This window comes from Lepidochelys olivacea, assembly GCF_965140295.1.
Source record: "Lepidochelys olivacea isolate rLepOli2 genome assembly, chromosome: 13".
In the NCBI taxonomy this organism is placed as follows: Eukaryota; Metazoa; Chordata; order Testudines; family Cheloniidae; genus Lepidochelys; species Lepidochelys olivacea.
In genome coordinates this window covers 14,284,693-14,428,871 of record NC_140423.1, presented here as the reverse complement: position 1 = coordinate 14,428,871, position 144,179 = coordinate 14,284,693, and the positions used below count along the sequence as shown (strand labels likewise).

Genomic DNA, 144,179 nt, shown 5'->3' with positions numbered 1-144,179 from the left:
AGGTTGACCTAAGTTTTAGGTGTAGATCAGACCTAAGTCTAGATGTGTGAACGGTAGAATTTCATTATTCAAAGGAACAGTCACTTTATTTTTTATTATAGCTTATTGTAACACATTTGGAGCCCTGATCCCCCAAAACAATGTATGCACATGCTTAACTTCATGCTCTATGAATACTCCCACTGAAAAGAACTCCAACCAACCAAACAACCAAACAACAATTATCTAATTTGCTGCATATAAGTTAAGATTGTGGTAAATCTTTGCAGAAACAGAGCCTTGCATTAACAAACAATCTGCTATTTAAAGTGGATTTTTTGTTTAATTTCTGGAGATCCTCCCAAGAAGCTTTATTTTACATTGACAGTACAAATGTCTAGTAACATTGTCAGTAAGAATGTTATTATCTTTCATGTGTCTGAGGGTCCTGAACTGCTTTACAAACAATAACACGCTAGTGAAATTTTCACTAATGCGGATAATTCCAGTGAGTTATGTTGCTATTAAGTATATTAAATATCCTCAGAGTTATTGTGGAAGAGTATCGCAGCAAGACAATCCAAAGCAAAGAGACCCAGTTCAGAGGGGCTTAGAAAAACCTATCAAGATTATTTTAAGTGTTTAAAAAAAACAAAACCCTAAACAACCAACGAGGAATACCATCTATAACTAAATACCTATAGGCCCACGTTCCTCCAGGTGACCCTTCCTCCTGCAACTTTGACTTCAAGCTAAAAGTCAGGAAATTTTGAAAAGGGCTTCCTCACCTAGAAGCCATTGGGCAGGGGGAAAGGGAAGTCCCTCCCATCTCTCTGGCTGGATGGGTTATCAATCACCCAATCTCATTCCCTCCCTCCTGGCTACACAAGGGCTTCACCCCATCACAGTTATCAACATATCCATTTATAAGTAAACTGAGGCACGTAAGCAGCTCCTTGCTGGGGCTGAGAATAGAACACCAGGAGTCCTGACTCCCAGTCAGCCACTATGACAATCATATAACACACCTTCCCAGTTTTGGTACTCCAAATTCATAGGATTGTTACGAAAGTTAACTGTATGCAGAGCCATCCCTAGCCATTTGGGTGCCCTACACAGGCCCCTGCGTGGGGCCATGTGGGGCCCCAGGCCTCCCCCCAAGTGTCTGGGGGGCACTTTTGGGGGCCCCACAGGCCCAGAGTGGCGTGCGGGATTAGTGGGGGGGGGCAGGTGCAGCCCGCTCCGCTTCCCTCGCCCCGGCCCTAGCCGTGTCACTCGGGGAAGGGGGCTTGGAGGAAGGGATCCCACCACACTCACCGGCAGCGGCGGGAAGTGGAGCAGCCCGAGCCCAGCCAGCTCTACTCCGCCAGCTCCCAGTTGCAGCGCTCCGCCTCCCGCCGCCGGTGAGTGGGGGGAGGTTGGGAAAGGATGCCCCCCGCACTCGCCGGCGGCGGGAAGTGGAGTGACGTGGCCCCAGCCAGCTCTACTCTGCTAGCTCCCAGCCACAGGGCTCCGCTTCCCACCGCCGGTGAGTCGGGGTGGGAGGAGAACCTTTCCCTAACCCCGCTGCCCCCCGAGCGACACGGCCGGGGCAAGGGAAGCGGAGCGGGCTGAGGCTGCATCACTCTGCTTCCCGCCGCCAGCGAGTGCGGGGCGGCAACCTTTTCCCCAACCTCCCCGCACTCACCAGCGACAGGAAGCGGAGCGCTGCGGCTGGGAGCTGGCAGAGTGGAGCAGGCTGGGGCCGGGTTGCTCCGCTTCCCGCCGTTGCTGTTGAGTGTGGGGTCTCTGGGGGAAGAGGTGGAATTGGGGTGGAGCGGGGGGGGAGGGTAAGAGATGGGGCGGAGGGAGTTGTCCAGAGCCCCACACCCCCTAGGGATGGCCCTGCCCTTTGTAGTGGGTGCAGCCTGTGGGGGGGCCATCCAGGGGATAGGGCTGGTCACGGGGCTGGTGTTGCCTCGTATGCAGCACGCAGCTGCCTAGGGCACCATGAAATTTGGGGCAATTTGGTGCCCCAAATTTCATGGTGCCCTACACAGCTGTGTATGTTGCATATGCCTAAGGACGGCTCTGACTGTATGGGAGTACTGCCATGTTGTATGGCATCAACTATTGTAATCACATACAAGCCTCATCTAGACTAGTAAAAAAGTGTATATTTCAATTGTTAGCCAGTTAAGCTAACTGAAATGAATACAGTTTAATCCCTTTAGGGTAAGCCTCACCTATACTCAATTTCTGAACCATTTTGTTAGAGGTGGGGTGTTACCAAAATCGTTATCCCAGTACAAACCCTAGTGTGGACATAGTTGTACTGATACAAGGTGTTTATAATTGTATGGTTTATACCCCTTTCCATATGGGAATCTGTTATACTGCTATAAGTACTTTGTAGACAAGACCTCAATAAACCTAAACCAAAATGGAACCTGGTTGCTGGCACTTAAAATTAAAAAGGTCATAGAGCAGCTTTTAAACTAAAGGGCTGGGAGAAAGCCGATAGGTGTGGAGAAGCACATGGTTCAGACACAGACATCCCTTAGAGAAGGATCTATTAATGGAGAGTCTCTATGTCCTAGCAAGGAGGAGAGGATGAAATACAGGCAGGATCTGATGAGAAACAATCAAATGAAAAAAAAGTCCCATTCAATTACATCATGTAATGGCAGACAGCTAAAAAGTGACAAGTTTTTAAAGTGCTTATATACCAATGCTAGAAGTCTAAATAATAAGATGGGTGAACTAGAGTGCCTCGTATTAAATGAGGATATTGATATAATAGGCCTCACAGAAACTTGGTGGAATGAGGATAATCAATGGGACACAGTAATACCAGGGTACAAAATATATCAAAAGGACAAAACAGGTTGTGCTGGTGGGGGAGTGGCACTATATGTGAAAGAAAGCATAGAATGAAATGAAGTAAAAATCTTAAATGAAACAACTGTACCATAGAGTCTCCATGGATAGTAATCCCATGCTCTAATAATAAGAATATAGCAGTAGGGATATATTACCGACTACCTGACTAGGATGGTGATCGTGACTGTGAAATGCTCAGGGAGATTAGAGAGGCTATTAAAATAAAAAACTTAATAATAATGCGGGATTTCAACTATCCCCATATTGACTGGGTACACATCACCTCAGCACGGGATGCAGAGATAAAGTTTCTTGCCACCTTAAATGACTGCTTCTTGGAGCAGCTATTCCTGGAACCCACAAGAGGAGAGACAATTCTTGATTTAGTCCTAAGTGGAGCACAGGATCAGGTCCAAGAATATAGCTGTACCCCTTGATAATAGTGACCATAATATAATTAAATTTAACATCCCCGTGGCAGGGTAAACACCACAGCAGCCCAACACGGCAGCATTTAATTTCAGAAAGGGAACTACACAAAAATGAGGTGGTTAGTTAAGCAGAAATTAAAAGGCACAGCGCCAAAAGTGAAATCCCTGCAAGCTGCATGGAAACTTTTTAAAGACACCATAATAGCAGCTCAACTTTAAATGTATACCCAAAATTAAAAAGCATAGTAAAAGAACCAATAAATTGCCACTGTGGCTAAACAACAAAGTAAAAGAAGCAGTGAGAGTCAAAAAGGCATCCTTTAAAAAGTGGAAGTTAAATTCTAGTGAGGAAAATAGAAAGGAGCATAAAGTCTGGCAAGTAAAGTGTAAAAATATAATCAGGAAGGCCAAAAAAGAAATTGAAGAACAGCTAGCCAAAGACTCAAAAAAAAAAATGTTTTGTTAAGTAATCAGACACAGGAAGCCTGCTAAATAACCAGCGGGGCCACTGGACGATCGAGATGCTAAAGGAACACTCAAGGACGACAAGGCCATTGCAGAAAAACTAAATGAATTCCTTGCATCGGTCTTCACGGCTGAGGATGTGAGGGAGATTCCCAAATCTGAGCCATTCTTTTTAGGTGACAGATCTGAGGAACTGTCCCAGATTGAGGTGTCATTGGAGGAGGTTTTGGAACAAATTGATAAACTAAACACTAATAAGTCACCAGGACCAGACGAAGAAAAGGCGTACTTGTGGCACCTTAGAGACTAACAAATTTATTTGAGCATAAGCTTTCGTGAGCTGTTCTGAAGGAACTCAAATGTGAAATTGCAGGACTACTAACTGTCATCTGTAACCTATCATTTAAATCAGCTTCTGTACTGAATGACTGGAGGATAGCTAATGTGATGCCAATTTTGAAAAAGGGCTCCAGAGGTGATCCCAGCAATTACAGGCCGGCAAGATATCAGGCAAACTGGTTGAAACTATAGTAAAGAACAAAACTGTCAGACACATAGATTAACATAATTTGTTGGGGAAGAGTCAACATGGTTTTTGTAAAGGGAAATCTTTCCTCACCAATCTACTAGAATTCTTTGAGGGGGTCAACAAGCATGTGGACAAGGGGGATCCACTGGATATAGTAATCTGAGATTTTCAGAAAGCCTTTGACAAGGTCCCTCATTAAAGGCTCTTAAGCAAAGTAAGCTGTTATGGGATAAGAGGGAAGGTCCTCTCGTGGATTGGTAACTGGTTAAAAGAGAGGAAACAAAGGGTAGGAATGGATGCTCGGTTTTCAGAATGGAGAGAGGTAAATAGTGGTGTCCCCCAGAGGTACTCCTATTCAACATATTAATAAATGATTTGGAGAAACAGGTAAAACAGTGAGGTGGCAAAATTTGCAGATGATACAAAACTACTCAAGATTGTTAAGTCCCAGACAGACTGCAAAGAGCTACAAAAAGATCTCTCAGAACTGGGTGACTGGGCAACAAAATGGCAGATGAAATTCCATGTTGATAAATGCAAAGTTATGCACATTGGAAAACATAATCCCAACTATACATATAAAATGATGGGGTCTAAATTAGCTGTTACCACTCAAGAAAGAGATCTTGGAGTCACTGTGGATAGTTCTCTGAAAACATCCATTCAATATGCAGAGGCAGTCAAAAAAGCAAACAGAATGTTGGGAATCATAGGAAAGGGATAGATAATAAGACCGAAAATACCATATTGCCTTTATAGAAATCCATGGACACCCACATCTTGAATACTGCATGCAGATGTGGTCGCCCCATCTCAAAAAAGATATATTGGAATTGGAAAAGGTTCAGAAAAGGGCAACAAAAATGATTAGGGGTATGGAACAGCTTCCATATGAGGAGAGGTTAATAAGACTGGGACTTTTCAGCTTGGAAAAGAGACGACTAAGGGGGGGATATGACAAAGGTCTATAAAATCATGATTGGCGTGGAGAAAGTAAATAAGGAAATGTTGTTTACTCCTTCTCAGAACACAAGAACTAGAGGCCACCAAATGAAATTAATAGGCAGCAGATTTAAAACAAACAAAAGGAAGTATTTTTTCACACAACACATAGTCAACCTGTGGAACTCCTTGCCAGAGGATGTTGTGAAGGCCAAGACAATAACAGGGTTAAAAAAAAGAGTTGGATAAATTCCTGGAAGATAAGTCTATCAATGGCTATTAGCCAGGATGGGCAGGGATAGTGTCCCTAGGCTCTGTTTACCAGAAGCGGGGAATGGGCGAGAGGGGATGGATCACTTGATGATTACATGTTCTGTTCATTACTTTTGGAGCACCTGGCATTTGCCACTGTCAGAAGACAGGATACTGGGCTAGATGGACCTTCGGTCTGGCCAAGTATGGCCATTTTTATGTAATAAAGTTGAAGGTGTTAAATTATGTTTATATTGGTGTTAAGAGGGGTATTACATCAAGTTAACTTTACAGAACTGAAATTAACTCAGCTGAAATATATACATCTCGTAGGGACTTGCCTACATAGGGAAATTGACTGATGTAGCTCTGTTCTAGGTATGCAGGTCAAATTTCAAGCGTGGACAAGGCCCCAGTCTAGATAGGGCCACAGAAGAGTAGCAGGTTCTACTCAGACAGCATAGAAAGAACTATAGATGGAAATTAAATAAGAGTCATTACAAGCAGGTTTTTTAAATAGCAAAGAAAGAGTCTCCTTATTCTTAGGTTTCAGAGTAACAGCCGTGTTAGTCTGTATTCGCAAAAAGAAAAGGAGTACTTGTGGCACCTTAGAGACTAACCAATTTATTTGAGCATGAGCTTTCGTGAGCTACAGCTCACTTCATCGCATCCGATGAAGTGAGCTGTAGCTCACGAAAGCTCATGCTCAAATAAATTGGTTAGTCTCTAAGGTGCCACAAGTACTCCTTTTCTTTCTCCTTATTCTTAGATTAACAATATATATCATCCCCAAGCCCCAATGACAAATGTAAAGGGAAAATATTTCTTTATAAACAATCAATAAGAAGATGCGAGGTTTCAAGGGTGCAGTAGGTATGTAAATAAAAGGCTAGTTTAATTACTATAAGAAATAGTAATAGTAATAGTAGCTTTCATCAGGGTGTTCATTTTTTTATCCATTGTTCTTAGAATATTACTAGCAATAATCATACTTCAAAAAAATTATGCAGGAGGGATGGACCCTTTTTCCAACAAAGCAAACATGCCCTGACAAATATGAAGCTTTGCAAATTCATCTCTATTTCTGGAAAAGCCAGACATTCATAGAGAGTACAGTTGCTTCTCCCAACATTCAGCTTTTCTAAATAGTCATGGCATAGGGACCAACATGAGTGTTTGCATGTGTGTGTTAGCATGAGCAACTGAATAACTGGGCTGAATAAATAGTTGTCAAAACCACTCATATCTTGCAGACACACCTATAAAAGATTTACATGCATTCACTCTGTTCTTTTGGTTATTCAATACTGCATTTAGCAAAAGGTTAGTGTGGGTGTGTCAAGTACTTTATAATCTTGCAGGGTGACCTAGTAACTTCCTTAAAAGGTATGGTTCCCCCCACCATGTTCCCTTTTTTCAATTACAATGGGTAAAAAATACTTTATGTAGGTGATTAAAGTTTAAGTGGTCTCATGCATTTTAGAACTGTTTACCTGTGATTTAAAACCAGTATCTGTTGATCAAAGAGATAAGCTGTCTCCATTCTGTCTGGTGATTAGTAGTTTAATAGGCCCTTCTCCACCTTCAGTTAATTTCTTTTAGTTTTACCTGAGTAAGAATGAATGGATGAATACAAGTTTGAAGTTTGCTATTATAAGTTGACATATTATTTTGCCTAGCTCTACATTATTATGTCTGATGTAATGGTTCTGCAATTTAAGTTTTAACAGCTGCTGCAGAGAACTGCAATTGGATAATCACAACCACACAATTACTTTGAAGTTGCCATGTCACAATAAAACCTGCAGTTTCTTGCTAATGCTGCACTTGGGGTTATTAACAGCCATTTGGGGGAGAAGATTTTTGACATGTCTTCAAAAACTTGTTAGCTGTTTCTGCTAACTTTATCTTGAGAACTGCAGATAAATTAATACTGCATTCTTCTTAATGGAAGTTTCACATGTAAAAGAAACTGAAATAAAGTTTGGCCTGATTTCCTTTAGCATTTGTTTATAACATCGGAGCTGAAAGAATCTTATGGCTTGGCAGTCCATTTCCTGAATTAAGAAAAAAAAATTAGTGCAAATTGCATTGAGATTGTGACACTTTGATAACGTGAATAATTCACCTGGTTGAATATTAAGGATAGACGAGAGACTCTGTCCATTTACCAGCTCCATCACAGAGAACAAGTCATCAGCTTTAAATATTTTATACCCACTGAAGAATAGTAAATGTTACACTCCACCCTTGCAATGATTAACTTGTTAGACAGAAAACTCTTGAATCCCATCCTCTCTTTGGGATGATGGGACGTCATCAATGATTATAAATATTTACTTGAAAATAATGTCAGAGTTAGACTTCATTGAAATGCTAAGTCTTTGTTGGCTTCCCCTAGTTCAGGACAGCTGAAACAACAAAACCAGTTAGACAACTTTTTTTGGGTCAGGTATGTACTGAATTACTGGCAATAAGCTTCAGGCTTCTTGAAAAAGGTGTTACAGCCAGTTGGTTTCTTTTTCCAAATCCTTACAGTGTGGCTTCATTTGACTATCTTCGTTGCTTTTTCTATGGGATGTTTGTTGCTGGTTCAGATGGTTACAATATCCATTTTGGAGCCAGACACGTAGACTTTAGTAAAAAAAAAAATAAAATAAAAATTTGTTGTAGCTTCCTTTTTTCAAAACACCAATGGGCTACAATACAGCTTTTTCATGCTGAAAGTTATTATACATAGGCCAGGTATACGTATGTGTGGGGGGGACTGGGTTTTGTTTACTAGAAAAGGTAAGGAATACTTGGAAAATGAAGATAAAAGGAATTGCTTTCATGCTTTTTCACATATGTCATTATATACGTTTGTCTGGAATACAGTGCCTGATAACAAATTTCATGAGAGCTTTTTCTGAGTAGGAATTTCAAGATTAACCAATTCAGTCTCAGAGAGTTTATCTAAATTAGGGAAATTTGATCTATCTATCTAGGTACTTTTATGCACCCCCCTCCCCACCCCGCCATAGCATCTGAGGGTATATCTACAATACATTGGGAACAGGCGCAGTTGTAGCTCAGTAATATAGACGTTTCCAATGTTGAGGGAAAGGGTTTTTCTGTCAATACAAGTAATCAACCTACTCGAGCAGCAATACCTAGGCTAAAGGAAGAATTCTTCCACTGAACTACTTGCATCTACAACCCTGAGCGATGCAGCTAGGTTGACCTATGTTTTAGGTGAAGACCAGGCTTGAGTGCCATAAACACATCTGTGTACGTGCTGTTATCCCCCATTTTATATCTGGGAAACTGAGGCCCAGATCCTCAAAGGTATTTAGGCACATAAGTCCCACTGATAGACTAAGGACCAGATTTTTAAAGGTATGCATAAAGACAAATAGACACCCAGTAAGATTTTTCCAAACTACCTAGGTGCCTACCTCCTATTGAATCAATAGAAGTTAGGCATCTAGATACTTTTGAAAATCCTATCTGCATCTTTATGCACTTACATACCTTTAAAAATCTGGCACTAAGTGATATGGCCAAGGTCACACTGGAAGTCTATGGTGGAGCAGGCAATTGAACCCAGGTTTTTGAAGTCCCCGACTAAGGCCCTACCACTGGACCTTCCTTCCTCTCAATCCCAGTATGTTGATGTTGTATCACATGGTATGTTCCACTAACGGAAGCGGAAATTCTCTTGTAATCTCTTGACTCCAGCAGCTGAGTCTTTAAGTAATACACCAAATAAATACTATGAAATGCATCAAATATGGAAAGATTCATGATACAATCATGAGAGTTGTCAACTCTGCAAACTATTTACAATCCTGGTGCAGAAGGGGAAAAGTAGCATAACATTGTCTACATCTGGTCATTTTCCAGGTGTAGACAAAGCCACAGAGTTCTGAGGATAATTTCTATATCATTTACACTGAGTGAGAAACAGACAAAACTGGGACAATGTTCAGTCGCCGTCTTCTTCTTCTTCTTTTTTTTTTTTAAAGTAGGCATTGTAAATTGCATACCATAAAGACAAAAATGGCTTTTGAAGGGCATATCAATTTCTGTTCTATAGACAATACCTCTTAAGAGTAAATAGGAGTTGGTGTCAGAATTTTCCCACACAGACCTCTTTTCACAAAGAAACAGAGGAGAAAAAAGGCAATTTATCACTGTGTGTGTGTGTGTGTGTCAGAGAGTATGCAAAGATTCTCTGCTGTTTCATAAGGAAAATGTGGTGATGCATACCAGGATGTGGGTGACTCAAAGGTTAGTGCTAATATTATGCAAAATAAATGTGTGAGAGATGGGGAAACAGATCTACAGTAGAATGGTATACACTGTTTATACCCCATTAAACACACACAAAACACACACAGGCAAAATATCTAGAATCCCATTAAAAACCACATACACACAGAGCCAGACAAATGTGTATTTTTTTTTCAACTATGACTTAACTTCTAATAAGAATTTTTCAAAGGCTATAAATAGGTGACATTCATGGTTCTCTAATTGTGCTTCATGAATTTGGTTGGTAAGATAGTTTAATAAAAGCACAAACGGACATTTATAGTGCTTCGTAAGAGCCAGATTCGGCCACTCTTACTCAATTGCGTTGTGCCATTGATTTCAATGGGACTACTTATCCTGCAAGGTACAACTCAGCCTGAATAAAGGTGGCAGAATCTTGCTCGATAATATTGAATCATAATCTGGATCGTTTAGGGACATTTATTGCTACCACTCTGCACAGAAAGTAGCATCTTCCTCCATATTGATACCAATTGATTGCAACGGAGCAACTATTCAAAATGATTCAGGGTATCAAAATCTAGCTGTTAGTTTGTTTCTTTCAAAATTTACTTTGATAGTGGTAGCACTTAAAGGCCCTAACCAGGCCTAGAATTCCATTGAGCAGAGCCCTACACAAACATCTAAGCAGACACAAGTCCATGTTTTTACAAAGGTACTTAGATGCCTATAGATGCAGATTGATGCCTAGTGGAATTTTTAAATGATGCCTAAGCAGGTTAAAAAGAAATGGAGTACTTGTGGCACCTTAGAGACTAACAAATTCATTAGCAAAGGGTTTTCTTCCCCCCCGCACCCCCCACTCTCCTGCTGGTAATAGCTCATCTTAAGTGATCACTCTCCTTACAGTGTGCATGATAAAAACCCATTTTTTCATGTTCTGTGTGTATATAAATCTCCTCACTGTATTTTCCACTAAATGCATCTGATGAAGTGAGCTCTAGCTCACGAAAGCTTATGCTCAAATAAATTGGTGAGTCTCTAAGGTGCCACAAGTCCTCCTTTTCTTTTTGCAAATACAGACTAACACGGCTGCTACTCTGAAACCTGAAAAATCCTGCTAGGCATCTGTCTGTATCTTTAGGCACCCAAGTACTGTTGGAATTATAAATGGCTCTATGGTCCCTGCCTTGAAGATCTTACAATTTTATTGAAGTAGTTTCTGACAGTGGTAGAACTGTTAGTGGCAGAACTCACAGCTACTTCATATTGTGCTGTGAACAAAGCAAAAACAAAACTCAAACTTTCATAGGTCAGATTTTCCCCATCTACAAAAGCTACTAATTCTGATGTGATTCCTGTGTCATTACCTTGCATATTAGGCCTCTCTGACTCAGAAAACAAAGGCAGAGTGGGTGAAAAGAGCCCATGATGTAATATACCAGCCTTCAGAGTGAGAAATTCCATCTTGATAAGTAATGGCAAATCCAAATATGTGCAAGTTCAACTTTTGCAATTCTGGGCTAGATTGTGCAATCTTCAACTTGCACTACTGTGCATTTACCTGATCACTTTGACATTGAGCTCAATAGAGCTACCCCAACATCAACAATTCTTGCATAACCTAGTCCTGTCATATGTTTTAATTGTACAGGATACTCAAGATAGTGAATCTGCCACCCTTCCTCCCACTAAATGGCATTCATCTCTGTGCAGAGATAGCAAAAACGTACACCATGTTGTCTCACTTCTGGCCCTGTGTGCCCTGTGCTGGCCCATGGGTGCATTTCACCCACGATTGCTTTACTCCACAAGTACTCCTATTGCTGGACTACTCAAGTAAGTAAAGTACAACTCTAGGTGAGTAAAGATAACAGAACAATGACTAATCGTATTGAGTGGATAAAGGGTTTGCAATCTGGAACCAAAGTACTGCATTTGAAATGAAACGATTAGAGAAAGTGCCTTTTATTAGGAGACAAAGAATTATGAAGCCGTTGTTAATGATGCATATGTTGGCTTCTTTAATGCTCTCATATTTATTAGCAGTGAATTTTTGTTTGTGGGGGGCTTGCCCATCTACTTTTTTGTTAGATTATTGCTAGGAGTCGCTCGTGCAGTACTGGCAGCACAAGATGATTACTTAATAGCAGGCAATGTTGCTTCCACTTTCATTAGATCAGCTGTATGCCCCTCTTAGAAACACAGAATAGTTACACACAACAATAGTGCTGCTTTTTATTAAATGTGCAATATTGGTGTTGCAAGCTCAAATGTGAAGCTCAGATGTGTTGGCTCAAATGACCACTGAAAGTCAATGATACTTAGGTGCTTTTGTAAATCCTCCTAGCCACCTAAACAGTTTTGAAAATCTGGCCTTTGATCCCATTGACTTTCAATGAGACTAAGGCCTTGTTAAGGCTACAAAATTAAGTTGACCTAAGTTAGGTCAATGTACAGCCAGGGCAGTAAATACTTCAGTGGCTCATGTCCACGCTACACCCCAATGTCAGTGGTGTGCATCCTCACCAGGCGCGCTTCCACTGACTTAACTGTGTAGGCATTGTGGGGCACTGAAAGGTGGAGCCCTGCTGCCCCGGGGCTGACAACCCAAGCTGTGAACCCTGTGTGGGGCTGACAGCTTGGACTGTTGGCCCCAGGGTGTGGGGCTCCAGCTGTGAGCCCCATGCAGGGCTGACAGCCAACAGGTGATATAAGTAACGCAGTGTCTACACAGACATTCTATTCCCCTAACTATATCGATCAAAGCTCCATGTCTCTCGTGGAAGTGGAGTTGTTAGGTCGGTGTAGTAGGTGACTTCCATTGGCAGGAGCAATGTTGTAGTGTAGACGCTTATAGAGCTAGATCGACATAAGCTGCCTTTCGTCGACCTAAATCTGTAGTGTAGACCAAGCCAGTAGATTTCTAAGTGCCTAAGACACTTTCAAAAATGGGGCTTAGAAACTAAGCCAGTTAGGAGCTTTTGGAAATGTTACCTGCAGAATGCTAAGTATTATTATGTACTAGCTTCCAAGGTATTCAGCAAGTATGCAGACCTGTGATATTGTCTCCTGAGCCTCAGTCTGAGGCAGTTCATCATCCTATTAACAGAGGCTATCTTTCCTTATGGCAGGAGGAGAATGCGATGCATTCTGCTGTAGTGTAATATGATGAATAAGCAATAGAGTTATGGGAATCTGTTTGAAAACTGAAAAGTATATTTATTACCGATGCTCACTATTTACATTTGACAGATAGCATTGCCTCCAACCTTCTGAGCCAGAAGTGGAACAGATGTTTGGGAAAGCTAGCTAATTTCCTGCCATTTGTGAACTGATTAGAAACTGAAACACTGGCATGCTGACACTTCTTTATTTTTGATCTTATTCATCTTTTGAAAGGAAAAGAAAGGACCACTAGGAGCTACGTTCACAGAGCAATGGGCTGCACATTCTTGTTTCCTGTTTTAACACACAACCTTTCTGTCAAGGAAACAGAAAAGAGCAAGACTGTTTTCCACAGCCTCCTGCAACTTGGCGTTGCAAACTGTCTGTCAGTAACTGGCACAGTGAATATGTGAGCAAGAGAGAGACATCTGGCGTTCTCTCACGCACCTAACTACTATAACAATTGCTCTGTATGTAAATAAGGCAGCTCGGGTTGGTTTCAAATGCTGCTAGCCAGCAGGCAGTTGTGGGTCATTGTCACAAACTCAAGGCTCTGGCCCATAATGAGGAACAAGGAATAGGGAACCTTTCCAGTTTTGGTTTTCAAAAACGTTACTGAGCTTCATTCATGACTGAAGCCAAACAATCTCTGTGTTGTAATAGTTCTCCAGATTAAGAATTTAGGGCCAAATCCAAACCTGGTGTAAACGGGCTCAACTCCATGCAAAACTGCACCAATTCTCTAGCTCTAACTCCAGGGCAACTCCTTTATTATAAACCATTTATGTACTAGTATGAATCCCAGTGGGAGATCTCTGGGCATGTGTTATGAGTTTATATATTTGAGCCCTGAAAAGGCTTAGGATTTTCATTGTCTTGGATCAGATAGAGGAGGTTACATAACAGCAATAGAAAGCACTGTCTTTTCTCAATACCCCGAACCAAGCTTTTTTTGTCTATCAGTCTGGGAAGCACTGGACATATATTTGGAAGACCCCAACAGGCCATTGGGCTGGTCATTATTCTGTATCCTTTGCCCACATTGCATATCATAGTGAGATTCAGAGCTGGGAAAGTATCAGTTTTTGACTTCTTAATGTATATTCTGGCACTATAAGTTGCCAAATGGAAGATACATATCTGATGAGCAGTAGGATATTCTGTTTAGTGAGGGCGGACAGTGATAACTAAAGAAATGTGAAGCCTTTCAGAGGTTATGATTAGGGCTATGGAAAAACTTTCACACTAAAACCCAAAGGAGTTAGGTAGAGGGGTGAGAAGAGAAACAAAAGCTCATACAGTACATTTCTTGCCAAACTTTGAATAGGTTTTACAAACCTGTCACTCCAGGTGAGTCGTCTTTACTGTAGCTAGAAAGTTTTTGTTTTGTTTTTGACTGAGTTTCATGATTTCATAACTGAAGGTTGGACAAATCCTCATAAACCCGCATGCATACACAGAGCCTGACTTGTTTTGCCTTTACCATACTAAGTCGGAGGAACACACACAAACTTATGAAACCTTGTGTGAAACTAACTCAAACGTTATCTCTCTCACAGTGTACAAACAGTGTGGATGTTACCAACAGAATATTCTTTTCTGTACTTCATTCTGACTGTTATCCACAGCTGGGGTAAACTTGTGTAGCTCAGTTGAAGTCAACAAGACTTCACATGCTTAAAGTGAAAACAAGTGCTTTGTTGGATTCAAACCAGCATGCTTGCCTCTTGGCAGGATTGAGCCCTGTGTCTTATAAAGATAAGCACAAGTATCTTTGTTCATTCATGGCCTGAATGAATGCAGCAGCATTTCTCCTTCATTCCCACCTCCCAATCACCTCTAATAGTAGTCAGCATTTGGTAGATGCCCATATTAATTAAAATTCCTAGCCCACCCACTTTCTGCCCTCAAATAAAATCCCACTCCCAACTACCAAAGCCCTGTTCCAATGAAATAAATGGACTCTGCAGCAGGCCTCTGGAAGGCTACTTGGGTTTGGGTTTTTTTGGACCAGGCTCAAGGAGCTTTCCAAAAGAAAGGGACCCTCCCAAAGAATGCTTCAGCAGCAGTTCACTCTCCCTTATCCTTATGGGGGTTTCTTGACAATTTCAAGAGAACTTGGAGAGCAGCAACAAAAGTAACTAGATTTCTGGAGGGATTTATTTGTAAGAAAAGGGTAAAAGAACAAACATGTATAACATGGTAAAGTGGTGACTAAGGGAGGAAATGATAATTGTCTACAAATATTTGAAGGTTGTAAGGAGTAGGATGAATAGTATAGGCTGAGACTGAAATTGACCAAAGGAAAAATGAGGCTGAATAGCAATAAGATCTTCTAGACTGGAATATTTTGTTAACAGGGGTGAGAGACGGGGGGGGGGGGGGGGGGCTTGAGTCATTTTAAAACCAGACTAGATGAGGAACTGGAGAATATACTATAAGGAGCAAGACCCAGCTACATCAAAGGCTGAATTTCAAGCTATGAACCACTGACAGCTGTGCTGCTCTGGGGAATGTAGATTGCTAAACCCAGGATGAAGTATGTGAGAGCTGGGGACAAAGTGTTCTCGATTTCAGGGATCCAGCTACAAAACAATTTTCCAGAGCAGATCAGACACATTCAGAACTTTCCCGTCTTTAGGAAATGCTGTAAAATTTTCTTCCTCATCGAGAAAGCCTTTCTGCTATAACAGTGGTTCTCAGCTGTGGACCATTGCTTGTTCAGGGAAAGCCCCTGGCAGGCTGGGCTGGTTTGTTTACCTGCCGCGTCCGCAGGTTCGGCCGATCGCTGCTCCCACTAGCCACGGTTTGCCGCTCCAGGCCAATGGGGGCTGCAGGAAGTGACGCGGGCTGAGGGATGTGCTGGCCGTCTTTCCCGCAGCCCCCATTGGCCTGGAGCGGTGAACCACAGCCAGTGGGAGCCGCGATTGACCGAACCTGCAGATCTGGCAGGTAAACAAACTGACCCGGCGCTCCAGGGGCTTTCCCTGAACAAGTGGTGGACCGCAGTTGAGAACCACTGTATTATAAGAATGACACTCACAATGTTCACAACCCCATCAACCAGAGAAATCCCGCCAATTGAAAACCCTACCCCAAGCAGAGTTTCGATCCCAAAAAAAGAAAGTATCAGAGACTCGCTCAGTGAAGCCCACTTGGGACTTCACTATTGCTACTGATTTTACATGGAAGGTACTCAAATACTATGGTGAAGGGTGACGGTTTAAAACCCTAGAATAGAGGAGGTTAAGCTAAAGCAGAAAAAAAGGCACTCATTTTAAAATAAGAGTGTCCATCTGGGGAGCTATTCCGCAATAGCTGTCTGGTCAATGTACCCTTGTAGACAAGCCCAGATACAATATATGGAACAATCCTACAATAGTAGGGAAATAAGCAATAGCTGATGATCTAATTTATGTTTTCTCTAATTTCTGATTTTTATAAACTCACATTTTAATTGTTAGTTCTAGGGACTTGTCTGTTAGAAAATTTAGTGTAAATTTAATTTACCTGAATTAAGCTAAACTGATTTAAGTGAAGCTTTAACAGGTTTAAGTTGATCGAAATTAGGAGGTTGCACTAGCTTTACCAGATTGATTTAAAAATCAATTTAGTTACCCTAGTGCAACTTTTCTAATGATCTTATTAGTTAAAATTAAGAATGGTTTAGTCATCAGAACGCTTTAAACATGGTCAATACATTTTACATTACCTACCCTGTTTGTTTTAGTGCTTTGGGATGTTTTAAAAACTATACTTTACAGAGTTTTTCTCTGTTTAAATGATGAACTGAATAGAAATAATTACTCAGACCTGAATTCATAAAAACTAAAACTGATTTTGCAACAATGGAAGTCCCCCTTTTTTGCCTAATTTAGCAACATCTGGAACATACCAATTGGTGATTTCACAGGGGTAGAAAGGATATCCTCCCAAAATGAACAACAACTTGGAAATATGTAATATGAATATAAAGTGATCATTCTCATTGTCTTATTAAGTCAAAATCAGATTTTAAGTTTCTCCATGGAAGTCAATGAAGTTACATGAGGGATTAATTTGACCCTTTTAAAAAATATGTACACACATGTATAAAAGCAATTTTTGTACACAATTAAGTTAATTTATGTTGCTTTAGGAATACCTATTTAATCCATTGTGCTTTTCAATAGGTGTTCTTTTGTGGTATTTATTTGAATTGAGCTTCATTAGAAATTTAAAATTAGAAAATATTTCTATTTAAGCAGTTTAGAGGATAGGAATTCTATTTTGCAAAGAATTTTGAGATTAAAAATTTGGCTTTGTTCCAAATCTGAAAATTTTGAAATATCTCCAAAATGTCTCTTATTAGGAGACATATAGCTTGGCGTAGGATAAATGTTTGCTTTTTTTCATCTGATCTTGCGGTATGTCTTTTTCTTTACTGTACATTATTGACACAACTAATATTGAACCATGAAGATGGGACTATAGAAAATTAATCATGCTATAGAAATTAATCCAACAGGATTAAAAACTTTTGTTTTCTTGTTTCACCTCTATGCCACTACAGCTTGAGATGTTTGTTGATTCCTACCAATATTCTCATTTCAGCTGAAAGGTCTGATTTTCATAGCTTAAGCATGCAACTGTATGTGGCACCTACATACATAATTGCACCTCTAATTTATGTATGCACACAGATATGTCTTAATAGACATTTGGCGTGTAGTTACCCCAGCTGTGCAGGCAATCCTAGGAGCAGAGTCACAGAGAGAAATGAAGAAAGATTAACAACTCACCAGACCTCCAAAAGTGCCCCAATGTTTCCAGAATTTAAAGTTTTGGTTAGGTTCTAAAATGGGCAAAAATTCATACATTAGTGCTGGCCAACACAGTAAAATAGTGTTTTTAACTATACTTGTACAGAGAACACACTGATATTTAACTAGTTTGATATTGACCCCTTTATTTGCTTGTTTGCAACTGAGCCTGTTTTTATACACAACTAGGTTCAGTGAACGCAAAAGTTACATGAATCCTAGTGTAAATAAATATTTTGGTAGAGCATTCACTACCAAAAGTATTCTTGTGGCCATTCTGAAAATCCATTTTCATTATTTGCCTAATAGCTAATTTGCAGATGGACCCCTCCCCCCAATATCTCATTTGAGTATTCCAATCAGGAAACAGAAATAATATTATATGACCAATCACATGACAAGAAAAATGAATGACAATGAATTCTCTTTTTGGCTAGTTCATGAACAAACCACAGGCTAAAATTTGCTTGCATAAACCATTTGCTGAATTAGTTTTGAATAACGAAACAAGAAACAAAAACAGACTTTAAGAACAGAAGAAAAGGCTAAATTGGATAAATCATTTACTGTGAATCAGTGAAATCTGAAAGTGGTTTAGAATTATTTTATTCTATCAAGTTTTTATTTATCCAACAGATCCACCTATCCCAAATTTTTCCATTTATACAAATGACAGCCTCAGGCACACCCCAGATGTGATGAAGGGAGCAACAATGAATAATTATTTGAATGAGAAAGGGGGTGGGGGAAATCTCAGAACTTTTCAAACCTCTTAGTTCAGATTCAGGTTAGTTCTGATTTTATGCAAACTAGTTTGCCTAAATTTGATTTTCACTTACATTATCTCTGCTGCCCACCTTCCTCCAAAAGATTATAAAACCTTACATGCTAGATTCCGAGTCTTTATTTCCTAGAAGTGAGAACATCAACTTCCCTTTTGTGTAACCATATGTGCTGTTACATACAAATGGTTCATGGCTTTTGGCTGTTTTATCTGTAGCGATGGGCCTAATCCCACAGAAACTGGATCCAGATCCAAACTTCCCTAGCTTTAGCGGCTTCCAGAACAGATTTAATTTGGTTCCATTTCTATTTATCAAGCTTTGCAAAAAGGACTGTTGGACTTGGTGCTTCTTGTTAAAAGGGCTTGACGCTGCGAAGTACTAACAACTCTCAAATTGGATTTACTTCATTTAGAGTTGAGAGTATTTCCTGCAAGGAATCGTTCAGCACTATGCAGGCTGTATCCTTAGTTGTACTCTAGAATAACATGTTTTCCTCTAGCAGAATTGTGTTGACAAATCTAAAATGAGTGCAGAGTTCTCAGAGTCAGGACAGTCTTTTTCTAAGAACACAGGTATCGCTTAAAAAAAAATCTGTACCAACAGGTTCAGAAGCATGGTACATGTGGGAAGTGGTATTTTGCACTCTTCTCAGAATGTTGCATCCATTGTGTGCAATAATAAAACCAGCATTCAGGCCCTGAGAATACACACACTTATTCGGTCTTTAGGCTTTGATACTCTGTTAACAGCTGAGAAATCTTTATTAAAAGCAGAGTAGCACAGTGCATTTTGTTAGGCAGAGGCAGATCTGCAGTGGTGTGTGTGTGTTCCCAGTCTGAGTGAGTTGGACTAGGCAAGCAGACAAGTTTGTCCATATATATTGTGTATCTGAATACAATATAATTATTTACACTCTGCTTCAAGTTTTCATTCATTAAAGCAGGGCTATAGTCAGAGGAGCGATTATTTAAAATGTGCTTAACATTTCTACTCCCTTCTGTACCTCTGACTGATTTTAGGGGCAAAAAGTGGCATCAGGTTTGCCTTCTGATTTTACTGGCAGCAGTAGATACATGGGATCTTTGGGGTGACATAAAATAGACTAGAGCTGGTCAGCCAAATTCATCCCTAGGATAGTGCATTCTGTTATGGCAGGGATGAATTTGGCCCTGTCTGAATAAAAAGTGGCCTTACCCTGGCTGTGACTAAAGTATAGACATACTCTGTGAGTCATTGAAACCTCCCGTCACTTTGTCAGCAGGCATGCGTGCAAACACAATCCAGAGGGTCAGTGTCTGCTTGGAAAGTGGATGCTTGAGTTAGTCCCTGACTGTCCTCTACACTCTCTAATTGATCAAGGCGAGGGCTCTCCTTTTTTGGATTGTCTGATGTGGGGGCGGGGGGGAAGGTGTTTAATTCCTGCTTGCAGAGGCTATGTCCACCGTACAGCTTATGTCAACATAATTTATGTCCCTCAGGCGGATGAATAAATCGCCCATCTTAGTGACACTCCTGCTGATGTAGCTACTGCCGCTCACAGGGGCTCGAGTAGTTAAGCCGATGGGAGACTCTCTCCCATCAGCTTAGAGCAGCTACGTTAGAGAGCTGTGCCCTTAGACTTGGTTCAACGCTCCCCATTCTTTGCCACCTCCTCCTTGCGGCGACCATGACCTATGTACATGAACTGCACTGGCAGAAGTGCTCTCGAGTGGAAATGTGACAGGATTGCCCGAGCTGTTTACACTTTATTATCGATTATGAGATGTGATTCCGTTAGGCAGGTAGCTCTGGATACAGCTTTGGAGACCAACCAAACTTCCCAAAGCTTAAAAATGAAATTATAACCACAAAGGCCCAGCATCAGGTTTGCCTTCTTTTTCTATTTCACATAATTACCTGTTCACACCCTGATTACTCCACCCACCCCTACCAGCCGTGTGAGTAAAGATCAAGGGAGTGCTCTCATTGCTCTGGACAACAGGCCTGTATTGATACATCTATCAGTATCACCCTAGAAACCCCAGCATACTGTCTCCTACCAGGTCAGTGCCAGCATCCTGAAATACTCACCAAACCAACAAAACTTTGAACTTGAACAGTGGATCCCACCTGTGGCATTCAGAAATCATTCTGAGTCCAAAACACTCAGAAAAGATCCTTTATTTATTTAGTGGTAACTGCCTCTGCATAATGGAACATGGGCTTCTGCAACATCTGTCTCTGAAGCTAAAGTATGGTTCCCAATCCCACACTGCTCACCCAAGCTTTGGAACTGGATCCAGGACTCTGTTTCTCTCTGTAGTGGCCTAACCAGAAGACTGAATCTGCATACCTGGAATTTTGGAGGGTGACCTAAATAGGGGTCCAAACTCTCACAGATAGCTCTAAGACCCATCTTTATTTAAAAGTATAATCACTCAAGTGCTTGGGCTTTTGCTTTTCATGAGTAAGGGTTGACTGAGAAATGTTTGGGTTTATTAAACATAGATAAGCCCCCCCTCCCTTCTCAATTAAGTATTTGCGTTACCACAGTGCCTAGGAGTCTGTCACAGATTTGTACCCCATGTGCCTAGGTGCTGTCCAAACACAGAATAAAAAGACAGTCCCCATCCCGAACAGCTTACAGTTGAAGTATGAAGATAAATATTTCTTTGACAAAGGGATTGCACTGATAAAAACATTTTCTACACTGGTTGTCCCAGCTGTGTTTTTTAAACCCAAATGTATTTGCAGAATAATACAGAAAACATTGGCATATGGGGCGCATTTGGCACTTCTTGCTCGAGCAGGGGCTGAGTATGCTCTGCGAAAGTATGCATGTTAGAGGGGTTAAAACACCTCCTTTTCTGTCAAGATTATTGCTTTCCCTGTTGCTACAACCCAGGGAGCTACATGGATGGTAAATTATGGGTCGTTAGCTTTCCTGGTGTAGACAAGGCCTTCTTTTTACTAGTAATTTTACTAGTAATTGAAGTACTGGCTAAGGTCGATTGTTGTGACATGCAGGCAAACGTACAATTGTATTCCTAATTTACACATGCAATTGCTACAATTGCACCTGGAAATGGGTTAGCCATGCAATGCAAATAGCTAGTTATATCTCACTAGCCATCTACACACTTACCTGATTTACACATGCAATCACAAATAACTGCAAACACAAACTGGTCATGCAGTTGTGTGTACCGTGGACATGTAGTTCTGAAAAATCACACGGTGTAGGTCTTTGCTTAACTGCTTACAATCTTCACAGTCACCGACCCTCTTCCTTTTGCACCCATCATGTATTAATAGCGTCAATTAGTTATAGCTAATAGAATTGCTTTCTCCTTTAGAAGCCATTGGTGGGTAGAAAAGTTTTTTCAGTAACAGATATTTCTCAGGTCTTATACAGAAGAATATGAGTTGTTTTCCAGGAAGGATATGATAAGTGTGTGTCGCAATTTTTCAAAGCAATGTGGTGAAGCACACAGGTAAGTAAGTGAGCTCACTGCAGCTGAGTTTCCTGCTCACTGCAAACAGCAGTCGATCTCTCACCCCATCTCTTGTTTTGAGTGCAACCTTTTCATATTTATTATTATTACAATTTTGTTTATTTAAACGTTACACATACACAAATGGGTCAGCAAGACAAGGGGGAGGGAATGTTAAACACAAACCTGTTCCCATGCAGCATAATATAATATCACTAGTTCTTTAGACCCACTTTTTTGGGGGGGTGGGAGTCTATGTGAGTGCGTAATGCAACAGGAGGAATCTGGGGGTTGAAAAAGCTTAACTGGCTTTTTTGAAGGGGGGGGGAGGGGAGACATTTTCCTTGTTTCATATAGTTCCAGTCATTTCTGTTGTGCTCACTTTAGCTGAAGTCCCTTTTATGCATACACAAACTTTGAAATTAATATTGTAGTAATTTTTGAACGATTTCACAACTACAGATTGTGGAAGTGACGTTTAGAGAATGGGAGGGACAACTGCAGTACTCTTTTGTCCCCTCTGTCGTGTCTTTCCCCTGCCCCTCGTTGTCAATGTCACCATTTACCTGTCCATTCCTCTCCACATTTGTAGGCCCTGATTCAGAAAAGCATTCCGATTCAGGAGAGCACTTGCTTAACTTTAAGTCAATGGGATTTAAGCACATGTTCAGAATTAAGCATGTGCTTAAGGGCTCACCTGAATATGCACGTACTCAAGTGCTTTGCTGAATAGGGATCATTCTGAGGAGAATATATACATATTTATCTGATATAAATACTATCCCCCTTCACCCGAGGGAAGTGGGAACAGGTATCAACAAGTACATGGTGCAGTGATTACCAGAGACGAGAGAGGTTGAACTGTACCTTCTACCAAAGGAAAGCAAATGACAAAGAGAAGGATAAATAGGAGTGGAGCTATGCTACTGCTCCACATCATCCACAGTTCTTAGGGTGTGCCACCATTTTGTTGTGGCTGTGAACGTGTTCTTGTACAGAACCTGTGTGAAATAATACAGGGGATAGTCCTGCTCGTCATGGAAATGTGTGAGGGTCTGAATGGATTTGTGCAGCAGCCCCTCATCCGCCTCTTTCTGTGAGCAGAAGATTTGTATAGAGAAACTAGAAAGCATAGAGTTTACCAAAATGGTGTCTTCCATTGTCTTCTCATGCAGTGATATCACAGACACAGCTGATGCTGAGGGACCTGAAGCCACCTTCTCTCTCTCCTGCTGATCTAGATTTAAATCTTTTATTTATTCACCCACTTTCTGAGCTTGTTTCTACAAGAAAGAACCACCAGGAAAAAGACTGCAGTGCAACTGTCTGAATAGTTTTATTCAGCTCCTAAGAAACTAAATCCAACTGCCCTCTACTGGCCACTGGGGGAAGACATTTGGAATGATAGCGTGGGTGGGGGAAAGGCAGTAAGAACAAGAGGGAAGTGAAATTAAGCAACAGTAGAAGGAAACTGTGTTAATAAAATGGGCATGGCCCAAAGACTGCTCAGATAGCAGGACTAACAACAAAGCCTGCCAACAATGAATAATGTAATGTACGTACATGCTGAGTACTGTATTGCTGGTATGAACCCAATAACAAGCCAGGATGTTGAAACTTCTGTCTAGGGAAAAATAGAATTGAAACCTGTTTTAATAGGTTTCAGAGTAGCAGCCGTGTTAGTCTGTATTCGCAAAAAAAAAACAAAAAAAAAACCCAAACCCTGTTTTAAGTCATTATTTTTCCTGAATCAGAAGAATTTAACACAGGAGCTTTGTGATTTTGTTTTAATTACTTCATTTTGGAAGAGAGAAAGAATTGGGATTGGGATTATTCAGTATTTAATGTCAGTATTTACAGCTAAGAAAAGCAGTTGTGCACAACAGTACCACAGGAAGATAGGCCTGGAAACAATGATATGTGTGCTTTAGAGCAGTGCTTCTCAACCTATCTGATGTGGGGGACAGGCAATTTTTTTCTCCACTGTGCACGCAGATCGGCAGCCGATGGTGCCGGTCCACGGACCACCACTTTGAGTAGCCCTGCTTTAGAGAACTTAATCCATGAGACCCTAGGAACTGTGGGATTGTGTGGATGAGAGTATGCTTACACACATGCACTGACAAAAGCAGTTCATGGAAAATCTTGTTTCAAAAAGACAGGCCTCTCTGGATAGTACAGTTTGCCCTAGCCCTGTTAGAACAGCAAATACCTTTGTGAGGTTTTATTGCTTAAAGTGGTGTCACTGTGCTGATTGTAAATTCCTAACATGGTTTACTAAACTTGGGAGATCATATATAATACTCCGTGATATAAAGGTATAAGAACACACAGAATTTATAGAGTGTAATACCCTGCAGGGTCTTCACAACCTCAGTAAAAGTTAGAAACAAACTGAACTAATACTGCAGAACAACTCCAATAATCTACCGGGGCAAAAAGTAGAAAAAGCGAGACATATCAATGGTGAAAACAATAATTTTTTAAAAACCTTGTTAAAGTTCTATAATAGATGATGTTTTTTCTTCTGCTTCAGTTTCGAGACCATGACTAAGACTTAAGGCATTTATAGGGAGACAAAGATATTGGGAAGTTAGCAGTGAAGTGGGAGAACTGGGCTGCGACTTCAAATCATCATCTAATAATAACTAAGAATGGAGTTCAACTGCAGTATGAGGAAGTTACTCAGGAAAGCTGTAGTCTTGCCTTTGGGGAGGGGGGAGGATACTATGATCTGGTACAACCTTTATGAAGCTGGATGGTATTGCAATTATTCACTTGAAAATAAGCAGACAGACTGTACATCTCTGCAGTCCTCATTTCATCTTTCTGCTTTACCGCTTGTAGTGACTCAGGCACAGAACTGCATTTCTGATACCGGGTTTGGATAATTACTATGTTGTGATTTTGTAGGAGCTGTACGTGAGGCCTGATTCCAATTTCACTTATACCTATTTTATGCAGCTGTAATGCCATTAATGTCAATTTAACTGAGATCCGAATCAATCCATACTTTCTAAATAACTTTAACATGTGTTTGAAAGAATAGCATCAAAACCTTGTGCAGAGTCAAAGATTCTTGAATTGTATTTTGGCTTGTACTTATTATATTTATTTAGTCATTTATATTGCAGGAGCACTCTAAGGCCTGGATCAAGAAACATGGCCCCACTGTGCCAGGCACCTATACAAAGATGTAGTTAAGAGACCATTCTTGCCCTAAGGAGCTTAAAATTTTGATCTGATTTTTGACTGAAGTGTCTTCACTTATACCCGAAAGAGACTGGCTCTATCTGAATAAAATGTATGTTTCTATCTAGCATCTCCCACTGTCCATTCATAAAAAGGATTGTGGTCTTAATATAAACACACACAATAACATTATTTTCAGTATCAGTGATGGTTTTATCAGCTCCATCTTTAATAATTTACTGCTGGGAGTAGTCAGCCCATATGGCTATGCAGTGGTTTGTTTGCAGTCCATCTCTCTCCATCAGCACCTCCCTTTAACCACACTACCAGCCTTGCCTGAGTTATGAAAGCTCACTTACTGCTGAAATCATTTATACAGAACACAACAGTCCTAGACTTCAAATCATGTTCATTATTTGGCTCATGCATAAGCCTCTCACACGGCGGATATTAAACCATAAACATCTCAAGATTAGTTTTAATATTGAAAAGCTGAATTTCTATAAAATGCAATAGGGGAAAAATTAAGATTGGAAAAAAGCTATTTTGACTCATCTGTGGCTAGCTGGATGCATGTAACCAGAACACCCACTTCATCTGAATAATAACTTGGATGAACCTGAAATATTGTTCCTGGGAGTCCGTTGTTATCGGAACTGTCCTTTGGAAATAGGGCTGGATTACGATATACGCCGAGAGAGTCTGCTTATACATACACAGATGAAACATGTATAGAAATCATTTCATATGTTCCTGGCAGGTCATTCCAAACAGCACCAAAGACTTGATTTGACATGGAACAGTGTTTCACTAAACTAAATGGAGTTGAGAGATCATAGGATTAGGGTGCAAATTATGGACAAGGTCCTCATATCTGCTCTGGCCCCTTTGTGACAGCTAAAGGCCAGTGGAGTAACACAAGAAGTCCTTAAAAACCTAGCACTGGAGAGAGGAAGGATTTCCTGGTGCAGGTACTGTGGAAGACCCCATCACAAGCCGGGGTGTAACGTTTATCAGGGCCATGGCTGCAGCCCATAGGGCAGGCCTGGAAAGCTGTTGTAATTTAGATAGAATCCCAGGACTGCCTAAATTATGCCAGGGACCTCCTGAGCAGCCCAGGGTTAGGAGGGCACAAGGATATCTTAAAGCTGCGTTAGCTGCCCCCTCTAGCTTGGCTGGGGTTTTTGCACTAAGAAGTGCATTATGAAATCTCACCCCATGAATATAAACATGCTACGATCTGACTGGACCACAAATTCCCCTCTTCCAGTGGGTTCCAGAGTGTTTTTTTATAAACCAACCAGCCAACCAACCGACTCCCAAACCCCAGTGTTTTGGCTTCAGTGAAAAGAAACTGAACTACTTCTATCACTTGCTTCAGTTATTTGCACTGAATGGAATAGCATCATATTATCTAAATGGGGAAATCATTTTTGGAAGCAGATATTACCCTACTTTGCCAAATCTGATCTTTCATTGTAGCTCAGTAGAGAATTTTCTTGCTGGCTAAACAGTAATACCTGAAGAACTAATTTAGAAGATCTGTAGTGGCCTGGTGTGTATGTTAATAATGAATTAATGCCATTGGTTACAAGAATTAATTTAAGGCTGTACAGTGAGACTTTCAGAATTGTTTAAGAATTGTTTACGTGCCCAATTCCCACTGACTTTTAATGAGAGTTGGATGCTTAACTTCCTAAGGCACTCGTGAAAAATCCCACTCATTAATATTATGTGCTTATTTCTTCCCCCAAACAAGTGAGCATGATGAGTGTAATGGGAGGAGCAAAACAACTACAATTTTTGGGGTGGAAGGAAGCATTAGGATCAATACACCAGCTCTGATAATATACGGCTAGATTTATTTACACCTGTATACATCTGGAATAACTCCATCAGAGCTATACTAGATTAAAACTTCACTGTAATTACTGGAGTGTAATTAAGATACATATTGGGTCCATAGTGTATTTTTCCAAAACCTATAGGGCCCAATCCTGCATTCTGCTAATCTGGCAAAATGAGTGCTGAGCTGGGATTGGGTCCACAGTGAGTAAAATAGTTGCAAGTGACTATTGCTTTTGGATATCCCAGTTCTTGGATGCTCACTTTAAGGAACTTTAAAGGTGCCTGATTTTCAAAGGGTGGATGCTCAAGATTTTCTGAAAACTGGCTCCCTTTTAAGGTTCCTCAAATTAGGCACACCAAAATTGAGGCACCCAAAATGAGAGTCAGCTCGGAAAATCTTGGTAGATGTGTGCACATAAAGAGACATTGATGAACAAAAAAGCTTAAGGAATATTGTATGCAAAACCTTTAGAACTATTTCTATCCTAGAATAAAGACATTTACAGGTAGTTCTGTCAGTGGTCAGTTGTAATTGTAGTGATGTTCATTTCCAAGCAGTTAAAAGCACTACCCTATGTAATTGACTAGGAATGGTAAATGCCATTGCTTGTCCTGCCTACAATGGTTAAGATTTTTTTTTTCTAAAGATAGAAAAACAAAGCAGAAATTTGATGGAAATGGAGTAAAATATACACTTCTTCCATTGGTAGCTGAAACAGATCCATAGTCTCTCTAAGATAAAACACCACCCATTGCAGGAGACATGAGGATGAACACTTAATTCAGGCTAAAGTAAAATAAACTCTCTTACCATATGGCACCTTGACAAAAGCATATGCTTTAAATGCTTCAGTGTCCATTTTATATCACATCACTTTGAGTCAGCCATAATGATTGTCACGTCAGTGTCGATAAAAGAATGAAGACTTTTGAATCCATTGAGACTTTCCTTAACCCCTTCTACACCACTCCAAATGACATGCTTCAAACAGATAGGCCCAGCATCTCTTTCTCTGGCCCCTTTTGTCACTCCCTTTAAAGCCATTCGCATTAGAAATGTATGTATCTGATGAAGTGAGCTGTAGCTCACGAAAGCTTATGCTCAAATAAATTTGTAAGTCTCTAAGGTGCCACAAGTACTCCTTTTCTTTATACATTTAAAAGGAAGTGTGCAGCATCTAATGTGTTCATTAAAGGCGAACTGCAGTGCTAATATAAACAATGAGACAAGGCTGGAAATCTGTGCTAAAAGGCACCACTTTAAAAAAAAAAAAAGATTGAAGAAAACATTCACCATCGAAAGCTCAACTTCCTCTTTTTTAAAAAAAAAAAAAAAGTTACTCCTTTGGAAATTCTCTGCCACTTGCTGACAAAGACACTCCAGAATTAATCGCTCTAACTTCAAAGATGTCAATATGTCCAGTGCAACCCTGTGTGTTAATGCCGTCAGTGTGATGCCACAGAGTGGTTCTGGAATGTCTTTTGAGCATCAAACACAGGAATTTACAGGGAGGAGCGATATGTGTTTTATGCTCTCGTGTATTTCTGAGTCAAATTACATTTTGGCATTGTTGTTTACCTTTAAATAAATATTGACCGAGATAAAAGTTATTCCAACATAAGAGCCTAAAATTAGGCTCCTAAATCCATATTGGGGCACCTAAATAAAAGTGGCCTGCTTTTCAGAGGCAATGAGAACCTGCCACTTCTTTTGGCTCTAAAGGGACCTGCAGGTGCTCAGCTCTTCCGAAAAATCAGGCCCCCCTTTTTTTAGTGCCTAAATACAGATTTAGGAGAGGCTGAGGCCCGGTGTATAATTGAAAGTTTTACTGGTAACAGTTTCAGTGAGGGATGTGGTTTTTAGTTTAAAAGCTTCTGTGTGCATGTCATTATTACAGCATGAAAGTGCCTTACACTGCTATAGTTATTTCCTATTCCCCTACAAGAATAGTTTACTAATATGAAGCACCTCAATACTGATGTAACTGCATCCACATTAGCTGACGATACAGTTAAAGTGCTATATCTTTCTAGTTTAGATAAGGCCTAATTTTAGGCACCCAACTTTGAGCTATGGATATTGAGCTCAATTTCAAATCAGTCTGTAGAGAAACAGGCATAGTTCTATCTTCATAATGGTGAACCATCTCAGTGAAAGCTGCCATTGTACTGATATTTCACAGCGGGAGATTCTGATGATTTTAAAGCAGGACTTGGAGATTTCAGGTACAATTAAATATAAAAGAAAGAAGGGACTTTCAAAATAGTCCCTGGGTTCTGTTATTTCTGTAAAGTGCTAACATATGAGCACTTGGTTATCTGGTTTTGTTGCATCCTATCCCTCAGCCTTAGATTATATGCTAGGATGTCTGCAAAGAACCTTGCATACCTTTGATATTCAATGTCTTATGTTCCTTCTATGCCTACACAATGCCAATTTAAATTGAAAACTCTTTTAAGTCAGGGACCTTGTATTTTCTGTGTCTATTCAATCTCTAGCATATTTAGGTCAATAAATAAATACATAAAAAGAGTGAGTACATTTCTTCGAAGGCCTAAATTACTCAATTAAGTCACTTTAAATCTTGCTCAGATAGATTTATCTTTGGTGTCTACCCTAGGGATTTGCACTGGTTTGCCTAGATCAGTGTTTCCCAAACTTGGGACACCGCTTATGCAGGGAAAGCCGATGGCGGACCTGGCCGCCATGTTTGTTTGTTTACCTGCTACGTCCGCAGGTTCGGCCCATCGCGGCTCCCACTGGCTGCGGTTTGCTGTGCCCGGCCAATGGGGGCTGTGGGAAGTGGCCCGGGCCGAGGGACATACTGGCCACCGCTTCCCGCAGCCCCCCATTGGCCAGACACAGCAAACTATGGCCAGTGGGAGCCGTGATCGGCCAAATCTGCGGACTCGGAAGGTAAACAAACCGACCTGGCCCGCCAGGGGCTTTCCCTCAACAAGCGGCGACCCAAGTTTGGGAAACACTGGCCTAGATCAATTTAAAACCTAGGTTAGTTAAACCGATGCAACTACCTAGTGTAGACAAGGTCTTTGTTCTGTTGTTTGTACGTGTGTAGTTAAATGTAGCTTAAGTATAGCTAGGTTAGCTGGTGTATCCTGTTAGCTGGTGTATCCTGAGGAAATCATTTTGTTTGACAAGTTGTATTTAATCTAAACTATCTATTCATTTACTTAGATATTTGCATCTCAGCATAGCATCTGAGCGCCTCATATATTCATAGTTGATTTGGTATCACTTGCTGGGTGGTGGAAGCAGGTGCCTCTCTGCTTATAATCCAATATTCAGAAGCAATATGGTAGAATATACAGAACTCTATGTGCTCACAGGGAAGTGATAGTCTCCTGCAGAAAGCCTGAGTGAAAGGGCTTTGGGAAGGGGAGCAATGTAGGGATAGAGATAGGTTGCAGGACACCTGCACCAATGGGCTGCAGCTGCTAATATGGCTGCTGCACCATAGTAATGATTATAGTCTGCTGCATGCCACGCACTACCTCCCACCCCCATAAACATATCCAGGTGTATGCTGAGGCCAGCAGTCATGCAAACCATTGAGCTGCTGGCAAAATCCCCACCACTCCTCCAGATTGCTCTCAGTACCACTCCTCATGCTCTTGGAGAGAACTCCTGCAATGTCCCACCTACATGGCCACCCCACCACATGGGGTGCAGTAGAACCAGGGCAGGTCTGGTTTGAACTGGGCCTTTCAGAGCCTAGGTGAAATGGGAGGATTTCACCTTCAGTGTGCAGACATGTGTGTTTCTAGCTATCTTCCACACAGAGTTATGTAACTACAGCAGGTGGAGGCAAGTGATGTGTTAACCACACATTTTTCTCAACAACGCAAACAGAAAAATTTGTTTCTGAGACAGGTTTCATTTTACATGCAAATTTTCCTATTAGCAATTCCTCTTTTCTTCCTTATTAGCCCAAACAAAGTTAACTAGCCAAAACTGCAGAGAGAGAGAGAGAGGGGTTCCTATGAATTCCATGTCCGAACACAGCAGGACAGATGCTGATCCCTTTACTGTGGTGTAAATCTGAAGTAACACAGGTGAAGTCTATGGGGTTTCTCTAGACTTACAGTGGTGTAATAAAGCAGAATTGGGTCCAGTGTGTCAACATTCAGAGAAGACACAGCAGATTTTACTCACTGCTATCTTAAATTCTTACTCACTGTGTAAACTTCTGTAAGGTCAAATGGACACAGCATTATTGATGTGTCCATTGATCTAATCAACTATTTGTAGGAGTCAGGATCATAGGATTTGGCCCCAGAGATATTGCCTGATAGTTAAAAGACTGTCTAGTCCAAACAAGGTTGCAGCATAAGCCTATGGGAAACTATGATTTCTAGTCAGCACAGGTATCCTTATTTTAATTCTTTCTGTTCAGTATGCATTTCCAAAAGGAAGCCTCTGTATACTATTGGTGTGTCCTAGGGACTGTCTGTTGGGGTTTCTTCAGCCAATGGTGTATCCCCACTTGGTTCAGCAGGGTGTTAGGACAAGCCTGCCTCAGTTTCCCCTTTGTTTGCTCAATCTCCATTTAGAACCACGTCTAGTAGTACCTCACTATGACTCCAGCCAGATGTTTAATAGTGTCCCCCCTCCCCCCCCCCCCCGCCTCAGGGCAGTAAAGAGTCTTGTGGGTCAGGAGAACAGTAGTGGAGGGTCAATAGTGTCTGGAATTTTGGGGTTCAGATCCCTTTGTTCATCAGGCTTTACTGCCCTGAGAGGGGAGAGACTAGGGCTGGTACAGGAACCTAGGGTTCCAGGCCAGAGATCCTGTGTGAAGCAGTTGGAATCAGTTTCCTCCATCCATTATTGCTTCCTACTATGTGTCTCTTGTAGGCTGTTTCCCATACTCACATTCAGTGATCCTCTTCTTCTGGAGGTCCAACTATCTGGTGGGTCTTGCACTTATTGGAGGATTTGCTCACCTTGGAGCTTCTCGGCAGCCCTCAGCTTGGCCGTTTTTCTGAACACACAGTCCAGGTTGACAATTTGGGGGGAGCCCAGGGCTGCCCTCTACCCCGGGTTCCAGCCCAGGGCCCCGTGGAATGCAACTGTCTAGAATGCCTCCTGGAACAGCTGTGCGACAGTTACAACTCCCTGGGCTACTTCCCCATGGCCTCCTCCCAACACCTTCTTTATCCTCACCAGACCTTCCTCCCGGTGTCTGATAATGCTTGTACACCTCAGTCCTCCAGCAGGTGTCACACTGGGCAGCTTCCCACTTGTCCAGTGATGAAGACCCCTGCTCTCAGTGGGTTCCTCAGCCTCTTCGGTAGCCATCTGTCCCTTCTGCCCTGCAGTCTATCTCCCCAGCTTTTGCAGGGCTACCAATCAGCCCCAGCTGAGGAGCTGTTAATCTTTTCATGTCTGTGACAGCATGGGCTCTGTGCACCCCATAACACAGATCCAAAGAAGGGCCAATTCATGCAGTAACTTTGCATTGTAAGCAGAACCCATCATGTTAAGTAGCCAGCAGAGCTTTCCTTCTGGCAATCTCAAGGCATAATTGCTCTTTTTTATATCTGTCAGTTGTTTAGATTGGAAATACTATATCATGGATATAGAAAGCATCATTCCATTACACACAGGGATCATCCACAGTTAATATCACTTTAATTATGATTTTCTGTTTGTTCTACATCCCAAGTTTGGTTCCTGAAGACTGAGACCTATAACTAGAAGGGGCCAGATCATCAGCTGGTATAAACTGATGTGCTTCTGTTGAAGTCAGTGATGTTAACTTACACCAACTGAGGATCTGGCCCTATAGCTGGTTGGAAAAAATTGACAAAAATAAACTTTCTGTGAGGAAAAAATTAAATTAAATTTTGTGAGAATTTTGTAAATTCATCCGCCCACCCTCATTTGTATTCAAGAATTTATTAGGGTTAAAATTCATTTAAAAATTCTCTAGGTGCTTTAACTGGGGTGGATCTACAATGTTCAAATCTAGATCTGAACTTGTCAAAGGTTTGGGGGTTGTTTATGTCAGAGTTCTGCTTCCTGCCCTGCTCTACTAAAGACACATACAGTAAACAGACTGCAATAATCAGAAAGTGCTTTTCTCTCCTTTCAGGAAATTCTGCATGTTAAAAAAAAAAAAAATCCATAGATAAGAGTGAGTAATCTCAAATACCTCCAGTGCTGCATTACTTGTGCACAGTGAGGTGAGAGAAGGAAGAAGTTTGGACTCTGTTCTTTACTGGTTTAAACATAAATGGTTAATGTTTCCTTTCAAGTAGCTTGGATTCTTTTTAATGGTTTACTAGGCAACAAATTTAATAGGAAATGATTATGTAAAACTGAGGAGTCTTGATAAAGGACTTATTCTCCAAGGCTTCTCATTGGTGTGGCTTTTTTAAATTTTTTTTTAAACAAATAATGCATGCTTTATGCTGAGGGATTTACACACATCATCAGCCTTAGTCAGGGCTGGTGCAGAATTTCCTGTTTTTGTGCTGTCAGAACTGCTAAACTGCTCAAACTGCCAGTAAAGACCTAGGGTGTTTGTCCAGAAGAGGTGGAGTCTGCAGCCATTCCAGGCTCTTCACTGATATTCTCAAGGGCACATACGGAAGTCAGAGCAGTTCCACATGTAACCCCCCAAATGGGGCCAAATCCTTCTGCAGATGCTAGTAGCACTTTCTGCTTATCACTTCACAAAGGAAGGACTGTTTTTGTTGTATTAAACAATGAATTTTGGTGCGTAAGTCAGCTGAAAGGAATCTTGTGAACTCCTATAGGCACAACAGACAGCAGCTTAGCCATAAAAACTGGTGCTCTTACCCACATTGCAATTTGAAATTCATCTGCACACGCTGGCTGGTGCTTTGTTACCCACTTGCAGAACTAGACTGGGATCTCAGATCTGAATCTGGCTCCTAATCTCTCAAAGCAAAGAAGCAATGGCACACAATGGGTAAGATTCTGATCTGATAGGATTCGGATCTGACTCACATAAGGATGCTTTTGATTAAGTGCAATGTAAGGCTATGTCTACACTAGCACTTTTGTTGGTAAAACTTTGGTCAGGCTATGTCTACACTATAGCCGGGATCAACGCTCTGAGATCGATCCACCGGCGGTCGATTTAGCAGGTCTAGTGAAGACCCGCCAAATCGACTGCAGATTGTTCTCCAGTTGACCCCTGTACCCTACCCTGATGAGAAGGGTAAGGTAAGTCAATGGGAGAGTTTCTCCCATCGACCCTCCGTGGTGTAGACCCCGTGGTAACTAGACCTAAGGTAGGTCAACTAGGGTGACCTGATTTCCTGATTTTATAGGGACAGTCCCACTTTTTGGGTCTTTTTCTTGTATAGGCTTCTATTACCCCCACCCCATCCCAATTTTTCACACTTGCTGTCTGGTCACCCTAATGTCGACTCCAGCTACGTTAGTCACGTAGCTGGAGTTGCGTAGCTTAGGTCGACTTACCACGGTAGTGTAGACATAAGGGCTGACCGACATAAGTTTCATTGACAGAAGCGCCATGTGGACAGCGTTATAGCTACCACTGCTCATTGTGGGTGGTTTAATTATGCTGACGGGAGAGCTCTCTCCTGCCGGCAGAGTGGCTACATGGTAGTTCTTACAGCTGTAAGGTCTGTAGTGTAGACATAGCCTAAATGAGACCAGAACCAGGCCCTCTGTGGGCTTGTCTACACTGGCACTTTACAGCGCTGCAACTTTCTCGCTCAGGGGTGTGATAAAACACCCCCCGAGCTCTGCAAGTTTCAGCGCTGTAAAGTGCCAGGGTAGACCGTGCACCAGCCCTGGGAGCCGTGCTCCCAGCATTGGTAGCTATTCCCCTCGCAGAGGTGGGTTTTTTTATAGCCCTGGGAGAGCTCTGTCCCAGTGCTACACAGCCCTGTTAAAGTGCTGCTGTGGCAATGCTTTAATGTTGCTAGTGAAGACACGGCCTAATATGAAAATGTTAAATCTACAGTGAGGTGTAAATCTTCAGCAGAGCCACCACCTGGATGGGCTCACTTTGCAGCTGCAAACACCAGGAGCAATTCTACTTCTGGATACAGTTCAGTTAGGGGGAAAAAAAGCTTTAATTAACAACCGATAAGATAAGAATGTTTTAGGAATAATATTGATGCCACAATGCTTCCATAATTAATCTACTTTATTCAATCTACGGAATAGTTTTGATTTCTTTTTGATTTCACTTCGGTAGCATCCTGGACAATATGCATTTTTAAAAAAATGTAAGCATCTACAGAACTTTATCTTGATCTCTAGTCACAGATAAGTCTTCCTCTTCTTGACCCACATGTAAGGAAAGCCAGAGGAAAAAAATGTAATACCAGTAGCATTAATAAATCAATCAGAGAAGGATCTTGCGGGAACAGCACTGAACTAGGACCCATTTAAACCAAGTTCAGTTCCCAGCTGCAGATTCCCTGAGTGACCCTAAGCAAGTCACTTAGGGCCAGATTTTCAAAAGGCCTTAGTCTGAATTTTGTTGTGCCTCAGTTTCCCATCCAGAAAAGGGGGATAATCCTTTCCCCCACCCTTTGCCTGTTTAGATTGTATGGCCCAGATCTACAGAAGTATTGATTTTAACGGAAGTTAAGAGCCATTTGTGGATCTGGGCCTAAGCCCTTTGTCAAGGAGCTCTTCTGTGTCCGTACAGTGCTTAGCACAATTGTTGATTTGTATTCCTGTAGCACCTAGGAGCTCCAGTCATGGAACAGGACCCCATTGTGCTAGGTGCTGTACAAACAGAGAGAAAAAAGATGCTTTCTGCTCCAAAGATTTATAGTCGAAGTATAAGGCAAAAGACAACCGTCAGATGCAGCCAGAGAGACGGGGGAAAGAATGGGGCTCTGTTTTTGTACAGGTCTCTAGGCAATACTTAGTACAGAAATAAAACACTAAAATCAAATTCCATATTTTGGCTGTTTTTAAAATTCAGCTTCTATTTCTGCATAAAATCCGCATCAGACTGTTTGACACTGGAAATTACATTGTGTTCCTCAATTTGTGTGTGTATATCTGCTACTGAGTCTGCTCAGGACAGTTCCAGTCTTGAAAATGTCAACTATTGGCCTCTTCTAGTTTAACAAAGTTGGGCACCCGGCCAGTTTCCAAAGAGAGAATTTGTTTGCAGGTTGAAAAACCTGCAGCATGAAACTTCACAAGAATCTAATTGTTTTTTTGCATTTCCAGTGCATAGCCTGGCTGAAAGAAAACTAATCCTGTAACGAGCAGAACACATGGCCATGGAGCGCAAAACAACTTAACTGTTGAATGAGCTCTTTTATGGAGGGCAGTCCATAAATCACTGTCAGTTGGAGGGAGGCATTTCTTATGCGAATGGCAGCTATTTATTTAAACTCATTTCCTAGGACGTTTACTTATTCCTGAGACAGCATTTTTGGTTTTAAAATTTGATTTCTTTAAAAATTCTAATTTAAGATCACTGGATATTTTGCAATATTTCTGATGTAATGTGGTTTGCTATTTAAAAGCTTAGGGATAAAGATAGAGCCACTCTGTAAAGTTCTTCATGTGATTTCTTGACAACTGGGGCTCAGTGCAGTATTTTGGTCTGGGAACCAAGAAACATTAGCAACCTTTCCCTTTGTCTTTGGCTGTGGCTTTAACAAAGCCCTTCCTCCCGAATAAGCTCTCAATCTTTACTTTATGTGAACACCTACAATCTAAAAAATATCTAAATTTAGTAACATGGCACTGGGATCGAGGAATCTCAACTGAATTCGTCCCCTACAACCTTTTTTTCCTCTTAGGGCTGCATGTCATGCTGCTTTATGAGAAGGCTGACTCTGCTTCTTCAAAGCTTGTAATCTTCCTGTTATCAGAGAGGAATCAAATGAAAGGGGTAGTTCCTGTGTAACTGGGCCCTGCCAACGCTAACCACTATTTCATCAGTATTAGCCGCTCGGTGGCATGAAGTCATCCGCAATCACTCTTGACTTTTTTGACCTGAAAAATTGTTTCAATGTGACTTGTTTCAAAATTTCCTTGAATTTGACTTTAAAAAGGGTGAGATGGAAATAAAATGTTTAGATTTTGTTAAAACAAAAAAGTTCAATTTTTTTTTACATTTTTGGTTTGTTCCCCTCCGTTCCCCCCCCCAAAAGACCTGAAACGATTCCCCCCCCCTAAAAAAGCGAGTGAACCAAAAAAATCCATTATTCATACTGCTCTGTGTGGCAGTCACTTCCCTGATTCCATTGTAGAGATAAATTTCTCTTCTAAGGAAGTTCTGGCCTTCACACAGACTTTTTAGCATTATAACAAGTCAGCTTAGGGGAGTGACCTTTTTGTTTTGTTTTTTTGTAACTGACAGAGTTATTCTGGTACAACCTCTACTGTGGATGCAGCTATACTGGTATCAAGATGCCTTACACCAGTATAACTATCGGTATAACTATATAACCAGTATAGCTGGTTTTGTGCCACATTAAACTTTCCTAAGTGGAACAGTGAGAAAATGGGACCTTAACTTCAATCTGATAAAGCTGGATATAATAGGACTGATTCTCCTGTCATTTACACCAGTGTAATGAGAATTAACTCGTTGCAGTCAATGGAATAACATAGGTGTAAAACCAGTGAGCTCTGGATCAGGCCTAAGATGCATATAATGGTTTTGTACAATTACTCTTGATTTATATCACTATATATGACATCAGATTTAAGGCCCATTATGGTTGGGAGAAGAACAGAAAGTGCTGTAATTATTAAAAGACCAATGTAGTTTTCTGACACTGGCACTAGTTTTGGTCATCAGTTGCAAGACTATGGGTTTGAGAGGCCCACTGCAGCATTATTTCCTAGCTACAAAGGGTCCTAATGAGAAGGACAGATCTTTTCACCTCTTCCTTCATAATACTCATCAGGAATGTAGTTCTGCAGATGCTATAGAATCCATCTGCTACAGTGATGATATTTGGAAAGGACTGAAGTTTGAAATCTGATTTTCAGTTTTAATCTATTCTTGCATTGAGGAAGTATGACAGATACTTATTCCACAGCCAAGCATGGTATGGATGTGTAATTTATCCTTGCTTACATATCAATGATCAAAGAACAAGGACAACCTGAGTCCCTGTATAAGGATCTTCAGTTAAGGATTAAAGATGTGAATGATTTATTTTTTTAAAAGGAAATGCATTTGGTTGTATATTGATTTATGTATGATTTAATAATCTATAATTCAGATGCTTCTATCATTAAAATGTCAGTCCCACCGTTCCCTGTTTGAGTTAGTATAAGTGTTTAATAAACCAAAGAAATCTGAAATCATTTGTAAAATTTATTAACCCTGATTATTACAAGAGTTTTTAAAGCAGGTAGAATCCTGACCAGTCTTAGGGTTGCTTTTTATTAGGATTAATTACAGATATGAATGGAGATGAGTAACTGACAAAACAACTAAGTTTTTTTTTTCCTTTTCCTAAATCTGAAAAACATTAACAACATAAGATTGTAGATATATCCTCTGAATTAGTAGTATAGTGGAGATGCTAGCGCCCTCTTGTGCTGTATGAATAGTTTAAGTATTTGTATTTGTTATTCTACCTCACCAAGTCAAGGAAGAAACTGTGCTTTAAATCACTTTGAGCCTTTGCATTTTAGCCTTTTAATTTACATTAATAATGTACAGACCAATCTGAAGCATAATCTTAAAACCACTGATTCTATTATACCACAGACCTTGCTAATTACAACATAATGACAAACCACATAAGGTTCGGTTGGTTGGTTGGTATTGACCTTTAAATATAAATTTTATCAAAATATGATTTTTTTTATGACTGCTTTAAAGCTCTGTAGCTGAGAATTCTTTGTCCACTGCTTTGCCACAAAAACTGCAATCCTTTCATCATATTCATTTACTCTGCTATTCATCTTTTTCACTGTCACTTTCTGACCTCACCTATACTTCCTCTCACCCCTATAGACTTAAAAATCATTCCCATGACCTCCCTTTAATTATATTACACATTGTTTCTTAATGACCTTTACAGTTACTTACTAACATCTAATGAACAAATTCTGTAAATGATACACCTCAAATGTACACAAACGTTTGCTTTAGTCTTCAGTGTGGCCCTCTTTTGATGACAGCCATAAAAAGGAAAATAATGAGACATCTTTACTGCAAGGGAGCTCATAAAGAGTGGCTGATTCTTCAGCAGCCAAGCATCTTCATTACTTGGATTTTCCAGCAGGTAGAATAGACACTGGATCTGTTTGAACTTCAGCATCAGATGTCCGTTTCGGCCCCTGAGGAAGAATATACAGAAACATGTAAAAATAGTTGAACCATGTTGAAGAACAATTACATCTGCAATTATGTTTTGGTCCTTTGCAAACAGACATTTCCATTGATGTTACCTCTCTTCTCTCCTCAATTCTTCTCCTTTAATCAGTTTTTAACACTACCGAGAGCTGGAGCCACATCTGCACACTCCCCACAATGGGATTAAAATGGTGCAAGCCACAACTATACCTGAACATGGCTGTTGCTCATTCTCTCTGGTTATTGTTTTGAGAGAACTGCACTAACCAACCATGCTATATTATTGTGGTTCTAGAATAGTTCTCAATAAAATATCATTGTCCAAACTGGTTACTGCACACATACTAGAGCCCTTCAAATGGGTTTAGGAGTTCTGCTCCCAGTATAAAGGAACATTAAATGCCTTTACGTATTTAGGTATTTGAAAATGTCATAATGATATTGCATTTGTAATGCCCTGTCTATACTACAAACCCAACTCTTTTGGCAACAGTTCATGACACTCCTCTGTCCTGATTATAACAAACATGGTTGAGTTGCATCAGCTCTATTCACAACACAGACATGGCTCTGTCTTACGTTGGGTGAAATTTTCCAAGTAGTTAAAGCCATACTGTAAACCCAGTTTTAGGAGATATGGGGTGCCCTGCCCCATTTGTAGTGGTCTTGAAATCAGCACAATAAATAGAAATATGCAAAAATCAGTTGAATAATTCTGAAGGACAGGCTTCTTAAACAGTCTAAATCTAAACCCATGTCTAAACTATACACTAATCCGTTTTAAAATTTAGTTTAGCTGAACCAGATCTAAAACCATTAAAAGATTGCCTGCAGTAGACCAGTACCATGTGTTAGCTATGTTTACGCAGCCATACCTACCATTCTGTCTAACTGTTTATTTAAAAAAAGAACAGGAGTACTTGTGGCACCTTAGAGACTAACAAATTTATTACAGCATGAGCTTTCGTGAGCTACAGCTCAGTTCATCGGATCCGATGAAGTGAGCTGTAGCTCACAAAAGCTTATGCTTTAAAAAATTTGTTAGTCTCTAAGGTGCCACAAGTACTCCTGTTCTTTTTGTGGATACAGACTAACATGGCTGCTACTCTGAAACCTGTGTTTATTTAGTGCATTACTGGGAAATCTGGACAGCTATCATTCATGACTTCAGCAGTGGCTCTATTGCCTGGAGAGGACATGCACACAGGGTGACACCAATAATGCATGGAGCATTGCACTCTGGGACATACAGTTTCACAGAGAAGTGGGAGAAAGGAGGATTAGCTAAACTAGTCTCACAAGCATGGTTAGGGAATCCTCCCCATTGTTCGTGAAGCAACAGCAGATACTTTGACATTAATCCACGTGGCCATGTTAATGACCTGCTGCCTGCTGGCCATTTTATTTTTCTTGTTCTAAAAAATTGCAGCATAACACCTCTCCACCCTTAAAAACCACCACCACCACAGTTGGCCAAAGAGGGCACTGTTTTATCCTGTACAATCTGTGTTGACCCAGATGCAGACTGGTGCGACTCCAGTGATTGTGAGTTGCACCCGCTTACCCCAAAGTTGAATTTGAACCACTGTCTAGAACTAGATTGTTTCTAACTGGTTATGCCCTGCAGACAGCACAAGCTGGCTTTCTAAATGCATCGACATTGGTAGTTGACCATAATTATAAATCAACAACACAAAACAAGCTAGTCATTCCAAATTTAGCCAGTAAAGAGAGTCTGAACATCAATTAAAAGATTTCCCAATGTTAGATAAACTTGAAGTCTGTCAACTGTAACTGTGTCTGTGCAATGCATGAGTACGTTAACTTGAGAAATAAGATACTATTATTTGCTCTATTTCCTGTAAATACTGCAGGCTGGAAGTGAACTCATTTTGACTGACTTAGCACATTTGCCAAATAACATCATTTATTTATGTTCACCTATAGTGCATCCTGATCACTGAGCCCATTTTCAAAGTGGCTCGTTAAATAAAACTGGAAGCTGGAAAGGATGCTGGCCTGTGATTCTTATCACCTAGAATTTTCAAGGCTCTTGAAAGAGTTGATACCTCTGTTTTAACAAGCAAGCTCCAGATCTGCCCTCAGATACATGGGCGGGCATGGTTCCCATTGGTCCAAACTCTGCTCTCAGTTATTCCTGTACAACCCCTTTGAGGGCTAACCTGGAGCACATTTAATTTGGATTGTATCTGTTCTAAGAGCGGGATCAGGAAAGTAGCGATAGAACGGCAGTTCTGATTCAGAGCGCGCTCAACAAAAGCATTGCCTCTCTGCACACTGTACTGAAGATCCCAATTCAGATAGTTCCCAAGAGTGTTTTCATGTGTGGAATACCCACAGTTTTCGTTTATTTCATTTTGCGTTGTCCTACTTCTGAAAATCAAGCCATTACTCCCTAGCTTTAGTAAATGTACATTTTCCTGATTCCCACTCTACCCTAAATTCCTTTGCATTTTATTATGTTGTGAATTCCTCTTCTGCTTATGTAACGGACACAGAATTGTGTAGCTTCTTTCAATGAAATTCAGATAGTCAATGACCCTTGTTCTCTGACAGACCTATGCTATTGGTGCTGTAATTTTGCCTAATAGCATAATCTGCTCCACTAGTAGTTAGGAACAGATGCCTGATCTCGACTTTCTAATCTAGTGCGTTCCTCTACATTCCGCTTCCTTTATACTATGTCCTTTTGCAAAAGAATCAATGGTTTCAGGGCAGAGTGTTTTTTAAAACAGCTGGCCAGAATTCAGGGGACAATCCAGTGGACTTTGCCCATGAAAATGCACAATGGAGTATGGAGACAAGTAAGGTCTAGAGAACCTCCACTTCTGCTAAAATATCTTCTATCCCCATTTTATCAGTCCAGAGCTCAGCACTCTATCAGAGAAGCTCTTACCAGATTTCTGGACTTATACTTTAAATGGAGGATACTATGATTGGTTTATGTATAGTCTAATACTCTAAGAGTTTAACTATTACAACTTGTGGTGTGGACTTTGCCACTTATTTTGGTTTGAACTATTATTGTTTTTTTGGAAAGTGTTGGTTTTTGGAAGGATTGGGGATTGACTTCCTTAGACATGGGTAAAAAGTTGAGTCATAAATGTATGAAGGAGTGGTAGTATGCTGTCAAATATTTCAATCTGGGGAACACTTCTGTTTTAAATGCTGAATATTCTTCCTCATTGGAGAGGTGAAAACATCCATCTGCTCTGTGCAGCAAGATCTGGTAGTGGGTTGTCTTTCCCAGTTGAAGAGCTAGCCAACTGGCCAGATAAGCTATAAATCTAAAACCTTTACACTGTATACATAAATAAAAAAAGAGTTATTCTGTTCACGAAAGAGGAAAGATACCTGAGTATTTTAGGGCTCTGTTAATGCAAGAAAAAATGATGCACTGCATGGCCAAATTAATATCAGGCATGAGAAATGCAAAATAGCAAAGAAAAATATCTCAGAGAATCTCTTTCTATTCTCTCTTCACTTTACTTGCTTGTAGCAGTATCCACCTCTCTGTCTCTGCACGCAATCTCACCTCTCTTGGTGCAAGAGCCTTCTCTGCTCTGGCTCTGAGACATCCTTCTGCCTCACTGACTCTCGTACAAAAACATATTCTCTTGTTTGCCTCCTAATCTCTTTGCAATTATTCTAATGCTGTTTCTATTTAAGGCCAGGTCTACGTACACAAGCTTACAGCGGCACAGCAGTACTGATACAGCTATGCCGCTGTTAGAGTGGTCATATAGCCACGTTATGACGATTGGAGAGAGCTCTCCTGTCGACATAATAAAACCATCTCAACGAGCTCCCACCGACATAATACTCTGCATATGAGTGCTTATGCCAGCAAAGTTTACGTCGCTCAGGGAGGTGGGTTTTTTTACATGCATGAGCGACAAAAGTTTTGCTGGCATATGCACTAGTGTAGACATGGCCTAACTGTATGAAAAGTTTCTGGATGCAGCTTGTTTGAATGACAGAATACAAAATAAAGAACTATTGTCTATAAATACAGAAGCCCTTTCTCACTCATTGACTTCAGTGAGAATTTTGACTGAGAAAGGACATTGGTATTTGGCCCACAGTATTTGATTTCTGCAGAATTCAAACCAAGAAAGCAATTCTCCATTATTTCTAGAAACAATAGAGGTAGTAAATATTTGCCTGGTCAATTTGTAACCCATGTGAGGACTACCTCTACCCAGTTCCCATAAGAGGTTAACAAATCTACTACAGCTGCTAGCTAAATCCTTTGGCTCAAGCAATAGAAGCTCATGGTTTTATACCAGGAGGTCCCAGGTTGAAACCCTCCTGTTGGCCAATCATAGAATATCAGGGTTGGAAGGGACCTCAGGAGGTCATCTAACCCCCTGCTCAAAGCAGGACCAATCCCCAATTTTTGCCCCAGATCCCTAAATGGCCCCCTCAAGGATTGAACTCACAACCCTGGGTTTAGCAGGCCAATGCTCAAACCACTGAGCTATCCCTCCCCCCAAGTGGGATTGTGGGATTGGTTACAAATATACATAATATGAGCCGAGTTTTCCAGACATGTGAGCACACTGTATGCTTGTGAGTCATGTGGTACATACACACACATTTATATACTTGTGCATATTGGGGACTTGCACACACATTGAGTGGGAAAGTAAACACGCACTCAGGAGCACATGTCTAATAACTGTGACCAGTTTGTACAAAATACAAAGAGCGGGTATAAACAAGGTTCTGCTTCTTCCAGAGGATGCTGAGGAACAGGATCTACCTGTGACTTCAGTGGGTACTGCAGACAGTGCTTAATTTGTAATGAAAGGTGCTGGGGCTCAAGCAATTTTTTACTTTCATAACTGATGTGGCAAGCACAGTGGTACTGGGGCTATGAACTGCCAAGCCTAGAGGTGTTGGGGCTCAACCCTTACAAGCCCCAGCACAAATTAAGCACTGGCTGCAGATGAATGGAAGTCAATGGAAATTATTAGTACTTAGCATCTGGGGTGAAATCCTGATTTCAATGGCAAAGTACCCCCAGATTTTAGGGAGGCCAGGATTTCACTCAAGGCCCCTAAATGATACAATTTTTTTTCCTGTTTAACATATATGTAAGTGGCTTCATTATTATTATTAAGAGATCATGCAGAAAGAGTTAAGTTTCCTTCCTTCTCCTTCCCCGGACAATATACACATTTTTTGTAGTGCAAATAGCACAGTGTAGGATAGATCACAATTCTGTGAAATGAATGTTAATCAAACACTCCTTATGATGTGGAAAAACATCTGCCACAAAATGAGTCATATTGTTCTGAACAACAGCTTAACTTTCTAACGCAATGTTCTAAAACGGCTAGTTTTCAAATCAGTGTCAATTTAAATTCTGTTCTACTTGCTTTTTCCTCTTCTGGGCAGTGGTAGTTGGCTAAGTTTTATTTTATTTTCTAGCCACCCTCTGAGCAGAGCCAGGGGAAAAAAAGTTGTAAATAACCTATCACAACCAGATTCATTACAACTAAGGTGACCTCCTCGTTTTGTATTCTTCCCAGCACTGGAAGATGTCCACTGGTGATGTCCATTTAGGATGTAAAAAGATGTGGCTAGCCTTGGATGAGGGTCTGAAGTCAGGAGTGATCGCATATTCACAATGAAGTAGGCAATGACCACCTCTGCAGTCATAGGACAAAGGAGGATTAGTGGATTACTGATTGTTGTAATGAGACATAAAATCAGTGTCTCCATTCATGATTTTTAATGTCTAGCAAAGTTATGAATTTTAGCTCCCATGCTCATCTTTTGAAGGTGTGGTGCAGCTTTTCTTTGAGGATGAGGACTGAGAGGTCGGATATGGAGAGTGGTGGTTTTGTAAAAAGCGTTCACCTGCAGGTGATAGGGTACTTGTGTCTTATTATTTTTTTCTGTGTCAGTTCATTTGAGAGCTTAGTGATTGTCTGTCTGGTTTTACCCACATTGTCGTGCTTTGGGGGACTTAATAAAAGATATTACCTCAGCCATCTTGTCTCTCTCATATCCTGGGACCAACACAACTACAACAAACTTGCTTGCCAAGGGCTCACTAGAACCAAGCATGTGTTCCCAAGACATTTTCCATCTGCTCTAATGTTGATTGGCAGCTTTGTTCCCACTTTTCCCTGCCTCTGGCTGAAAATGTGCTGCCGTAAGGCCCTGATCCTGCAAGCTGCTCCATGTAAGTGGACTCCAGGGCTGCTCCATTGAAGTTAATAGCGTGTACCAGTGCAGGGGTCTGCTCACAAGAGGCAGCTTGCAGGGTTGTCATTTAAATCAGCCGAATCACGATTTAAAAGCAAAAATTAATTTAACCTACTAAGCCCTTAAAAAATCCTCCAAATGACTGTCTCTTCTCTATTTTCTTGAGGGGGGAGTCCTTCGCAGTGTCTCCTCCATTCTGGATTGAGTCGGTGGCTGTGGTTTGCTGTTGTCTGGAGTCTTGCTGATCTTGGGTTTCCTGTTTGCTCAGCTCTGTTGTAGACGTTTTGTCTTTTGAACTCTCCTTGCTCTTTTGGCCCACAAGTTCACTTTCCGTTGGGGCGATTGGCCTCTCTGTGGAGCCTGATGTCTAAAGCAGTTTCAGACAATGGTTATTTTTAGTGGCAAATATAAACATTTTGGCAGGAGGTTCATAAATATAGTAAAAATCAAAGGCCACCTCCAATGTACAGAGCTGGGGCCTGATTCAGCAGCCTTTACTTAGGACAGTAGCCCCAATGAGACTGAGATCACTTATGTGAGTAAAGACTGAGGATCAGGCCCTTTCTGCATAGCCTTTATTTTTATATATTTCTACGGTGAAGCTTCTTTAGCTGGCAGCGGCACGTGATTAAAAAAAGAAAAGACTGTATATTTATAGATATATAGAATTACATGCATGCTCTCACAGCTGCAAAGATATAACCGTCTCTGCATCCCAAGCTGCAAAGTCCCCATACAAGCTTGAAAGTGCAAGGGAAGGAGCGATAAAGACAGGTAGCAGGGCACATAAAGCAGAGGTAAAAATATCCCATCTATAAAATTACAGTACTCCACCAGGTGATTAACAAGCCATGATTTGGCCATGGAAGTCCAGTGCTGCATGGAATTGCCAAAGGAGACACTGTGAATTCCTCAAAACACAAACAACATTACAGAGCAGACAAATACAGTGAAGGTAAGAACTCAAACTGAGAAAACAACTGGATAGGGTCAAAGGTCACAAATCAAGATTCAGATCTGAAGAACAAATAAAATAACATGATGATTCTGTCAGTTTCTGTGGCTGTACATTTGTGCTAAAACATTTGCTTGCAAATGGGAATTTCTTTTTGCATTATATAAGACTTGTCAAAACTATCCTGACTCACTTATTGAGTTAAAAAGAATCATGGTAGTGGAGCCTACAAATTAGACATATTTAGGCCATCTGCAAATTTGGCCCTTGCAGCCTGGAGATGCCCCCACGGTTTAACAAATTGCAGTGTTGCCAACTCTTCTGATTTTATTGTGAGTCTCATAGTAGTGGTTGTTTTTCTTGGAGCTCCATCTCCTGGAATCATGTGATTACAGGAGAATATCAGCTTTCATTAAAAACAAAGTAAGTCTTTAGCTATCATGGTTACAGAGAAACTTCAAAGTATAAACTCTAAAGGCTCAAGAACCAGAAGACAAATAAAAACAACCCAAAATCTACTATTAAAAAAAAAAAACCTCATGATTTTTAAGCTCATCACTTAATTTTGGGGGCCTGATTTATGATTTTTTGAATTCCTGGGGTTGGCAATACTACAACTGGTCTATTTCACATAAGTCCCTCTTTCCTTTTCATCATAGAATCCATAGGGGTCAAAGGGACCACAAGAGTCATCTAGTCTAACTCCTGGCCAAGATTGCAGGATTTGTTGTGCCTAAACTATCCAAGACAGATGGCTATCAAGCTTTCTTTTGAAAACCTCCAGTGAAGGAGCTTCCACAACTCTCCTAGGCAGTCCGTTTCATTGTTCTACCATTCTTATGGTTAGGAAGTTTTTTTCTGAGATTTAATCTAAGGCTATGTCTACACTATCACTTTTGTCAATAAAACTTCTGTCGGTCAGGGATGTGGAAAAAAAGAGCCCCTCCCTTCTCCCAACCAAAATAAGTTTCACTGACAAAAGTGCCTGTATGGACAGTGCTATGTTGGTGGGAGACGCTCTCCCACTGACGTAGCTACAGTTGCTCATTGGGGGTGCTTTAATTAAGCCGACAGGAGAGCTCTCTCCCACCAGCATAGAGCAACTACATGGGAGACCTTACAGCAACACAGCTGCAGTGGTACAACTGTGCCGCTGCACGGCCTGTAGTGTAGACATCGCCTAAATCTGCCATGGTGTAGTTTGAACCCATTGCCTCTTGTCCTGCCCTCTATGGCAAGAGAGGACTTTTCTCCATTTTTTTAAGGCAGGCTTCCAAGTATTTAAAGACGGCTATCATGTTCTCCCTTAATCTCCTCTTTTCCAAACTAAACATACCCAGTTCCGTCAGCCTTTGTTCATATGGCTTGTGTTCCATCTAGGGTGACCAGACAGCAAGTGTGAAAAATTGGGGTGGGGGGTAATAGGAGCCTATATAAGAAAAAGCCCCAAATATCAGGACTGTCCCTATAAACATCTGGTCACTCTAGTTCCATCCCTTTGATCATCTTTGTCACTCGCCTCTGGATCTATTCCAGTTTTTCTACATCCTTGCTATAAATGTACTGCTCACACAAAAATCTTGCAGGTCAGAGAACCTTTGTTTCTATATCCATGCCAGTTCCACTTCTGTTGAAGATTGAACAACTTAATTCCTTGACTAAGGCTATGTCTACACTACAGCCTATGTCAGCATAACTTATGTCACTCAGGGGTGTGAAAAAACCACCCCCCAAGCAACATAAGTTATAAAGACATAAGCGGTCTTGTGCACAGTGCTACGTCACACCACAGCTTCTGCTGCTGGCGGAGGTGGTTTTATGATGCTGACGGGAGAGCTCTTCACCAGATGCGCTGCGGCTACACGGCTGCAGTGCTGTACTTAGAGACACGGCTTCAGTTATAATATTGTCGTTATTTTCAACTCTGAGCCCCTGTTCCTTTTCTTTTGGGTAGGTAGTAGGTCTATGTATTGCTTCCTTGTACATTTATTTCTCCACCTTTCCATAAAATCAAATCTATATCATTTCTCTGGAATTCCCTCATTCTGGTGTGGCACATAAGACGACCCATCAAATTTGGCTCTATAATCGGGTTTATAATGCAGTTTGAGCAACGGCACTATATACCATAGTGAGGCCAGCTTTGAGTCAGAGTTTCAAAGGAAAAGGAACATTCTTAAGGCAAACTCAGATTTATCGACACAGACACTATGCTTTATCTTGTAAATAATTGCATATGGGGTAAAAGAGCTGTTTTTTCTGTGTTCCGTGGGCACCCAAAACTTACAAAGGGGGTTTCTGAGGGTGCAAGGAATACAACGAAAAGTGCTACATAAAACCAAATTTAATTCTGTCTATTCTTATTCTAACTAATTTCAATGTCAAACAAGAAGCACTCATTTGCTCACCTCCTGCTTTGTCTGACAAGATACTTGTCCCTCTTATTTGCCATAGATTGCTTTTTGAAATGTGACTATTTAGTGGATTCACAGACCTGCATGAACAACTAGAAACAATCAAAATACAAAGGTTCTTGCACTACAACAGGCCATGTCCACCCTACAGGTGTATGGTGGTATAATTGCTTCCATCATTGTAGGAATTCCACCTCCCCGAGTGATGGTAGATAGGTTAACAGAAGCATTTTTCCATTGACCCAGCTGCATCTACATCAGGATTCTGCATCTACATCAGGTCAGCATTGCTAGAGCAGTCAATGGTGTGGATTTTTTCACGCACCTGAGGACCACGGCTATGTTGACCTAAGTTTTAAGTGCAGACTAGGCCTAAGTTCCAAGATGTGAGGACAGAGTCTAGCCCTGATTAACACCCTATGAAATCAATGAGATCATACAGGTTGTAAAGTTAGGGCAGAGTCTGCCCTATCATGTTTATTCAATTGTGTGAGTTCCTGATAGTTATTGTAGTTTTTCAGGCCAAATCCAAACTGGCTTCAATGGGACTATTTTGATGAGTGTAGCAAGCAGATTTTGGCCTTTGATGTTACTCAGAAAAAACACTTTAAACAATATCAGTAATATTTTTTTCAAACAAAGCAGAAAAAAAATCAGATAATCTCTTTGAGGTGTTTCATATTAATCTTGAAAGGCAGGAAATTGACACATTTAATATTGATGAGAGTGACACCAGGAAATACAAACTGAAACCTATGAATAATGAACCATGTTAATGTTTCTCATTTTAAAGGTTGATCAGCATCTGACAAACTGCATTACCTCTTTTGGAGTTAATTTACTCCCACGGAAAAAAGTAATAAAAAAGATTAACAGGATAGTATTTTTCCTGTCATGTTCAACTTAGGCTTGATCCAAAGATTTTGAAGTCAGTGGAAAGATTCCTGCTGACTTCATAGAGCTCTGGATCAGTCCCCTAGTGCAGTTATTTCACATACAACATGTAAGTAATGAAGAGAGAAATGGAATCAGAGCATTCCAAGAAAAACTACAAAAGATAAATTAAGGCAGTTGTTTGATACAATAGCATAACCAGTTAAAAACAGGCAAAAAAATTAAAATAAAGTGAAGAATGGATTGATTCTCCTTAGTGCAAGTGAGAAGAGAATTAGGCCCAATACATACATGTTTTTTCTAGAAATATGGTAGGTAATTGGTAGCAACTGACAATTAAAAAAAAAAAAGAAAAAGAAAAAAAAAAAGAGAAAAAAGTACACAATATGAGCCCAGGACGGTAACCTTTAGTCATCTGAGAAGCCTCACTGTAAGTAAAGACTTGTTAGCTTATAAGAGTAAAGGTTTCAGAATCAGACCTTGTATCTTCTGTGATCTCTACAAGAGAATAATCAGCTAAGATTAGCTTAAACTATCAGCAGATGTTACACAACAGAAAAACACTTTCCTGATGATAAAAATGAGAATGAAGAAAGAAGGTCTGATAGGTCAATTTCCATCACCGCTTTAATTTTGCTACAGTTACAGAAAATCATAGCATTCCATACATGGCCAGATTCTTAGCTAGTGTCAGTTGATTTAGCTCGAGTGACATAAAGGGAGGTCTGCTGATTTACCCCAGCTGAGGATCTGGCTTACAGTAAAGTTCACAGCTTTTGAATTTCTACTAGAAAAGTCAGTGATTTTATAAAGAAATCTTGGCACAATAAGGAATATAAAGGGACATGATCAGGTAGTTTTGGCTCATGCTTTAGGTTTTGTTTAAAGAAAAACAAAACAAAGAAATATTTTCCTGATTTTCGTTAAATTTCAGTGAAGGTTTTTACTTTAAATTTAACTCTTCTTCCATAGTGTCTGTCGGCAAATAATTATCTCTCCAATAGTGCATGTGAAGCACAAGAAAATAACCGACTCAAAAGATATCTGGTTAATTTCACCGTCGAAGGTGATTGAAGTGCAAAAGTAAACAAATAGCATAAAGGCTGTAAAGGAAAATAGATTATAAAAATTGGTTCATTTTACTAATTATTTTATTATGAAAATGAAAAACATTTAGAATTTTTTTTTTAACCTTCATCCATCCTTATTAAGCAACAATGAATGGAAAAAAGATTCCATGGACATGATACCATCTTTTTACAATCAGCGATTTTTGTACTAAAAAGCCAATCAGATACATAAGTGGGAAATAAGCTACAGTGAAACCCATCACCAAGAGATGAATAAATCCAAACACTTACTTGGTGACTGGGGTCTAGCCCATTTATCTCTTCTGAACTGGTAGCCCCTCCATCACTTTTTACTGACTAAAATAACAAAGGAATATAGGTCTTCCAAGCTTTAAGCATAGATTCAATATTAAGTCAAAAGTCTAAAGGCTTAATTTAAGCACATCATTCCTAACAGTGTAAACGCAAAACAAAACTATCACATCTCAAACTATCTGCAAACACTATTGAAATGGGTCCCCTTCCATGGCTGTATCTCCAAGGTAAATTTTTGCATATGTATTTCAATGCAGCACTGTAGTCTTTTGGAAGGGAATTTTCCTGTTGAAGGCTGTACAATATGAACAGTGTCTCAGTACATAGATGATTGTGATGTATGATAAGTGGCATGAATGGTGCTATCATCCCTGCCATCAAAGTTAACTAGGGACGTGATTCTAGCTTACAGCTTTGACAACTCGCCTTTATAGGATTATCCTCTTGAGAAGTTGTACTTGTACTTTATTTCTACATATATGCTTAAAGCTGCGGTTGACAATTAAAAACTGTTGAGATTTGCACATTTTCACCATTACTCTCCATTTCCCACCCCAATGTATTCTATTTTATGCCTTAAATCTCCAAGGAGTGTGTGCATATAGGCAACAGCTTGGCCTCAGCTCTTCTTGGCCAGAATAATCAAAGTAGACTCTGAGGCTATAGCACAGGCAACGTGTTCAAAGTAAACCTTGACTCTGAATTACATTTTAAAAGAATGATCTGATATACCCATATTTTTATATGATATATAATTAGTTTTATGGGTGGATATGACAAAAGGACTCATTAAAATTTGGGTTAGCTTTTAGATTGGAATTAATAATTAAAAAAATTACTAGAACAGTGTAAAAGTAGTCAAAGTGTCTGACTGGGTTCTGTTTCCAATAATATAACATGTTATTCTGTTGCGCATTGCTTAGCCATGGAGTATTAAAGCATAAAGTGAACCCCAGTATTTCAAAGTTCCCGAGCTTGAATGTCATTTTTCATTGCATAAATGCAGTGAAAACAATGAAAGGATGTGACTTTTGCTCTAAAGATAGACCAAGCGGATTTGTGGTTTTCTGCAGCTTGTAGATTTATCACTTACAACAACAATATTATCAGCTCAATCCTGAGTGCAATCTCGTAGCAAAGATCTCTTTTTGGTGTATGATTCTTTTCTTTTCTCTCTAGCTGTTGAAAATCAATACTAAATAGGAGTTTGTTCAAAAGCTAAAGATTTCAAAGGGGTTTATTATGGGTAACCAAATGTGGGGAAAACATTATTCTCTTAGGAACATGTCTTGGCTTGGTTGATCAATTACCTAGTTATATTAATGATGGTTGCTATCTGTGAGAAAGGTTGAAGAAATTTGGGAGAGGAAGCACAGTGTGATCTTTGTTACATTACAGGTTAGTACTCTAGTCCATGGTGTATGATGACTGTATAGCGATAAGATCGAGTTTGCGTTTCTTTTTCAGTGACTCTTCTTCATATATGTTTAAGATTAATTTTAACAAGTAAGTTTACCAAAATAGGAGCCACTCTACTGCCTTTTATAGGAAGGAAAGAAGAATAACTTTAACAAACCTTCAGTAATCTCTCATCATTCAAACTACGAATTATCATCAGTGGAGCATAATTAACTATGGGCTAAAACAGTGGTAGGCAACCGGTGGCCCGTGGGCGACACGCAGCCCGTCAGGGTAATGTGCTGGCAGGCCGCGACACCTTTGATTTACACTGGCCATCCACAGGTACAGCTGCCACAGCTTCCAGTGGCTGCAGTTTGCCAATCCTGGCCAATGGGAGCTGTGGGAAGCTGCGTGGGCTGCAGGGACATGCTGGCTGCCACTTCCCACAGCTCCCATTGGCCGGAAATGGCGAACTGCAGCCACTGTTGCAGATGGTCAATGTAAACAAACTGTCTCAGTGGCCCGCCAGCAGATTACCCTGATGGGCTGCGGGCTGGCCGCAGGTTGCCCATCACTGGGCTAAATCCTACAATCCTTACCCAGGGAAAATTCCCATTTGTTTCAATGGAAGTTTTACCTGAAGACTTCACCCTAAAGAACTGCTCTGTTCTTGTGTCTCACTTTAACCAATTTAGGGCTGCTATTGATGGGCCCCTGAAGTGTTTCCATGACAAGAAGGGTGGGTCAACATGACAAGATAGCACACAGGGTGGGAACAGGGAATAACCTTGCTAAATACAGGCTACATTTTTGTGAGTAATGGCTGTCAGTTAGAATTGGGACAGTGTAAAATACCTATATCTATATTTAAGAGGAAGTTGTTACTAAGGACTTGTCTATACTGGGAAATTGACGAGCATAGTTATTCCGGAATAACTCCCCACATGAGCACTCCATTCTGAAACAAAATGTGACTTTATTCCCGAATAATTACTCTGCTTCTGAAGCAGATTAATGATTCTGGAATAAAATCACTTTTTTATTTCCAAATAGTGTCCACATGGGGGAGTTATTCCAGAATATCTAAATTATACCAGACTAGCTATAGCAGAATAGTTTTTCTGGAATAGGTAAGAACATAAGAACAGCCATACTGAGTCAGACCAAAGGTCCACCTAGCCCAGGATCCTGTCTTCCAACACTGGTCAATGCCAGGTGCCTCAGAGAGAGTGAACAGAACAGGTAATCATCAAGTGATCCATCCCTGTCACCCATTCCCAGCTTCTAGCAAACAGAGGCTAGGGACACCATCCCTGCCCATCCTGGCTAATAGCCATTGAGGTATGCCAGTCAGTTTCCCCCACATAAACAAGAACTCAATCCCAGCTTTTCCACTGACCTCAGGTTTATAGCTCCACTCACTGTGGTCAGAGAAAGGAGAGAAATTTTATACTGTTCGAAAGTTTCCTCATAATATCTGCAGATATTCATGGCATATGATACATACTTGTTTTGATCAATTAAGCCTGAGTGGCAGGAGAGGACTTTGCATCTATGCTTGATCACAGATGTGGCCTATAGTTCAAGCAAAATAATACTGACATGCCTTTATGTTTAATATTGTTATAAGGGGTTGGAGTGAGTCAGTACTTGGTGGTGCATCCAGCCAGCCCTTCCCTCATGATTCCAGTAGGTGTTGTAATATTTATTCTACATAACAAGGTTTTAGGATTATCTCTCTGTGAGTCACTCTGAAGCTTAAAATGTATGAGTCAGTGTGGAATGATGGAAGCAGCTACAAGCATGGCTGAGAAGCTCTTTTTGTTCAGAATATCACCAGATTGAATCATAACCAGGTATCATGGTCTGTTACTATCCAATGTTTAGGTCTCAGACATTTATATTTCATGAATTACACCTGTGTGGTATACAGGTATGGTGTAGAGCTACGCCATGCTAAGAGTCCAAGGCCATTATGATATCAGAGGTAACTCAACCAAACACCATCCTTTCTCTATAGCTAATTTGCATGCAACAATTTCATTGATTGTATGAGGGACACTCTACAGCTGAGGTCCCGATTGCCACTCACACAAACCAACATAAATCTGCCAGCACAACCCCTCTGGGTCACACACCATCACAACCAACACAATAACCCCAAACACATATAGTCCCTCATGGCAGCACACACCTCTCATCCACCACCCACACAAATCCACACACCTCCCAGCACAATACAACACAATCAGCACACACAACCGCAAACATCACTCTGAAGGCTAGAATGTCTGTTGAGTCAGTGTGAAGCAACAAACATGGCTGAGAGCGCTTTTTGTTCAGAATATCATTAGGTGCAATCATCACTGCAGTCTTCTACTGTCCAGTTTTTAAGTTGCCAGTGTTTTCAGATTTTTTATTACATATGACATTATGAATTACTCCAAGCAACAGTATTTCATTAAAAAAACAAACACATATTACTAGCCCTTACAATTCTAAATGTCAAGAAAGTTAGCCATACTGATGCTCATAATTTTAGTAGAAAAGCCCAACTACTATGGACTTGTAAGTGAGGGTTATGCTCTTGGCAAAGTTTGAGCAGAGTAGCACCACTCAGGCCTTGGTTAGCCTTGATCAACCTCTGCCATCACTATATTGGACAAACCTCTTCCCTCCTTGCTCAACGGAGGAGCTGTAAGAATATTTCCACTGCCGAATATCCTGTGAACCATAGATGACAAAACATGCATTTCTCAATAGGCACACAGGCAATAATAACTTGTTCCATTTCCTCTGTGGAAATCTAATCTATGAGTTATGAAAAAATAGGGACCTCCTTCCTTCACTGGTAATCAAAGATAAACTATATAAATCTTCATCAAACAACCTGAGGCTCTAACTTGTCTTTTGTGTTCCGCTAAGGAGAGAGCTCTTCTGCTCAACCAAAATGGTAGAAGCAACACTAAAACTGCTGTAGGCTCATAACATCTCCAAACCAGAGTTTTGCCTCCAATGAAAAAAGGACAAATTCTACCATTCTGGCATATAACTGGTTCACTTTGAATAATCTTTGGATGGCCATTGGTTTTTGTCCTCAAGCTGCCGAATTGCTCCAGGCTCAGGACCCCCATTTATGAAAAGTCCACCGGGGAGGTTATTGTTATGGGAAGTGACTGCTACCTTCACTCTGATGGGGAGGCCCACACTGCCCAAAAGTGGATTGCAGAAACTGGAAAGGGGTCTTGCCCATGAAGGCATGGCACGTCCTGATTCCTTGCAGTAGCTTCTCCCAAGAGGTTTCATATAATCCTGGAAGTCTATGGTGACAATACTGACTGCCCCCTCCATTGCTAAGAATCCTTCTCTGAGTGCAGGGGATTAGCTGGCACTTGGCTGAAACCAGGATCTTTGATTTTTCTTTTAAAAGTAATAATTCTCCACAACTGCTCCCTTTTAATGGAGGAAGAGGAACTGGTAAACTGCTTCTCCATCTGGAACATACTTTACCGACAGAGGAAAGCGTTAGAATCTCTGTAAAGATTCCAATTATGGAATAACCCATCATAGACTAGTGTTTGGTTGGCTTGTATCCATCTAGGCTCATATAGAGCCCCTGTCACCATAATATCTGAACGCCTTACAAACAATCCTTTCAGCACCCACCAGTTGTGGATAATATCTCCCTATTTCACAGATAGGGAATCATGGCACAGAGAGATTGTGACTTCTCTAAAGTCACAAAGGAAATCTGTGGCAGAGCCAGAAATGAACCTAGATATCCTGAATCCTAGTCTAGAGCCTTAAATAAAAGACCATCCTTCTCTAAAGCTTCAAGATTGATATCTCTTTTTGGTTTTTGTGTGTAATATAATTGTGGATGTTCTCATTATCCATATAAAATATGCTCTGGTTTTGAATCATGCTGAATGCTTGGCCCTGATGATATCTTGTAGCAGAGAGTTCTACTGGTAAATTATTCATTCATTTATATAATTTATATATATCGAGAGAGAGAGAGATTTCCTTTTGAATAATTCTTAATATTGCTGCTTTTCATTTTTATTGAATTCTCCCTTGTTCACCTACCTCAGGAAATAGAGGTGAAGGATCCCATTACTTTTCTGACTCATCAGGTTAACCTGAAGGTGTCAAATGAAACACAGCATAGACAAAATCTCTTATATTTGTAGCAATTGGGAAAGTGAGAGCCTTTTGGATCCCCTTCCACAAGCAAAGCGGAAAAAGTAGAAACCCAGATAATCAATTTAAAATTAAGACAGTTCCTACTTCAACAATGTCAATAGCTGTAATGATATGTCCATTACCTAAAGGAATATAACAACAACTAAGCTAGAGATAAATCATTACCCAACCAAGAAGCTTGTGGCCATGCAAACACGAGGCCCTGCAACATTCCATTCCAGATACAAACTCCCCTTGTAATAATCATTTAAGTATCAGAGGCCTTGAATAAATATTTGTTAAGATACTATCTTTTAAGGATTTATTGCCTGTTCCACTCTTGACAAGGGAACACCTAAGGAAGTGTCAGATGAGTTGGTGGCCTGTATCAAGTGTGTGGTACATCTTGTACAGCCGAGGGTATTTCTTTTAGTCATTTTTCACAACTCCAATAGCCTCCTTGCCACAGTGTCCCATGTTATGACTCTTTAGGTGTAGTATCAGAAACACATTTTGGCACTGGTTGGGTTTTCTCCTGTTTTGTAGGCGAGAGTTTTATGAAACAGATCTAAACCCGTAAGTCATTGCTTAGCTTTAGGTCGTTGGTGTTAAAGATTAAACTTGTCACCCACATGTAGGCTGCGGTGAAAAGTTGAAAGGTACAATCCAAGCACAGTGGGCCTGATTGTTCAGTCCGACACCCCATGGTGTCCCTCCTAGAGAGACATACAGATGACATCAAATAGCCTTTGAGTGGAAATTACACCTACTAGGTCCCCACAGTACCCAGCTGTTCTGTGCAAAGAGATTCCCCACCACACACATCTCTGCACAGTACCACGCGCCCAACTGGAGCACAGGCACTTCTCCCTCCAGGTGACCCCCAGGAGTGGACGATCGTGTCAGGGAACAGGATGAGGTGGGGAGATATGAAGCTATAATTACCCAGCTCTAGACAACAGCTGGGGAATCCTAAACACTTCCTGCACATTTCAGCATGTGGTTATTTGTCGAAAAATGTTAGGAAAGGTTGTTGTTCATCATTTGTTACCCTTCTGCTTTTAAAAACTTTCATCCGGTTAGGGAGCAGAAATAACACCATGCAACTTAGGTGACCAATCACACATCAAATAATATACCTACTCAATGTCTAGTATTCTAGGCAACCAGATGGATAGTATCCAATAAAGTGAAAATCATTCAGTGAAATTATTTGGCACATACTTCAAGAACAACAAAGGAAATCAGGGTCTGTTTGGGAATGATTGGATAAACCAAAATGGGCTAAATCAACAATAAACAGTTCAAAATGCCGTAGGTTCAGTTATGCAATTAGTACAAATCTGTTTTCAGCATGGAGGGGATATTTGTCATAGTCTTAGTTCCTTGTTTTTATTCCTTAACAATGAGGATAATATATCAGCGTCTTCCTCTTTTAAAGAAGCAGAAAACAGAGAAGCTGAGCCAAGACCAACTCCTTGCTCTGATTAGAGCAGTGTTACATTTAGTGCTTTTTAACAGAGTCTTGTTTGTTTTGTCATGGCGACGTAAGATAGGCATGGAAAAGATCTTTATATTTAACCAGTGCTACTTTTTAAATTTTTCAGGGTGGGGGTGGGGGTGTCATGGTCATCTCAGAATTGAAGCCTGATGTACATAGCTGCTGATTCATATGGCCTGCTTTTGTAACAAGTTAGGCATGCATTTGTTTACAAGCTTACATGATCAATTGGGTGACAAATTTTTATGTAAAAAGAAAAGGAGTACTTGTGGCACCTTAGAGACTAACCAATTTATTTGAGCATAAGCTTTTGTGAGCTACAGCTCACTTCATCGGATGCATACTGTAGAAACTGCAGAAGACCTGCCTTATTGCATCCGATGAAGTGAGCTGTAGCTCACGAAAGCTTATGCTCAAATAAATTGGTTAGTCTCTAAGGTGCCACAAGTACTCCTTTTCTTTTTGCAAATACAGACTAACACGGCTGTTACTCTGAAATTTTTATGTGCAATTACCAAATGTCCATATGCAAACAAAGATTTGGGGCTGGAACTGGGATTTAAAAAAAAAAAAAAAAGCCCCAGTGAGTTAAGTGCCCAGTTCCCTTTGAAATTAAATGGTTGTTGGGTGCCTGACTCCTTTAGATACTTTAGAATATCGGAAACTAGATCCTAATTGTATTACTAATCTGCATGGTGAGCTGGATGCCTTCCATTCAGTCTACATGGGGAAGCAATTAAATCCCTCTTTGTTCAGTGAATGATAGTGGAAACAGGGAGTTTGATTGGATTGCAGTATTGAATGTGTCTGTGTGTCAGAAAAGAAGCAGAAAGCTAGCACAAAAGCCAGGAGACAGCCAGAAAAGTACTTTTAGGATGGCCTTCCTTCGGAAGAAGCAGAGAGAGAAAGCGCAAGAGCACTTTGGGGCAGAGTGCTCACTGGAAAGAGGCTTGGAAGTGCAAGCCTGCTGTGTTCAGGGAAACAGGACTTCGTGTACATTCTTTGTACATAAACAAGACTGCACTCAAGAAATACCTGACTCCATCATCAATTTCTCCTCCTAATGGAAACAACCCGCAAAGCCCCAAGCATCGATTAACCACTCAGACCTGAGGGACAACAGTATGACAACTTGTTCTCTTTACAGTCCTTCATCTCCACGCCTCTCCATTTGTTTGTCTCAGCCACGTGTTTCATCATGTCACAGCCAAAATGGTGAGTTCTTTGGGGCTAGGACTGTTTTTTTTTTAATTGCATGTCTGCACAGGTCCTAGCACGATTGAGCTCTGATCCTGTAGTGGTACTTGTAGCTGCTACAATAAACAATTCTCCCCAATCTTCAGATCTACCATTCTGGAAGCTGGGGATCTCAGAAGTATAAGGATGCACAAACCATCCTCTTTCTTCTAGGAATACCCACTGCACAGAGGTCTAGGACCAGGAGATTGTGCAGAGTTGCTCTGTCAGCACTATGCCCCCTGGATATCCCTTATAAATCTTCAGGGAATTGGTTAAATCAGCTTTCTACCTGCTTTCAGCAACTGGAGCAGACCCGAGAATCCACATGTGTGCTGAAAAAATATGAGAATTTACTTGTGGCAATGGTATTTTCAAATTAGAGTGCAGTGGTCCAGCCAAATGCATACCTAACTTGTTAAAAGAATGTAGGGTGATCCAGATAATGGCTCTGTCATAAATATAAAGGGAAGGGTAAACACCTTTAAATGCCTCCTGGCCAGAGGAAAAACCCTTTCACCTGTAAAGGATTAAGAAGCTAAGATAACCTCGTTGGCACCTGACCAAAATGACCAATGAGGAGACAAGATACTTTCAAAGCTGGGGGGGACGACGGGAGGTTTTGGGGGGGAACGGATGACAAAGGGTCCTCTCTGTCTGTGTGGTTTTTTTGCCAGGACCAGAGCAGGAATGCAGGTCAGAACTCCTGTAAAGAGTCAGTAAGCAATCTAGTTAGATATGCATTAAATTCTGTTTTGTTTAAATGGCTGATAAAATAAGTTGTGCTGAATGGAATGTATATTCCTGTTTTTGTGTCTTTTTGTAACTTAAGGTTTTGCCTAGAGGGATTCTCTATGTTTTGAATCTGATTACCCGGTAAGGTATTTACCATCCTGATTTTACAGAGGTGATTCTTTTACTTTTTCTTTAATTAAAATTCTTCTTTTAAGAACCTGATTGCTTTTTCATTGTTCTTAAGATCCAAGGGTTTGGATCTGTGTTCACCTATGCAAATTGGTGAGGATGTTTATCAAGCCTTCCCCAGGAAAGAGGGTGTGGTGCTGGGGGGGATATTTTTTGGGGGAGACGTTTCCAAGTGGGCACTTCCCCTGATTTTTGTGTAACACTTTGGTGGTGGCAGCTTTTAACCTAAGCTGGTAAGAATAAGCTTAGGGGGGTCTTTCATGCAGGTCCCCACATCTGTACCCTAGAGTTCAGAGTGGGGAAGGAACCTTGACAGGCTCCGATTTCAAAAACTCTGCATCCACCTAATTTCTGCATACAGTTTCCACAATTGTGCATACACATATTTGAAAACATGCCATGACATGCTGGGCCATTATATGGTGTCAGATAAAAGCTAAATTCTATACAGCTATGACTCCATATCAGGTAACTACCTAACCAGTAAAGCAGCATCTGAACCACCTAGCCAAAACAGATAAAATGCTTTTAAAAGTCCCAGACCTGATAGTGTTTTAATCAGAGCAGCAGGTTAGTTCTATACCAGGACTGTTTTCTTTTCTGCTTCTTTAGGATCATTTGAAGAAGTGACCTCAACTGCAGTGAATGAGTGTACAATTGCCGGTTAGATTACTACACTGTCATTTGCATGTGCGTTTACCATAATAGTGGTTCGTGTCCATGGAAATAACAAGATACATGCCACTTATTACCTTGATCAGTTCCTTGTATGTTGTTTCCATTTCCACCCCACTTTGTCAGCAGTTGAGGGTTATATTTTCATTTTGTCTTTTTAGATTGTAAGATTGGTGAAGTAAGGGGCTGTATCTAGGTAGCTAGCCCCACTTGGGCTGACAATGGGGTTTGAACCTGAGACCTTCAGCATGCTAAGCATAACCCTCTGTCTCTGACCTAAAGAACCAGCTGCCTGATTCAAAGCCCACCAAAATTAATTAAAAGACTCCCATTGATTTCAATGGGCTTTGGATCAGGCTCTATCTCTGCTACTTAGGAGCCGTTAGCTCTAGCAGACCCATAAACGCTTGTGGAGCAGCCACTAGAGGGAGCTATGTAACAAAATAAACAGTGGGTGACACTTTTACAGCACCTAGCACATTTTGGGCTCTACAGAAATATAAATAACAATATTTTATGTGTAGTAATAGTAATTACACATGCAAAGTAGCCACACAAATGTTTTCATACTATTACAAGAGCATTTACGTGCCTCTGGTCAGTTATAAAGATTGTCTCCATTATTTACATATGTAGCTTTCATTGCTGTATGCAAGCAGAATTGTAAACTCATTATGAGAATTGCTTAAAAAGTTACCACCCACAAGTTTTGAACAAGGCTCCCTCAGATCCTCTTGTTCAAAGATTCTGCTTACCAGTTTAAAAAACTTCCTCAGGTTTGTTTTGGGGTTTTTATTTTCTTCTCTTCTAGGTTTTACTTCTGCAGTTTCTGGGCTTTTAGTCTCATCTTTGTCAGGAGCCACTGCTTCTAAGGATGCCTCCACTTTCTCATTGATTACAACCTCTGTGTCTTCTGGTGCAGTCTAGGGTTATTTTTGACAAATATTAAGAAGGCAGAAAATCATTCATCTGTCATACTTTTTAAATCAGTACTTTTTTGTAGTGCTGTTATAATGTAACAATGATGTCTTGAGTTAGAAATGCAGGAATTCTATACAGAAAGAATGAACATCAGGTACAATTATTCTATGAATTGCATTACATCCTTTAGGGCCCCCAGTCAGGAAAGCACTGAAGCATGTGCTTAAGTTCATCCCTATTTAAGAAAATGCTTAAATCAGTGTGATTTAAGCGCAAGCTTTGTTAGACACATGTTTGAGAACTTTCCTGAAAAAAAGTGCTTTCTTGAATTGGGGCTTTAGTTCCCAAGTACAATATTCACCTTTACTCAAAATTTAAAACAAAAATGTAATCAACATAGAATGTGAACACTTACAGTGGTATAAATCGGGAGTAATTTCATTAAAGTCAGTTATACTTCTCTAAAATGGGCATGAGTGAGAGGAGGATCAGGCCCAGGGGTTTGTAAACAGAAATGGGAATAAGATTAAATAACTTGTGAAAACAATAGTGGGTCTAATTCTTCACTGGCTTTCACCGGGATTAGTCACTCTCACCAGTGCAAAGGAAATCTGGGGTGGATGAAAGACATCAGACTCAGAATTCTCAACTCAGTCATATCAGTAGTGCTCTCCCATCCCCCTCCCCCCACTTTGCACAGGTGTAAAGAACTACATGAGCTGCAAGGTAATGGAGAATCAGATCCATTATCTTACCAAGATCCTGATCCTATAGGGTCTAGAACACCTCCTGCGTGTGCTCAACTTCCACTGGAATTCATGAAAGTTAATACGTGCTCAGCAATTTGCAAGAGGTGCTCTGCATTTAGCAGGACTGGGGTCCAAATGAGCTCTAAAGTATTAATGAAAAATTGTGTCTATGAATGCCTCATTCCACAGTCTACTTAGGGCCACACCTCTGAGAGCTTATCGTGTTCAAGCAAACTTCACAATACAGAGAACACAACCAGGAGGAACATAGGTGCCTCATTGATGTATGGATGCTTCAGATCCCACCTGGGTATGGGCTAAACGTGCATTTCCTTGGCTGACTGCTCTCTCTTTTATAACTGCGCAGGTACTTAGGTGCTGGAACTAGGTGTGCTCCTGCACTCCCTGGCTTGAAGTGGTTTCCATCATATACGGGGTTTACAGTTTGATCAGTGGCTCTCAGCACCCCCACTATACAAATTGTTATAACGCTCCTGCCCAGGTAGACACCTCCCCCCCAAAAGGACTTTCTCCTGTGCACTAAAGAAATGTTAATTAATTCGGAACTCACAGTCACCATATAGAGAAGCATCTTCCTTTCTGTCTTAGAGACCAAGCTATTCTCATGGAAATAACCTGAATAATTTGATCTGAACCCAGCCTTTGCAGCATTTTATAGCCAATTGCAGAATGATGCATAACATCATAAACACATCTTACTTTGCATTCAGCCCCTTAAACACTGAACTAAAACGAAAGTAGTTACACTAGACGTTGACATTTAGACATGACCTGTTGTTTACATTGCCAACAAAGTGAATATAATTTAAAATATTGTACAAAGCAACTGCTGCAAATGTGTCACATCGATTTATAGACATTCATGCAATATTTATGTACATTGTATAGAGTTACTTTTAATGTACGAGCCTATATGGTGACCTCCTCTTGGTTTACACACTGGGGATTGAATTGGGGACCTAAAAAGCATGAGCTGCTACAGTTTGAACTAAAGAACCACGGCTCTATTGCTATAGGCTGGAACAACTGCTATCCTCCGTGTCCTGGGCACAGAGGGGAACGGTAACATGCACACGCGGGTGCCCATGGTATAAAGCACATCATCTGGATTTTTGAAAACGGGGTTGGCGAAGTGCATGAATAATCTGCAGTAAATAATCCTGATTGTCTGGATATAATGCAACTTTTGTGGGTGAAATGCATGGAGACTGGTGCGGGAGGGTTACAGGGGAAGATATCTATTTCACCCCCCCACCCCATCTCAAAGGCTCTACAGCACAACCCCCACTTCCCCATGACTGTTCCTTCAGCTGGTGAATGACAAGTGGCTGTAGGCTCTCTGCACCATGCATGTGAAGGGCCCACAGGAGCTCTATAATTGTTCATCCCTACTGCCAACGCTGCCCTTTCTTACTATTTTGTTTTGATCATTTGGACCCATTAAGGGTTCAACTGCAGCTTTCTACAAGCCCCGAGGGCATAGTCACACTGCCTCAGGACCAGGCATAGTCAGTCTGGTTACAGGTTCTCCCCAAGCTCCAGGAGAAAGGTAATTTGAGCCAGCCCTGTACCTACAGATAACTTCCCCTGCCGCTCCAGCTCCACTGCTCCAGAGAGCACACTTGAGGGGCAGAACCAAGGCTCTTCTAATCCTGCTCTTGCCCACCCATTCCCTGCCAACCTGCATGGAAGTGGGAGTAGCGACCCAGTGCAAGTTGTCTCTCCCCACCCCATGCTGCCATTGGTAATGTGTGTATTGACCTCCTTACTCCCCTGCTCAGGTACATAGCCATGGTCACAACTGTGCCCTACGTATCTACAGGCAAAATTTTGCCATCCTGATTCACACTGCATAGCACCTTCCCACACAAGTAATCCCATTAATTGCAATAATACCCCTAACAGCACCCTCCAATGTAAGTATGACAGGATTGGACCGTATATTAGTTCAGAGAAATTAGCCTCAGATTTCCTAGCATGCATTGAAACAGATTGTAATATATTGCTAAACACGGGTTTGTCTGATCTATTTTTTTTTCCTGGGCATTTTTTTCCTTTTTCAATGGGATGAACGGTATTTTGATAGGAATCAAGATTAGATGTTCACAATCGTAACTTTTTCCAGCATTACATTTAATTGCAATGTTCCTCTTCTAGAAATTCCTGTGTGCATCTAAAATGTGTTTAAAAATTACTCTATGAACAGAATTTAAATGTATGAAAGTTAAACAGTTAATTGATAGTAATAATTTTAATCTGTATTTCTATTTCATCTGCATTATGAATACACACAATCAATTCACCATTTCTTTGCTAGAAGGAAACGGATCATTGCATGAGCTGGAAGAGTGGCTGTAAGGTAATGACTTAGCTTCAAGGAGCTCATCTTTCAAAGATTAGCATTTGGAATCCTATTACAGCTACTGCTGTTACAGCTGCAGCCCGAATGAGTTTTCTCTCAAGCGCTTTCTGTGCAGGGGGTTTAGTTTCTCTAGCGATAACAATTGCATCCTGGGAAGAAATGCCAAATACTGGAGGGAAGGAAGGAAGGAAGAAGTGCTGCTGTCTGTTAGAAAATATTAAGAGATAATCAGCCATTCAGAGGGATTAATTTGTTGAATATTCCATGCTTTACAACATTATACTTACAGTAGTGAGGTACTTTTATTCATTGGTCACTGGACTGTACAATTTAAGAGTAGGTAATTTAGAGTCAGAAAAATTTAGGAAAGTTAAATAAAACTTCCAATTTAAAAATAATATCAAACCTATTTTATAAACGCAATTACAGAGCCAGATTTTTTTAAAATAGGCATGTACAAAATGCACATCTAATTTGCAGTGATGACAACTGTATATGAAATCTCTCATTTTACCTGAGCAATGTTGCTAATACACATTTTAATTAGGCATCCCACAGTGTTCCTGAAGAAATTATAAGGTACCTTGTCTGGAGTTCTTAGCCTGCTATTAGGAATGATATTTTTATAATAATTTGGTTATAATTATTACGAGGAAGGAATCCTGTACAATTGCATATGTGTGTGCACATACCCTAGAACCCCCTTTTATAATTTTCAAAGTTTTTAAAGTATTTCCATTAACTTGACCTGGAGATGGAACTTTGTATACAGTTATCACATCAGGATTTCTTTATACTTACAAATATACATCAAATCTAATTGTTTTTAAATACTAGATATGTGCTGGCTTTGGAACTCAGGTCAGATCTGTGAATTATTTTTCAAATGTAGATGTTATTATATAATTACCCCTTACTACCGCATTCACACTTTGCATTACATACATGTTGATCCACTATTCTCAGTCAGAACTTTGTGTGCACTTTATAGGTTGTACATTTGTGTGCCTAATTTGCACAACCCAGTACTGCAATTGTCAGAGCTTCTGTGTTAATTGATCATCACAGGTGAAATTCTTACCCTCCTGAAATCAATGAGAGTGTTCTCATTGCCTTTAACCGGGTCAGGATTTCACCCCATGCTTCTAACCAGTGACTGATAGATGAAATCCCTATAGCCATTTTGAGTGCTGTTACTAGATGTGTGTGTACATATTGGATGCACAATTGCATGTGCTTTTGTCATATTATACCTATTTTCTAAAACCCCTCAGCCTGAGTCACAGGGTTTGTGTATGCTACCGAGATCCATATCGGAATAGCTATGCCAGCATAGCTCTGTATTGTAGATGCAGAAGAGGTTTTTCTGTTGGTGTAGGAACATCACCTCCCTGAATGATGATAGCTACATTGACAGAAGCTCTCTTCCATCAACATAACTGTGTCTATGCTGTGGGTTATGGCTGCACAGCCTCATCGGTCAGGGGTATTTTTTTTTTCACATCCTGACTGACATAGCTATGCTGATATAACTTTCAAGTGTAGACCAAACTACACTCTCTCTCTCTATTTCCTATAGCATTGTATACTGTAGATATGCCGCTATAGCTTCTGAATTACAGGCCTGGCCTGTTGTTTCAGCATGATGAATGAGACAGGAAAATGACTACCCTCATCCTGTCAAGATCTATTTTGTGTATTATACTTACAAAAATGCATTTGAGAGTTACTTATTTTCCTTCAGCCCTGTAAGGTTCAGACCTTTCATATTATGCTTTACATGCTATAATGATGATTTAACTTTCAGATCTTATTTTAAAATACTTCACTCCAGAAAATGAAACTCCTTCTGACTGTGCTTTGTAAATAAAAGCTGAAAGAGAACACTGGAGCTGCTGTACAAACTGCAAAATCCACTCCACTGCTGCCATGACATCATAAAGGAAATGTCACTCCTATAACTACAAAGATAGTTTCCAAACTGCTGCTGTGATTCTGTTAACGTACAGTTTTATTTCACGTCTTGGTTGACATACCGATGCTTGGCTGTATTTAGTTTTTCCGTGCAGGATGTTTCAATGGAATGCAAAAGCTTTTAAACTTACACACAAAGCAATAAAGGGTCAAATTCTTACTTTCATTGCAAAGTATGAACAATTGGGCTCTGTAGTAGGGACTCCATGCATAGGTTGGGGGAGGGCACTGGACATAGAAAACCGAAATCTTTTATAGAAGACTTCTCTTCTCGAAACCCTGTTAACTCATAAGGGGTTAATACCCAATAACATATTCAATATTTAAACAGTTATATTCTTCATACCGTTAAACTTCAAGAGGAAGTATGGGCCACTGGTTACTTGCCTGGGATTCTGGAGATTCATAGATACTAAGGTCATAAGGGACCATTATGATCATCTAATCTGACCTCCTGCACAACGCGGGCCACAGAATTTCACCCACCCACTCCTGCGAAAAACCTCTCACCTATGTCTGAGCTATTGAAGTCCTCAAATCGTGGTTTAAAGACTTCAAGGAGCAGAGAATCCTTCAGCAAGTGACCCATGCCCCATGCTACAGAGGAAGGCAAAAAACCTCCAGGGCCTCTTCCAATCTGCCCTGGAGGAAGATTCCTTCCCGACCCCAAATATGGTGATCAGCTAAACTGTGAGCATATGGGCAAGATTCACCAGCCAGATACTACAGAAAATTCTTTCCTGGGTAACTCAGATCCTTCCCTACTCTGCCACAGACCTCCTGTATGACCTTGGGCAAGTCACTTAGGCGCAGGAGGGATTCATTGCTCAGACAGTAATTTACACAAACCTCTCACCATTTTACCTAAATTTTCTATTGAAAAAGGAACAGGGAACAATAGGAAGTTGGACTGCAATGGGAGTTAGGCACCTACATATCTTTTGAGGATTTGAGTCTTAGGGCTTGTTGAAATGATGCATTAGTCCAGGGGTTCTTTCTGAGGTCCCCCCCAACCTGCTATAAAAACTCCATGACCCACCTGTGCCACAATGTTTTTCTGCATGTAAAAGGCAGGGCCAGCATTAGGGGGTAGCAAGCATGCATTTGCCTGGGGCCCGATGCCACAAGGGGCCCTGTGAAGCTAAGTCGCTCAGGCTTTGGCTTCAGCCCTGGGTGGCGGGGCTTGGAACCCCAGGCTTCAACCCCATGTGGTCAGACTTTGGCTTGCTGTGGCCCAGGACAGAAAGTCTAATACCGTCCCTGCTTGGCAGATCCCCATGAAACCTGCTTGGGGGCTCCCCAGTGGGCCCCAGACCCCTGGTTGAGAACCACTGCATTAGTCCACACCAGCCAGGCTGTAAATTCTAGTGCACACTAGAGTGTGGTGCACTAACTGTCTGTGTGAACCCTGCTGGCTCACACTTAAAGCTCCCCAGTGCATGTTGCTGTACTGGGACTACATCAAAGCTCACCAGGGAACTTTAAGTGTGAGCCAGCAGGGTTCACGCAGACAGTTAGTGCACCACACACTGGTGTACAATGGAATTTACACCTCCAGTAGTGCAGACTAACACACCATGTAGACAAGCCTCATGTCTCTGTTTCCCATCTGTAATATGGGAATATTAGTACTTCCCTACTTCCCTGGGGTATTGAGAGTCATTCAGACACAATAATAATGGGGGCCATGTAGGTACCTAAGATTAAGACAGAAAGGACATTGGTCTATGATCCCTGACTTTGGATATCCCAAATGGTTTCTTTTTATAGTTTCTCGGCAGGTTGTAGAAAAAGGCTCTGAAATGTTGACTTGGATTGTAAGTAGGATTTAGAGTCCGTTCACAGGGTGGTATTTCATCCCACATTAACTTTTATAATACAGTGCCGAGAAAGGTCAAAGTAGATTCCTTTTAGTAATGGATGAACCTGTTGGGATTATTGTTCAGTTTGGAGCTGCAAAGCAGCAATCCCACAAAACACAGTAAGAACATCCCCAGAAATCAGGAGTTATAAATGATTTGATTTTTCTTTTGTGAGAACTGCCAATGCTATTAATATAGTATATATTATACACTTATTAATATAGTATATAATAGTTATTAAATGAGAGTATTGGGAAGTCATGCTACATTGTATTCTACTTACTTTACTTATGCTAAAGTATACATCCCACAATACCTTTTAACAGTATAATTCAGCATTTGGCATAGGCAGACAGAAAACCTGTCAATGTCAAGATACATAAATGTTCTGCCCTGGTACAGGCTTGGGGTGTGCCTCAACGCCCATTGGCACCAGGGATGTACTGTCCAAAACAAAAGACAATGAAAGGACAGAATTGGTTATGGATGGTCAATAAACTTTGAATGATTTTACATTAAATTACATTCTCCTCTAGGGATTGGGCCTGTCTTCCTCTGTACTCAACAAAGCAATAATAAAAATTAAAAATGACACTATGTTCTGTGATTAGTTTTAAAAGGCGGACTCTACAATTTGTATAATAATAAATTATAGGGAGAACAATTTTATCAACTTTATTTGTCTTGAATACACGGTGATATTCCTATAGCCATAAATTACATTGACTGAGCTTTCTGGATTTATAAGTCGAAATTCTGCTGTCAGTTACACTGGGGTAAATTGGAATTTGAGTGTGATTTTGATCTCTACTGCTTAAGAGGCACATGGCAGAACTCAATAGCCCAGTGGGAGAAGTAGAATGGCTTTAAACCACTTTTGTGCCCTTCTGATTTTGGGTGGCCCCTGTGTAACTTAGAAAGGTTCTGTTTAAGTTATTGCAGCCTGTCCCTGCCGGCTTGTGGGAAGTGGCACTGTCCAGAACCTCTATAGTGCTATATGCTATGGCCCAGCTTTTGATACACCTCCCAACCCTAGCCCCACCCGAGCATGCCTGCTACATTAGGACTTTCAAGGGGCTCCTCAGAAATCAGCTGTGCCTGTTTTTCCTAGTTACTACACAAGGGATCTTTCCTTTTAAAGCCCCTTTATGTTGCTTTGGCCCCTTGAGGCAGGATAAAAAGACCAGAGTTCAGTGATATCCTGACCCTCGACTCCCATGCAACTTTGCCAGTAGTACATTCTGTAGTGGAGGTTGACAAAGCGCTTCAGGGACTCGATAAGGCCTGGGCAATACATTATAACCACCTTCTCCACCCAAATATTCATTTTCCTTCTTTATGGCACACACCCTTCAGGTACTGTTTGCTCTGCAAATTCCATGCTAATGACTCAGTGCTGAAGGTTGCTGTTTAGTACATGCTTATCATACCTGCTGGACAGCTTGCTGGCTATACTGTCAATAGATGAAGCCTCCCATCTCAGTAACAGAGGCAGGTCTTTTGCTGATACATCTATGACCTCAAAACTGTAACTACTTCAAATTGTGATTTTCCCCTCCAGAATGTATCCATTATTTGAGATAATTTACTGACTAATTTCCCTGAATTCTTCTTAGCCTGCAGCTTGTTTGTAATCATTCTATATTCAAAATGGCCATGTGGTATATTTCTATGCCTAGATACGTTCCAGTCCTGGAATCAGGTTTCCAGTGCAAATACTTGTAATTACAAATGCAAAATTTGCTTTTCCATTAATATTCACCATTTGCTTAAAAAATAGAAAGGCTACGTTGGCAAACATTCCAGCCATTTGTGAGAATATTCCTGGAAAGTGATCACAAAATAGGGCCAAACGCAGCAGAAGTGAATTAATTTGGAGAGTTAAACAAGCATTCACAGATATTATTTTGCACTGTTTACTGAGCTCTAATTAAAGTATTAGCACTGCAGTCTGTTGACAGTCATTTCATTAGTTATATTTTGAAGTGAAAGCTCCTTTAAGAGACAAGCATTTTAGATTCCAGGGAGTCCTGCTGGAAAGGGAGAAGTAACTGGATCTGTTTGTTGATTGTTTCTGTTTGTTAGTTCAAAAGAAGCACTACACATTGGTGTGAATTACACACACTTATTTTGAACTGCTACTAGCTTCTGCTCTCTAACAACTAAGGAAAGAGAGCAATACGTTAAGTATGCAAAAGGAATTGATAAAGTAAAAATAAAAACCGACAAGCAAGATCTCCAAAACAACTTGAGTTTCAGGCTAACCTATGAGGGGGGAAATCATTTTGTGCCTTTATGCACTCCTTTGGCCTCAGCTGATTAGGTCACCAAGATTCCTGGTTAAAGGAAATATAATATATTCCTCTATCAAGAAAACCTAAGGAAGTGACACAAATCTTTTGCTGGTAAGGGATAATCATTCAAACCAAACAGGTAATTTTATTTTTTTAAAAACATCTAAATATAAAATATAAATATAAATATTCTGTTCTCAGCGACACCCATTTATATCTCTAGTAACTCCATTGAATTCAGTTCTCCCTGGTCAAATCAATGGAGTTATTATGGAGTTTGCACCAATGTAAGGTTCAGATTTGACCTACAGTACCCATTTCTCAAACAGAGAGAAGAGTGAGATTTTCAAAAGACAAAGGGCCTAATTTCCCACTGGTTTATACCTACGTAAACAAGATACACTTCAATGACTGTAAAACAGTGTATGTGGGAGAAGAACTGGGTCCAAAGATTATTTTAAATTAACAGAATATAGCATCAGAAGCTCAGGTGGTGTAATTTAGCATCATTTCACTGGAATCAATGAAGAATTAATTCACACCAGCTGAGAACCTAGTTCATATTTTTAATTAGCCTAATTTTGACCATGCCTGCCACATATGAGATAAGATAAAATAATTCTTCCATGACAATCAACCTTCCTTTGACAACAACTAGTTCATTAATGGAGACAAAAGATACATTTTCATGTATTTTTAAATCAGCTACATTACAATGAGAGAGAGCGAGGGAACATGAATGAACATGAACACCCGACAGGGAGTTGTAGACTGGTGCAATGCATTATTTCAATCATTAAAGCCAAGCCAGGGATTTTATTATGAAGCAATTACAATATGTCTTGTTTCCTACCGAGAAAACAAAACATTTGAAAATAACACCTGTTTAGTGAAAAATGCAAATATTTTTCAACTTGTCTGAGAAAAATCAAGCAACTTCTAAAGCTAGACAAACACTGCTTTGGATTAAATAAAAAGCAAGACAGGGCTTTCAGACAAAATTCAAAACAATTTTTTTCCTGAGCTTTGTAAAACTTGGGCAATTTCTCCAATTTCTCTTATTTTTCATGAATATGAACAAGAGGCTGCTCGGCAGCTCTCCAACACGAGTTTCTACAAGCCATTACCCTCTGATCCCACTGAGAGTTACCAAAAGCAACTACAGCATTTGCTCAAGAAACTTCCTGAAAAAGCACAAGATCAAATCCGCACAGACACACCCCTGGAACCCCGACCTGGGATATTCTATCTACTACCCAAGATCCATAAACCTGGAAATCCTGGGTGCCCCATCATCTCAGGCATTGGCACCCTGACAGCAGGATTGTCTGGCTATGTAGACTCCCTCCTCAGGCCCTACGCTACCAGCACTCCCAGCTACCTTCGAGACACCACTGACTTCCTGAGGAAACTTCAATCCATCGGTGATCTTCCTGATAACACCATCCTGGCCACTATGGATGTAGAAGCCCTCTACACCAACATTCCACACAAAGATGGACTACAAGCCGTCAAGAGCACTATCCCCGATAATGTCACGGCTAACCTGGTGGCTGAACTTTGTGACTTTGTCCTTACCCATAACTACTTCACATTTGGGGACAATGTATACCTTCAGATCAGCGGCACTGCTATGGGTACCCGCATGGCCCCACAGTATGCCAACATTTTTATGGCTGATTTAGAACAACGCTTCCTCAGCTCTCGTCCCCTAAAGCCCCTACTCTACTTGCGCTATATTGATGACATCTTCATCATCTGGACCCATGGAAAAGAAGCCCTTGAGGAATTCCACCATGATTTCAACAATTTCCATCCCACCACCAACCTCAGCCTGGTCCAGTCCACACAAGAGATCCACTTCCTGGACACTACAGTGCTAATAAACAATGGTCACATAAACACCACCCTATACCGGAAACCTACTGACCGCTATTCCTACCTGCATGCCTCCAGCTTTCACCCTGACCACACCACACGATCCATCATCTACAGCCAAGCTCTGCGATACAACCGCATTTGCTCCAACCCCTCAGACAGAGACAAACACCTACAAGATCTCTGTCAAGCTTTCTTACAACTACAATACCCACCTGCAGAAGTAAAGAAACAGATTGATAGAGCCAGAAGAGTTCCCAGAAGTTACCTACTACAGGACAGGCCTAACAAAGAAAATAACAGAACGCCACTAGCCGTCACCTTCAGCCCCCAACTAAAACCCCTCCAACGCATTATTAAGGATCTACAACCTATCCTAAAGGATGACCCAACACTCTCACAAATCTTGGGAGACAGGCCAGTCCTTGCCTACAGACAGCCCCGCGACCTGAAGCAAATACTCACCAACAACCACATACCACACAACAGAACCACTAACCCAGGAACTTATCCTTGCAACAAAGCCCGTTGCCAATTGTGCCCACATATCTATTCAGGGGACACCATCACAGGGCCTAATAACATCAGCCACACTATCAGAGGCTCGTTCACCTGCACATCCACCAATGTGATATATGCCATCATGTGCCAACAATGCCCCTCTGCCATGTACATTGGTCAAACTGGACAGTCTCTACGTAAAAGAATAAATGGACACAAATCAGATGTCAAGAATTATAACATTCATAAACCAGTCGGAGAACACTTCAATCTCTCTGGTCACGCGATCACAGACATGAAGGTCGCTATCTTAAAACAAAAAAACTTCAAATCCAGACTCCAGCGAGAAACTGCTGAATTGGAATTCATTTGCAAATTGGATACTATTAATTTAGGCTTAAATAGAGACTTGGAGTGACTAAGTCATTATGCAAGGTAGCCTGTTTCCTCTTGTTTTTTCCTACCCCCCTCCCCCCCCAGATGTTCTATTTTAACTTGAAGAGTGGTCAGTTTGGATGAGCTATTACCAGCAGGAGAGTGAGTTTGTGTGTGTATGGGGGTGGGGGGGATGTGAGAAAACCTGGATTTGTGCAGGAAATAGCCCAACTTGATTGTCATGCACATTGTGTAAAGAGTTGTCACTTTGGATGGGCTATCACCAGCAGGAGAGTGAATTTGTGTGAGGGGGTGGAGGGTGAGAAAACCTGGATTTGTGCTGGAAATGGCCCACCTGATGATCACTTTAGATAAGCTATTACCAGCAGGACAGTGGGGTGGGAATAGGTATTGTTTCATATTCTCTGTGTATATATAAAGCCTGCTGCAGTTTCCACGATATGCATCTGATGAAGTGAGCTGTAGCTCACGAAAGCTTATGCTCTAATAAATTGGTTAGTCTCTAAGGTGCCACAAGTACTCCTTTTCTTATTTTTCATTGTCCCTTTATTTGGTTTCAGTTAGCTCATGATATTTCTATCCCAGCTGGAAGCAGGCAAGACCAGAAATCTCACAACAAATCTTGTTCTCATAAGACTTCCAGCCAAAGTTTGCAGAATCAGGAAGTCTGGATAGTTCAAAATTAGGCAAAGATGGGCCCATGCAGCAAAATTTGGGTCCAGGTTTCAAAGACCTCAAAAGTTCAGGGGTCTTTAGAGTCATGCATTTGGTGAAGGCCCAACTATACTCAGAAATTTCTAAGGGTCACCCATATCTGCTGCAGCCTATGTTAGGTCTGCACAGAGATATGCAGAGCTCTCTATAGTCCCTGTCCACCACTGGGGCAAATTTCCACTCTGATCAACCAACACCATTTGGATGGTGAGGAACACAATACACCCAAGGCTGGAGTGGGGCTGGTGCCAGAGCACGTGTGGGACTCTTGTCTTGCAGTAGTTTATTTTTGTTCCAAATTTTGAGGGCCACAAGAAACATTAGGTAGGATGGTCAAGCCCTTTTTGCAGGCTCAAGGAGGTCCCACATGCCAGGAAGGACCTTGACATGTCCTCATACCCCTTCAGTCTCCCTTCAGATTGACAGAGGTTAAAAAAAAAGAGAAGAAACAAATGGAGGGAGTTGCCTGGGCCTGTCATATTTGGACGGGGTTGTGGTGTGTGAGGGCAGCTGATATTTATACTGGATGGAACTCACCACAGTGCAGAAAGCCTCTGCACTACTTGAGTCCAATTGAATCCCTCAGGAGAAGACTTTAGTGAGACTCCCCTAGTGCAGAGGCTTTGTGCTGGCCATCTGTAGAAGGCAGAATCTCACTTATTAGTCCGAATGGAATTTTGGCCCATAAATCTTCAATGAGAGTTAATGTTCAGGAACAGATCTACATTTCCCTTCTTTCCTCTTACACAGTAGACTAGGTTACTTATTTATTAAAAAATTGACAACTTGGCTTAAAGTGAATTTCTGGTACAACTCCCACTGACGTCAGTGAATTTACAACTTAATGGATTTGTCTCTTTGATTCAGCTGTTTCTCTTCTTATCCCATCTTGAGGCTCAGTATGCATCTTGCTCTGCATCTCCATTGAGCCAGACATATTCAGAAAGTGGATATGGTTTCTGTAACAATATGAAACCTCTCAGATATCTCTTTCCCCACTTTACAGGCTTCCTTTTATTACAAATACCTGATTCATCCAATGCCATAGGAAAATAATAAACCCAGACAACTGCTTTAAACTGTCTTGGATGTGAAGTGAAACAAGCAAATCATGCTTGCTTCATCTGTGAAGTAGTAAGCACCACAAATGTTCAATGTTAGTGGCATACAGAAACTATGTCTCCAATTCTTCTGCCCAGCAGAGAAATCATAGACAAAGAAGCTCATGGGCTTCATTTAATCAGTATCTACTTATTTGGAAGCATTTCATTTTTGGCATCTAAATTTGAACCGTAGCCCGGGGGAGGGGGCAGTTATTCACGATACAATGATTCAGTGTAGTTCCTCTGGTAAATAAAACTAGATAGGGCCCCGCCTTTTTGTATGTACCACAAAGAACCATAGAAACTGCAGCTTCATTTTCATAATTCTTGCTAGTTTCTATCAAATATATTGCTTTACCTAAGGGCTGCCAACCCTTAGGTTGTCTGTCAAGTAAGTTCATTCTTGTTTGAAACCCATTAGAAGAAACAGACCAAGGGAGGGACAGAGTTTCAGAGCGTCAGCATGAGTAAAACAAATAAATCAGGGGACTCCAAAAAAAGAAACAGACTCTGTGACATTGCGTGTAAATATGATGTAACTGGAATATGCTTTGTGCAAAAGGTCTCTTGTGAGGTATCTTTACCAAGCTTATAATCTACTGAGTGTGGTCATCCTATTTGTATGAATGTATCATTCTTGTATCTGAAACTAGGAATATGTAACATAACTCTGAGGTCCTACTGTAATTATGCAAAGTGTGGGCCATTAGTGGTGGTTAAGAATCTTGATGGCTCCCATTGACTAGAACAATTGATTGTAGATGGCTCTGTTTACTTGTAAGCCTTCCTGTATACATGGGTGTCAGCTAGTGGGTAATGAAGTTTTACAGTGACATGTGATCGTGTCACCTGAACTGCAATCCATCTTTAACCTGGTGCTTTTCCATTTAGAAGGAGGGATGGGAATCCAGAGAGAGACAAAGGATTCCCGCCTTGTGCCAAAGATATATTAGGGAGTGGAACAGAACAAAGGGGCCCTGTCATGTGGAATCTTCTGTTTTTCACCTAAGATGCCTGCTGGAACTAACAAGGATTGTACCATGGAAAGGATTGGGCCCAGACTAGGAAGGAGTCTAGTTGTGAAAGAAGCTTATTGGAACATCTCTAAGGGTGAGATTTACCTGTATTCAGTTTCTTAGTGTATTAGGCTTAGACTTGCATGTTTTGTTTTATTTTTCTTGGTACCTTATTTTATTCTGCCTGTTATTACTTGAAACCACTTAAATCCTACTTTTTATACTTAATGAAATCACTTTTGTTTATTAATTAACCCAAAATAACCCAAAGAAAGCTTATGCTCAAATAAATTGGTTAGTCTCTAAGGTGCCACAAGTATTCCTTTTCTTTTTGCAAGTACAGACTAACACGGCTGTTACTCTGAAACCAAAGTAAGTGATTAATACCTGGGCGAACAAACAGCTGTGCATATCAGCTCTATATCAGTGTTATAGAGGGTGAACAATTTATTTATACATAAACTTTATACAGAGTAAAACTGATTTATTTGAGGTTTGAAACTGGGTGTCTGGGTGCTGGAGATAGGCAACTTGCTAAGCAGTTTTTGGTTAAAGTCTGCAGCTTTGGGGGCGTAAACCAGACCTGGGTCTGTGTTTGCAGCAAACTAGCAGGTCTGGCTCAAAAAAGCAGGTGTTCTGGAGTTCCAAGCTGGCAGGGAAAATGGGCTCAGAGGCAATTCCAGCTTGTCAGGTGACAGTAACCAAGGGGAGGTCTCTGTGACCGAACCCATCACAGACTACTATGGAAATTACTCTAAAAACCTATAGAATTTATTAAAGAATAATATAATCTCTAAAGGATTTTTAAACCAACCTATATAATTTAATAGAGATTTATATCACCTATTCATAGGGTTAGCTCAAAAATTCTATAGGAAGTTATTACTCTTTATTAAGTCATATAGGCCTTTTCCAGAAGGGTCATAATTACACACTAGTAAAGGAAATACATGTGCAAATAACCATCAATAGCCATTTGCACAGGCAACTGCACAAAGCACATGCACAGTGGTGGTAACTGCATAGACATTCACACTTACCTATGTTGTCTAAAAATGTGACTCTGCTTAACTTTTTGGCTTTGGTTCCTTCATCAGGAATCCAGTTACATTATCTCCCCAAACTGCGGAGATGGGGAGCAGAGGAAACCATTCCGAAATCTAGACATACCTTTTTCCAGAAGAGTTTGCTCAATGGTGTGGAAGTAGGTGCAGATCTCTCCTTAGCCATATCTTTGGGAGCTTCAGTAGTTGCTGCTGCTGCCTGCTTCTGAGCTGCGGGTTCAGGGGCTTTTGCAGTCTGCGATTCCTGAGAGGGAGGGGCATTTTTTTCAGATTTTACATTGACAGAGGTGACCGGCAGCTGTTCAGCACCCTAGAGACATACACAAAAATCGTTACAGCATCATTAAAACTTTGTAAAGGAAAACGGACTCAAAACACACTCAAGCATCACTCATGACAAGAGCGATGACGCAATAAACCACGCTCACCCAAGAAATATGACACAGTAGAGCACAACTTGTACAGCATCACTCATACAAATTGCATTGCCATACACTTCAGAGGTAAGTAATGCAGTGAACTCATGGCAAGGAAGATGTAAACTAAGTAGAAATCCATCCATTGCAAAGACTGTTAACTGTTACATTCATACATTGTGTCAGACTGGATGTGGCAGTGACATTAGTTAAAAAAATGACTATATACAAGTCATTTGGATGACTTATAAGTAATCCTACTCACTTGGGCATTAGTTGGCTCCTGGGCCTCTTTTGTGGACTAAAGGGAAACAAAGCACAACGGTAAGTTTATTTTGAACAATACCATTCTTCTCAGTTACACAGTGTAGGAATTGGTTGTATCGCTAATCATTTTCTTTTCAGTGAATACTTGTGTGTGTCAAAGTCCAGACTCCTGCTGCCATGTAAATTGAATTGGACTGCCCTGCTTCTACCAACTCTTTTTTAAGAAACAAGGCAGCTGTAGTTTGAGCAGCTCCAGCAATAAACCTTTTGCTTGACCTAGAGGAATTGCCCTTTAATGATACACACTACATCAGCTCTACCTTACTGGAGTAGAGCTGGCTTCTAAAAGGTCTTGGGCTTTCATGCTTACTTTATGGAAATCACCAAACTCAAACTCATCCACTAGTACACCAGTCACCTTTATTTGGTGCATTTTGTGTCCTTTTCCCAACAATTTATTTATATCTTTAGAAACACCGGAGTTTCATGTCAGGTGCTTCGTGGCCAGTTCTCATGCATTTATTTTCACAGACTTGTACTTTCAAGAAAAAAAAAATCTCCAACTCATTTCCTAGTATAAGGCATAACAAATTAAAAACAACAACAACTAGACATAGCTTTTCAAAGGCACACATTTGTGTGTGTGTGCCTGTGTGCACGCATATGCACATACAACCCTCAATACATGTGTACAAACCTTGGCTTATGTTTGTAGATGGGAACTGTTTGCAAAATGGTGTCTTTGAAAATCTGGGCCTAATTTCTGTGATAAGAAATGTTGAGTGATAAATGCTATACTGCGGCCTATATTTTGTAGCAAAACGCAAGTAAGATATTGCAGATAGTGCTGCAATAATTGCTTAATCAGGCCTTTAAATGTAGGTGGATCTGATTATATTAGGTGCAGCTGACGTAGAGAATTGTCTAGGATGGATTTGGGGCTATATAGGGCCATGTAATGTTTGTTTTTAATTTCTGTTTTGAGGCCTGGTTAATATTTGAGCTATGCCCATTACAAATAACCGTGCAAGTACATTTTTGTTGTTGTTATGATTGTTCGAGCATCAGGTCTTATTGCAGAGTTTTGCAAAGCACTGTATGCCCTACTTCAATACTGAAGATAAAGGTTCTGTACCCTTGAGACCTTTTGGGAGTAACATTTACCCAAGCTCAGAAGGTCTGCACACACCCTTTAAAGCAGCTGCGTTTTGCAGTAAGGCTGTTCAGGAGGAGAGGGAGACGGCAAAGAGAGAAGCCATGGGGCATCTCTGCACTCTAAAGGCCATGGAGTGTGCCTAGAATATATCATCTCTGATTATCATCAACAGAGCAGACCACTGGGGCAGCCTAGGGAAGAAACCATGAGGTCCACACTTATGTGGATCAAGGGAGCTAGGAATTTCCAGTCTATAAACTGGTGTTGTAGCTACAGAGGGGCGGCACCAGTGGTTGGAGGTTGATTCCATTGCCCCCACCCCGCCTCCCTGCAGAGATCCCTACCCAAGACCTGTTAACTCAGGGCGAATTTATATTTATATGTAAAAAATCAGTTAAAACTCAGTGGTCTTAGTTGGGATTTGCTTTTCGATTTGGGAGTTTGTTCACATGAAAAGTGTGATCTTTGGATTTATTGCAACACTGGTAGCCTTGCAGCACACAGTTTATGCAACCAGATCCAAACTTCACTGAACCAGTTATCATGACTCTTGAGCTGCTCACTCCAAATAATAGGGCAGCTTAGATTAGGAAAGGAGTAGCTGAATTCTGTAAAAGGAAGAGAAGCAATAAATTAGAATATAGGGCAAATGTTCTTCCTGCTTCTCTAATTCTAGGCACCTTGCCATGCAGTTGGAGATTTCTTGAAAGAACAGGTGTGAGTGTTCTGCTGGAGACATGAATTTCCCCTTTTTGTGGTTAACTCCAATGATCCAGAGTAATTTACAGAACTCCAGGGTGAAAGCCAGAAACTGACTTCAGCTATAGTGCCTGAAAGTTAATTAATAATTTCTCTCCTCCCCAGATGGAATTTCATAAATCAATAAAGTTATATTTAAAAACTAGATCTGAGCATAAAGCGACATACACTCAGGATCTGAATAGCGAGATGCACAGGGATTCAGCTGGGAGAATCCCATCAAAGCTAACAAAATCCCAGGGTACCAGGCTTAATATGTTTCCAGTTATTAGGGTCCATGTTACTGCTCAGAAGCAACATTTGAAACTTGGTTTTTAGTATGCTTATTTTGACTAGAAGTTAGTATTTTATATAAGTGACAGCACTGAAAAACAATGGATTTTTTAATCATTGCTATCCTCCTTCAATTAGGATGAATACTTCAGGATTATTACTGAAGCTAACAAGGCTATTAAATAGAAAAAACTCCAAGTAACCAAGGGTTCTCAAAATGAAGTGTTCACAGTTAAATTTTATTAAAACAATTAACTATAATTTTAAATACATTAGTTCTTTATCTAATTGCCTAAGATGTCTCATGTTTAAATTACAGTTTGTCATGTCACAGGACCAGAAATTAAGACACGAGGAACTCCACTGTTAAGTTACTAATGTCAGATTTTGAAGCAAACCAAGACAAAGGACTGACCTTCCTGTGTTGGCACAAAAGGTAGTGCCCTGATTTGAAACCTCTGCCACAACTAACGGGGTAGTGTTTTAGCCACAACTTTGAACTTTCTACCTTTTTCATTGGAGAGTGTCACAATTTGTAGTTCCAATATTACTTACACTTGTTTTATAGTGTGGTAATTTCTTACATATTTAAACACAAAACACCCACGCACTCTGAAAAACACAATTAAAAAATCCCCACAGAAGGAGGAATGAGTCAACATAAAAAGTATGCATTTTTAAATAGCTTTTAAAAACATATTAGCTAGTAATGTTTGACACTAGTGCAGGGTCTAGGGGGTAGGCTGTGACCAGCTAACTTATTTTAAATGCATTAAATATTCTACACTATTTAAAAATGTGTTAGTCAAAACATGTTAGCTGTCATGTTTTCAAAACATGACCTATTTTCCTCGTCTAGACAGTGCCCAATAGTTTTAACTACAGCGGAAAGACTGTCGTACCTTCCATGAGATTTAATGAGACGGAACATTTCTGGACTAGAAAAAAAATGAAGGAACATGGAACTTTTAGTGAACAGTGGAGAATAAAATGTTCTTGTCAGTTTTAAAGAGGTGCCTCCCCACCGCTAACCCTAACATAGCTACTTATTATAAAAGCCCCCTACTCCCAAAACATTCCAAGTGGGTGTCTGAGTGGAATTTTTGCATGCAATTAATATTATTTTCCTCCCTCAGCTAAAGGGTCTCTGACTCTACATTCTTTGGGATATAATGCTGCTGTTCTTTGTCTCCCAGCCACAGTGCATCACAACATAAATCTTGATCGTCCTTGTTAAGACAAAAGCTTTGATTAAGATCTAACCCACTGAATACTAGGACTGGGTTCAAAATTCTCGGTCAACACTTCTTTTTCCTATGGAAAACTGGATTTTCAGCTACATCAAAATTTTCATGGACAGTGTCTGCTTTCCTCAAGTTTTCACGAGGAAAAACAAAAAAGATTTTCAACCAAGAACAAAATTCAGTTTTCAGCCAAAAATGTTTCAGTTTTACAATGAAAATTCAAGCATTTCAATGGAAAAATATCTCATTTTTCAACCACCTCTACTGAATACATGTTTGGGGTTATAGGCTCCAGTTCAGCAAGGTATTTAAGCACATGCCTGACTTTAAGCATGTGAATAGTCCAATTAAGTCAATGGGAATCTTTTCATTGTCTTCTTTAGAAGTTGGATTGGGCCCTTAGAGCTAGCATCCCATTGAAGGAGACCTTTTTTTGTTTCATAATTCACTGTTTGTCAGTGCAAATCTTCTATGTATTCGGGTTATGGCCATTGTATGTTTGGTTAGCGTTAATGACTTATTACAATAATAAAAGAATGTAGGTTTTAGCAGATTAGAGGAATTCTTTCAGAATCCTGAATTCACAGATGGTATATGAGGGAAGTATTTCCATGTTGCAAAACACTTTTTCCCCACAGGTTTTAGGTATATGCTCATGTAATTATTTTTCAAATTATTTAAGGGTTGACCAGATTCCGATTTCAGTTGCACCATATGAAATCCCATCATTTTAATACTTCACCCTGCGACAAGAGCCATCTGTTACTTCTCAGGGTTCCACTTTTGCTAGAATCATATACAGACCTTATGCCTAAAGAATTTGCTAAATGTTTTGTGTCCTAACTTGGGACTCTCTGACTTCTTTTTCTTGGCTCCTTTAGCTTGGGATTCTACTGGTGTCTTCTGAGCAGGATGCCCACCATGGCCCTTCTCCACTTTGGATTCCTTTTGTGCAACAGCATTCATAGTCTATTACATACTCCATTTCCTTTAATGCATTATTAATTATACATAATTAAGTATTAATTAATACATAATACAACACTTACAGGTGGTGTATTAAAGTCAAACATTTCATTTCATCCACCTGGACAATAACATGCCAAAATAATGTTATATTTTTTGTTTAATAGTTATCTCTCAGTTCCCATGGACTTTGTTTTAGATGAACAGTAGCAAAAATTTGACAGTCATCACTTGGCAAACCTCCTCTTTCTGTTACTTCAGTGGAATTCAGATGATTTGACCAGAGTTACAAATGAGAGAAGAATTTGTATGTGAATGTTTAATCTGAGTCCAGTGGGCCAAAGTCTGAATTAATTTACACCAATTAAATCCAAAATTAACTTCATTCCAGATTAAACTGGTATAAATGAGATCAGAATTTGGCCCCAAATTCATCATTATGCTAAGGCAGCAATTCTACAAAGATTAAAGCATGTACTTAATTTTGAGCACATGAATAGTTCCTTTGAGTTCAGATGGATTATTCATGTGCTTAAAATTAAGTGGGTGTGTAAATCTTTGCAGGGTCTGGGTTTATCTTTATTATTTAGGGTTTTTCTAATGCTGTACTGCTGATTATATAAAAAAGGTTTCTGAATAATATGTATAAATAATAAAAATGTATTAATCTTCCATTAATACATTAATCTAAAATGCATGTTCAAAACATTCTGAGATATATGGAAATGTGTAAAACGCTTATGCAATGTCTACCAGTCATGTTGAAAAAATCAGAGAAATATTAGGAAGTGGGCAGGTACTAACATTCTTAAATCAGGAAGTAAATGTTTCAAAGTCACTCCATTGTATATTCCCTTAAAAGGACACTGCTTCTGAGAATGATCTTCCAATCTGAGCATGAATCAGGAGTATCCTACTCTCTGATACCAGATCTAGAAGTATAGTCTGGTTCAGGAATAGAATAGCCAATTCTATTTCTGAACCAGACTAACCCCATTACTGTAATAATATTAATGCCAATACTCTATAGAGTTCACAGGTAACACCAGTTAAGATTTCTCCTTTATCCACCTCTTAGAAAACTTCAGCCCTTTTTATAAACGTATGAAAGTAAAATGGTGTTCAATAAAAACATTCAGAGTTGACTGACTTATAGAAACCACAAGAACACTGAGTGATCCAAGTCCCAAAGCAATAAATATTGTTTGGTCTACAGTGCCATCAATTAAATTAAAGACACTATTGTTCACTCAATCGTGCAGGATAATATGAAGTATTTTGCAGGAAGCTCTGAAGCTGACATAGCATTAGATGTCATCCTGACACCTAGATCTTCCCTTGACATGTAGTTGCCCCTAACTCTGTCGCGTACTATCTCTTGGATTTTTTATTATGTGATAATTCAGTTAGCTATTAAGATTAGCAATGGCCAATTCTTCTTTACCCTCTTCTGTTCTGCAGTGCTCTTGATATACCCATGGCTCTGCTGAAGGGTTGAACATAGTGGGACAAAGTCAGGAGTACTGTGAAGGGTTGAATAAATGGTTCAGTTGAGGGCAGATTTGTTCCAGTCAAGTGGATAACTTTGTCCAATAACAACTTATAAAAAAAAACCCAGCTAATCCTATGACAGTGTGATTCAACAGAAGAGAAGAAATACAGATTTATCGTATTGGCCAAATTCTGCTTCTATTAACATGGGTGAAACTCCAATGACATCAATAAGGTTGCACCCATGTTTGGAGAGCATCTCTCTCTCTCTCAAAAATAGATTAAGTCCATAGGTATGTTGGTTAACAACATGTTGGTGTGCTTTAAGACGCCAAATTCAACCCTAAAGTAGTTTGTTCTTTGTAGGCATGAAGGTGAGGATCTTCCTAACATTCTTTGGACAGATCTAAGGGTGTGTTTTCACTGTAGAGCTAACCCAGGTCATCAGCCACATTGAAAAGGCTTATCTGTGACTGCAGAGCCATTGGCCATTATCTTTGAAAACTCAGGGTAATTGGGGGATGTCCCAGATGATTGGAAAAAGGCAAATATAGTGCCCATCTTTAAAAAAGAGAAGAAGAAGAATCTGGGGAACTACAGCCTCACCTCAGTCCCCGGAAAAATCATGGAGCAGGTCCTCAAGGAATCCATTTTGAAGCACTTGGGGGAGAGGAAGGTGAGCAGGAACAGTCAATATGGATTCACCAAGGGCAAGTCATGCCTGACCAACCTGATTGCCTTCTATGATGAGATAACTGACTCTGTGGATATGGACAAAGGGATCGACGTGATATACCTTGACTTTAGCAAAGCTTTTGATACAATTTCCCACAGTATTCTTGCCAGCAAGTTAAAAAAGTATGGATTGGATGAATGGAGGTGGATAGAAAGCTGGCTAGATCGTCAGGCTCAACAGGTAGTGATCAATGGCTCAATGTCTAGTTGGCAGTCAGCTGGCTGGGAGTGTCCCAGGGGTTGGTCCTGGGATCAGTTTTGTTCAACATCTTCATTAATGATCTGGATGATGGGATGGATTGCAGCCTCAGCAAGTTCGCGGATGACACTAATCTGGGGGGAGAGGTAGATATGCTGGAGGGTAGGGATACGGTCCAGAGTGACCTAGACAAATTGGAGGATTGGCAAATCTGATGAGGTTCAACAAGGACAAGTGCAGAGTCCTGCACTTAGGACGGAAGAATCCTATGCACTGCTATAGGCTGGGGACTGACTGGCTAAGCGGCAGTTCTGCAGAAAAGGACCTGGGGAACAGTGGACGAGAAGCTGGATATGAGTCAACAGTGTGCCCTTGTTGCCAAGAAGGCTAAAGGCATATTGGGCTGCATTAGTAGGAACATTGCCAGCAGACTGAGGGAAGTGATTATTCCCCTCTATTCGGCACTGGTGAGACCACATCTGGAGTACTGCGTCCAGTTTTGAGCCCCCCCACTACAGAAGGGATGTGGACAAATTGGAGAGAGTCTAGCAGAGAGCAACAAAAATGATTAGGGGGCTGTGGCACATGACTTATGAGGAGACGCTGAGGGAACTGGGCTTATTTAGTCTGCAGCAGAGAAGAGTGAGGGGGGATTTGATAGCAGCCTTCAACTGTCTGAAAGGGGGTTCCAAAGAGGATGGAGCTAGGCTGTTCTCAGTGGTGGCAGATGACAGAACAAGGAGCAATGGCCTCAAGTTGCAGTGTGGGAGGTCTAGGTTGGATATTAGAAAAAAACTATTTCACTAGGAGGGTGGTGAAGCACTGGAATGGGTTACCTAGGGCAGTGGTGGAATCTCCATCCTTAGAGGTTTTTAAGGCCCGGCTTGACATCCCTGGCTGGGATGATTTAGTTGGGGTTGGCCCTGCTTTGAGCAGGGGGTTGGACTAGATGACCTGAGGTCTCTTCCAACTCTAATCTTCTATGATTCTATGAGCCAACTTACTGAGTCACCACTGTGCTGCACACAGCTGTGTGTCACTAAGACTTTTGGGGGCATATACCATAGTTCTTGTGCTGCAGTAAGAAAAGATGCTCTATGATTCCTTCCCAGTGAATTCTGGGAGAATCTGTCTGTCCTGGGGGCAACTGTGGGAAGACCCTGGAGGACTATCAGAATTCAAATGTGTCCTCACTGCAAAGTGGGTGGGTTACCAGTTCGAGATGAAGTGGAACCTGGACTCTAACCCATAGCAGCAGCTGTGCCAGCTAGTTTAGGTTGGAAGCACAACCAAAGTTGGGTGAGGACATGAGTGGGCATTACGTAGGTAAGAGTATGGGCTAACTCTGCAATGAAGACACATACTCAGAGAGAACTTATTCTGTGGACAAAGTGGTTGCACTATAAAAACTGTTCCCTGTTGTATTCATGAAGAAAAGCCTGCTTCTGCTCCCACTGAAGTTGATGGTAAAACTCCTATTGATTTCACTAAGGGGAGGACCAAGTCCTAACTGGAATTAGGGTCAAATTTTAGTACTCCTGTTTGCTGACAGGGCTTTAATATGGTGAAAGTGGCAAAATTCCTGTTTTGAGGAAAAGCATTGTTTATGAATTCCTCTCGATCAGAAATTCATTATTTGTTCCTCACTCTTTTCCTACCAAACTGATGTTGAAATGGGAAGGGAGGGGCGGGGAATAAAATTTAGTGCTAAACAAAACAAACACACAAAATGTTACTTTCTTTTTTTTTTATTTTTGTTGAATTGAGTGAAAATGTGATTTCTCACCAGGAGTGAAGATTTATTTGTCTTGCCAATCTAAATACTTAGTCATGGTGTTAATTCTGGAAAAAAGATTATTGGAAATAAAAGTGTGTTCTTCGCAGAAAGCACTCCCAGCAATCTCTGTGTATTGTGCACAAAGGCTGATTGGCATATCCTGCTGGAGGCACCAGGACATGTTTACTTTTACAGGTGTGTTAGCAAACCAAACCCAAACAGTGTATTTGTTTCCAAACTACAGTGTGCCTACATCCACAGTTATATGTTGCAGAAATATCAGGCTGGTTTTCACAAAGTCAGGCCTGCAACTGTCTATGTAGGCTGGGATTTTCAGAGGCTCCTGAGACAGCTGGGTGTCCAAATCTCATTGACATTCAATTGGATTTGGGTGCCTTACTCCTGTTGGCTCCTTTGAAAATTTCATCCCTGATAGTTAGGGGCAGTTGACAGAGTTGCGTGGACAAGTTAGGTAATTGTGTGCATGACCTATTACATGTCCAAACTGTCAACATTTGGCTGGTTGTTAAGAATTCAGAATGAAAGGGTCATAAAGAATAGTAGGAAATTGGTATAAAAGAAGAAATACATTAACAGTTATTTTTTATTACCGAATATACAGAATTCTGATGCTACTTTTTAAACCGTTTTATTCTCTTTAAGCTATTTCTCTGAATGCACTTGATAAAATCTAATTAATAAAAATAATGTAGGAGGTTATTTAGTTATAGTCATATAAACTGATTACCAGGTTCACCGGGAATTCCTGTAGGCTACTGTAACATTGCGTTATTAAGCTACATTATATTTTCTGATGGTCCAATTCTGCTGCTGCTGATGCCATTATGATTTTTGACACTGACTTCAAAATGGGATCAAGAGCAGTCCTTAAAGGCATACTTGTTTCTCTTAGAATGATTTGTGCTTTTAAAAACAGTTTCCAGAACATATACAACCTTCACAAATTAGATGTATACACTTTGGACAATGCCAGGTTTCAGATATGCACAATAATAAGACTCCTACTATCATAATGCTTCACAGAGCTACAATAATGATGATTCCTGGAGCTCACACATTTGATGGGCCAATTTTTGCTCTGTTACACCAGTGTAAATCCAGAATAACTCTTCTACCTTCAGCAGCAAGACTCTAGATGTAACAGCATGTAGAAATTGGCACAATGGGCCATATCTTCAGCTAGTATAAAGGAGTGTAGTTCCAATGAAGTCTGTGCCTATGAAGGTTATGCTGATTTTCACGAGCTGCTAGGGGTGGGGAGGCAATGCCACTGTAGGAGAGACTGCACGCTGCATTACATTAGAAGAATCTGGACATTCTTTCTACTCCATTTTAAAATCATCATGGAGAAACTGACTCTCACCTCCCCGTGTCCTCTAAAGCCTGAATAAATGAGAGAATTATACAGAGGTGGAGGGGGACTGAATTTACCTCACAAACCAGGATCAGGGTGCAGGTTTCAGCTACTTAGCAGGAATAGTACAGCCCCTCCAACTACAGCATGCTCCTAGTGTGACCGCTAGAGACACACAATGAAGGTGTCAGGTCTGGTCCCACTGAAATCACTGAAAGTCTTCCCACTGATTAAAATGGGAGTTAGATCAGACCCCTGGTGGGCACGTTCCCACCAATGGCATCTGGTTTGGACCTCAGCTCCAACAAGAGCAGAATGTGTTGTCATCTTCCTATGGACCTGTTCCACACCCTGCACAGAATAGCTACAGTTCTGCATGTGCTGAAAGACTTCTGTGACCCTATGTACAAAGAGGTGAGAATGTCGCCCTGTATGCAAGGCCTCAAGAAAAAAGATCTATATTCACATTTAAATAATAGGAAGTGAAAACTGGCAGCTTTGCATAGCTGTATAAGCAAAATCATGAAGAAATCCTGACCCTATAGTAGTTAATGGGAATTTTGCAATTAAATTCAGTGGGCCCAGAATTTCATCCAGAAACCCCAAACTGATCTAGTTTGAGAATCTAAATAACTTCCAATATAACAATATTACTATTTCAGCTTCAAACTTCTAATATGGGAAGTGAATTAAGTAGTACATTCAGCACATTATTTGAAACTGAATGGAAAAAATAGACTAGTCTATGGTCATCTTTCTTCTTTTGTATTTTATTTCTGAAAGGTTACTGTTTGTTTTATTACAACAAACAGTAACCTCATGTACAGATGAAGGGAAGGCACAGGAGAAGAAAGGATAGCATTGAAGCCAATCTGAGCACACTATAATGGTAATGACACAGAGAAAAACATCAAGCAAACTGCCTACCTTGTCCTCAGAGTCACTTTTGGCTTCTGATTTGCTTGGTGAAACCTTAAATATTTGAGAAAACAAAATACTGTAATAGTTGATGAAATATGTCCAAATTCAGTTTCTTTCAATAGGAAGGATCTGGAATTTCATCAGTTAGTTAGAACCTAGCAGGCTTATCTATGACATAAGGGAAAGAATACACATGCAACCTACAATATCAAACTCTATTTTGCTTTCCAAATGGGAAAGACTTATTGCATATTAATATGAGATGAATTCATTTCCTGAATGTAATTTTGAGACGGTGTCCGGAAAGATAAAAATCAAGATAAAATATATATTAGACAAACCTACAGGTTCTATTATTCCCTAAAGGTGAACCCAATCATGAATTCTGATGCTCCTGGATTATAACCTATGGCATTTGCTGTCCTTTTGCATGGCTAATTTAGTATTTTCATTACCCTGCTTCCTCTCTCATTAACAACTATTGTTCTTCTTTGTACTTAATGGTTTTCCTGTCTCTTCCTTGACTTACATTTGTGCTGCCAGTAACTGATGATTGTTTTGTTTGTACATTTAGACATTTTCAAAGCAAGTTTTAACTCACAGAAAATATTTTTAACAGAACTGAATGACATGGGTTCTAAAATAGTCTATAAGAATAGAGGAAGTTTTCCTAATCAATACCATTAAGTAACTATTGCACAGTCTCTCTCTCTACCTATCAATCTAAGCATTCTCTAAGGCATCAGTTTAGTTTTACAACATTAATCTTTGGTACCTGAGATGATGAGCATATTCGACATTCATAGATGCATATAGATTGGAATTTAATACACACTCTTTGTTTTTAGGTGTTCCCTATACAGCAAAACTGTAGGCAAAGACTTACCAGAGTTTTAAAGAAACTCATGACAGAATTATTGGAGTCTGTTGTGGCAGATGCCTTGGGGTTCTCTTGTTTTACTGCTGCCTCGTCAGTATTGACACCTGCTGAGCCTTGCTGCACGGCTTTTTGGTTGCAGTCATCTATGTCCTAAAAAAGAAGCACAGTTTCTTCAGACCCAGCTTGTTTAATTTCCAGTGGAATGTAAAAGTAACACTTGTGATTTGCATCCTGTTGCTCTCAGAGTCATAACCCCAATTCCAGCCATACTTATCCAGCCTACATATTCAGAACAATCGAGCATTTATACAAATCTTTTTGTCCCTCTCTTCTAATGTAGTAAGCATTTGCAGCTGGCAAGAGGAACACTGTTCTGAGCTACAGAGTATAACACACATAGCAAATAAAGTTGCATGCAGCAAAACAACCCCCCTTTTCTACCAACATGGCTTAGCACTTGTGAACAGGAACAAATGGCTGAGATTTTGGCCTTTGAAGCCGCAGTGTCTGATTACAACATACAAAGAAAGCTTCTGCTCCTCAATATTCTGCAATTTCCAGAAATAATTTTTATTTAGAAAACGCAAACAATATTAAAAAAACCTCTCAAACCACCACCAAATATCAACAACAACTTTAGCTTTTTAAGCCACACACAGCTGTCTGTCAGCGGGGCCAGATTTTCCAAACAGTACAATCAGGACAGTTCTTCCTATGCTCACACTCAGAATTGGGAATCTATTTTCAAAGAAGCTCACTTCCCATATAGGCAGTAAATAAGGGCCAGATTTTCAGAAGTGCTTAGTAGCTGCCGTTAGTACATTTACAGCCTGATTTTCAAGAGAGTACAATATCCATCCTGTTGAGCTTTTCTCAAAACCTGGAACTCTTAGAAAATGTGGCCCTTAGACTGTCTTCATTATTTACAATCTTGACACCCTGATGACTCAGAAACTACCTAAAGAGCTGTGCAAAAAATTCACCTCCCCCTTCCCAAATATCTTTTACATGAATACATAAAAGAAATAACATAAAAGTGTGAGCCCTCACACATCTTTAGGTCTTGATCTTGCAAATTCCTAAGTGCCTCTTGAGAGGTACTGACCCTCCCCATCTTCACTGAAGTCTGTGGATGTTGGGGCACTGAACACCTTGTAGAATCGGGCTCTGGGCTTTAAGGGCTCAGGTAGCAGACTATTCAAATGCAGTGGATCTCATTGTAACTAACAAATAACAGTGCGATTAGCAAAGTGCAAGCAGACCAGTTAGGGATCTCTGTTCCTAGTAGATAACTTTGTAACTCTAAAGAGGCTAATAGATCAGTTAACCACCACTGTATGGATTTATACACATGAACATGAGTGAATTCAATTTCAGTTTACAGTGTTTTACGTATCTTTGAACAATGATTGGGCATATTCTTCTTTCCCCCCTTTATTAACACTCAGGTTCCCTTTCTCCATTAATCTATTTTTGGGGCTTGCGCCTGCAAATCCTACTTATGTGAGCAGTCACACATGAACATGAGTGAATTCAATTTCAGTTTACAGTGTTTTACGTATCTTTGAACAATGATTGGGCATATTCTTCTTTCCCCCCTTTATTAACACTCAGGTTCCCTTTCTCCATTAATCTATTTTTGGGGCTTGTGCCTGCAAATCCTACTTATGTGAGCAGTCCTGTTGCAGTAAGTAGGACAGATCACATGAGTAAAGTTTTTCAGAGTTAGAGTTTGTGACCCAACAAACAATAAGCCAGGTTCTTTCCCCTGTTCTGGCCTTTCCATATTGCTGTGATGGCATAGGGGGACCAGAATCTGGCCATAACCGGTCAGCTGAAAATGCCTGGATTGGGGGAGTGCTCAGCTTGTATTTCTCTGCCCAGAACAATAACAACTGATGATTCAAACTGCACTCTATCCTGAGAGGGGAAGGCATCACAGAGACGGGCTGTTTCCTCAACTTCTCCCCTTTTGGTCTGCCTATATCCACCTATCTTGAGGGAGCTGAGCTTCTTCCAGATAGATAAGAAGCAACTTCACAGTGGGTGCATAATTCTCTCTCACTTTCCTGGGGCCTCCCCACACCTACTCCATGTGTTTAGGGCAATTCTGCACCTTTCCATGCTGCAGAAGGGGAGACGAGAAGATGGCCCAATTGTCTTCATTTCAAAAGCCTACATGAAGAGCAGCAGGACGCAGAAGATCTATGAAGAGCCCGAAAAAGAGCTCTGTGTAAGTTCAACAGCTTGTCTCTCTCACCAACAGAAGTTGGTTCAATAAAAGATATTACCTCACCTGCCTTGTATCTCTAACAGAAGATCACTATGAGATAGCAAAAGTCCTACCAGCTAGGTATGCAGGTGCACGGATGGGACTGCTGGATGGGCTATGCAAAAGAAGTGTTCATACAAGATGAGGTTCGGTTGAGGTTCCACTGAAAATTGGGCCCCCTATAATTTTAATCCAGATAGTTTTCTGTAATTTTCTTGTATCAAATGTCTCTGATTAAGGACTGAGAAATGCTCCTTCTTTCTAAATAGATAATAAGTATATAGTGGAATTCAATGCAGCCATGCTTATTTACACTAGATAAATATCTGGCCTTTGAACCCTCAGGTAATTAAGTTAATCATCCCTTGAACTTATTTATTTTTTTAAAACCACTTAACTATATAGCTTGTTTTGTCCTTTTTCTTTAATATGTCGCCCATTTTAGTCTTTATATGTAGACGCTAGGATCCTCACTCACCCCCAATGTGTAAATTACCACGTTGCATTAACCATTCATTTGCACAGTGGCATTTGCAAAGTAGGCATTTACTTCTATGCGTTTTGGCACATGCACAGTTTGGAAAATGTGGGTCCTAAGTTGTCCCTGTCTTAATGGCTGGTACTTGGATCTAGTGATACCAGTCTCTACTTTAATGTTTTCAATAGCTTTGCCCTACTGGAGATATTAATACATCAAAGACTGGGGCAAATTGGGAAAAAAATGGTTTCAATGAGATGTGTTAGTTATGGTAAAATAGCAGGAATTAATGAAAACTGCACTCAGCTACACAGCACCATCCATCCATTTACTAAGCCACTAAGTTTTAGTCTCAAGACTATTCACTGATCAGTATGTATGAACTGAACCACATAACTTACATTTTATGAGGCAGAAGGTGCAAAACAAGTGTCCCTCTTTCACCATTCAGGCAGAATTTCAAAAAGTGAACGTTGCAATTAATATTTAAGTATTCTCCATGCACCCACTTTTCTCGGGGAAAACGAATTTTGAAATGTCAAAATTTCCTATGGGATAGCAATTTCATTTTCCAATCAGCTCTGGTGGTCCTGGACATGAAATTATTCTCGTACCTTCGGCTTCTTGTTGTTCTAAGGTCTTGCTTGATGCTGATAGAGAGCAGAAATGAGATTTACATAGGACGTTTGATCCTGCACAATTAAAGTCAATGGCAGCATTACCATCAACTTCAATGGATATAGGATCGAGTCTTTGCTGAGATGCACACACTGCTTTTCTGCATGGGGGATTGGCATAATGGGGAGACCATGGTGCTGAGCTGTTATCCACATTATAGAAACGAGATGCTCAGTAGCCATTCATTTGGAAATGGGTATTTCTGCTGGGAGCAAGCATGCAGCCCAGGCTGCACTATACCCTCCCAGGATGAGTAGCCTCCTCACCAAACTGAATAGCTGTCTTGCCTACTGGTGACTCTGTTAATGCACCACTCTTCACCTTCAGGCGGGCTATAGTCCTTTTTTCTTAAGTTCTAATTTACTGTTTGCAGTCCTTTGCTGTAAGGATGCCACCAGGCAGTTGTTCCCATTGTCAGTTTGCTTTCTTGTAGTGCCATCAAACACACTAGTTTGCGATGCGAAGAAAGAGATTTTGCAGTTCTTAAAAAAATAATAATAATAAGTTTTGCCTTGAAAATACCAATGCAGTACACTAGAAAGACCAGCAGCCAGGTCGGGGTCCAACGTACAGCTCAGAGACCTGTTATGAACCCTGCAATTTCTTCTTGCTCCTCCTTTTTCATGGCATACAGCACACCCCAATTACTTTAAATGACTCCAGTCTGTCATGCTTGAAGGAATAACGACACATGCAAAGTCTGTTCATAGATCAGATAACCAATATGGAACCTGGAGCCTTTAAAAGCTTGTGGGTTGTTTTCTGTTAAATGGGTTTGTGGGGTTTTCTTTAATTTTTGCTTACATCTCAGAAACAAAGCTTCATTATTAAACATAATAACAAAAAATTAGAAACTTTTTAAAAAAAATTCAATTTTTTTTTTGGAAATGTCAAACTTACAATTTTTTGATCATCCATAAGATTTTTTGTAAAAATAATTGGAAAAAAAATCAAAAACTTTTTACAAATTTTGAACATTCAAAATTTCTCTACCAGCTCTAATTATAATCTACTAAACCGTGGCAAGAAAACAGATTTCATGCTAGAATGATGTATGCAGTATTGTACTGTAAGTGTAGTCCATTCCTGTATTCAGTGCAGAGATGTTCTGATTCAGTACTGTTTCAATGCATTATTGACTTGGGGCCTAAGATCTTATCAGTTACTAGTTTTTTACCTTCTATTCCACACCCACCAGGGGTGCAGATATTACAACAAAAAAAGGAAAAAAACAGCAGAAAGATAAATATTTCTGTACCCTTTAGTGACGTATTCACTAATGAGCTAAATAAACTAAAATGGAAGTGCATTTTTAAATGCACTAGGGACATACTGCCCTTTTCATTCCCTCAACAAAGTTTACCTCCTCTCCAGGAGGTAAATATTGGCATTTTGAGAAGGTACTTTATTGTCTAGGTAACTATAGTGATGAGTGCAGTACAGTGCAGACAAATGCATCTGAGTTTATATTGATTCGTTTATTTATAGTTAGATCAAGCTGCCTGTCCCAGGGCGAGCACAGGAGCTCCCTAGCCGTAGGTGGAACTGCTCTCTCCTATGCTCCAATCCTGTTTGATGGGCTGGTACAGGGAGCGTTGGGGGCCCAGCCCCACCACCTCCCTGCCACTCCCCTGGGTAGCAAGCACCTCCCCAGTGAATAGGGAGGAAGGAGTTTTTGCACTCAGAGAGCACAGGGACTGAATTCAGCCTGGTCTCTAGATGTACTACACAAGCTGGGGCATAAGGAGGGTATGGAAGGAAGGTTCCTTGTACCCTTGTACCTCCACTGCTCATGGAGCAGGCCGCTGTTATTTTCTCAGGGGGGAGGATGTTTAGCACGAAGACTGCTATACAGAGCTGTGCTTGAGTTCTAAAAAAAAAAAAAAAGCCTTGATGACATCACTGTGAGTCGACTTACTCACTGGCAGCAAAAAAGGGGTGGTGGTGGTGGGGGCTCTATACTCCTGCCAGGACCCTTCAGCCTGTGCAGTGGTACAGGGCTCTCTGGGGGGAAGAAGAGGGTGCCCACAGCACTGGCCATAGGGAAGGCAGGGACAGGGCACAATGAAGGAGTGCCCAAGCCTCCCCCTTCGCCGGCTCTGAGTGTAGACCCAGCAGCTTCTACCTCCCTTCTTGGCCATGCCTTGGCCTCTCCTCCTAGCCCACAGTGCCAGAACGCCAGCAGGGGCTCCCCATTGGGTGAGGATGCAGGCAACTGACCCCTACTGCAGAGTCGCCCCACATTGCTGGCTTGGGCATGCCCGTGAGGAGAAGCCGTGGCTTCTGGGTTGCTGCTCAGAGCTAGCTGTGGGAGGAGGGCATGGCTCCCCTATCTCTCTCTTTTGTGCCTCCTGACCCCCTCCATTGTGCTCCCCTCTTCATTGCACCCCATCAGAAATACCAGAACGCCATCTGGAACATTCCAGCACAGCTCAAGTGCTGATACAGGGGCTGTCTATATGCCTTGCAGAGCACTGAGGGACAAGATGAGAAAGGGACACTCATGCAAATCCAATCACCAGAAATCTCCGAGTAGTAAGATAGGCTCTAGACTTGGGAGATCAGGGTTGGTTTCTCAGCTCTGCTATAGGCTTCCTGTATAATCCTGGCAAATCACACAGGACCAGATTTACAAAGGTATTTAGGCACCTAAAAATGCAGGTAGGTGCCTAGCTGTAGATACAAAAGCACCTGTGGAGATTAGGCACCTAACTCCCATTGGAAGTCATTAGGAGTTAGTCACCTATCTGCATCTTTAGGTACCTAAATACCTTTGTTAATCTCGGCTTTAATCTCTCTGAGCATAATTCCTCGTCTGTAAAGTGAGGATGACATTAATACTACATTTCTCCAACCCTTTGTCTGCCTTGTCTATTTAGACGGAGCTCTTCAGAGCAGGGGCTGTCTGTCTGTACACAGAGACAGACAGACATGCATGCACGCACGCACACATATAATGCTCAATAATTACAGGGCCCGGCACAAGGGGGCCCTGATCTTGGTAGTGGCCTCTAAGTGTTATTTCAATACTAATAACAACTTATAATCATACAGTATATTTTCTTGAAACTGCAGTATGGATTTACCAGGGGCAGAGAAACCGGTGACACTAGTAGTAGTAATAGCCGTTAGGAGATGACGTTCCCACTTTCTTTGAGGGACAAAATTGAAAAAAAAAGTTGCAATGTATCTTCAATAGGTGGTAGCTTTGAAATACCTTGAGAGAAAGGACTCGCTGGCGTTAGAAAGGCGAACAGGAGGTTTCTATCAACCTGCCATTAGGCATTTTTATCAATCTCCACTTTTTCAAAGAAATATTGCTTTGGGTCATGTTTCTGAGATTTTCTTCTTCTGTATCACAGAATTTTAAAAGAACTATTTACATATGATTTACAAAGGAGCATATATTTGTATGGGCAAGTGGTGGGCTGGGGGAGGAGGGAAGAGGAATTCTGAGCATGTGAAATCATGAATGCAATTAAAAAACTTTACTAGAGGGTTTCTTTGGTGTTGTGAAATGTGCACAGAGTGGGGTACATTCTTAGACCTGTAGGCAAGGAGTTAAGTACACTGGTTTCATTAGCAATAACAGGATTTTACCTGCTTAAATCTCCAAGCCACCATTTTGCAAGTCTACCACAGAAAGATATGCATCACAATGGCTCAGAATGGTTTAACAGGCTATTTAGAAATTTCTTGCAAGGACCTGACACAATTGTTTGTACAGCTGGCAATTACAGGCCAAAGCCTTTCCAAGAACAGTATGTTCCCTGTAAAACACATGCAGTCTGTGCCAGTTTCAGTGGCCATTCTTCCAAGGATGCCATGTATAGTGGTACTGGACATGTGATAAAAGCTAGCTCTGCTTCAGATGGGAAAGGGACAGTTAAGTGTGAGGCAACAGACCAAAAAAACAGGACACAGAATATACATTGCTAAGCAAAACTAGCCTCAACAGAGTGCTTGAAACTGGTGACATCAGCAAAAGAACTTCAGTGAGAATTGTTTAGTGACGTTAACCTGAGTTTCTCTCTCTCTATTTCTCACACACATACTCTCAAATAGAAATGAAAGACACACACACACAAAACAAACACAGGACTGTCTTGCGGCCATCATTGGTCAAGTAGGAGTAGGTTCTTTATGTTCATACAACCGTTCCAACGCATCTCATTGCTGACCTGAAACACTCTCCTACGAGAGCCAGGCTACACAGTGTGCAGAGAGGTGGAGGATTTAAAGAGCCTGAGGCACCATGCTACCAGAGCCAACTCAAAGCCCAACATGCCACAAAGCACAACTAAATCCTCAGTGACCCTTTCTTTCCCCTCAATAGACCCCCCCCACACATGTTGCACAGCTCATATTCTCATATGCAAGCAACCAAACTGCATCAGCAAAATGGGTGCACAGAGGAGCAAACAAGCAAATTGCACTCACGAGATACATACACCTTTTCCTCTGGACAGTTTCACACACAGTTACCTTTTTGCCCTATAATCACCCGTTTTGTACAAGGAGCTTCCCTAAACTGTTAGCCTCCATCAACATTCAAGCTGCAAATTCAGACCCAAACCTGTGTCGTGATATGGGGCTTTAATTGTGGCCCAGCACTACTTTCAACAGGAATTTTCTGAAGTAAGGAATGCAGCATCAGTCCCTTACAGTGTAAGTCAGGAGGAGGTAATAAATATGGAACCTCACAATCTAGAGCTGTATTTAAATATCCACAAAATGCTCTGCATCAGCACATTCCACAATGACAAATGCTAATAAAAAAACCTCTGGAAATAACATAGGAGGAAAGTCAGCATTAGGAGCTAAATGTTCCTGGGTAAATGCATTTCTATAAGGAGCCAAGCTTTTGAGTAATTAAGGGTTTATACTAGAATCTTAGTTCAGTCATTAGAAAAACGTATCAAAAGAATGTAATCCTGCCAACACTTTTGTTTGTATGAATCCTGGCTCAGTGAAACATTTCAGGCAAATAATTTATCTTTTCTTTGGCTTAAATAGTAAATTCTTCATCAATTCATGAATCCTGTCCTTGTTTTGATTATGCTGTGATGTGAATGTAGTTTTGTAGACCACGAAAATAAAGACTGGTTTGTCAAACACTGAATGCTTGTGCAACTCCTAAATTAAAACTGTGGAGTCTATCCTTCACTTACCAGCAGTGTAACTGGTTATTTGTTAAAAGAAAAGGAGTACTTGTGGCACCTTAGAGACCAACCAATTTATTTGAGCATAAGCTTTTGTGAGTTACAGCTCACTTCATCGGATGCATACTGTGGAAAGTGCAGAAGATCTTTTATACACACAAAGCATGAAAAAATACCTCCCCCCACCCCACTCTCCTGCTGGCAATAGCTTATCTAAAGTGATCACTCTCCTTACAATGTGAATGATAATCAAGGTGGGCCATTTCCAGCACAAATCCAGGGTTTAACAAGAACGTCTGAGGAGGGTCACATAAACACCACCCTATACTGGAAACCTACTGGCCGCTATTCCTACCTACATGCCTCCAGCTTTCACCCTGACCACACCATACGATCCATCGTCTACAGCCAAGCTCTGCGATACAACCGCATTTGCTCCAACTCCTCAGACAGAGACAAACACCTACAAGATCTCTATCAAGCATTCTTACAACTACAATACCCACCTGCGGAACTGAAGAAACAGATTGATAGAGCCAGAAGAGTTCCCAGAAGTCACCTACTACAGGACAGGCCTAACAAAGAAAATAACAGAACGCCACTAGCCGTCCCCTTCAGCCCCCAACTAAAACCCCTCCAATTCATTATTAAGGATCTACAACCTATCCTGAAGGATGACCCAACACTCTCACAAATCCTGGGAGACAGGCCAGTCCTTGCCTACAGACAGCCCCCCAACCTGAAGCAAATACTCACCAGCAACCACATACCACACAACAGAACCACTAACCCAGGAACCTATCCTTGCAACAAAGCCCGTTGCCAACTGTGCCCACATATCTATTCAGGGGACACCATCACAGGGCCTAATAACATCAGCCACACTATCAGAGGCTCGTTCACCTGCACATCCACCAATGTGATATATGCCATCATGTGCCAGCAATGCCCCTCTGCCATGTACATTGGTCAAACTGGACAGTCTCTATGTAAAAGAATAAATGGACACAAATCAGATGTCAAGAATTATAACATTCATAAACCAGTCAGAGAACACTTCAATCTCTCTGGTCATGCGATTACAGACATGAAAGTGGCAATTCTTCAACAAAAAAACTTCAAATCCAGACTCCAGCGAGAAACTGTTGAATTGGAATTCATTTGCATATTGGATACAATTCACTTAGGCTTGAATAGAGACTGGGAGTGGCTAAGTAATTATGCAAGGTAACCTATTTCCCCTTGTTTTTTCCTAACCCCTCCCCCCCTCAGACGTTCTTGTTAAACCCTGGATTTGTGCTGGAAATGGCCCACCTTGATTATCATACACATTGTAAGGAGAGTGGTCACTTTAGATAAGCTATTACCAGCAGGAGAGTGGGTTTGTGTGTGTGGGGGGGGGTGGGGTGAGAAAACCTGGATTTTGGCTGGAAATGGTCCAACTTGATTATCATTCACATTGTAAGGAGAGTGATCACTTTAGATAAGCTATTGCCAGCAGGAGAGTGGGGTGGGGGGAGGTATTTTTTCATGCTTTGTGTGTATAAAAGATCTTCTACACTTTCCACAGTATGCATCCGATGAAGTGAGCTGTAGCTCACGAAAGCTTATGCTCAAATAAATTGGTTAGTCTCAGAGATGCCACAAGCACTCCTTTTCTTTTTGCCAATACAGACTAACACGGCTGTTACTCTGAAACCTGGTTATTTGTTGGTTCTCAACCTCAGTGATGTTTTGACTTGAACAGGCTCTTATAAAGGCTACAAATCACAATCCACCAAAACCGATAATGTGCCAACAGCAATAACTTGAGTTTCTTTTTAATTGTGTAACATTGTGCAGACACAATCAAGTTAAATTAGCAACTGTTTGGGGGATTTTGGGTATAATTTTAAATCTTAATCCTTCTGCCATCATACATGCAAAGTAACTAGTTTTACAGGAAACATAGTATGCGTGTATTTGAAGACAGAGGCCAGGCCTTAGTTTAATCAGATGGAATTAAAGCAAAGCTCAGCAACTCAAGAATAATTATAAATTTGACAGCATTTTTATCACCTCGTTTAATCTGGCTATACAATGTTCATTCCTGGCTCATCATGAAAGGTCTCAGGCTCCCACACCCCCTGCCTTTTTGTGTTCTGTCCCTCAAATATACAAAGAAATGCCACAAAAGTCAAGGCTAAGGCTGAAGTTTCACTCTCACATTGAGTACCAATTGAGGCCCTTACGCTACAAGCACCTATGTACATTTGTGACTTCACTGGGACCATTTGCATGCTGAAAGTTAAGAGTATTTACAGAATCAGGGAGTTAGTCCATAAGTAGTTCCACTGAATTCCAAAGGCCTTATATGCAAACTAAGGCCCCAATCCTGCAAATACTTATGCATGTGCTTAACTTTACTACTCCAAGTAGTCCCATTGATTTCATATGTATAGGTCTTTACAGGATTGAGGTTGAAGGTAGTATTCAACATGAGTAACAGTAGCAGATGTCCAAGTATCCAAGCTAGAGCTGTGGAATAGCAGAAACATTTCTAACGTGTAATTGTCTGAGTTGGAAAAGTTTACTTTGATTTGATCATGTTTATGATGCATTGATGTTCACTTTTAACAAACGCTCGCATGCTTGAGGTTTACAGAGTGAGAATTTGTTCACAACAAGCAAATGTTTAACTCAAATTCCTAGTGAAAAGCTACTTTTGATTATGTATTGCAGTGTACAATGTGTGCTTCATGTTTCACTGCTTGCACCAACCAACAGCATGAACTGTACACTGCCCATTTTATAATCAAATATGTAATTTGAAATGTTTGCTTTGTGCTTGCTTAACGTAAAAAAAGAGAATCATAGGCCATCTAGAAGTGTTTGCCAGTCAGCGAGGGGTGTGATTCTCTATAACATTTTTATACCAGCAAAAATCCCTACTGTAGATGCAGTTATAGCAATGTCGGTTTGCTGATATAGCTTATTTTGTTTGGGGAACAGGCATAAGACATAGCTCTAAAAACATTCTTTATTTCTGGTATAAGTTGTGTCTCCTCTCAGGGGTTTACCTGTGAGCAAACCATTCCTAGTAAAGTAAAATGGCATAGGTCAAGTCTAAAGAAATTAACAAACAAAGCATGAATTGTGAATTTTATATTTAACTGTAAAGGTAACAATTCTAATCAGCTATAGGCCAAGACTTAATCCTGAAGAAATTTGTAAATATTTTTTAATACTGGCAGAATATCAGTCTTTCCCTGGATAATTTGCAAACTGAAAGAAAAGGTAATACGTACTGAATACATTATTCATTGTGGATTATTTATTCAGCTCTGCTTTAAACAGTGGATGATTTTAGATTCCATGAGTCCAAGTCAAAACACAAATACACAAGTGTGCATAGGCACTATATCCCATATGTTAGAAATTAGCTGTCTGAAATACCCAGTGATTGTGCACCATTTTTGAAGGACAGGCACAAAAACACATTTGTTATCAGTAAACTTCTATTCTTTCAAACTCTTATCTTAAAAGAAACTGGCAAGCCTTAAAAAAAGAATTGATAAATAGATTTATTCTGGGGCTGAGATCCTCCAGAACTGAGATACCAAACCTCGGGGGGGGAGGGGGGGATGGAGGGGGGATGAATTTCAGAGTAGAAAAAGAGAGACTTATTTTAGAAACATTACTGCAATAATATATTCAGAAGGCAAACAGATCTCGTTCAGAGACATTGTCAACAGTGCTCAAGGCAGCAGTTAGTGATATTCCACCATTAATGTAATTAGAAGACTTATACTAGAGCCATCAAAATAATAATTGCTCTTAAAATTGCCTTTTCCTCCATAGATTCTGGTAAACAGCCAGTTTTTACAATGTATTTTTTCCCCAGAGATCATAAAAATATTTGAGCTAGATCCTCAGCTGATGCAAATTAGCACATTGAAGCAAACAGTAGAGTTACACCACTTTACACCTGGTGAGGGGCTGGCCCTTTGAGCAACATAGCCATCCTTGAAGTGCCATGATATGCAAAATCAATGTCTAGTAATTTTGATGGTATAAAAATTTACAGATGAAGCCTGAACTCATCCCTTAGAAAAAATTTGGACTGGATGCTCAGCTGTTGTAAAGTAGCGTTACTGTGTTGAAGTCAGTGAAGCTATGTTGATTTGCCCCATTAAGTTTAAGAACCTATTAATAATCATTTAAAAACAGAAAGAACTCTGATTACATTTCCTCCTACATTCCACTAGTTCTACTTCAGAGTGCTAACAGCCCTTCATAAATAAAAAATAAAATAAAATTAATAATAAACCACTGCACATTTACTTCTTGCTACTACCCGCTATTCACAGGAAGAGTAAAAAGAGCCATCACATTTGAGACAAGTATAAAGCAACTCAAAAGTAGCATCAGAACAATTGCTATAGATACAGAACAATTGCTTATCTCAAATGCTGAGATCTTTTCTATAAAGCACACAAGAGAGTCAAGGTTTATTTCCAGCTCTGCTACTGACTAGCATATGACCTTGGGCAAGTCACTTAACTTCTTAATGCTTCATTTTCCCTGTCTCTAAAATTCATTCCTATCCATTCTAAAGAATTATCATTCTTTGGATGAAGAGCACTACACATACAAAGTGCGAAGAGTTACTATGGTATTCTAGTCTTCACTAAAGGTTGTGACCTAATATGTATGATATTCAGAGGTAGCTAGTGCATAAAATGAGTAAGTTAGTATTTTATAAGCTTCATGTGAAATATGCCTAAAGAATTTCCTAAAACCATTCAATATCAGACACTGAGCTCCTAAAGCATGAAAGTCACTTGTGCTCCAAGTACATTTTTTACACTTGCAGCCAGCTGGTGTTCATCATCTAGACTAATGAAGCATGAATATAGCTATCTTGCCCAAGTCTTTGGTAAAAATATAAATGAACTTAAGCTGTACGTCAGACATCACCAATTTTGTCATGAAACAGATGCCACAGCTTTTTTTCGTCTTCCAGAGATTGTTAGATACCCCTGATAAGTGGGGGAGTCACACTACAAAACAAAGATATTTGCTGCCTGATTCATACAACCATCAGAACATGATGCTGTCCTGCACCATTAATATTCCTAAGAGATTTCATTAAGGAAGAAATTGATATTCCCATTCAAACACTTGCCTTCCCCTGTGGGACATTGTTTGGTGTGCTCTGTAATCCAGCAGCCTCTTCCTCTGCGATACCTGCGTCAGGAATTTCCGTAGTCTGGCTTTCCTCTTGGGTTTCAACTTGTGTCTTACTCTTTTCTTTCTCCTTCCCCTTTTCCAGGTTGAAGAGTCTGTCAAAGAAAGTTACTTGTTTTGTCTTTGATAAGGCTTTGTCCTCTGTCTCAGGTGATGCTAATGCTATTAGCTCAGTGTCACTAAGTTCTGCTGTAGAAGGGGCCTGGCTTAGGTTTTTATCGGACCCTTCCTCCAGCACAGCTGTTGCAGGACTATCTGCTATCTCACTTGATGCTTTGTTCACTTCAGGCATCTCTGAACTGACATCAAGCTTAGATGATCCAACTGATGAGTCTGTAGCTTGCTCTTCAGTACGTCCTGGTACAGGCCGTGAAAAAGCAAAGAGAAAACGAAATTTTGCAGCTGGCATGGGTTTCTTGGCCTCAGTCCCAGGATTTTTTCCATTTGCATCAGAAGTGGAGCTTATCTCTATTGTCTTCTCGGAAGAAACGGCCACATTATTCTGTTCAACACTTGTCCTTGCATCCACTGCAAATAGAAACATAAAACAGCAATTATCCAACAAAGCGGGGAAGTTATCCTATTAATCATGGTGGTCTAGAGCTTTAATAAACTCATTCTAAAATGCAATGCCTGTGTGAAGACAATATATACTGCAATGTGTTAAGTAAATGTGGTGTTCTGTGGTACAAAATGTGAGCTTCTGCTTAGCTTTGAGGCCCGATTCTCTGAGTTTCTGATGTTCTCTGTTCTCACTGAAGTCAGTGAGAGTTGTGGTGCTCAGCACCAGCCTAGGATCAAGCCCATTATTTCTTTTCTCAGACTTCTACCCTAACTAGAAAAAGACTAACAAGGGGAGGGGCAGAAAGTATTCCCAACTCCATTTTACAGATGGGAAACTGAGGTACAGTGAGATGGAAGAGGAAGGATGGCCCAGTGATTAGGGAACTAGCCTAGAACTTGGAAGACCCAACTTCAGCCCTATTCTGCCACAGACTTCCCATGTGATCCCTTGGGAAAGTCACTTAGCCTCTCTATGCCAGTTGGGTACCCTCTACAGTTTGCTTTATTTTGTCATCTAATATTTATATCGTGGCAGCACCCAAAGATCCCACTCAGAACAGGATCCCATTGTGCTAGGCGCTATGTAAACACATCCATGCTTTTCTGTAAAACTTGCTAAAATGCCCATTTTAACAGAGAAACATTGAAATTGGACTTTCAACATTTGAATTTTTTTTAAACTTCATATTTTAAAATTTTTTACTTAAATGGGCCAATTTTTGCATTGAAATGGGCTCATTCTTGGGGAAAGCACCCATTTTTTTTAGCCAAAACTCCAAGCAAAATGATCGGTTTTTCAGTAAAACAGACTGTTGTCTAGTTGGCAATGAACTGTGAAAAAAATTCCTCAAATTTCACCTTGTTTAGCATTTTGCCTTTAAGTTTTCGTACACTTCAAATTAAATGCTTGAAAGGCAACAGTACTAGCGGGTATCACCTAAGAAGCAGCGGCATAAAGAAGCAGTTCACGTTCAGTAACATGGCTAAGACAATGGCTTAGTTCAGCAGATGACAATTTGAACATCACAGCAATGCTGCCTAGAATATTTCATTTTGATCCTTTCCCATTGCGCAGTAAGGACATCATAGTCCTTGACGATCAACAGTATGACTCTGCTGAGATTTTTCTTGATAGAGCACAAGAGAAATCCGACTTACAGCAGCATGCACAGTGTAGCTAAGATGAATATATTATTATTTATATTGTGGTAGTGCTTAGGAGCTCAGTCATGAATCGATACCCCATTGTGCTAGGTGATGTACAGACAAAGAATAAAGAGAGAACAATGAGGAGTCCTTGTGGCACCTTAGAGACTAACAAATTTATTTGGGCATAAGCTTTCGTGGGCTAAAACCCACTTCATCAGATGCACATGGAGTGGAAAATACAGTAGCATATACATTTATATGTAGTACATGAAAAGATGGGAGTTGCCTTACCAGGTGGGGGGTCAGTCTAACGAGACAATTTAATTATCAGTAGAATACCAAGGGAGGAAAAATCACTTTTGTAGTAGTAATGTGGGTGGCCCATTTCAAAGAGTTGACAAGAAGAGGGTTCCTAGGTCCATACACAACAAGTAAATCAAATTTACACTCTTGTCATAAAGTTAACTCTTTGAGTAATTAGTTTAGACTCCAGACACTGCTGTCTCCATTCTACTACTGCCTACCAACCAGCAGGTAGGAACCTTCTATAAACTGGAGTGACAAGAGAAAGACAGAGCTTTAGGAGTCAGCTGATATGCCAGCGTGAATGTAAATAGGATTTGTTGAAAGGCTTGCCAGCAGGGAAGGAAACAACTGATGAAAACTGAGGGCTGTGACAATGAGATTCATCACCAAGGTGAGGTTCTTACCAGATGCCAAAAGGGCCGGTTCATTTAGTTTCTCTACTTTTACCACTTTCAATCTGGTATTTTCCTCCTCCTTCCTCATGTGTGTGTGGGGGGGTTTCATTAACTTGTGTTTGTCAATAAACAGATTTTTTTCCTTTTCCAGCTCTGTACTTTAAAAGGTTATCTCACATTTTATGCCTTCCCTGTTACTGCTTATGTAAGAAAATAACTTATTCTGGCAACAATTTTGTTATCCTTTAATAAAACAATATTATCTAATTGCTTCTGCAATATTCAGTGTGCATTTGTTTGAGCATCTGTGCATGCAAAGAGAAGTTTGCATACAATTATTAAATAGCTACTCCCCTATCAATTTAAGGTCTACTAACTATTGATATCTCTCTCTAAGCACACAGGGCCAGATTGTTAAAGGTTAAAGGGATCTGAGTTACCCAGGAAAGAATTTTCTGTAGTATCTGGCTGATGAATCTTGCCCATATACTCAGGGTTTAGCTGATCACCATATTTGGGGTCGGGAAGGAATTTTCCTCCAAGGCAGATTGGAAGAGGCCCTGGAGGTTTTTCGCCTTTCTCTGTAGCATGGGACACGAGTCACTTGCTGGAGGATGCTCTGCTCCTTGAAGTCTTTAAACCACGATTTGAGGACTTCAATAGCACAGACATAGGTGAGATGTTTTTTGCAGGAGTGGTGGGTGAAATTCTGTGGCCTGTGTTGTGCAGGAGGTCAGACTGGATAATCATAGTGGTCCCTTCTGACCTAAATATCTATGAATCTATGAATCTACTTAGGTGCCTAAAGATGCAGATCGGCACCGGCTGAGATTTTTAAAGGTGTCTCGTGTAGTTCCTGAACTTCCTCAGGAGTTTTGCCGGAGAAGGGACTGCAGTATCTGGCCTTCACTTAGTAATTTAGAGAAAGAAAACTTGAGAAGGAATTTCAGGAATTCAGATAGGGATGTGGAAGACAACCCAGAAAAAAAGAACAAAAAGGTAAATGGACATTTTTTTTCCAGTTAATAACAAGGACAAGAAAAGTCCACTGGAAATAAAGATGCTTATATCATAAAAGATGCTGTGTTTTTTAGAGAGAGAATCTTGTTAAATTCTCATTTTTTAAAACATAGCTTGTGAAGCCAAGAAAGTACTTATGTCTCTAATTATCACCAAAAAGAAGAGCAGCTGCACTGCGTGAGCTTAGAGTTTTTCATGTCTTGAATGGAAGGTTGAGAATAACCATCCAATCAACATTAAAAGTCTAGTTTCAATCCATAAATACAAAGACATTCCGAACTGAGTCTTCTACTCTTTAATAGCCCCTGGTCACTTGGATCATCCAGGACTAGACTAACAGATGATCACAAATGAGTTTTATTTGACAAGTGACTATGAATTTGTAGTAGTTAATTTTGATAATTAATAACAATTAAATTAATTGCCAACTAAAGCAAGTACATGACTAGCACTGGTTAAATTTTTGACAGAATAGTTTCCATCACAAATTGCAGTTTTGTTGAAATCAAGATTGTTTGGGGGAATCTGTTGATTTCAACAAAATATTCACAATGAAACGTCTAACAGTTGAATTTCAACTTTCTTGTTTAGTTTCAATAATGTCAAAATGTTTCATTTTTACTTTATCATTTTGATTAGTTTTGTTAACTTGTATATTATATTAAAATATTAAATATAACATCATATTTTTAAAATAATGTTTTAATATCAAAGTCTAAATGAGATGACTAAATGTTATCAAAATGAAATATTGCAATGACAGATGACTCCATGCATCTGAAGAAGTGGGTTTTTTACGCACGAAGGCTTAAGCCCAAATAAATCTGTTAGTCTTAAAGGTGCCACCGAACTCCTAGTTGACTAACAGTTACCACTCTGATTCATTGTTTCAGATATTGCAACTTTCTTACAATTCAAAAACATCTTTATGTTCTTAAACTAAAATTTGCATGTCAGCCTAAAACCCTTTTAAAAGTCCATCAGTGTTGTCTAGCATGATGGACTGTAATAGCCTTGAATGAGCCACCGCAGTGCTTCTGGTGAGTAATACACATTTTAAAGGATTCTAAATATGTAGTCATACAAGAAGGATTTTTTTTATTTTAAATTTTCACCTTTTCATTTAATTTTCAGTATATCTAATTAGTATGCGACTTTCTTTTCCCAGATATTTAAAATGTCATTGTTATTGTATTGTTAAAATTGCTGTACATTTAGGAGTTCCCCCCTGCTGTATGTATATTACCTCACCCACTTTGTATGTATTTACATGGCACACCCCAATGGTTTGCTAAGAGAAGTTTTGATCTGACTAAAAGATCATCTATTTTCAAAGGTATTAGAGCCTCACTTATGAGCATAGTAAATTTGTTTTCTCCCTTTTCAAGCTAATATTCTTCATAGAATGAAATTCTCATTCAGAAATCTATGTTATAGGGCAAAGTTTCAAACTGGTGGTGGCTGGATGACTTTGCTCCATCCCTCTCAAAACGCAGTGCTCTTTACAGATTATCTGCAAGCAGCACTCTTGATATGTAACCATTTTTGGGTTGCAATATTGTAACTATCTGACAACTCAGCAGCAGCGTTTTACTGGACAAGCAGAGAAGAATGCCATTTGTTATAGTTACCAAATTAATTGCACTTCTGACCCTCTCCTGGTCTCTTTGAATGTATCCCCTCAGGTGTCGGGCCTTGAGCTGTTACTTCTGGGTCGGGGAAGGGTAGGGTGACCAGAAAGCAAGTGAGAAAAATCGGGGCAGGGTGAGGGATAATAGGTGCCTATATAAGGAAATCAGGACTGTCCCTATAAAATTGGGACATCTGGTTACCCTACAGAAGGGAGGGAAGAATTGTATGTTTCTCCTAATCTCAGATCAGTCCTTGGGTGGCACTGGTCTGCATATCAACTATGGTTACCTCAGCAGATCTGAATTAGGTTCAGCACATGCAGTTCTGTTCTCTCCAGTAGCAATGACAGTCACTAGGCAGCCTTCTTAAAACAAAGTATTTAGAACAAAAGCATTTCAAAAATTTTAAAACACTGAACCAACCATCTTCCACAGGGGGATCCTGGTAAGTCTAAGCCTCCCATAGACCGCCCCTGCCCCCCCCCCCCCCGAGACTGCTTGGGTCTGGGTTGCATAATCTGTTCCTTTAAATCACTAAGCAGTTCACTCAGTCTGCACAAGGGAGAGTGTCTTTAAAGCTGCTCAGCCTTTTGATCACCCCACCCAGGAGTCAGATCACTTAATTGTTTAGGGTTGCTTTGCTCTCTAGGCTCCTAGACTTGGAAAACAGCTGTGTAACTTTGGGCTGAAGCCTGGATGTAGGCCACTGACCTGAAATTTTTCCTGAAATGTTTGTTGGGAGGTTGCTTATTGAGCGCCATTGTGTTACTTTCCTTTTTTTTCCCCCTCAACAGTCCCCTGTTAAACTGGATCAATATGTTCATGCAGAAAAGCTTTACAATCCAACAGAACTGTACTCTAACTTTACCTTTGCCTCCAGCTCCAGAGCAATGCACCTAGGGAGGCAGCCACCGATCCACCCACACTGATGAGTAGCAGATGGCAATGGAGCCTTCCAAACAATGTTATTCCTTTTAGTTGTATCAGAGGAGTAATTTAACTCGCTGGATTACTTTTGTTATCTTAGCAGATGGGTGTGTGAAATCCACCTATTTACCAAATATACCATTAAATACAAACAACTCTCACATGGTAAGGGCGTTGTTGGAAAGCACAGTAAGAAATTAACAAGATAAAGATTTGGATCTGATAGAGATGATGCATAACTGTTGGCAGGGGCACAATTGAAAACTTCTGGTGGTATGCAGCGGGGTTAATAGGCTATTTAAGATTTATTACAACTAAACAGTATGGAATTGAGGCTTTGCACCATAATGCAGCTGAACATTCTTTTACTGTTCCAGAAAAATGTTCAAAGGCTAGATATTTCTACTGGCTGTAGCATACTGGTAGTTTTCACTTAATAATAAAGTTCTAGATAAGACTGGAAACAATATTTAGTAGCTGATATGTGTAAGCAGCGAGAAATGGAAAATGTCCCAGGCAGGAGAAATACTAGTAACATTCACTCCGCTGTATCTGTAGAAATGTGAATTGAAACAATAAGGCTACCAACCAGTGTTTTCTCAGCACGTAGCAGGATGCTTTAACAAGGCTGCAAAAATAACAGGTGGGAAGAGAAATTAAATAGTTTCCAAAAGGAAAGCAAAGAGACATTTAAAAGATGTGGTTGGCAGCATGGAACAACCATGCCTGAGCACTTGCGGCCAAATGTTCAAAACAGTCCAGGGCCAAATTTTCAAGCATTCTGCACCTGGAACTGGGACCAAATTTTCAAACAAGGTCAGTTCTCATTTAGGCATCTAAATAAGGGCTAGCTTATGACACTCATAGGATGCCATTGTGATATTTACAGATAGATTTTCAAAAGAACGCAGCATCCAGCACACACCACCAACGTGCTGAGCTCTTTTGAAAATCTGTCCCCTCGTGTTGGTGCTGAGCACTCTTGAAAACTGTGGCCTTTCTCATCTTTATTGGGATTCTTTAGGAGTCAAAAGGTCTGATCCTTCACCTGTTGAAACTGATGGAAAGCTCTCATTCCCTTGAGTGAAACTGACCCTAAATGGCTTCTCTTTGAGAAAATGCACCTCACCACCACCCACGCATCACTGGGTTCTTTTCAGCTGATATTTGCAAAGCTGCCTAAGGATTCTGGATGTGCAGTTCCGGTTAGAATTAATGGGAACTGGATATCCGGATCATCAAGGCAGCTCTGAAAAACCCCAGCCTTGAATCACACCATACTTCCAATTTTTCTAATGCATCAGACATTTAGGTTACTGCCTTGCAATGGTCTCTAGATAGATTCCTGACATCAGTGGGACTCTGTGTCAGTTCAGGGGTCCATCTACATGGGATTCATTGCAGGATTTGAGTCTTCAGAGACAATTAGGTGTATACAATCACAATTTTGTTTCTCATTTGTTTTTTCTGTCTAAAGATGTATCAGAGACACCCGATGAAATGCAAAACTACTTGCACATAAAGATTTACGTATTTCCTCAGGTAATTGATTCTGTGGAGCGAAAATGGGGCAGTTTCTCAAGTAAAATCAGGCTTGTTTCTAAGTGAAAATGGGTCCTTTTCTTTGAGTGATTAATCTGAAAATTAAAACTAAACAATATAGACAGGTCAGGGGGCTGGGTTACATGATGTTTGTCTTCAGTTAAATAAGTCTTGATCTTGCAGTATAGATGGGATTGAGCATGCATGTAACCATATTCCTAAATTGAAAATCTAAGAAAAAGCATGTTTTTGGTACTAATATACCCATTTTGTTGAAATTGCAAGTTTAATGAAATTTTGGTGAGAGGAGGGATGTAAAACTGACATGAAACCTCAATAAGACTCATAGCAAAAGGTTTATATTATGTTATTTAAAAAAGTCACAAAGTTTGGAGTCACATTATGTCCGTTCATATATTAACTCACCAAGAATCAAAAAGAAAAAAAATAGGGGAAATCATGAAATTCAGAATCATGCAGCATTCTTCCCTTGCTCTGGAAAAAATAACCTCTGATTGTAAGTACAATTCCCTGCTTCATAAATTTCACCAGGCCTTTGGCTGATACCTTAATTAACTGCCTGCTAGCTCACCACATGGACATATTTGGAGAAAAGCTGTATGTTGGTAACAATGGTAGGTGTGTGCATGTAAGAGAGAGATCCATAAATGAAGTCGATACATATTTATATCAGAGGGGATCTAGCTTTCTTAGCAAAAGAAAAACAGTCCATGTATGTAGCAGTAACTAATCAAAACTCCATTCTTCCCTCTATGGCAATAACTCACATAAGGGAGGGGAATCCAGTCATGTTTCCAGGATTCTTGCACTGGGGATTTGAACTGCTGTGGAGTAAGGTAGGAGTTCCACTGACTTAATCTGCAGGCTTCAGGGAACATGTAGGAGACAAGGTCATTCAGGCAGATGGCTCTTTGCATTTGCTCTACTGTTGAGCCCCATGGACAAGAGTCTCTGTGGACCAGTCATGAAGGTATATGGATAGCATACACTGACCAGTGGGTTTCCCCCCGACAGTATAGTTTGGAAAACAGGAAGGAAAAGGCAGCTATATGTGAGCTGAACCAAGTCAAATAGTGTTAATCATTCAAGTATTGAGCTAACACCCACAATTTATACATGATATTGACATATGTTTTATGTACAAAAAGACAAGGCTCCACCTATGTACTGTAGTTATACACAAAATAGTAAACTAATGTCCAGGGCAGACTATTACAGTCACACAGGTCAGGGGGCTGAATTACATTATGATAGTCCCTAAACACAGATAAAACAGGCTTTGGTCTTGCAGTGTAGATGTGACTGAATCCTTGGTTAACCATATTTCCAAACCACGCTACAGTCCTGATGGTCACATATGCAGTTATGCTCTGTTGTTGTAACTGTGTTAGTCCCAGGATATTAGAGAAACAAGGTGGGTGAGGTAATATCTTTTATTGGACCAACTCAACATATATTGCCTCCCCACACCTGGTCTCTCACTTATACGTAGCTATGTAAATTATGATTTCTCTTCTGTGTACTGTACCTTTAAATTTCTAGACATCTAATGAAAGGAGCTGCCATTTTATGTTGTGTTCAGGAGCAGCCTGTTACAGAGGAAAGACACAAACTGTGTTCTCCTGGAGAATTTACTTTCTTTAATAACTAAGTGTATGGGTGATCTCTGTAAATAAAAAACACTGTTAAAGTGCCAGTCAGTGGCACAATTCAGGATCATAGTTAGGTGACCTCTACATGAAAAAAAATGGATCCATGTCTTAATCAGGTCTGGGGGACAGTCATGTTATTACTACTTTCCCCGAGACATTCTGTGTCTGTACTGTAGATCGCATCAAAAACAATCAATTTACTAATTTATTGGCCTTTTACCCACTAACATCTCCTCTGTTAAGGGAGTTAGGACTTGTAAACATCTTGTCTCAACTTATTGCTTGTACTATATACAAATGTAAAAGAAAGGAGGTTCTAATAGTTTTTTCTTAGTCAAAACAATATCCCAAGAGTAGCCAAGAACATCATCAGGAATCAGAAAATGAGTCATGAATGTTTAGTACAGAGGTGGGCAAACTATGGCCCACGGGACCATCCTGCCCAGCCCCTGAGCTCCCAGCCAGGGAGGCTAGCCCCCCTGCCCCTCCCCTGCTGTCCCTCCTCCTCCGCAGCCTCAGTGCACCGTGCCGCCGGTGCTCTAGCTCGCCGCTGCTGCTGGGCAGGGCGGCGACATGGCTGAGATCTTCTGCTGCTCTAAGCAGTGTGGTAAGGGGGCGGGGAGAGGTTGGATAAGGGGCAGGGGTCCCAGGGGGCAGTCAAGGGACAGGAAGCAGGGGGGTTGGATAGAGGGTGGGGTCCCATGGGGCGGTTAGGGGCAGGGGTGTGGATAGGGATCGGGGCAGTCAGGGGACAGGGAGCAGGGGGAGTTGGATAGGGGGTGGGGTCCCGGGAGGCAGTCAGGATGGGGTCAGGGCAGTCGGGGTCTGGGAGCAGGAGGGTTGGATAGGGGGTGGGGTCCTAGGGGGTGGTTGGGGCAGGGGTCCCGGGAGGGGGTGGTCTGGCGTGGTCAGGGGACAAGGAGCGGGGGGGGAGAGCGGTGTTGGATGGGTCGGGGGTTCTGAGGGGGGCAGTCAGGGGGCAGGAAGCGGGAGGGGGCGGATAGGGGGTTGGGTCCAGGCTGTTTGGGGAGGCACAGCCTTCCCTACCTGGCCCTCCATAAAGTTTTGCAACTCCGATGTGGCTCTCGAACCAAAAAGTTTGCCCACTCCTGGTTTATGAACATATGTAACATTCTTACCAGGACACTTACTAAAATTGTTATAGATCAAGCCAGAGACATAGATTAATAAAAATGCATATTGGATATGTTTTCTGTCTGCAACACAAAAGTCAGGGCTCCAGAAGCTCACCTCCAAGCCTGAGTTTGCACATTCCCACCCCCTGTATTTTAGAGTCAGCAAAGTGATTTTTTTGCAATCAGTGTACTGATTTTTCTCCAGTTAAGTATAACTTGTATTAGCTTCTGGAGCCCTGACTTCTGTGTTCCAGACCAAAAACTCATCCGACGTGTAAGATTGGACTTGATTTTAGCCAAAAGTTGAGAGGAGAGGATAAAAGTGAATGTTTACATGTTTATTACTGAAATCCCTAAGAAATATTCATTTGGTTTCTAAACCTTCCTCTCATTTAACACCACTTTATTTTGGGACATAAATTATTTATATATACTAGTAACCTCATTTATTTGGTAGCTGTGCAATACCATGCACCTTGCCCTCCTTTACATCCCAATCTTGTTAGCAATCTAGAAATATGGCTTAAATCCTGAAACTCTTAACAATTTGTGTGGATGTCGGAAGACCAGAATATAGTCACGCTGAGCAGATTAAGGTCCAGATCACTGGAGCTAGGTTAATTTATACTAGCTGAAGATCTGGCATAAAATGCCCCTCTCCCCACCCCCCAATCTGATTTCTTTGCCCTGATCTTACATACACACTTACTGAAGATCAAAATAATCAACCTGTGTAACTCATTAGCAAACAAGTCAATATTGTCACAGGGCTGCAATATTTTTTCAGCTCATTTCACTGGCCTCCATCCTCTGTCAGTATCAGGTGCATCCTAACTTTCAAGGTTTTGTATGATTCTGCCACACCTATGTTGACCCTACCACTGGAGTTCATCTGGCAATTTCAAAATAAACTTTTAAATTCAGGGCATTTTATTGGCATAGTTTTTATTTATAAAAAAGAATTGGCTCATCATACATTTACAGTCGTCGTAACACAGATATAATACATCTAAACATTTATTATATCTGTGTTATGACGACTGTAAATGTATGATGATCCAATTGTTGAGCAGCCCGGAGCACCCTCAACCTCCATTGAAGAATACTTTTGGCAGAGCGGCACAGGGACACAGATTAGGTAAACATTTTATTTCCTGTAGGTCTGATTCTGTTAGAAATGGTGGGATAGGAGCACTTAAAATACCCTAACATGTTTCTAACCCATGCAATCCCCATTCTTCCAACCCAGCTGGGGTGGGGTGTCTACCCCACACAAGGCCTGAGTAGGAAAAAGGGCCAATTAACCCCATGACAGGCTGCATCTGGAGGAAAGTCAGGACTGATGAGGCCTAATTGCTGATGAAGCTGAGCTGGGCTAAGTAGAAAGAGAGGAAGTATGTAGTAGGAGGAGGTTGTATGGGAGGAACTCCGGAGAGAAGGGGAGTTGGAAAGGGAAGAGGAGGAGTCCTAGGGGATGTAAGCCCTGGCATCCTGCCTGCAAATGCAGACTCTCTAGCAAGAACCTGATAGGGGGTGGACTAGCCACAGGGAGTAGAGAAAGCTCCAGTAGTAGCCTGGGGTGAGGGGCTAAAGAAAGATAGGATGGAGCCCAGAGAAAGAGCAATAGGGTTTGAGATTGCATACACTGTGGTTGCTAGACATAGGGTCACTGTGCTGGAACCTGGAGTAAAGAATAGGACCAGTTCCCCTATTAGCCACTGGGGAAGTGGTCTGGACTAGGCAGTAGAGCAGAAGACTGCTGGTTGTCCAGTGGGACATTGAGACCTTGGAAGGGGAGAACTGTAGTGACCTGGTAGGAGGGCCAAGCCATGAAGTAGGAGCAATCTAGTCTGGAAAGAGAGAGAGAGAGAGAGACACAACATGGCAAGCAACTGAAGGAGAGGGCATCAGACTTGTCAAGAGCTAGTCCCCAGATGAGTCCCTAGGAGACACTCCAGCAATGAATAGTAAACCTCCCGACACTATCTACCATCTATTCTCCTGCCTCCCCTTTCTAATGATCAGTGTCTATGTCAGTGACCAGTGCATTCTCCACTTGGCACAAGAGCACAATGAAATCACTTGGTAACTCTACACTGGGTATCACTGGTGCTGCTGCTGACTGTTGCTCGCAGGGAGCTTTTGCTCCCATCAACACGTTATACGTTCTCCTCCGTTCCACTTGGTGACACACCTTCCCACCATGTACCCACAATCTCAGAGCATCTCTAAGAGGCGGATTCAGCCCTTCACTGGCATGGGTGCAAGCACTGGGACAGAGAAAAGGCAGTTTGGACCTCTCTTCCAGGACTTGCAAGGGTTGGTGGAGCCTTCAGGGCTGCCCTCACTTGTGCCCCTTGCTGCAATGGCTCTTCTGGGGCTATGCAGTGGCACAAAATACTTGGGAAGTAAGATGTCCCAGCCACACTGCTTCCCACCCTTAAATCATTCCCTTCCTTGTTTGGCCCACCTACAACAACTCCAGTCCATCCTCAGGTTTCAGAGTAGCAGCCGTGTTAGTCTGTATTCGCAAAAAGAAAAGGAGTACTTGTGGCACCTTAGCGACTAACCAATTTATTTGAGCTCCACAGTATGCATCCGATGAAGTGAGCTGTAGCTCATGAAAGCTTATGCTCAAATAAATTGGTTAGTCTCTAAGGTGCCACAAGTACTCCTTTTCTTTTAGTCCATCCTCAGTCCACCCCAGAACACCCCCGCATCTTGGGCTCAGGGAGAGGCATAAAGCGTCCCTGTGCCAGGTTTTCACCTGTACTTAACCCCTTTGTGCCAGCCTGGGCTAATGATTTATCCGGTCCTAAATATTCAGTCTACTTTCAGTCTAAAGTATAACTCTTTATAGTTCAGGTGCAATTTGCAGCAGTAAACACCTAATCTGATTAAACAGCTTAATGAGAGTATTTGTATTAGCTGCTCTCTTTGCTATCTTATCTTCTTGAAAGGCCTGAGCTTTGAAAACCACAAGCCCCTATTCACAAGTCTGAGCAGACGCATGAGCTAATCTCTTCATCTGACACTAAACATTGCTTCTTATTGCTTCAGCTTTAACCTTGTATCTTCCTAGCTGCTAGCAAAAGCAGAGTGGATGTGACAGTCTTCCCTTTCCAGTACATACCTTTATCGTTTACAGAAGAAACAGTCTGTACAACCTGAATTGTGACAGGTCCATTTTTAGCACTGGCTGGTGGTTCAGACACAACCTGAAACATCAAATAATATATCGTTCAGCTGCATGCCTTAGAATAAACATTTGCATGAATTTGCACACACCAGTGTAGCAGAAGATACCTGGTAAAGATTTTTAAAGCGTTTAAGTGACTTTGAAGCTTAAGTCCCATTTTCAAATTGACTTAGAACCTTAGAAACTGAGTGGAGCAATGCTTAAATATCTTTAGAAATCTGGGTTTTCGTGCCTGAGGCCCAGATATTAAGGCATTTAGGCACCTAAATCAATGGAATTTATTGCTTTGTTGATCCCATCAAAGGGGAAAGGAGTGAAATTCTGGCCCTAGTGAAGTCAATAGGGGTTTCCCCATTGACACCAATGAGGACAAGATTGCACCTCGAGATTATGGTGTCCATGCATCCTTTCCTCCCACACTATACACATGGGAATAGGGAATCCAGAATCCAGGCCTTAATATAGGAAGGTTGTATACAATAAGGGTGGGATTTTCAAAAGCAGAAAAGGGAGTTAGGCACCCAGATTCTTGTCCATTCTTATTAATGTAACAGTAGCCAAGGAACATTAGAATGAATATTTCTCCGTTACCTGATAATTCTCTGTTATGCACACATTTTCTTGGTCTTCAGGTTCTTCTTGAACAGTCAAATTATTTCCCATATTTGCTGTGCTATGAAAAAAAAAACAGTTTATTGATACAAAGTTGATGCATGCCTATGAAGGAATCTATCAAATTAAGAGAAGGCAACTGACTACAGGTTTTCACAGGCACCTTAGAATTCCCGGAAAGTCCCATCTGCTTTGCAGAAAGTTGCTTCTTTATTACATCACTGTCTCTTTGATGCTACAGGCCTCATTACTTGGATACAGCCTCCTCTACTGACAACTGCTCACCAAAAAAGGGGCAGAGTCACAAACATTTCTGGCTTCTTCACAAAGTTTAGTTGCAGCCAAAACATGGATTGTTTGTTAAGACTTTGTGAACTGTTAAGATATGTGAAACAAGAGCACAGAGCCTGTGTCTGCTAGCTGGAAAGAAGGCATAGGGCATGCAGGGAATTGTTCACTATTAAGACTAAAGGCAAAAACACCACGCACGTACTGAAACAAGCAGGGGTCGGGAGAAATTATCCCAACAGCTTTCACACACAGGGCAATTAAAAGGGGGAAAAAGCATGCATCTAGGCATTTTGAAAATCTGGCTCTTGTCAGAGGAATGGTGTGTGCAGTATGGCAAATCCTACAGGAGATGTTATTCCCCCATTCCTCCCTGACAGCCTCACATGCCTTGCCAATGGCATACAGAGGGTATAAAGGTCACAGATGGTGTCAGGGAGATAATTCCCCCGGCACAAAACAATGTAGACCCACTTGCAGCTCCAAATGTGGGGGTCATGTCCAGGTGGGGTATTTTAGTTAGGTAATAAGTTTAATTCATTAAGGACCTGATCCAACACCTATAGAAGTCAATGACTTCACTGGGCTTTAGTTCAGGCCTTAGGTGACTGGTTTAGGCATAGGCAATATATTTGAGTTAATCAGCAAGGTCTCTCTTTGACTGCCTTATATCATCTGAACTCTCCAGGTCTTTAGACTGTAAGCTCTTCATGGCAAGGAACTGCAGCTTGCTTAGCACAATGGGCCCAATACAAAGCCCAGGTTCCTATTGCCTTTCATGGGCTTGGGGTCAGGGCCTATATGCTGTTCAAGCTAAATAAACAAAAAGAAAAGAGCCTGGACCAGACCTTAAAACAGGAAATTCTCAAGTATTTTGGGACTGTTCAGTTCTACGGTCATTGGCCAACTTAGTAGTTCATTCCACTTCATCCCACTAGGTCTATTAAATGATGGTATCTGAGTGCCGCAGAGAAATAAACAAAGCTATCTTAGGCCCAAATTGTCAAACAGGGCAGGCAGTTCCATGTTTCCCTCTTTGAAAATGTGGGATCCAGTTTATTTTTTAGTTAGGCAGGAAGTACCAAATTTAGCTCTCACTTACCCCCACATGACCCTAGTCATGTTGCACAGATATACCTCAAAGGAGAGTTTTTTCTAGGTATTTGAATTAGACCATTATTAAATATTCAAGAAGGAGGAAATCCAGGGGTTGTTAAACTTTATTGGTCAGACTTTGGTTCTGCAAAACTTGTTCAGAAAAAGGTCTCCCTGTAGCTGAAGCCACTACAGTTGGAGGTTCAAATAACTGATTACAGTTAGGTCCTAAATTCTGCTTAGAGGGGCCTAAACCAGGGGTAGTTTTGCTAAACCTCATCAAGTAGGGTTTTTTCCCCAGGGACAGTTCAGAACTGGTTTCTTTTGTATGCAAACTCCCAAATTTGGTGAGATTATGGCTGAGCCTCTCTCACATCCTTGGTCCCTGTGATTTGTTAAAGGCCTGACACTGGACTGAAGTGAACATTGAAATAATCCCATTGATTTTAGTACATAAACACAGCTGATATATTGACTTCAATAAGAGTACCTGTGTGAGTACAGATTGTAGCAGGGAGCCCTGACTTCAGACTGCAGAGAAGTTTTACAAGAGGTTTATCTTTTCAGATGATATTTCATCTATACATCAGAACTTTTGGCTTATTGTGGAAAACAGCCAACATTTCCCCATGGATGTATAATGGCCCCTTGTCCTTGTTGGGTAGTTCTGTTGCCTAGCAACAAGTAGCATGCTATCTAGAGGGAAAAAAAGGGTTCAAATCCCACTGCTTAATCTCAGTGGGGAAATTCAGGGTCTAGTTGAATCTGAAGAATTTACTTCTATTTTCCATGCAAAATGTTACCAGGCTTACCTGCTCAACAAGCAGACTATACCATTTACACAGTGTAAGCAATACTTGCAAACTATGTGTTTCACTTCCCGTGTATGCCTTAGATGTAACATCCGTGCGTTTGAAAGAAAAAGAACCCAGTATCTGGTTATTTTCACAAGAGTCTGGGGTCTGACTGTAATCTCACTTGCAGCAGTTTGATATCAGTACAACTCTAATGATTTCAATTGCATCTCAGTGGTACATTACTGAGATCAGAAACTGGGCTCAGAACTTTACGTTCCTACATAGAATTAAATTTATAAATGTGACTGAAAAAAATATAATTCCAGATGAAATAAAACATCTATTGTTATTAATCATGTATATTACTGTAGTGCCTCAGGGCAAGCCCAAAATGAGGCCCCGTTGTGACAGGCACCATACAGAGTAGCAGGCAATCAAAATAACATTCACACTGAAATTCAAGAAATCCTCAGAGCTGCCTATCTCGTGGAAACCCAAAAGAGGTAAAAGCTCATTTGAAAGCTGCTTTTGATAAAAGGCTGGGGTTAACTCATTACTTCATTGGCTTGGATGATGTTGAAATTTCACAAAAAGCCAGAGAAAATTCCATCATGTGAGTGTTTGTGATATTATCCATTCAGACTTATCTCAGGTCACAGCAATTGGTCATTATTATGCATTACCAATGGCTGCTCTACAATCTAAGTGGAAATGTGGTTACTGAGAAAAAATAAGTATCAAGTCTCTTGCAATTACTATCTGGGTACAAAATGACATGGCCTGGAGTCAAGTCATGACTCTGATTCTCTAATATTGCTTTAAAAATACCCCAACAAAACATACATGTTGCTGATATTCAAGAAAAAGCAATATTCAAGCGAAAGGTCACTGCCACCTCTAGACAAAGCTAAGCATCAGTAGAAATGATTATATTAACAACACATATGCAGATAACTATGCTAAACCAGCATCACTTACATTTGCCACAACAGTCTGGTACAGACTTGTGGTTGCCTCTCTCCTGTAATCCTGCCATTATGTTTAGATATCACTGTAGCAAAGATTGGTATGACAGATTTTCAGCACCTGCATTTGGAGCCAGATTTTCAAGAAAGCTTAGCTCCTATTTGACACCTAAATTAAATGGCCAAGTTTTTTTTTTTTTTTTTTCAGAAGCACTCATCATCCAGCAGCTCCCATTGTGCTGGGGACTTTTGCTCATCATAGCAAACCTACTTCTCCAGCTTCGAAGCCTTTGCAAGCATACATACTGCCCACTGACTTTGCTCTAGATTGCCAAACAGCAGGATACAATGAGGCTGCCGGCCGCAGAAGATGCTACAGCCCCAAGATGCATGCTGTAAAACTCAAGGTTTCACAAAGAGCGGCTGTATTTTTTCAAATATCCAAATATTTCCCTAGCACAGTAGGTTGCCTGCAGGAGGTTGGTTAGGTCTATTATTGAAATAGTTAAGTCAGCTCTGCAATTCAAATCAAAGCTGAATTTTTCCAAGTGCAGGGCTACTAGAATCAGGGCCCCATTTAGGGACCATTTCTATTCTCCTAAATTATTTCCCAAGGAAAGTGCTCGTTCAGCAGGATCTTTTTGCACACATCTAGTCAGAATGGATAACATCTTCCCAGTAGGCTATTCCAGCTCAGATGACAAAAAGCAGAACTCAGTTTAAGGCAGACCCTCTCGTTTTTAAGGCTGGTTAGCAAAAGAGCGGAAGCCCAGCTCCATTAACAAAATGTGAGTGCATAATATGCGCAATAGTAATTGGTGCAAACTGTGACTGCCTGCCAACTTGGCTGGTTAGAGGTCCAAGCGACCATTTGTGTATGCAAATCAGTTATTTGCACATGCAATTTCAGTAAATGCACAAGTTAGGCATGAAAATGCACACACTACTTTAAATGTGCCTATGAGGGAAAACCTCACAATGGCAATGAGGAGCATTATGAATTCCTAGTTCCCTCTAGTCTGACAGGCTGAGCCTGTCAGCTGAGCACCATGTAATAGGCAGTTGGGCCAGTCTGCCTTTGCAGTACATTACCTAAAATCACAGTACAATCCCATATAAAGACATTAAGGTGGAACCCCCTCTTTCTCCAGGCCAGCAGTGTGGTGATTGGATGGGTTGCTGGATCGAGGATGTGTGCACAGCTGCATTCTCTCCTATATTTGTTCTCCGGACTTTACTCTCCAAGGCTGTCATGCCAGCTCCTTTCAGCACCAGCAAACTTACTTAGACCAGCGTTTTTGAATTTGGGTTGCATAAAGTTAGGCTCCACAATCCATTTAGACACTGACATAAAAAGGTCATCTAAATGCATGACTTTCAAAGGTGCTGAGCAGCTGCAATTCACATTTATTTAAGTGAACTGAAAGTGCTCAGTACCATTCAGAGACGTTAAGCAGAGTGTAGGTGATGCTTTGGTGCTGAATTAACTGAATGCCTGAACCCTTAGATGTACTTTAAATTCCATGATCACCTGTAAGTTCTCTTTTAAGCAGAATCTGATCTTGTCAGTCGCTATCTGAGAGCCGTTCTCTAACTATGGACACTTTTTCTCTCAGAGCTCCCCGTTGGGTTCTCCTCATGTATTCAATCAGATTTCCCATTTTACAGGTGTGTCACTTTGTTATTTCTACTGTGGCAGCACCTAAACCCCCCCAGTCATGGACCAGAACCACACTGTGCTAGGCGCTGTACAAATACAGAACAAAAAATGGTCCATGCCTCAAAGAGCTCACACCTTTCAGATACAGGCATGTAGGCAAAGCATGATTCCACATGAGATTTGCTAGCAAATCTCTCCCAGACCTAGCTTGCTGTGGGGGTGAGTATTGATATTTTTATAGAGACACACACCATTGTGGGAATTAAGTTGGAGAATAAAGTCCTTGCCATGGTGTGGATGGAGTATAAAAGTAATTTTGCCATCAGCCTGGAGGTTTCTTTTAAGAGGATACAGATTTTTATATCAAGTTGCAACTGTAACCTTGCAGGAGGATCAATCAAACCTGGGGGATAGGAATGTAGTCTAACTGGATTTAAAAGGAAAGCATGCGATTAAGTCAGACACAACTCATGAACTGTTTTTCACCTCTTCTACTGGGAATAGGGAAAAGAAACCCCAAAAGAAATATGTTGGTTTTTTTGAACCATAGCATTTTCCACAAGGGAGAAATTCAGTCCGTTTTTGGCTCTCTATGTAAGGGTGAATGTCATCCCCCCTTCCCCCACCATCCAAAAATTATAGGTTTGGTTCTGCTGTGTGTATACCTGGTTTTACAGAGTAAAGACTGAGAAAGTAATAAATAAAAAGTGATCTCTTGCCCGGTGAAACCCGTCTGAAACTGACCCTTTAAATGCCATTTATTGACCAATCTAAGATTATTACAGCAAGCTGTGTCATATAACATTCAGTTAATTCAGCACTGACACAGCCCATATGCTTTGCTTAAAATCCCTTTACAATCAATCAGGCTTAGTTCTCTTTTTTCACTATGTTCTGTGCCTAAGGAACAGCGAGTTTTGCTACTGATTTCAGGGGGAGTAGGACTGCATCCTAAACCCGTAAGTACATCATATTGGATCTGCTCGTATGCTGCTGCAGTGAGAAAAATAAAATAAATGCAGAACAAAGGAGTACGAGGACCTGTCACTAAGTAAATATCCAGCTGAATAAAGAAACTTTTGATCTGAGCCATATGCAACCAAGGAAGAAATAGGGCAGGGGCAGGGCCTTCAGAAAATCCCCTTCCTACCTTTATAGAAGTCATCCAGCTCTCAGATACCCTTTGTAGAAGATAGCTGGGATGGGTTTGGGGCTCTGAAGCTGAGGGGGAAGGGGACACAGGACTCGTGAACTCTTAAAGGAGAGTTTATACACCTTACACGGAAGGGACACAAGGGAGGAATGAAATTGCTCACTCTGAGCAAACAAGAACCACCCTAGAACAATTCAAACTGCAACAAAGCTGTGGCCACCCATTCAGAAAGTGCAAAATTAAAGTCCTTATGGTTTCACATTCAATCTTTGCAAGACAGGAGTGGATTTCAAGACATGCATTAATCAAAAGGGAAGGGTAAACTAGCTAATGTTTTTTTTCCCACTGAACGCCTCCGATGAAGTGAGCTGTAGCTCACGAAATCTTATGCTCAAATAAATTTGTTAGTCTCTAAGGTGCCACAAGTACTCCTGTTCTTCTAGCTAAGACTGACATTTATAGTCACACCTCAGGGTCTCATGGGAAATCTTACCAGGAAATGACAATTCAACCAGTCCCAAGAAAGCTTTAATAGTCCTGTGCAATTTGGTAAGAATCTCTCTTGGAACATCTGTTTCCTTTTTTGTCTTTCTGTCTTTTTGCACTAAGCATCAGGTAGAAAATGCTGATGCACAGCAAAAAACAACGTGCACCAGCCACACTGAAGAATAAACAAACCAACACACAGCTTTGCAGCTGCGTACTTGGCAGAAGTTAACATGAGAACAGATAGATCTAGGTTGAATCGTGGGGCAGTAATGGTACGCAATGGAAACAACAGCACAGCCCAAGATACAGGAGAAATCATAACAGTGTCAGTTACCTTGTACAGGTTCTTGCCAAAGAGTTCCACGACCACTGAGACAACCTGGAGCTGTTCAGGTGGAAGTGCTGCAGTCCCTTAGCAAACAGCTGCCAGCGGTGGTTTGTTGTGCCTTTAGTAATCTGCTATCAGAATGCTCACTAACACTAGGTGCAAATATACAGAGGGGTGGAGTGCTCTACTCCACCAGCCCTGTCAAACTATTTTCTGTTCCTGGATGTTAGGGACACTCAAACCTGTTCAGTTACATCCATTTGCTTCATTTCCCCCCCTGCTGAGTTCTTACACTGGGCTATCCCAGCAGCAATAAATTCTCTCTCCTCCTGGGAATAACAACTGTTTGCTGAACACTGTTTAAAAAAAGCACAATTCTCCCTCACATTGGCAAAATACGCCAAGTGAAAATTATTCCCTGCTTTTCTGTTCAGTGTTGATGAGATGGATCTTAAATTTCCTTCTGGAAAGTGCAATCATATTTAGCAATTTAGAGCATTGTGAAATATTAACTATTTAATCCTTATGATGCTCTTAATAGGTATTACTATTTCACATATAGACTTTGGGACAGGGACTGTCTTTTTGTTCTGTGTTTGCACAGGGCTGAGCATAATGGGGTACGGAAGCATGACTGAGGGGCTCTATGGTGCTCCTACAATACAAAATAAGAATTTCCTGTTTTACAGATGGGGAAAATGGAACACCCAGGAGTGAAAAGATTCACACAAGGACACAGAGCAAGACAGTTTCAGAGCTGGGATTAAGACTCAGAAGTTTCCATTTCTTGGCCCCATACGCAGAGTATTAGACCATGTCACTTCACTTACATGCTTCTTCAAGCCGTAGCGGTGTGACATACAATGTGAAAATTATCTTAAGTTATTACTGGAGTGTCATGTGGCACACTTCCTCTGCAGCCCTGTCAGGGTGGCACAGATAACCTATCAATTTCAAGTGTTCAACTCTATTAATCTGCTTGCTTCTAGCCCTGCATTTCTGTGCAATACCTGATCTCAGAACTCAGCTAAATTAGAAAGCTAATGCATTCCATCCATTTCTTTCCACATCCCATCTTGCTCATTTCCCTTTTATTATTATTCTTGAAACAGGAAGAGACCCCTGGTTTAACTGCTATGGTATCCTGTCCCCAAGAGTTTCAGTGCCAGAGGCTTCATCCACCAGAAAACCACACAAGTAAAAATCCTGCATAACTGTGTAATTAATATACCATTGGCCCAGGTCTATGGGTGTGGATAGGAAACCATCCTGATCAACCCATACCATGAAGCATGCAGATTGTCACCCCAGCTAATGTCACTTCAGGTGCTGTTTTTGTTAAAACAACAACAACAATTATTAGCTTTTTATAACCTATTAAGCTATTTGCCCAAGTAACACCATACATCCTGGGCTTACCCCACAGAGAGCAAAATTTGATTGTAGTGGCCACAACCAGCTGTCAAAAGTGAGGTTTTCACTGATCAGCAATTTGGAAACTGCTTATGCAGTAGTGAATGGCAAATTGAATACAGAGTTCCAATATAAACCAACTGCCAAATTCTAGTTACATCCATTAGAACCTGGCAGTCTCTGTTTGCTTCACTTGGTCTTCTTTGGTTACTGTGGGATGACCACTCGCCCCAGGAACCTGGCTACTTATGAAACCTAGTTGGGAAGCTTGAACCAGTAGGAAGCAATTGAAAATTTTCATTTAGCATGTGGTGTATGGCTCTCTGTACTTGCCCTATGTTATCAAAGAGCCACTAGGTATAACTTAACATTTTTTAAGTTGGGAAGGAAGTGGATTTTCCATTCTGTGGGAAATTCCACAAGTTGGAGTTGTTTTCCCTGTTCTGAAACAGAATGAAGACAAACATTTTGAAATTTCCCATAAAACAATTCTGGAAAAAAAACAAATATTTTCTTCCAATAAAATTAAAATGCCTTGCTCCACTTGGATCATTTTTATAATATAAAATTTTTAAAGAAAAAGCTGTTTTGAAATGAAAAACAACACTTCTGTTCCAAAAATGTTGAAACTGAATGTTTTGACATTAAAACACTTCATGTTTTTTTTCTAAAACGGGGAGAAACACACATCAAAACTGACATTTCCACAAAGTATTTTGCTTTTGACAAATTGGCAGTGTGATGGAAAAACGTTGTCAGAAAATTTCTGGGCAGCAGTAACATTTATCCCCTGATTTCAAATCTAGGATCAGACCTTGCAATCATTTGCTTAGTTTTTAAATCTACTTCTTACTCTACTTTGACTCAGGCAAGTCTCAGTTGATAGATTGTCTGAGTCAGCACTGAGGTGAAGCAGAGCAAGGACCCTGGATTTCCACACCACTGTCGTTTTCAGAATTCACTATACGTTATCCAAAACATAATGTTGACTGCCATCTGCATCATCATGTAGAGAACACTGAAACAAAACCAGTCCCTGTCTCTCTGTCAATGAGCAGGACATTCTTCTATTCAGCCTCTAACCCATGGTATTTACACTACAGGCTGTTTGCTTTCTTTTATTTACCAAAGGATTTTCTTTTCACCATTACTTACCCGGGCATTTTTCCTCACTGTGTCACTGGATTTGGTTTGATCTGGGTGGAACTCATTTAACATTTTAATCTAAATGCTTGTTTGCATTCTGCTTCTCTGCAGACATCAGTGGCATGAGACAGCGGTTAAATCTGCTTCCCTTATCAAACAATCCCAATTCCTCCTACCTTGGAAGTCAAAGACGGAGTTTGGATCTTTCTCAGTTCCCAGCATGTTCACAAACAGGCTGATCCTACAAGGTGCTGAGGGCTCTGAACTCCCATGGGACTCAACAGATGTCTGAAGTCAAAGCCCCACACTCCCTTTATAACTCATTTTCTCTTACCTGATTTGGTAAGAAGTATTTGTGACAGCAAAAAATAACCCGTTATAGTCCTATATACACTGAAGTAAATGAAGTTACACCAGGGATGAATCTGCCTTGGTGAGGGCCCAGATTCACTTCTTGTAAATTCCAGGCAACCTTAATGAAGTTAGTGGAATTCCCACTGGCATAGCTGAGAGCAAAACCTAGTTTTATTTCTGTTAAGAGGATTTTATTTTTCACAGACATCTCTTAATGTACAATTACCCACTGCCAGATCATAGCTGCTTCTGAGAAATATTTCAGTACCGCTTTTATTGTCCCTTTTATATCCAATTCAAAGATATTCTAAATATTCATAGACTGAAAGAGATAGGAGCTGACATCCAGTACAGACCAATGGCCCATCTAGTCTAGTATCCTGGTTTTGATAGTGGTTCCTGCAGAATGCTCCTAATTATGCAGTTATTTATGCTCAATAGAGGTTCTGGGGGAGAGAGAGTCGGGTGCCAGAGAGAATTCCTCCTCAAGGAAAGGAAACTCTATGCTGCCCTGGTGGCACAATGGCTTCAATTATCTCCCAGCAATCAAAAATACTGCATTTTCTATCAGGAATTTTTAATGAGACTGTCACTATTGAAATCTTGTCTAGGAGGTGCTTCCCAGAGCAGCTCAAACTTGTGCATCTGACAGCTTCATAAACCTTCCTGTTAAATTATACAGGGGCACTGGACCATTAATCAACTAGCTAGTCATTTTCTTTTATTCATGTCCAAAATTTATGCCAGCACAAATCAAATGTTTACAACTGAAGAGAGGTTTGAAAAGTTAGTCCATTTGTGCACCCATTTTGTTCCCTGCATTATCTGTGATCCTGTAACAGGGCTGGCCCATTGATTTGGTATGGGGGTCGGGATTGTTAACAGGCTATTATATTTAAAGCTGATTGAATGGAACAGGAGTAAATAGGTAACAATACATACATATCAACACTAGAGGGAGCTAAGTAAGGAATCCAGGGGAGAATGGTGGAGAAAAACAAGGTGGAGCTGTGATTCAATTTAATCCTATTGAATAATTGCTTATTTCAACCAAAGTGCAACACAGGCTATAAATTGTCCTTCCCCCTTCAATCCAATTGGCAGAGGGATAGGCTGGGGTCATGAGTGTCTCACCTCCTCCCCTTCTGTCAGTAGGGCTAAGATTGAGTTAACCCTTTTGTTTTCCAACCTGCACAGAGACTCCAAAGGAGAGGATCCTGTGGTGCCGAAAGCCTTCCATCTTTTCTAAGCAGTCACTGACCATGAAGTGAGAGAAGAATCAACATTCATTGGTCCCTTGATAGGTCTTTAAGTTTATTGTGGCATGACTCATAAGTTCAGCTGTGAAGTCTGAGTCAGCTCCTACTGATGCTTGTTTAATTCACAATTACTAATGGACATTACAAAATAAAAGGATTTCCACAATGAAAAATTCCAGGTTCACTGAGTCCAAGTGCATTATCACCCAAGATGCCGGAATAGGGTAATCTGTAGGCATTTCTGACACCGTTAGGTGCATCTCAAGAAAACCAGTTAAAATTCACAGAACTCCTCAAAAGTAACTTAACTGGAATGAATCTGATATGGTTACAACAAATAGTCTGGCAAGAAAACAATAATTCTGTTTCACAAAAAGTTGAGGTTACAAAATTTGTTCTCTTTCCGATTGGAATGAAACCAAACCCCTTTGGAATTTTTCCACAAGAAGATATGAAAGAGACAACCCCAGAATAATTAACAGCCCTGTGGTTAGAGCACTCAACTTGAATCTGGATCCCCATCCCAAGTCAGTGCCCTAGCCACAGGGATATGGAGCAAGTCGCTCTGGACTAATAAATATTGAATTATTTATACAGAGAATGTCTCTCTAATCCAGTGATTAGAGCACATACCTCGGATGTGGGAGAGCCGGGTTTAAGTTGAATGTCCCAGTCACTGGGCTATTGCCTATTCTAGGGATGGGTCACTCTCTTAGACTAAAACAACTAGGAGTCCTTGTGGCACCTTAGAGACTAAGCCCTGGTCTACACTAGGACTTTAGGTAGAATTTAGCAGCATTAAATCAATGTAAACCTGCACCCGTCCACACGATGAAGCCCTTTATTTTGACTTAAAGGGCTCTTAAAATCGATTTCCTTACTCCACCCCTGACAAGTGGATTAGCGCTTAAATCGGCTTTGCCGGCTCGAATATGGGGTACTGTGGACACAATTCAACGGTATTGGCCTCCGGGAGCTATCCCAGAGTGCTCCATTGTGACCTCTCAACTCAGATGCACGATTGTTTGCCGTTGCTCTGATGCAGGGAGGGGCGACTGAGGACACGGCTTACAGGGTTGGCTTCAGGGAGCTAAAATCAATAAAGGGGGTGGCTTTACATCAAGGAGTATTTCAGGCAGGACTTCACGGAGGGTTCCAATAAGAAATGGTGCACCTAAGTTATTGTTCTTATTGGAACAAGGAGGTTAGCCTGGCTTCTGATTGATACATGGCTAGATTTACCTCGCTGCACCTTCTCTGTGAGTGACTGCATTGTGACCTAGAGGAATGAGTCCCCTAGACAGGGGACGGGGGGAAGCAAATGAGTACAATACAAATCTGGTCTATTTCTTGTTTTGATCCACTCCATCTATCTTTTACATCTTTGGCTGGCAGCAGACGGTGCAGAAGGACTGCATGCCATCCACATCTCATGGCTGCTCGGCAGAAGATGGTACAGTACGACTGCTAGCCATCCTCATCTCTTGCCTGCCTGGCAGAAGATGGTACAGTACGACTGCTAGCCATCCTCATCTCTTGCCTGCCTGGCAGAAGATGGTACAGTACGACTGCTAGCAATCCGTATTGCCTGCCTGCTCACCATAAGACGGTTCAATAGGACTGACTGCAGGACTAAAGAGAATGACCTGGTCAAGTCACTCCAAATTTAGTCCCTGCACCCATGTCTGCCCAGGCCCTCCCAGCCGACGTGGCCAGGAGCACCTCGGACACGACAAGGACGGCTACCAGTCGTATTGCACCATCTGCTGCCAGAAGGCAATGGGTTGCTGCTACTGTGTAGCAATGCTGTACTGCGTCTGCCAGCACCCAGGAGACATACGGTGACGGTTACCTGAGCGGGCTCCATGCTTGCCGTGGTATGGCGTCTGCACAGGTAACTCAGGAAAAAAGGCGCAAAACGATTGTCTGCCCTTGCTTTCACGGAGGGAGGGGGGGGGCCTGACGATATGTACCCAGAACCACCCGCGACAATGTTTTAGCCCCATCAGGCATTGGGATCTCAACCCAGAATTCCAATGGGCAGCAGAGACTGTGGGAACTGTGGGATAGCGACCCACAGTGCAACGCTCCGGAAGTCGACTCTAGCCTCGGTACTGTGGAAGCACTCCGCCGAGTTAATGCATTTAATGCACTTAGAGCATTTTCTGTGGGGACACACACACTCGAATATATAAAACCGATTTATAAAAAACTGACTTCTATAAATTCGACCTTATTCCATAGTGTAGACATACCCTAACAAAACATGATACAGTTCTACAATGACCTAGAATAAATTTCTTAGTCTCCAAGGTGCCACAAGGACTCCTCGTTGTTTTTGCTGATACAGACTAACATGACTACCTCTCTTAGACTACAAATTCTCTCCTGGACGTGAGAAACTTTCCCCCTGAAAGTTTATTCAAACATATATTCCCAAGAAAAGTTTTGGTCTTTCAATTAAAAAAAATCAAAAAATTCCTGAGCAGCTTTAGTTACATATTAGGTAATTCCAGTGTCACCATCTACAAGTATTTGAAGGGAGTATAGGGCTAAAGGAAAGCACAGGGTGAATAAGGAGGTGTCACTAGTGATAATGGGCTAAAGCTCGTGGAACTCACTCAACAACGTCCCCACTGACTTCTATGTAATCTTTCTACATCACATTTAACACCAAGGTATTTGAATGTCTCTGTGAGACTTTTCCCTACTAAAGGCATTAGAATTTGGCCCCATAGGATTAAGAAAGCTAGGAAATTTTATACTGAATATCAGGAAAAAAAACCAAAACACATTCACCTTGAGGGCTGTTGCCTGATCTTGCAATAAAGGTGGCAAAGGCTCTATCCTTGCTAACATTTACATCTAGGCTTGATAAAGCCCTACAAATTATACTGTAAAAAATAATGGCCTGTCTTTTTTCCCAGCTGTAACATTGTTTCTAGGAGAGTGAGACTGGGAACTCCCAGGGTCAGACAATTTTGTCAGTTGAACATAAGTCCCTTACTTAGTACTTAACCCACCCTGGGATAGTTTTCTAGATACCCAAATGAAATGCAATGGATAAAGTTGCTATAGCTTTTATGCTTAGTGATTCCTGGTGACAACCGGAGGAATTTCAGCTTTCAGCAACCAGTTGATTATTTTAATAGACACAATACCCACCTGCTGAAGTGAAGAAATGACAGAGCCAGAAGAGTACCCAGAAGTCACCTACTACAGGACAGGCCCAACAAAGAAAATAACAGAACGCCACTAGCCATCACCTTCAGCCCCCAACTAAAACCTCTCCAACGCATCATCAAGGATCTACAACCTATCCTGAAGGACGACCCATCACTCTCACAGATCTTGGGAGTCCTTGCTTACAGACAGCCCCCCAACCTGAAGCAAATACTCACCAGCAACCACACACCACACAACAAAAACACTAACCCAGGAACCTATTCTTGCAACAAAGCCCGTTGCCAACTGTGTCCACATATCTATTCAGGGGACACCATCATAGGGCCTAATCACATCAGCCACACTATCAGAGGCTTGTTCATCTGCACATCTACCAATGTGATATATGCCATCATGTGCCAGCAATGCCCCTCTGCCATGTACATTGGCCAAACTGGACAGTCTCTATGTAAAAGAATAAATGGACCCAAATCAGACATCAAGAATTATAACATTCAAAAACCAGTCAGAGAACACTTCACTGTCTTTGGTCACTCGATTACAGACCTAAAAGTGGCAATTCTTCAACAAAAAAACTTCAAAAACAGACTCCAACGAGACTGCTGAATTGGAATTAATTTGCAAACTGAATACAATTAACTTAGGCTTGAATAAAGACTGGGAGTGGATGTGTCATTACACAAAGTAAAAGTTGTGGCACCTTAGAGACTAACCAATTTATTTGAGCATAAGCTTTCGTGAGCTACAGCTCACTTCATTGGATGCATCACGAAAAGCTCATGAAAAGCTTATGCTCAAATAAATTGGTTAGTCTCTAAGGTGCCACGAGTACTCCTTTTCTTTTTGCGAATACAGACTAACATGGCTGTTACTCTGAAACAAAGTAAAACTATTTCCCCATGTTTATCCCCACCCCCCACTGTTCCTCACACATTCTTGTCAACTGCTGGAAATGGCCCACATTGATTATCACTAGAAAAGTTTCCCCCCCCACCCCACCCCCCCCCCGCCCCGGCTCTCCTGCTGGTAATAGCTCACATTACCTGATCACTGTTGTTACAGTGTGTATGGTAACACCCATTGTTTCATGTTCTCTGTGTATCTCAATCTCCCCACTGTATTTTCGACTGCATGCATCCGATGAAGTGAGCTGTAGCTCACGAAAGCTTATGCTCAAATAAACTGGTTAGTCTCTAAGGTGCCACAAGTCCTCCTTTTCTTTTTGCGGATACAGACTAACACGGCTGCTACTCTGAAACCATCATAATTGTTAACGATGTATTTTATTTAGACACTGCCATTTAAAGAGGCTATGAAAAACAGAGAATAATTGCTTCAGCACAGGAAGCTGTAGGAAAGCTGAATCATCAGTAATTATTGCCATACCACCACTATTTCTCTGTGGGAACTGAGAGCCACACTCTGTTTAGATGTCACTAATCTAAGTAACTTCACTTACCTCAAGGAAGTCTTTTCAAGTTTACTTTGGGGTAAGAGCAGAATTTGGCCTAGATATTTCAGTTGAAACATGGCTGAAAATAAAAAGCATTTGCTAATGTTCTTTAACAGATGGTTTGGAGTGTGATGTTACAATTTCAATCATAATTCATAGTCTATGCTGTAAAATGGGAAATTTTGTGGGAAAGGTTGTTTTCCTCTTCCTCTTCAGCAGAAAAAAGGTTTTTTCTGTCTTTAAAAGAGCGTTACAAAATATAAACCGGCTATTTCTTCATGTGGGAGCTTCCAGAACAGATGAAAGGTTACTGTGTCAGAACCAAAACAAGGAGTTATTGTATGTACAGTTGCTTAGTGGGTGGAACAGACATTTGTAACCACAATCATTCTCCTGTATGAGCATTTTATGTTCCCACCAAATATGCACTGACGATAACAGTACTATGTTAAATATTTCACTTCATTAATACAGCTTCTCCAAAGCCCAAATAATTATTTTCACCAGCTGTTAGTGCTTTTGAAGCTTCATGACTACAGCCTTCTCTTTGATATCTTCCATCATCCCCCTCAGAATGACACATGAAAGACCCAATTTCCGAAAAAATGGCTTACTCATGTCTAGGCTGCAGTATATCAATCTGCACTTTGCTGAGAAACTAGCTTTTTGGCAAATAGTTCCTACTGAGCAATTCAGCAGCAATATTAACAAGAGGGTAATTATAAAGATCATGACTGTGTTGCTGTGCATGGATCATAGGCACGCAAGCTAAAGAACCACTGAGAAAAGACCAGGTCTGTGAAGTTTATGGGATGCACACGAATATAGGAGTATGGTGTCACTGGAGCAGCATTACTTTCTCAAATCCTCAACTTGCGTCTTCTCCCTACAAGCACATCACACCTAAGAGAGTTCTGTGCATACAGGCACCACAAGACTACCGGCATCAAGGTTCTGACTTCTAACCTGGGCTTTTCTACCAACTCCTTGCATGGCTTTCAGCAAGTTAATCTGTTTCCCCTTCTGTAAAATTACACAAAGGGATAATACTTACCTGCCTCTGAGAGATCTAGTGATGAATGGTTCATGCTTACAAAAGTCTTTGAAAATCTCCAGGAAAGCAGTGTGCACAAAATATCACAGAATACTTTGCAGAGTGAGCTAATACAGTCAAGTGATACTATAGTTATTGAATGTATGGGTCTCTCTTCTACTAGCGTGGAGAACTAAGTCACTGAAGGCCAAGGCTGCTGGAACCATTTTTCCCTTCAAATATTGGTGTAGTAAGTTAAAGATAATGAAAAATACAAGACAGTATACTCAAAAAAGACAACGATAGCTGTAGTGCACTGGCCAGATGAAAGCTTTATTACTAATTACTTGAATATTTTTTCAGTTAATGGATACAAAGTGCTTTATAGGCACAAAGGTAATTTTGCTACTATTGTTAGGATTTTGTTTTGTCTATTTCTACACCCCTTTGAAGTCAATGAACTATGCTGAATTGTTCCAGCTGAGAATTTGGCCCAACATTTAGATATAATCATAAATACTGAGTTGGGAGGAGTTACAGCTGGGACGAGAAAGTTTTCTGCTAAAGTCTTCCCAATTCCAGAAATGGTTGCTTTCACATCTCAAGGGACATGACACAAGTACTGTATAAAATCCAGGATATATGGAGCTGACTGGGCTTACTCTATGCTTTTGCAGTTTTAAATGCATCATAGATATATTTGTATTTAGCTTTTTTCCCCCTCTGACATTTTCTAATTTAAAAAAAATCAGTTAAAAGGGGGAAAAAAAAACTTTCCAATGTACAAAAGTGACATAAAAAGGAACCATAATATACTCACATCACATTAATCCAAGATTATATTGCAATTAATGAGCAAAAGGGCATGCCTGATGGCTATAGCTCACTAGAAATTCACCAATATTTGACATAAATGTCATTTTTGTAGGGGATACAATTGCTTCTTAATATACATTTTATGAATGAGTTTAGTATTTAAGGCTCTGAGGTAATAGCACTGGCTACTGTTACCTCTACCTGCCAGTAGAGACAGTATTGCCACAGACTTCACACATACAGCTTTGACACCTACAGTTTCGCTCTAACCTACCAGTGCACCATTTCTGCTGTGCCCTAAGTATGCAGAGCTGTGCTAAATGGTGCACTGGTAATTTCGCAATGTGAGCCAATTTCCACTAGGGGCAGAGATGAAAAAAGCTACCAAGCTGATTTTCATTTGTGACCTAAACTGACAGTTAAACTTCGCAAAACTAGCAGAAACAAAAACAGTCTCCTGGTCTACAAATTTAGCTTTTAAATGAAATTCAGTGAAATGACTGTTTGCACTGAGGTGATGAATCAAGTGTTGTGCTTTGAAGCTGAATCTTTTCATGTATGATATTGAAGCCTGAGTGAAACAGTATTACCTTGTTGGATTTCATATGCTTGGGCCTGTTTCTTGTGGTGATTGTGTTGAAACAGCAACCCTGAAGGTAAGAAAGCTTCACAACCCAAGAGGCTCCTTAGAGCCCACCTACCACCCTCTACTATTATATCCTGGATCCTTATACCTAAACTAGCACAGGAAGAGCCTCCAATCACATTTCCTAGCAGGATAGATATCATTAAGGGTGGTAACTTCTCACCTGAAAAGCCTTTTCTTTATTGACTCCACAGACAGCAAATCTACCTGTCCACTCCCACAAAACCAACTGGGTACACCCGTGAGTCAGAGCTGAAGTAAAGAGAAATTTTGATCAAGCCCCACCCATGGGCTAGTGATATGCCTCAGAGATTCAAGCCTAAATCCCCAAAGGTATTTAGGTGCCTAGCTGTCTCTCTGGGCCCTTATGTCCACCATTTAGGCACCACTAACATTTTCAGAACTAGCACTCAGGTGCCATGTAACCTGGTAGGCACCCAAGTCCCTTAAGTGCCCACATTTCTGCTTATAGGTATGTGCACAGCCGCCTAAGCCTTGACACCTCCCTCAGCTAACAAGCAACTCAGAGCTCTAGCTCACACCAAAGTGTGGGAGGCTCTCTAGTGAAATTCTCAACCCAGATGGGGGAAAGCTCCCCTACCAGCTGAGCGTGATCCAGTGGGCATGTTTACCGGATACTTGTCAGACCCCACTGCGGGAGGGCTGGATGCAGGCCACAGCACCTGCACAAAAGATAGCCCAGGGCACAGAGAAACATAGCAAGGGTGAGAGAGTACTGAGCGTGGAGACAGGGTATGTGTATGTAGCAGCTAGGCCAGTGCCTGCCAGCACAGGTAGACAGACATGCACTAGGTCTGCTTGAGCTCGCGCCCTCAAAGTAGCAGTGTAGCCGTGGCAACGTGGGTGGCAGCTCAGGTAGCCATCTAAGTACAAACCCTCCCAACCCACAGGGCACATATTCGGGTGGTTAGTGTGAGCCACTATGGCCACAATACTTTCGGGAATGGGCACCTGAACAGCTAACCTAGATTTAGGTGACTATTTCGGGGGGGAGCTGCAGCTAAAGGAGCCTCAGTTAAACGGGGGTGCCTATATCTAGCCTGTCAGTCAGCTTCTTAGGCACCTAAGCCCTTCTCCTCAGCTTTTCACTCCTGGCTAGCTTAGGTGGTTTCCCACTCAGGTTGCTGCCATCTAAGGATCTCTTTCTTATGCACCTAGTTTCCCCATGCACTCTATGGGGAGCCTGGGGATCTAGCTTAGGGCTGAGGATTCCACTAGGAGGCAGACAACACTGAGCAGAGCAACACCAAACTATCTTTGAGGATCTGGGCCCCAGTCATTTTTTCTCCTCACCATCTACCCCAATAACATGCTGCCCATACTGTAACATGGGCCTCCTGCAACACCGCCCTCCACTGAAGACATGGATGCTGGAGAGTGAGTTTTCCCATTTCAACAAAGCCATTTGTATGACAGTGGCACCTTCAGAAATTGTTCAGTACTCCCCCCCTTGTGCAAGGCACTGTACATGCATATAGTAAGAGACTGACTGCAAAGAACAATATAAATAGAGAAAGGTGGGAGAAAGGAGCACTGTTATCTACTACAGAGGAAATGAGAGCCAGATTTTTAAAGCTATGTAGGCACCTAAAGATGCAGATAAACATCGAGTGGGACAGCTAAATACCTTTAAAAATCTAACTGAGAGTTTAAGAGCAAATTCTCTCCTATCCCAGAGCTTTGCTTGTTGCTGTATAACTCCCAGACCCTGAAGCTCAGCCCCAACACTGACATGCATCCCAATGCTGTATATTTCCCCAGGAGTTCAACTCTGGATACATACAGCAAAAGCAGTCCAGCTGATTGTGACTGCTTAGCCAGAGCCAAGGAGAGGTGCTGTCAGTGAAACTTGGATCCCAAACCAGCTTGGTAATCAACACCTTGAATAGCACATAGAAGCAAATGTGGATTGGGTAAAGAGCAGAGAACATGGGAGTTATGGGCTCACATTAGCCTTCTTAGGTACACTCTGTCTTCAGGAATGCCCCCAAACTGAGTGCATTATAGACACACAGCCTGGAGGTAGAAAAGGACATTATACAGCTGACCTCAATCATGGCTTGGATTGAGAGCGTTCTGTAGATGGCCCCAAATATTTTAGTACTGAGTGAATTTAAACCCCAGCAATTAAATTAGGTGTAACTGAAGCACTGACAGATCCCAAATTATAGCAAAATACTTTTGTAATATAGTCACAGCTGCTTCCTTCTAGACACACATTGGCTGCATTGGGCTGAAAATGAGATGCATTATTACAGTCACTTAACGGTTACAAGTATGAAACAGGGTTTTAAATTTTGTAATGCAATCCACACAAATCCAGGCTCCTTGGCAATAGACACTCTCAATAATAGGAAGTGGCTTGAATACCTGGGCCAGCAAACACCATTTATTTCAGAAAAAGCTAATGAATCAGCAAGTTTATGCTTAGGAGAACACATCCCTTTACCCACTCGTGAGTATATATATCAATCTGAGCTTAAATGCTTGTATCAGCAAATTGAGGACAGGCAAAGATTTAACTGCTTAGAAATAATAATACTGTTTACTAGCATTTTCAAAAGGAAAAAAGTTTCTTTGTATCTTTATAACTACTTGCTAAGTGGAAGGTAAGTTTTCTCAATTACCATTTTCTGAATGTAATTAGGCACATTTTGCACCCCCATTATTAGATTAAACTTCTCACCCCAAAAATTCACTGCTCGGGTAAAATCCGAGGGTTTCAACGGAACCAGGATTTTACCCCTAGTTTATGGGATGGCCTCAGTGATATAGTGGTACTCCAGCAAACTTCAATACAAGATTAGTGATGGACATTCTAAAATACCAGACACATTTCGGTGCATGGTCTGGAGGAAAACTGAGGACAATGGCCCCAAAGGTCCAAAACTTATGCCTGTGTTTTAACATTAGAGAGTATTCCGATTGAAGTCAACGAGACTACTCCCATGCATAAATGTGTGTTGGGTTGGGACCAACGTTGGAAATGAGGAGTTTGAATTCTAGCCTACCTCTGCCACCGACTTTCTGTGTGGCCTTGAAAATGCCATCTAACTTCTCTACCTCAGTAGAGAAGTGAATCACACCTAAGTATTATAACATGGTGTGGTTTAATCTTATTACCGCTATTCACATCTTCCCTCCTATTGTTTGATACACTCAGAGTCCTGTTATAAGCTCTTTGGGGCAGGAAATGCCTCTTTTCATGTGTGTCTACAGCACCCAGCACAGTGGATCATCATTGCTATGGGGACCTCTGGTAGTAATGCTACCTGATTTACCCATTCTAGACTTAAATGTCCCAGTAATGGGGCTTCCATCACTTCACCCAAAGTTTACGCTAACACAGTGGTTTTCAACCTGTGACCCACAGACTCCTGGGTGATCTGCAGACTTTCTAAGATTTCCAAAGGGGTCTGCACCTCCATCGAAAAATGTTAGGGGTCCACAAATGAAAAAAGGTTGAAAACCACTGCCTGAACAAATAGGCAAGACAAAATACATTCTCTACTGCTAGGAAGATTCTAGCTTCTAGAAAAGAAGACATTAGCTACCAAACTCCCAGGAACACCTACCTCATTAAGGTATTAGGTAGCTCAGTTAAGCTGGACCCAGCTCCATTTCACTAAATACTCTGTACACTAGCAATGCCTCCATTTAGGGCCAGCAACGATGCAAATGTTATCTTTCTCTCTGCCAACCACACTAACGTATCCTGTCACACCTAGGTGTGTCATTTTTTATATTGACAGAACGTCTGTGGTCACATTGTTTCTTTGTGCTCCCTTGTCTGTCACATCCACCTGTCTTTTGTTTTATACTTACATTGTAAACTCTTTGGAGCAAAGACAGTGTTTTAGTTCTGTTTGTACAGTGAATAGCACAATGGGTCCTGTCTAGTTAGGTACTAGTTCATTACAAATAATAAACAGCATTTTAAAAAGAGATTTGAGGAGCACTTTTGTTATTAAATGGTGAAAATATACAAATTAGTTTTCAAGAAGTAAAGCCATTGTTGGGCCTGTAGACAAAGGTTAGCTAACTCTACAGGTTTTATTTGGAAGGCCTATAATCAAAAATTATATCTGGGTCTTGCCAGGCTGCACCTTTGTAGTATTTTAAGTAAGTTCCAAATGAATAAGACCCTGAAAGAAATGAGTCAGTTAAACAAGACTTTTAAGCCTTACCACTTAAGAAGTGAAAATGGGGACTGAACACCCCTAATGGAAATGCTCTTCTTTAATATGACTGCAAGAGAAGGGAGATGGGGAGGCAAAGGAGATTCTGGCAAGCAGATTATTGTTGTGTGTCATACCTTGTGTGAACCATGAGAGCGTTCAGAATTATTGTCACCATGCAACTAGTCAGTAGATGGCAGTGCTGAATCATTAATCTTATGTGCACTGGTGGCCTAGTAAGAATTTCTGAACCAAAAATAGTGTTGTAGAGACAGGCCTGAACTAAAATTCTGGATTTGAACACCTTGACACTTGGGAAGGCTGGTGTCTGAACTCAGATTCAGATTTGAATTTCAGTGCTGCCCCTGATCTGTATAATGGGCTGTATTTAATCCACTGATCCAGAACACCCCTGAACTTTTGGGGTTCAGAATTCAAACTGCCTGATATGTGTCTGAATTTGGGAGCTCAGGCCCCTCTCTACTTCTTTGGAAAGTCAGATATATCCCCTAGATCTAGAATATGCACAACATGCCCTCAGGCAGTGGGCATGCCCTCAGATCTAGTGAATAGGGTATTGGAATGGGAGACTGTCAAGAACCCTGGATTCTTTTCACAACTCTGCCAGACCTTGGGCAACACTCAGCATCTCAGTTTCCCCATCTATGAATAGAGACAATCTTTGCACATGCATTCAGGCAAGGTACTCTCCATTTTTGAAAATTTCACCCCAAACTAGGTTAATGATTGTGTGTGCATACCTCCCACTCTCTCCCCCGAGCCTCAGGCACACAAGCTCAGGACAGAGTGCTGTTTGGACAGAATCCTATGACACCTACACTCCGTGTGTATACACATATAATCTTGGTGGATTCTACTCATACTTGTGGCTGGATCCAGGCCCTACAACACAGATGCTAAACAAACATTTTGAGGGAGGAAGGGACACCCTGTATATTACTACAAAGGCTGTTCTGCCAGAAGTACCATTTTTGCAATAACAGTTTCCCATATCTCTTGCATCGGTTTGTACTTACAGTAAATGTACTAATAAATCAACAGAGGCCTTTAATTTGGCAGCCCCTTTATTAACTGTCGCTTATGAGGATTCTGCAAATGGAACTGGGAAACTGTGTGCCTCATTAGCTGCAAAATAAATGGGTCAGATGGATGGAAGGAGAAAGCTTTCTCTTAGCTTTAACTAAGTATCATAGATACAGACGCAGGAGGAGTCCCTCTGGGCTAACTGCAGTTCTTAACTACAGTATGAAACTTCCTATATTTGTTTTTGTAAACATAAAGATGAAGGCAAGTCAGAGGGCATGGAGGAGCTGTTGAAAAGCAGTGTATTCTTCAAAAGAGCAAGTTATGCCCGACTCCCTTTAACAATGATTTTAAGGAGATGGGTGTGTCTAGTGGTGAGAGGAACAGAACTAGGAATCTAGATTTCATGGTATTATTCCTTCCTCTAGCACTGACTCAGTGTATGACTCTGGCCAAGACAATTATTATACTTTCTGCTCCTAGCCTCCATAGGTAACTGGCTATAGTAATGTGTGAGGCTTCATCGCTAATGTTTGTGAAGTGCTTTGAGCTCTTGGATTAAAGAAGTTAAGAGCTGTGCTTTAGGTGTATGTTGCTATCAGTTTGTTTTCTCAGCACCGCACCATTAAATTTGTGAGGAGTCTGCCAATCTGCAGGGCAGCTGCTATTTTCTGAGGCAGGGCTGAAGTGGCGTGTTTACAAAGCAGATGCACGTACCATGCTCTCACTCAGACTACTCCCCCCTTTATTTTGTTGTTTTCCTTAATGCACAAACAAACAAACAAAGTATTTTGGACTGAAAATATTTGCCCTTTGTTTATGGGAAAGCATAGCAAGTCCAAAGTAGTAATATTGTTAAGGAAACTGAGCTTTGTGGCACAGACACAAAGAAGAGTCCTGTTCTAAGTTTTGACAAAGTATATGTCTTCATCGCAATCCAAGGTGATTGCAGCTTAGGTAGACATGCCCATGCTGGCCGCTAAAAATAGAGGTGTAGATAGGGGGCTTCAGATTTCAGCACGAGCTAGCAATACTAGTACCTACCCAGGGTCCCCAATAGGTTTGTACAGCGCACACCAAAGCCCACACTGCTGCCATCTACAGTGCTATTTTTAGCCATGCTAACATGGATACAGATAGTGCACATATGTCCACCTGAACTGCAATCACACCTTAGATTGCAGGGTAGACATACCCTAAAGCAAGTGTAACCCACTGGCCACGGGGTGCCCAATCCACTGATGTTATCAGTCTGTTAGGGCCCCAGCTAAGTTGTTTTATCTCATACTGTGCTTTTAGTTCTGGAGGCTCCCTGGTTCAAAGCCCAGTCGGCCAAGATGGCACCCATCACACAAACATAGTCTGAACCACGATTCCATTGAGCCAATAATTTAGCAATATTCCAAAAAACATCGGACATCTTTTTGGATAACCAACTATTATAACTCTGGATATTCTCGTTAACCAATTTTGGAATGGATATTAAACCTCATGCTTCGGGGTTTAAAACAATTTTCAGGTAAGGATTAGGAGGAGACAATGTGAGGAACACATTATCTCACATCTGCCTAGTGCAAGGTTTCTTGAACCTTACTCTGAAGAATCTGTTACTGACCATCATTGGAAACAGGACACTGGACTCGATGAACCACAGGCCTGACCCAGTACGCAATTCTTATGTTCCCATGTTTTGGTTGTTCTGAGAATTCAGACTGAGCCCTTGATAACTGAGCTGTAAGAACATTCTATATATTGACAGGCAAAGGAACACATTAATATTCTACCTTTGCTTCCATAGTATTTCCATCAAAGGTATAGCATAATATCCTGAGAAAATGGTATTCTGTCACTTTTGAATCTGTGGGGTTTTGTTTTGTTTTTTGTTTACTATTCACTCAGTTCTAGTAACTATAACGCTGTTAAACTGTGAAAAGTGGAGTAAACTGACTTTATTCTGTGCAAATGGAGTTTCCACCTATGTTTGGCCCATGCTTCTGACTCTACAGGAAAGGCTTTTGAATAGAGCCATCAAAAACATGTTTAGTTTCATTTGCAGTTCACTATGTTGACCTTTGTGTAATTTTTTTGGAGCGTTAGTTTATGTAATTCAGATTAGAAAGAACTCAAAACCTCAAGTGAAATTCAGCCAAAAGTACTGAGTTTTTCCTGGAATCAGTCCAAAACCATAGTTTTGCAGAGTTTTTCACCCGAAGCTATCAGTCAGCTACAGGCTAACTTCAGACTTTGCCCTTGGTTGCCTGAAACTCAGCCCCAGGATTATTAGGAATGCAATCCAGGGCATCTGGAAAATTGGTTTATGTATGTTACCTTGAAGCTTGGCCTATGTACACTTGACATCTGGCCTACACTTACCTGAAACTCATCTAACCTGGCCTTAATTAAGGTTTGTAATGAATCCTAGAAGCAGGCAAGGGTTTGAGTCTCAGGATAAATGT

The 144,179-nt window shown here is 40.9% G+C and overlaps 1 protein-coding gene across 5 annotated transcripts; it reads right to left on the bottom strand.

The window, feature by feature from the left end:
* Window positions 1–38,350: 38,350 nt before the first annotated feature.
* Window positions 38,351–134,106, bottom strand: BCAS1 (brain enriched myelin associated protein 1). 5 transcript variants are annotated; one of them, XM_084645740.1, is made up of 12 exons: window positions 133,992–134,106; window positions 118,379–118,460; window positions 117,722–117,806; window positions 104,184–104,773; window positions 90,433–90,576; window positions 89,553–89,597; window positions 82,887–83,027; window positions 78,649–78,684; window positions 78,074–78,277; window positions 61,868–62,035; window positions 45,658–45,909; window positions 38,351–39,286 (listed from the first exon to the last, which is right to left on the bottom strand). In XM_084645740.1, the coding sequence occupies exons 1-12, from the start codon at window positions 134,060–134,062 to the stop codon at window positions 39,212–39,214; spliced, it is 1,893 nt and encodes a 630-aa protein (XP_084501866.1). In that variant the 5' UTR covers window positions 134,063–134,106; the 3' UTR covers window positions 38,351–39,211. The 5 variants fall into 5 exon arrangements, with proteins under 5 accessions (XP_084501866.1, XP_084501867.1, XP_084501870.1 ...); XM_084645741.1 differs by lacking the exon at window positions 133,992–134,106 and adding an exon at window positions 125,181–125,204; XM_084645744.1 differs by lacking the exon at window positions 45,658–45,909.
* Between the last annotated feature and the right edge of the window lie 10,073 nt (window positions 134,107–144,179).

Coding starts and splice junctions, on each gene's coding strand:
- BCAS1 (XM_084645740.1), bottom strand. CDS start 134,062: ATGTTTCAACTGAAATATCTAGGCCAAATTCTGCTCTTACCCCAAAGT. Junction 118,461..133,991: donor CTTGAAAAGACTTCCTTGAG/GTAAGTGAAGTT, acceptor TTTTTTTCATAG/CACAGCAAATATGGGAAATA. Junction 78,685..82,886: donor GCAAATTCTTTAGGCATAAG/GTCTGTATATGA, acceptor GTTTCCCTTTAG/TCCACAAAAGAGGCCCAGGA.